Source organism: Rhinolophus sinicus, linkage group LG13 (assembly GCF_036562045.2).
Source record: "Rhinolophus sinicus isolate RSC01 linkage group LG13, ASM3656204v1, whole genome shotgun sequence".
In the NCBI taxonomy this organism is placed as follows: domain Eukaryota; kingdom Metazoa; phylum Chordata; class Mammalia; order Chiroptera; family Rhinolophidae; genus Rhinolophus; species Rhinolophus sinicus.
In genome coordinates, this window is record NC_133762.1 from 16493376 (window position 1) to 16631317 (window position 137942).

The 137942-nt window shown below is 56.5% G+C and overlaps 6 protein-coding genes and 1 long non-coding RNA gene across 46 annotated transcripts; 4 read left to right on the forward strand and 3 right to left on the reverse strand.

Annotated features, from left to right (window-relative positions):
* Nucleotides 1–7050: 7050 nt before the first annotated feature.
* PCMTD2 (protein-L-isoaspartate (D-aspartate) O-methyltransferase domain containing 2) lies at nt 7051–17433 on the reverse strand. 16 transcript variants are annotated; one of them, XM_074317756.1, is made up of 4 exons: nt 16800–17023; nt 12986–13297; nt 9045–9149; nt 7051–7905 (listed from the first exon to the last, which is right to left on the reverse strand). In XM_074317756.1, exons 1-3 carry the CDS (start codon nt 17017–17019, stop codon nt 9067–9069), a joined length of 615 nt encoding a protein of 204 aa, XP_074173857.1. In that variant the 5' UTR covers nt 17020–17023; the 3' UTR covers nt 7051–7905; nt 9045–9066. The 16 variants fall into 16 exon arrangements, 3 of the variants coding, with proteins under 3 accessions (XP_074173857.1, XP_074173858.1, XP_074173856.1); XM_074317757.1 differs by having other exon boundaries at nt 7051–8201; XR_012491285.1 differs by lacking the exon at nt 16800–17023 and adding an exon at nt 17292–17433 and having other exon boundaries at nt 7051–9149.
* On the forward strand, nt 17335–19507 carry LOC141568225 (uncharacterized). The gene is made up of 2 exons (XR_012491290.1): nt 17335–17473; nt 18325–19507. It is a non-coding gene; the product is annotated as an uncharacterized LOC141568225 (long non-coding RNA).
* Nucleotides 19508–22492: 2985 nt separating this feature from the next.
* MYT1 (myelin transcription factor 1) lies at nt 22493–79245 on the reverse strand. Of its 5 annotated transcripts, none has more exons than XM_019753447.2 (23): nt 78912–79245; nt 63631–63728; nt 56353–56407; nt 55517–55547; nt 51204–51244; nt 50303–50550; nt 48554–49321; nt 46888–47022; nt 46331–46421; nt 45212–45325; nt 42545–42759; nt 41142–41329; nt 40433–40702; nt 38617–38771; nt 37286–37348; nt 37106–37174; nt 33412–33474; nt 33012–33095; nt 29122–29343; nt 27994–28085; nt 27289–27392; nt 25171–25314; nt 22493–24242 (listed from the first exon to the last, which is right to left on the reverse strand). In XM_019753447.2, the coding sequence occupies exons 5-23, from the start codon at nt 51227–51229 to the stop codon at nt 24114–24116; spliced, it is 3180 nt and encodes a 1059-aa protein (XP_019609006.2). In that variant the 5' UTR covers nt 51230–51244; nt 55517–55547; nt 56353–56407; nt 63631–63728; nt 78912–79245; the 3' UTR covers nt 22493–24113. The 5 variants fall into 5 exon arrangements, with proteins under 5 accessions (XP_019609006.2, XP_019609001.2, XP_019609005.2 ...); XM_019753442.2 differs by having other exon boundaries at nt 51182–51244; XM_019753446.2 differs by having other exon boundaries at nt 41142–41266; nt 51182–51244; nt 78912–79244.
* A 30883-nt stretch (nt 79246–110128) lies between these two features.
* NPBWR2 (neuropeptides B and W receptor 2) lies at nt 110129–111380 on the forward strand. The gene has a single exon (XM_019753358.2). It carries the CDS (start codon nt 110129–110131, stop codon nt 111131–111133), a length of 1005 nt encoding a protein of 334 aa, XP_019608917.2. The 3' UTR covers nt 111134–111380.
* A 4590-nt stretch (nt 111381–115970) lies between these two features.
* On the reverse strand, nt 115971–123849 carry OPRL1 (opioid related nociceptin receptor 1). 8 transcript variants are annotated; one of them, XM_074317951.1, is made up of 5 exons: nt 123711–123849; nt 121212–121449; nt 118820–119031; nt 118051–118406; nt 115971–117815 (listed from the first exon to the last, which is right to left on the reverse strand). In XM_074317951.1, the coding sequence occupies exons 1-5, from the start codon at nt 123788–123790 to the stop codon at nt 117292–117294; spliced, it is 1410 nt and encodes a 469-aa protein (XP_074174052.1). In that variant the 5' UTR covers nt 123791–123849; the 3' UTR covers nt 115971–117291. The 8 variants fall into 8 exon arrangements, with proteins under 8 accessions (XP_074174052.1, XP_074174053.1, XP_074174051.1 ...); XM_074317952.1 differs by lacking the exon at nt 123711–123849 and adding an exon at nt 121890–122028; XM_074317950.1 differs by lacking the exon at nt 123711–123849 and adding an exon at nt 121764–121814.
* A 3959-nt stretch (nt 123850–127808) lies between these two features.
* Nucleotides 127809–128774, forward strand: LKAAEAR1 (LKAAEAR motif containing 1). The gene is made up of 3 exons (XM_074318092.1): nt 127809–128213; nt 128404–128526; nt 128609–128774. The coding sequence occupies exons 1-3, from the start codon at nt 127809–127811 to the stop codon at nt 128666–128668; spliced, it is 588 nt and encodes a 195-aa protein (XP_074174193.1). The 3' UTR covers nt 128669–128774.
* Nucleotides 128775–131899: 3125 nt separating this feature from the next.
* RGS19 (regulator of G protein signaling 19) lies at nt 131900–137865 on the forward strand. 14 transcript variants are annotated; one of them, XM_074317955.1, is made up of 7 exons: nt 132157–132288; nt 132784–132862; nt 135243–135337; nt 135510–135628; nt 136635–136709; nt 136830–137061; nt 137128–137865. In XM_074317955.1, exons 3-7 carry the CDS (start codon nt 135308–135310, stop codon nt 137317–137319), a joined length of 648 nt encoding a protein of 215 aa, XP_074174056.1. In that variant the 5' UTR covers nt 132157–132288; nt 132784–132862; nt 135243–135307; the 3' UTR covers nt 137320–137865. The 14 variants fall into 14 exon arrangements, with proteins under 14 accessions (XP_074174057.1, XP_074174059.1, XP_074174060.1 ...); XM_074317954.1 differs by having other exon boundaries at nt 132161–132288; nt 136827–137061; XM_074317960.1 differs by having other exon boundaries at nt 132246–132288; nt 132513–132862; nt 136827–137061.
* Nucleotides 137866–137942: the final 77 nt, after the last annotated feature.

Below are 137942 nucleotides of genomic sequence, written 5' to 3' on the forward strand. Positions count from 1 at the left end.
ATCCGGAGAATAAGTTAGTTAAATTGTTGGATCTTATTTCATGATGCAGTGATGTAGATACAATCCCAAATTTCACCTTTTAGTAACTACCCTGCTTAGGTGACTTGCTCAGGTGGAGGGAAGGAACAAACTGTCTTCTACCCTCAAGGTTTCTTCTGGCTGCTCTAATAATCAAACAGACATGAGACAGATTAGCCAAGAGAAAATAAGCCGATTTAATACATACACATGGGAACCCCGCACACAGGAGAGAGTCAGAGACCCCACATACAGGAGAGGTAGGGAGATAGAAAGGGAACGTGTGTAGCTAACACATGCCAAGCTAGGGGTGAAGTAAGGTCTCTTGGGTACTTGAAAGGGTCACTGCAGGATGATGACAAGAGCAGATGTTTCATGAATATCTTGAAGCTGGTCAGACAGACAGATGTCGACAGAGACTAAAGGAGGTCAGACAGGGGCAGAAATAGACAAAGAATGTGGGGTGTGGGGTGCTGAGCTGCTGCCAGCCCATGGTTACTGACTGGGTGTGGGCTATGTGTTTGGGATCCCTCGGGGTGTCCTTGGCTGGCTCTGCACTGTTTTCCCAGGTCTTCCATATAAGCCCGTAGATCCCCAAGGACTGGAGTATCCACACCAGGCCAGCACTCTGGACCTCAGGGTGGACCCACCCTTGGAGAAGACACCTTATGGCAGGGAAAAGCTGAGTGACTCTACCCCAATCCACCGACAGGTCCAGCTACCACAGCTGTGCAGGGCAGTGGCTGTTCCAGCAAAGCTGCCCCAAGAGCTTGGTGTTCAGCTCCCCCTGCAAATGCTGCACCAGGAGTGGAGGCCCCAAGGCCCCTTCAGCCCCAGCGCCCAGGCCAGAGCCTGGGATCCCACCACAGCCTGCCTACCCAGCTCTCCCTGGGGGCTGCAGTCTGGCCCCTGCAGGCCTCACCGTGGTCTTTCTATGCCCAGGCTTTCGGCTCTCAGACCTTTTGGTCTGGTCCTCCTGGGCTGCCTCTTTTACGTGCAAAATAAATGTTTAGTTTGCACCGCACTTCCCCCAGATGTGGTGTCTTACAGAGGCTCTCTAAGCACGGTTTTAATTTTAAAATGGCTTTCGGGAAGGTCGGGAGGCAAGAGGGGAGAGTGACGTAAGGCAGCATAGGTAAGAGCCAGGTGAGAAGGTAGTTAATTCAGGTGTGCCAAGCCGTGCGCCGGGTTTCACCTCCAGGACCCCACATTCCAGCGGGCAGCTTCCAGGGCACAGCCCTGGGTGTGACACATTGGCTCAGAAGCCTTTGGAAAGAGCTTATCTTGACCTCCACTCAGGTGTTACTCCCAAAATGCACACGAGATGGCAGCAGAGAATAACTTTTCATGGTCACCTGCAACCAGGTGTTATTCCCCATATGCACACGAGATGGCAGCAGAGAGCATTTCCCTGCCCACCGGCCTTAAAATGAGAATCCAGGCCCCGGGACTACATTCTCTTTGAGATAAATCCTGTTACAGGCCCTTCACAGGCCTCAGCTCACCTACTGGTCCCATTTTACAGAAAAGGCAGAAACAATTAGTATCTCCATGCACAGGTAATTAAACGGGAGAGTGATTCTAACACAGTTCTGAGTCCAAAACCGGGACCGAAATGGGCCCACATGGGCCAGTAGAGCTTGCATACATGGGATCCTGGACAATATTATCTGCGTATTATCAGATACTTTAAAACATAAGCAAAGATTCTGAGTATTCAGACTTCTTTTGTGGTGTTTCATATTTCAATCACTCCCTACCTGTATTCTCAGTTGAAGTACTTGACCAAAAGGTGTGATGTGAGAAAGCATTTAGCTTTATACCAAAAGTTCCTAGTTTTATACAAAAAGTTTTTCAGGGTCAGGCCAGGAAGCCAGAGGCCCCTCTATACGGAGTGCAGAGAATGCAGCCCCCCCAGAGCAGATGGTAAACAAAGACAATGAGAGAAAGCACAGACCTTCGTCACACAGGCAGTAGGGATGGTGGAGTGGACAGGGTGTCTCAGGTCTCCCACAAAATGTGAGGCACCTCCAGCCCCAAACCCACTACATCGTGGCCCCAGCAGATGCTACTAGACTGGGATCTGTCCAGCACTAACGGGTGAGGAAGGCTGGGGGGACAGGTGCCCCTTATGGGCAGAGGCCCCTCAGGACACACTCCCCTGGGAGCTGGCACAGCCAGGCAGAGGCGCACTGGGAACCCCAGCTTCTCCCACTGGCCACCAGGCCCAATGGAGTAAGTGTACCTGGCCAATGGTTGGGGACCGGAGAGGATTAGCTTCCTCGGTCACAAAGCCAAGCTCCCAGGACACAGAACGAGAAGGAAAGAAAAACCTCATGCGGTTTCTACACAGGGACCCACAGCTAAGTTTGTCTCCGCAGACGCCGGTCTGGAGAGAACCGCTTAACTCCCCAGCCTGTGGGTCCGGCTCCAACGACAGGCTTACGGGAGCCTGTGCCTGTGTTCTGTCCCCGTGGTAGTTCCTTCATAGGACAAATGACACGCAAGACACAGACACAGGAAAAAACAAACATCTCTGGGAGGAAATAATAAAAACCCTAGAGTTTCTAGGTGCAAGAAGTTCACAGATAATTTTTATGCCTATCTAAAATCAGAAGAGACAAAGGCCTCACACCCCTTCTAACTTCTACCCAACTACAGACAGAGACCAGGAATTGTAATACATGTGCACGTAGAATTCACATAAGCATGACATTTCCAAAGACAGTGAGGAGAACTCAGGTAAACATAACATTTTAGACAAGGGTGAGAGTGGGCTCTTAGATTTTAGATGTAAAAATGGGAGATTTACAGGTAAATCAGGAAAAGCTGAACACACGTGGCAGGTAAATATTTCTGAGGCTCCTGCATGGAGTCTTCCTGTCTACTGCTAAAGGGATTGTGCTCAGGGTTTTATTTTTGCTTCAGTCTTTAAGGAGACAGGAAAAGGGGATCCAGGCTGGACGAGGGACGCTTGTATTGTTAAAACGGCCCCTTTTGAAATTTTTATATGTTGTTTAGCTCAGTGGGCCTGGGGCAGTTGTGGGCTGTGTTTACTTTTCAGATGTACTCCACTGAGGGCCTGAGGCAGATGAAGAGACTTTCTCATTTCTAACAGACTGAAAAATCAGCTTCCATTTTTGTCAAGTTTGTGATTGGTTATTAACTCCTTTAAAACCTGTTTCAACACACCAGTTCTCAAAATCTTAAATCTCCAGAGAGATTTTTAACATTTGCACATCTCTTGATTTTCCCTTCTGCCTTTTTTAAACCTACTATTGACATTAGCATCTGATAAGGACCCAGGAAACTAAACAAACTCACTGAAAAGATTAAGAATAGTTAAATTTCCTTGTATCCCTTTGCATTAAAAATATGGTCTTTCTCTAGGGTCCAATTAAACAGTGGTTTGTCATGAGAGTTCTGTAACCCATTTTCCAATTTAGAAATTTTTCCAATTCAAAGGATCCACACTCTGGCCATTGATGGTAGGATTTTCATAGTTACTCAAACCAATAATCCTTTTCACAGCTTAACCAAGGAAGCCAAAAGCTTTCTGTCTGTTTGGTATTTCCTTATTGACATAGACACAAAAAATTACCATCTGTGGGAGGAAAAAGTCAATGAAGAAAACCTGTGAGTAGCTACTCCCGAGAAGCCAGCTTCACAAATATATTTTCCTGCCAGTCTACATGTAGAACAGAGGGAAAGCACACGCAGCCCTTCTAGATTCTCCCCACCCCTCAGAAATAGAGCGGGAAGGCTCACAGAGGGATCAAAAACACCGCTTACCTCTCCTGGAAGACATCCTTGAGCTCTCAGCTGCGTCAGTTTCCAGGAGCCAGCAGTGCCCCGGCCAGTAATTCTCCTCGCAGGCTCCCCCAATACTGTGGGGGCTTTAAACATTATTTATTTTGCTCTAACCTAGTGTGTTATCGGAGAGCAGGTTGGAGTCAACACAGGAAGGCATTCCAGGATGTAGGAACAACGCCTCATGAAAAGGCAAGCAGGCCAAGGAAGTATTAGAAGAAAGAAAATATATCCACAAAACACAAGACTGGGCAAGCCCAGGAATAAGACCGACTGTGCTGGAACAAAGAAAATTTAGGATTACATTTGAAAGAGGGCGGGAAACACTCAGGGGTGGAGTCACAGGTGATCCCAGTGTGTTCCCAAGGTGTGTCGTTGAAGCCCACTCCTTCCCGTTGGAGGAGGGATTCCCTTGTAGGAACTGTCAAGGGGACACAAGGGGTGGAGATTTTTCCCTGCCTGAAATGCTAATAGGGTTATAACCCATTACAATCAGCTATAGTTGCACCTTTCCTTAGAAATGATCTCATCTCCTCTTTTGTTTCCCCTCACACCTTCCTTCCTTTCCGCCCCCCTCTCCCCTGGGCCCTCTGCTCTCTGCCGATAATAACAACTTCTTCTAGCTGAGCTAATCTAAAATTAAACAATCAGACTAACATAAAATGGAATTTTAGCATTTGCGCATGGGGAATTCACAAACACGTTAAAATTACTAAGACAGCGAGGTCAGATTGGGTGCTTTGCAGGTAATTTAGGAAGAGGGGCACACTCACAGGTGGTAAATTGTTGGTAGTCAACCCAGAAGATAAAGGGACATGGGGGAAGGGTGGTCAGCAGTCTCCACTGGGCGTCTTTCCGCCTTATGCTAAGGAGTTTATGACAAGTTTCCCTCCCTAAACCAGTTCTTTCCATCTGAATCTCTTAGGCAGGAAAGGGGGAGGGTCAAAGGCTGTTTCTAAGTCTTTTGTTTCCTAACAATCAGCTTAAAGTCAATTTGCCCAAAAGCAAACATTTTGGTCCGATTCAGTCCCACCTTTGAAACTTTAATACAGTTTCACATCCAGAAGTTAAATTGGTAGCTTGTTCCATATTTCATTGATCTAATCGGTCAGTCCTGAGAATCTATACTCCAAATCTCACCTTTTATTGAATAAGTGATTACTTGCTTAGCTGGGGGAGAAAGAAACTTGACCCTCAAGCTTCTTCTGGCTGCTCTAGTAATCAAATAGACATGAGACAGATTAACAGAGAAAATAAACAGATTTCATACATACATATGGGAACCCCGCACACAGGAGAGAATGAGAGACCCCACTGCAGGAGAGGGAGGGAGATAGAAAGGGAACGTGGGTAGATAAGACATCCTGAGCTAGAAATGAAGCTGCCTAGTCAAAGGCGGATGTTGACAGAGACTGAAGAAGGTCAGACAGGGACAGAAATAGATCAACAATGTGGGGTGTGGGGTGCTGAGCTGCTACCAGCCCACGGTTGCTGACTTTGTGCGTGGCCTATGGGTTTGGGATCTCCTGGGGTGTCCTTGGCTGACTCTGCACTGTTTTCCCAGGTCTTCCATTTATGCCCTTAGGCCCCCCAGAGCCTGGAGTTCCCACACCAGGCCAGCACTCTGGACCTGAGGGTGGACCCGGCCTTGGACAAGACACCTGATGCCAGGGAAAAGCTGAGGGGCTCTAACCCAACCCCCAGGGCAGGTCCAGCTACCACAGCTGTGCAGGGGGGAGCCTGTTCCAGCAAAGCTGCCAGAGGAGCCTGACGTAGTTTTGGAAATCAGACTGTTGGTGATAATGCAGATACCATGTATTCTAGAAAAACAGTACATCAGGTGGCTGGGGACCAGGACTTTCAGTATGAGAGAAAGGTGACACTGACATAAGACGAAAGATGTGAAAAAATCCAGCCACCAATTTGCAGGGAATAAAGGACAGAAAGAATATAAAAACATCAGCACAGAGAGAGGTAATCTCAAATCCAGGCTCAGTAAAACAAATGACCTGATTTCCTCAACAAATAAATTTTAAGGAAAGAACATACAGATAAAAACCACTTAAGATATACATCAGCCAAATTCGGTACATAAACCTTAAGTGGAACATCATTTAAATAAAGTGTTCAAATTTTGAGACGATCAGGAAAATTTGAACACTAGTTGGACATTTGAAGGTATTATCAACAAATAAACATCCAGCCTAAGAGAAAGCTTATGAGTTTGTTTGAGCCAAACTGACAATTGCCAGGAAGCAGTCTCAATGGATTGAGAAAATGCTCTGGAAAATGGCCGTTTTGCAACTTATTTTATACATTAGAATCAAAGGAGGAATGTTACATGAAATCCACTGGTTATAGATTGAGGGGGTGGGAGAAAGCAAAGCGGGGAAATCTCTGGGTTTAGATAAAAAGCAAAATGGAGAGACACGCTTCTTTTACATTGGGAGGTACAGGATAGTTAAAAGCATTTTACAGCAAATAGAGATGGTATTTGGGGAACAAGAGAACAATGAGGGATTTTGTAGTTTCCTGCTCTGGCGTGGTTGTTTGTGCCGCCTGGGGGGTCCAGAAAAAGGGATTACTCTGACATTCCAAAGGGTGTGTTATCTTAGATGCAAAAAAGATGACAGGCTCACTTAAGGGAGAGATTGACCTTTGTCAAGGAAGCGACAGGCCAAGGATGTGACTTCCCCCCAAGGCCCACCTTAGATAGGAATTCTTCTGTTCACACCATCTTATGTGGTTTTCAGTCTCCTGAGTTTGTCAGGTTTAACCTGTGCCCCCTTTTCCATCCACATTGATAAATTACTATTATTTTTTTAGGTTGATAATTGTTTTGTGATGCTAAAAAACAAACAAAAAACAGAGCCCTTATCTTTTACGGATACATACTGAAATATTTATGGATAATTTTTTAATTTGGCACATTCACTGAAGTCTTTCTAGAATAGAAAGTGAAAAACTACACACAGCCTTATATGTATAGGAAGCAGATAATAACCTGGGATCGGCGATTCAGCAGGCTAGTATATATGCACTAAATGACTTAAATCATATTCGTGAACTCCCCAAAGTAAAATATTGTAATGATGTAGGAATACTTTTCCTGTGATTCCCCAATTGATGTAGATGATGTTGGATCTGCCGGCAGTTTCTCGTGTGGGCCGGATGGTGTCTCGTGAGACTGAAGAATGGAAACACGGACCCAAGAGAGGCAAAGAGTTTTAAAAAGAGGATAGTTTATTGAAAGCAAAGAGTCAGAGCTCCCAAGCGGGAGGGGGTCCCAAGTGGGGGTGCGCTGTGATTGAGGCAAAAGCTCTTTTATACCTTTTTATACCTTCCCTTGCCTGCTTGGGGAAGGGGAGCTGTTTGAAGAAGGGAACTGTTTGAAGGGAACTGCAACCTTCTAATGAAATTCGTCTACCAGGTTTGTTCTGCTTCCCATCCTAAAGGAATTAGCAAAGCAACCCATCTTATCTATCAGATCTGTTCCATTGGTCAGGCCAAAAGGAATTTTATGATTAACTTCAAGGCCTTGTTTTGTCCTAGAGCGGGGAATGATGTCAAAACATGGAGTTTTAGACTATGGCTGTCTTTTGTTTATTCCACCAGGGACCTCCCTGTCTCCCTAGAGACATGCTAGCTAACCTGTCTCAGTAACTTCTAGAACATATGTACAGTAACCTATTTTATTTTTTATTTATTTTATTTATTTATTTTTAAGATTTTTATTGGGGAAAGGGAACAGGACTTTATTGGGGAACAGTGTGGACTTGCAGGAATTTTTTCCCAGTCAAGTTGTTCTTTCAATCTTAGTGGTGGAGGGTGCCGTTCAGCTTCAAGTTGTTCTCCTTTCAGTCTTAGTTGTGGAGGGCGCAGCTCAGCTCCACGTCCAGTTGCTGTTGCTAGTTGCAGGGGGCACAACCCACCATCCCTTGCAGGACTTGAGGAATTGAACTGGAAACCTTATGGTTGAGAGCCCACTGGCACATGTGGGAATCGAACCGGCAGCCTTCAGAGTCAGGAGCACGGAGCTCTAACCGCCTGAGCCACAGGTCCAGCCCCTACAGTAACCTATTTTAAAAAGAGAACAATCTAGAGACACAGACATGGCTCACACATCTGGCCACTGGAGTCAGCAGCTTTTCTTACTGTTCATTTGTTCTGGGTTTTCTAAAATGGATGATTACTTTTCAAATCAATTAAAAAGTGCTAAAAGGTAACATATGCAACAGAGAGAGAGAGAGAGAGAGAGAAACAAAAATCCTAGTTTCTGTCATGTTTTCCCAGGTCTTTGAGACTGGAGGCATTCTTTCTGACGACCAATTCATGTTGGATTGCTCTGCTCACATACTACTGTATTTTTCCCCCTGAAACACAGTATCGAAACCATGCAGTAACATGAACAAACAGCTGATGTGGACAAGACTCCTACCAAGCCAGGGACCCCGTGAAAGAACATCATGGTTTTTCCCAGTTATACTAAAAAGCAGAAGAATTACTGATACTTTTTACACATAATAATCATAACAGTGAAGCGAGCATCACAGCACAGCTGTAGGGGAGGGGGGAGAAGGGGGGAGGGGACAGGCTTCTAAGTGAGGCAGTGGGACGCCCACCTGAGCCAGGTCCTGGCCCTGCCTACGCCGTCCTTACCCCCTGCTGCTGTTTCCTCATGTGTTACATGGATGGAGTTGTTACAAGGGATACAAGGAAAAATATATGTGAACTTCCAGGAAGAGACCTTGGCAGTTAAGTGTGCAGAAATGTCAGCGACTTTAGTATGTCACAATGAAGTGGGGGGATATTACACTTGGTTTTTCTAAAAACTGTGATCCATAAAATAACTTCAGTGCTTGTATAAAAATGCCAAGTGCTAGTTATAAATACTGTTTAAAGACAAACACAACAATTCTATTTTATAAACTATTAGATGATGAATGTCTATATTAGAAAAAAGAAAATTTAACAAAATAAACATTCTATGTCCTTCCGTTATTATGCTGGTGAAAAATTACCTTCACCTACATATCAGTTCCCAGACCTCGAGCCCTGAAAACCACAGAATCTGTCTAAGTGATCACAACACACCTCCATCCCTGACTCCCCGCCACCTCCAAGCGTGCTTGCTGCTAGGAGCACCCACGAGCGACCTCTTTCCCTGTCAAGAGTCGCAGCCACACCCACGCCTGCGTCCAGGGCACAGGACTCACGCTTCGTTGTCAGAGCTACTGCTCATCCTAAGAAGCTGAGCTTCTGCTCCGTATCCTCTGTGACATCTGGATGGGGCTCCACGCCGTGGCTCACGCCGAGAGGGCCTGCAGGGTCCAGAACGAGAGAACTTGGAACTAGAGCACAACCCTTACTCTTTATTTACCACCTGCAACACTTTGATTTAGCATGTGGAATTACAGAAACTCCCACAGTTTTGAAGTTTTACCATGTTATCCGAACTAATCTCAAAATACGCAGGGTCCCCACCTCCTCTCTCTGAATTACTGACTCCACAACTTTCCACAGCCTGAGCCTGCCTGCTGTCTCACTTTTAAAGAATTATTTGAAAATGTAAAAAGGCAAAGTCTGAAACCAAGCATTCAAGGTCTTACTAATGAATGAATTGAAGCAGCCTGTAGTTGCAAATAAAACATCACACAGGACTGTTTTCTGTAAGAGGTCCCCCCAAACACTTAGATGTGGGTATTTTAATAATCCTCACAAAGTAGGTTTTAATCGTTAAAACAAATCATAGTGATACATTTTTATATAAAAGAAACTTACCAGTAATCGGAAATAAAGCTGTGAGAAAAGGTGGGAGCTCAGTTACTAATGCACACGTTCCCTCCAGGTGAAATCTGGGGGAGAACTACCGATGCAAACAGCTTAGGTGAGTCTGTGTTGTGGGAATCCGGTTACATGAAGCTTGTAAACAGACAATACACGTGTGTGTTGAGGGGGGATGGACCAGTGCTCACCCTCCCGCAGGGCTGGGTCCCACTTACAGGAGGGGGCATGACAGGCCCTGGGGCCGACTCCACTGCAGCTTGTTCTGGGTGTGCTTGGGGGGTGAGGGGGGATGGACACCCACATACAAATTCGCCAAGCTGCACGCTTGGTGAGTTACAGCTGATTTCTGACAATCTGCAGAGCGCATGGGCACACGTGCTGAAGTCACAGGGCAAGACTGGTAAACGAGCGACCACCTAGCCTCCGTCTTGGGTTTCCCGCTCCCCTCTTGGCACAGCCAGTACGCCAGGCGAAGGCCCCGCCCTAACTTGGACAGCTCACCTGCTGCTCTCTTCTGCCAACATCTGTCACTGCTGAAACACTGTCTCATCAAAACAACCTACCTGAGAAGTCACATTTTTACTATTATACAGTGTTTCCCCAAATATAAGACCTAGCCAGACAATCAGTTCTAATGCATGTTTTGGAGCAAAAATTAATCTAAGATCTGGTCTTATATATACAATACAATATAATACTGAGTCTTACATTAATTTTTGCTACAAAGGACGCATTACAGCTGATTGTCCAGCTAGGTCTTATTTTCGGGGAAACACAGTATCAAGTCCAAATTATTCCACCTTCAAGCCTCTCTGCCAAGTCACTGCTGGGGCACCGACCGCAGCACTGTGCCGGGGACCAGGAAGACCTGCCTCTCATTTTCGTCAGTCCTTCATCTTTAATCAAAACCCTTCAGGAGTGAGTTGTACGTGTTTCCCCGAAAATAAGACCTAGCCAGACAATCAGCTCTAATGTGTCTTTTGGAGCAAAAATTAATATAAGACCCAGCATTATATCATTATATTATATATTATATTTTATACATTATTGTATTATATTTTATTTTATATTACACATTATATTATATTATGTATTACATTAAAGACCCGGTCTTATATTATAGTAAAATAAGACCGGGTCTTACATTTATTTTTGCTCCAAAAGATGCATTAGAGCTGATTGTCCGGCTAGGTCTTATTTTCGGGGAAACACGGTAGGAACAGATACAGAGCGTAGTTCCTATTCCCAAGAAGCAGAACACCCAACAGAGGAACAGTGCCGATCCCCTTACCCACCCTAATAACACGAGGACTACCACACGGAGGACAGGGGGGCAGAGGACACAGCTCTGCAGCCAGACCCATGAGGTCCCCCACAGAGCAGCTCCCACAGCAACAGCACTTTCGGGTGAGTGAAGAGCAGGGTCGCTGTCTCTGCAGTAGGTGTTGTATCCTCCCCTTGTCACTGGGAACCACAGGACGAGCACAGGCTGGGATGCGGTGGGAAAAGGGTACAGTTCGGGCCGCTGCACAATGGCAGCCAGGGCCAGGAAGAGTGAGGGCCTGTGTGTCAGATGCAGGAGTCAGAGCTCACATGGGCAGGCACGGGGAGGCCAAGGAGGTTCTCACCTCCGGAGCGATTTGCAGGATGCGGGTTAAGGCTGAAGGAAGTGCAGGCAGAGGCCCAGCAACATGCAGTCCAGCCAGTGCAGCCTTCTCCCCACAGCTGCAAAACGCCCGCCATGAGAGCAAACTCTCCGGGGTACCGCCATGGCACACAGCACAGCGGTACATACACACTGTCCACTGCAGCCGAAACAGAGCTGCCTGTCTCCAGACCGCTGAGATTCCCAGGACAGCTGACCCTCAAACAACGCCCAGCTTAGGGGTGGAACAACGCCCAGCTTAGGGGTGCCCACACCCACCCCCCGTTGAAAATCTGCATATACATTTTGAGTGTCCCCCCCACCAAATTAGCTACAGTCTCAAAATTTCATCAGATTCCAAAGTATATGAACTTGTGAAAAAAACAAAAATTTAATTCCATATACACAAAACTCAAGTGTTACTGGTAAGATTTTCTAAAATGGATCTAAAACTTGACATCTCCCACATCCAGAATCTTATAGCCTTAAGATACTTCATGCAAACACTCTGTGGACAATTTCCACGTTGAGCAAATCCTGACATACAAGTGTACACAGCCCCCAGCACCGGCACCTGGGGTCCAGCCCTGCTCCTTCCTCAGAGCAGCCTTTGAAAGCCCAGACCAGCTCCCAGCAAGCCTCTGGCAAGAAGGCCCACCTCACTCAGTAAAAACAGACGCCTGCCTGACAACACAAGAATGCTGAGGTGTCCGAAATGACACGACAGCAGCTGCAGGGTCCAGCTGTTAATAGCTGAAGGCAGAAGACTGCTCAGGGTCCTGAGTGTCGAGTCCACTCCTCGACTTCCAGGGGGCCACTCAGCTCCCGTCTAGAGGGCCGGCTGACCACCACTCCCCTGTTCTGGCTGACACATGAATTTCCGGAATGTCGCCCACAATTGTAAACCTTCTTCCCAGGGACTCTGCCCGGGGCTAGCCCCTTCACCTCCTCCCTCCCTGTGACCAACAGCAATGCAAATTCTTTCAAAACAACTGCTGTCCTTTTACTTCTCCAAACTCTCTGTAATAAAAGGACCCCAGGACCTGGTCCTTTTTCTGGCCAGCATATGGCTCAATAAACCCTTTTTTTAATCCCCAGGAAAGCTTCCGGCCATGAAAGTGATGAACACGCCTTTCCCCCACGATCACCTTTTACACAGGCAGGAATTACATTAATCCCGTGATCTGTCTGATAGTGTTGCTCAAATATTAAAAATATTTATATTTATACAGTCTCACAACTTATTTGTTGAGGAAAACAGACTAAATGACTTAAAATAAGATAACCTGTGAAAGCTCTCTCCTCCCTGGAGTTTATCTAAAAGTAAACAATTTACAGGCATTACCTCTTTCAGTATTAAAAGAAGCCATCAAAACCTAAGAGAACTTTAACTCTCAGGGGACTTTAATTATTCTCAGTTTAAGGACAGAATGACAGGGCAGGCCGAGTGACAGGATGAATCAGAAAGCTTGGTGAGGTCCAGACTGCTAGAACTCCCTAGGTCCTGTTCTCCAGAGGTACAGGTGGGAAGGGACAGGGGACAGGAGGGTGGTCTGGAAAGCCCAGGGCCCTCCCTTCACCAGCCCACCCACCGACTAGAAGTAAACAAGCCGGGACAACTGCTGGGAAGGCCAAGGGCAAGGGGCCCCGGTCCCTGCAAAGGAAAGTGCCCGCAGACTCCTGTCTGTCCCCAGACCCAGTGCTCCCCGGGCTCTCTGCAGTTACCTGGAACGAGCCCCACCATGTTGCTGAGGGAGCCAGTGCCACAGCGCAGATTTAGGAACGACAGACCGGCTGCAGGTCTAGGGCCTCCATCACTTCCGAGTAGATGCAGGGAGCCGAAACGAGGATGTTGCCGAGCTTCCACGCCAAGTCCTTGTACACTTTTCTTTGAATTCTTCAAGACACTAATCTGCGCGCTGGAAGGCTGGGAAGCCTGCTGCAGCAGTGGGGTCCGGATGTACTGCGCTTCCTTCAGATCGTTGCCTCCACAGCACTCTGTGCAGAGCCCACCTCCAAGACCTCGCTCAGGCAGCACTGCGAGCAATGATTTTTAAGAGCGATTCATATCTCAGGTAAGAACAGAACAACAAAATTTCATAACACCTACTTGTTTCAAATTATGAATTGTGAAAATAATGTAGATGGAATGTTTTGTCAACACCCACCACACCCACAAGGATGCCAGGTTCAGAAGGAAAAAAAAAATGCAGTTAAATTTGAAATTCAATTATATCCATCCAGAAGTTTGTAATTTATAGCAGCACTACATTCAAATGAACTTGAGATACCTGGAACTTAAACACCATTAAAGTATGAATTCAATACTAGTAAAAATTGTCAAAACCTAGAAAGTCAACATTTTAGGATTAAAATGATCTTGAATATAGGTCTGCCTTAACAGGGCTATGTCCACATATGGCAAAATCATTGAACGTAAATATGGTAAGAGAGCAGGCATGTCTAAAAAATCATTCTAATATCAACCTCTCTTTGAATATTTCAAGTGTTGCATGTCTTTTTTTTTCAATCTTTAAAGCAAAAAAAATTTGAAATTGAGGTAAATAAATACTAAGAAATTACTCAATATTTATTTGAAATTCAAATGTGAGTGGTGTTCTATATTTCATCTGGCGACCCCACACCCACCACACACAAAAATGCCAGCAGCCACCCATCCGTCTGCTGCTCTGGATCTTCTGATGTACAGATTTCAGGCAAAGACAGTATCAGCAAAACCGTCTCACCCAACAGAACACATTGTGACAAACACGGTATTGTAACAAATGCAGAATCTGACTCCGCCTACAGTTGGGAGTGGGAGGAGCCGCCACCCCAATACCCGCTTTTGAACTTACCGGCTGTGCCACCTTTCCAGACCTTCAGCAGTAAAAAGTACACGTCTTACCTGCTTCCCAACTGCCTTCAGGAATAAAGAGAAATACCCTCTGGGCCAGTCAATAAAGAGCAGTGTACCTTCACCTCACCATGGGGAAAATACTTTGCAGAGGTCTTACTCTTCCTAGAACTACACACACATCTTTTGCAATTTTATTCTTACTCCATGTAATTTTTTCTAAATAATGGTTTACCTCACATAAAATGGTAACGTTTTACAAAACACCTGATAAATCGTTGGGGAAAAAAGATGAACACATGAGCTCACAGAGACTGACACAAGGACTGAAACATGGCAATTTCCATAATAACATAATTTTGTTATCACAAAGTTTATCCTTGTTTTCCCCTCACAGTCCTCTGGATTTCTAACATACCCCACTCACACAACTGGCAATGGAGCTGGGAGAGGATTTCCCAGGAATGAAAACAAATGACCACAAATGAATCTCAGCTTCTTACACAAACTGTGTGAAAGGTGGGGCTTTATACAAAGGCTCGTCCAATTTATGGTGAGGACACCTCATCTTCACCACCAGGATTTTGGAGCTGAATGTTCCATCACTAGGACAGTCCAATTATTACATTTTTACCACCTTTCGGTTTCAGAGTCTTTGTTAGGTTTTGGTCCACAGCCAGTTAACAGCCAGAGGGGCGAAGTGCTAATGAGGTAGAATTTAATCCTGGATAAGCCACTTGGTTCTGAAGCTAGTCTACACCCCTAGTCCAGGCCAAGTACCTGACACTTCGGGTCACTGGCTACAAATGGAGTTGTGTTTGGGTGCTTCGACGTCTGCTTACCAGAAGGCCTGGAACCACACATGCTCCGCGTGGATCTGAAAGCCACCTTCCACCCAGGAGCCACAGTGACGTTTCATCACTATGTCAATACCATCATTCTATCTCCAGAAGGCAAACTCGGACTATACATAGGGTATGTTTTATTTTCTACTAAATACGATCACTTATTTTTAACTTTGCCTCATTTTGAAAATGTATTCCGTACGCAAAGGGTCGTTTTTTGTTTTTTGTTTTAGTAAAAATAGCTACAACCTTTTTACAGGCATCACTGGCCAGTCACAACCTCAGTTTGGCTTCACCACATTTTACGGCACATTGGGACTGAGCAGTTATTTTGTTCCAAATCGCTTATCAATGTGTGAGGAAGTAGACAGGATTCAAAGCAGGACTGCACGGCCAAAGTCCTCCGTTCTCTACTGCACAACAAACGCAGCTCTGACAGTTCCCAAGGGAGCAATATTCTTCAGCACGTGACACGTTGCTAAGTAACCTTTGCCCCAAATGACGTAACCACTAACTGTGGGGTAACCCTGCCCGTTGCCACCGGTGGGCACGTAACCGTCTGTAAGGCCTAATGTTCACTGGTAATTTGGCCGTGAGCCTAACACTCCCTTCACACTGGACACAGTCACTGCCCATGACTGACCACGGACTGACCAGTCGCAATGCCACTTGACGCTGCTCCTTCCCAAACCCGCACCAGACCAACCGGGAGCAGCCAGCCCAGGTCTCACCATTGGCGTCCGGGGGTCAGCAGAGCAGGAAGCCACGACCGCGGGGTGACACCTGCGTCCTGTGGTTTGTCAGACTCCGCAGCTGGGGCCACGTGCCAAGGGGAATGTCCTTTCCACCGGGGACAGTAATTCGCGTGCACGACGCAGTGGGAAAGGGCCCCACGCCACACCGCCGCCGGAGGAAGGAACCGCTTCTCGCCGAGATGACCTGCGTCCTTCCGAGACACGCAGACGAGTCTTTCTCAAGCACTTGAGAGGCTGCCGCGTACACACACTCCTGGGCTCGACGAAGCCCGGCCCGCGGGACCGGCGCGCGGGACACGTCTGTACCCGACACGCAGAGCGGCCGTCTGCGCCTGGAACCGCAAGCACCGGACCTTCGCGGCCGGAGTCTCGCCCCAGGGACGAGCCGGCACCGGCGGCCTCGGGAGCGGAAGCCGGCACCGCCCAAGTCCCGGTCCCCGACGGCCGGCTCCGGTCCGAGCTCGGCCGCGAGTTCGCAGTTGTTCGCACGACTCGGACTCCGCTGGTTTTCCGGTGGCAACGAGCTCAACACCCAGAACGGAACCGTTTCCCGGAGCCGCCACTTGGCCGAAACGCGCGAAGGCGACGACGACAGGACGTGACTGACGGGAGGACCGGCCGCAGGCGACCCCCACTCGCGCGCAGGGCACCCAGGACCCGGGCGCGCCCTCTGCCGCCGGCGGACGCCTCGCCCCGCGGCCCCTCCGCGTCCCCGAGGCGCGGCGGCCGCCGTCCTGCGCCGCGGCCACCTCCCGCCGGGCCGGGGACGCCCTCACCTCGCCAGCGCTCGGCGCGCCGGCCCAGGAACCGCAAGCGTCTCCCGCTCGGCCGGCGGCGGGCGCGGCGCGTCAGGAGGGAGACGGGCCCGCGGGCGTCGGCAACCGGCGCGGGCAGCGAGCGCCGCGGGGGACCCACCGGGCCCGGCCCGACACGCGGGGAAGGGAGGGAGGCGGACAGGAGCGAAGCGCCGAGGGCGGCCGCGGGTCCCCCCCTTCCGGGCTCGGCCCGCGCGCCCCCTGAGCCCCTCGGCGCCCCTCGCCCGCGCGGTCCGTCGGCGCCGCCATAAACCGCCGCCGCCTCACCTCGTCTGCGCGCGCGACGCCCCCACTGCGCCTGCGCCCGGCGCTTAAAGGGGCAACGGCCGTTGTCCGGTGGGCCCCGACCGCCGCGCCGCGGGCCTGGCCCTTTCCTGGGTCCGATCGCGGCCGGTCGACTGACACCAGGCGCCTCGGAGAGAGGAGAGGCTCGTGCCCTGCACTCGGCGGGGATGCGGGGGTCAAAGGGCAGCCGAGGGAGGAGCATCACTTCCGCGCCCCACCGCGAGCCGCGACCCCTCGGAGAGCTCGCTAAGCAGGGCCTGCCGCTGTTTAAGAGACGCGCCAGGGAGGGGCCGGCAGGTGAGAAGACATGAAAACACTGCGTGATGCACAGCCACGCGGCGGTGGCTGATGTGGCTTGGGCGGCGCCGGAGGGGCGCTGGGGACAGGCCCCTGCCCGCCCGGCCCGGCCCACCCGCTGTCGCTGGGCCTCCGCTGACCGCCACCTCCCACACCTGCGTCTCGCACACGTCTCACCTCTTTTCTGGGCCCCAGAAGACGCGCTGGGCACAGGCCCGGCAAACGCCCTCACACACAGCGAGCTGTGAGCCAGAACAGTGTTGCGCAGCTGCTTTGTCCAGAACGGACAGTGAAGACGGCAGATGACACCGAGTGCCAGCTCAGTGTAATCTGAAGGAACGAGAGGCACTGCTGTAAAGGTCTGGTTCCTAGATATTGACTGCAAACAAAAGGACTTCGGGGGGGGGGCTGCAATTCAGTACGTGCCGCCGCAGTGAGTTGTCTGCAATCTGGGGGAACAAAGCAGAGGAAGTGGGGGGCGCAGTTACAGTCGGGAGAACCTCTTGTAGGGCTTTCGCTACTCACGCGCTGAGAGCTCCTCCTGCCGACCCTCCCAACCGGTCTGAGCTGAAGTCTCATTAATTTTGACATGGGGCGTGGTGGGGTTTGCAAGGGGGCAAACTGGTCAAATTTATTTGGGTCATACTTTTTCAGTGATATGCAAAGGAGTGATGTGCGGATGTGAGCCCCTAGCTGCACAGGAGGAAGGAGAAGGAAGCTGGCTGCAGCGTGGCCTCTGGGTGGCAGTGGGTTAGAAGACAGCCAGAGGGGCGGGGGTATGCGCACGTCCCACACAGAAGGTCCCACACAGAAGGTCCCGCGCAAGGCGTGCCCACTTGGTTCATCTCCAGGTGCGTCAGGGCGCCCTGGTGAAGCCGGCCAGCCTAAGCTCTGGTGCCCTGTGGGACACCCCTTGGCAGGCCGAGCCTTGACTGTTGACCATAGACTTGATCTCAGGGTAGGGAAATTGTCGGACAGCATCAGGCTTTGGGACGCTCCTGACCAGGCAGGACCCTGCATAGGCTGCCTGATGGGCCCTCACACGTGACAGTTGAGGTACCTCTGTGGGACATCAGTCTGGGTGGTGGTGTTTTCAGAGTACAGCACTAAGACTTCCTTTGGTTCGGGTAACCCTTTTTTTAAGTTTCTCTTTATTGTGGTGATACATAGGTGACAAAATTTACCATTTTAACCATTATTAATTTTACAGTTCAGTGGCATTAAGTACGTTCTCATGGTTGTGCAACCATCACCACCGTCAATCTCCAGAAGTTTTTTTCATCATCCGAAACTAAAACTGTACCAAGAACCTCTGAAACTGACCAAGATGGAGGGACTGGTGATGGACTTGCTCTCATGCCTGAAACAACCAAGAAATGGACAAAATATGTCATAGAACAATGGATATTATGTAGCAAAGCTCAGTGACCCCTGTGTAATGAGAATCCAATGGGTTGCCCCATCTTACTGCTATGGGATTTTCCAGGTACAGTGCAGACAGGAAACCCAGCAGAGCCTGGAGAACTCCCTGAGTTGAGGAAACCAAACAGAATGAGGTCACTGCAGCCAGCAGTCACAGAGCAGCGTGCTGGTGTGAAAGAGCTTGGAGACTGCAGCAGGTACTCAGCAGAGCACTCATCAGCACATGCGTGAGAGGGGACACCCAGGCCCAGGAATAACCACCGGAAATGATGGACTGATTGCAGTCGCACAGGCAGAAGTGTGGTGCCGCTTCCCACCAGCCAGACTGGGAAACCTGACAGTGCAGAGGACACAGAGGGTCTTTCACAGGCGTCAGGAATAAATAATTAGCCCCACACTGGTCACTGCTCAAACCCCACCTAACAAATCAAAGACAGACGTGAAAGGATCAAACTGTTCCTAGTAACTGTGTCCCAGAACAAAGCCCAAGAATATTTATAAGAATACAAAATTTTCGGCACTCAACAAGATAGAATTCAGTGTCTGGCATCCGATCTAAAATTGTCAGACATACAAAGAAGGATGAAACTCCTACTCATAATGAGGAGAAAAATCAGTCAAGTGAAACTGACCCAGAACTGACACTGACCTCAGTTCCAGTGAACAAACACACTGCAATGTGCACAGCGGGCTCCTGTGCTGGTCTGTAGCAATTGTAGCACAGTGGTAAGTGCGGGCAACCAAACCCCCCTCAGCACAGAAGGGGCACGGGAATAGCATTTATACAAGGTTAAAACGGCTCACCTGCACAGGGCCTCACATGACCGGAGGCTGCAGCCCTGGAGCTGCCCTGGGTGGGTCAGTGGGTGGGGTGAGGGAACGTGACCCTGGTCCACCACCAGGTACCTCTGTAGACTTTATGACACTGTGCACTTAGGCTGCACTCCAGTTATAAAAAAAAATTTCAACAATAACGTGACCTGAGCTTACTTTTAACTTTTTTACTGTATAAACTTTTTAATTTTTTTAACTTTTTGGCTTTTTGGTAATAACACTTAGCTTGCAACACATTGTACAGCTGTACAAAACTACTTTCTTTGTCTCCTTATTAGATGTTGCATGATGGGGGGGTCTCTGCTCCCATGTCAGGCAGGAGGTGCTGCCAAAGCCACCCTCAGTCCCTGACGCAGAGGACATGGAGGGTGCGTGGACAGCAGTCCCTGGGCAGCCCCCCTCACACTGACATCTCCAGTGGATGGACAGTCTCACACCCACTGTTAGTGTCCTGGGCTTCCTTGCCCACAGGCCCACGAAACACCATTTGGCCAGGAGCTGGCTGGTGGGTCCCCAATGGGTGGCCTGATACCGGGCCCTCTCTCCTGCCTCTGACAAGCATAAAATTAGCCAGGAAGCATCCGCCTCGGGGGCCCAGCGTCGCCACAGCTCAGCTGCGGTGTCGCAGGTCCAACCCAGGTCCTCTGGAAAGGGAACAGATACCTCATCCTCATTTAAGGCATTTGTACCCCAGAGAGAATTCACAAGTGTTCAGATGTGGGTATCAGAGTGGCCCTGCTCTTTGTACTGCCCTGGTGACAGCAGTTTGACATTGGGTTGGAAATACTGTTGAACTCAGCTACAGTCTTATAAAGAGGTTGGGAAGGGATTGATGCAAACAATTCCTCAACTTAGAACAAACCACCTGAATAAGAAGTGAGCAACACACAGGAACAGAAGGGCCCAATGGTTAATTTCACACATCCAGTTGGTCAGGCCATGGCGCCCAGATGTTAAGGCAACAGCAGTGACAAGATTGCTATGAGCGTGTTTTTGCACATAATTAACATTTAAATCGGTCAACTTTGAGTAAAGAAAATTATCCTCCATAATGTGTGTGTGGGGGGGGGCAGATTCTGCCTTCAGATGTCCCTACAGCATGAACCTTACTAGGTCCCCAGTCTGCCCTGCCAATTTCAGACCGAGGACCCACAGTCACACAAGCCAGCTCGTGAAAGTAAAGCTAGCTAGCTATCATCTATCTATCTATCTATCTATCTATCTATCATCTATTTATCTACCTCCCTATTTCTATCATCAATCATCTACTGATTCTATTTCTCTGCAGAACCCTAATACAGGGCCCTTACAAAGAAGTGGAGTCATACTAGGGTCCAGAGGTCTGTCCACAGGACACCTGGGGTGGAAAAGCCCTGAGGAGCTGACACCACATTTCTGAGCATGTAGATCCCACAGTTCAAGGGTCCCGTCTCCCTTAGCCAGCCGCTCAGCTACTCCTCACTGTTTCTTGTGACTTACAAAAGGAAAAGCTTGACGGAAGAACAGGAGAGGGTAGCAGCCTCGGAGAAGTGGGGCCCGTCAGGGAAGAGCAAACCCCGGAACTTCTGGCTACAGCATTGGTGGACCAGACCAGTCACTAGGGGAGGTGGCAGTAGCAGAAATACGCATTCTGTGGGCACCAGGTGGGTGGCAGCTAGACTTGGATGCAGACAGGAGGGCCCTGGGTGGCACCTCCAAACCCAGGGCTCAGCTACCGTGTTTCCCTGAAAATAAGACCGGGTCTTATATTAATTTTTGCTCCAAAAGACGCATTAGGGCTTATGTTCAGGGGATGTCATCCTGAAAAATCATGATGGGGCTTATTTTCCAGTTAGGTCTTATTTTCGGGGAAACACGATAGCAGCTGAGTCAGACATCAGGTGGCTGGTGACCCGCCAGGAGCAGGCATGGTAGGTAGTAGAAGTCTCAGAACCAGGCATGATGGGTAGTACAAGCAGGGAGGTGCAAGGGAGGGGAAGCAGGTTCCACGATGCTCCCAGAGTGTCAGGGAGGGTACGTGACGTGGGGTCTGGGTTCCCCCTCCCTCCTTCATTAGCATGTGCTGTGGACCCTTTTTAGAGAAGGAAACTGAGACACCCAGGCTGGAAGTGACCTGCGGAAGGTCCACAGATATGAGAACGGCCAGCTCAAGCCCAGAGCGCTGCCACCTGTGCCTCTGCACAGAAACCAGGAGACCCCATGAGGGGGACCTCGACCAACACCCCTAACTCGCATCCGTGTGTCTCCCTCAGATCTGGTTGCAGCCCCGTCCAGACACACTTTCTGGGTCCACCCCCATCCCTACAGAGCCACCCATCCTACAAAGCACACATCCTGTGCTTGGCTAAATGTCCCCTTAGGGTCTCCAAGGCTCTGCATTTGGCTGGCAAGGAGCCACTAGGGACGCTTTGCTGGGAAGGGTACACCTGGACATGCTCAAAGGTGCTGGGCATCTGCCCAAGGCCAGAGTTCTGACCCTGAACCTCACCAGACAAGGGTGAAGATCCCATGACACGTTCCACTTAAAGGGCTTTGGTGCTGGAACAATCTTTGAAGGTCCCCAATCCTGACCCTGGGCTCTAACATGCAGGGAGCAGCCCCTTCCCCCATGCCACTGGCCACCCAGGGGCACCATGACACTGCTGAAAGCTGACCCAGGGCACCTCCAGCATGATTGGGGGGGTGGAGATGGCATTTAAGGCAGAGCGCTGTGGGCAGTGAGTGGGCCTTGGGGCCTGAAGCCGACCAGCCACATCGGGATCCCTCGCACCAAGGCCTCTGGGACACCTTCCCAGGAACCCTGAGCTGCGGGGAGGGCGGGGGTGTCCGTCCACACGTTTCAGAACAGCCTGGTCCCCACTGCAGTGAACACACAAGCTCCTTGTACCGTGAGCAAACAACATACCAAGAGGCTAGTTGCTCAGGACCTCAGTGGTGCAAACAGGTCCCTAGCTGTGACCGCTCTGAGTGTCATATTCAGGGAAAAGATGTGGGTTCCTAATGTGGAGTCAGGGCCAGGCCTGAGAGGGAAGTGTACACCCACCTACTGCCCAGGATGGCGGCTCGGCAGCCTGTTAGCTCTCTCGGTGACAGAGACGGCGGCCCCACAACACACGGCTCCGTCACAGTCAGAGTGGACTTTTATTAGGAAATCTCCCTGCAAACACACCGAGAAACGCTGTGCTGTGGGTTCAACGCATTTCCTGAGGAAGGAGGGTCACAGTATCAGAGCTGCCAGGGGACAGAGCTGGTGAGCGGCGAGGGCTCGGTGCTGCGCGGCCAGCACTCCCCCAGCAACAAGACTGAGCCATTGCGATCAGCACACAACGCGACACGAGAAACACCCGGGCACACACCACTGCGCTACACATACAGAAGTCACGGCCACAATGCTGCCGGCTGTTCTCCGTGCCTGAAACAAGGGGCCACAGGGATAAAGAAAAAGGAACCAGAAACCTTCCTTTCCATCGGACCAAGGGGAGAATGTCCCCACATTATCAAAATTCCTGTTACAAAATACTTTTTTAAAAATTCCAGTAGTAAAAGAATAAATAACAAAATATATAAAAAATAACTTGGTTGCATCAAAATTATAACTGGAAGTTACAGCAAGAGTTTTCTGTGTGGCCTGTCTCATAGTCACATAGTTTTGCTTACATTTTGTTTCTTTCTCATGGTGTCCTGGTGTGGGGTCTAGTTGAAATAGTATAAAATTAATAAATAAAAATGTCAAATAAATAGCAAACATTAACATAAGAGGTTGTGAATATAAATACTTACATCTTGACAAAATTAAATAATTTACAGAATAATTGAACTAACTACTTTCTTCCAGGAAGAGCAATTTCTCTACTTTTAAATACTAACTTGGAATTGCAGTCACAATCAATTTTGACTCTATTTACATGTAGGAACGTTGTGTTTTTAACACATCAAATTAAAATTTACCTTTTTTCGCATCTTGACTAGATCTAAAAAGAAGTGAAACCTTGGTGGTATCCCATTAGGAATGTGCCCCCGACCTCGCTGGTGCTGTCCTCGCTTCGGCTGTGACACAGTAATTCGGCAGTGAGGGTCACAAGCCTGGGTGGGCACGCAAAGAGCCAGAGGCCCTAGCATGGACCCGACCTGGGTCTAAAGGCCACGGCCCCAGGAGGGGCCTGACCCCAGGCCGCACGTGTCTGCAGGCTCGGGGGTTCCACTGCCCAGTCTCCTGGGCTACAATGCACAGGCAACGCTGACTTTCAGGGTCATCCCAGCTGCAACCCCTGGAGCTGACATTCCTAACATCCCTGGAACAGTACCTTTTTCCATCTTCACACTTAACTGAATTGAGGGAAAACAGAAAGCACAGTGCCGCGTTGGCCTGGCTGAGCAGATGCCGGGCTGTGCCCCAGCCCACCCAGCCCGACAGACAGGAATACTGTGGCTGCAAACTCCAAAACTTCCCTGAGACCTTGTCCATCAGCTTCCCCTGGAGACTTCGAGCTGCTCTTCGGGTTATTTCCAGGAAACAAAAATAAGTCAGTTTGTGTATCTTGGCAGCCCACACACGCACGGGAGGCCGAGGCCCCCAGCCTGGCAAGCGCAGAGGAACATACTGGGTTGCAGGTGCCCAAGGCCACCCCAGGCTGCCAGGCTGTCTCTGTGAGCGGGGACTCTCCACCGGGAAGGCAGGGCGAGGGAGGTAAATGCTGGAGCCAAGTGGGGTGCTCTGGGCACCCCCAATCCGCGAGGCCAGGCCTAGACCTGGATGCCACGCACGGCCTGCTTGATGCTGTCCAGGAGGTCCTTGTCCCCGGGGTCCTGCTTGGAGCACATGTCGGTGAGGGTGCTCACATAGGCGTCGAAGTTCTGCTCGCAAATGGGCTCCTGGAGTAAGAAGTGGCTTAGCCAGTCCTGACCAGGCTGTGGCCCCATGATCCCAGAGATAAGGGGCCACAGTGGGAAACAGCAGATGTACCCCCAGGCCACCTGCACCCCCACACAGCCTACACCTCCAGGCCACCTGCACCCCCCGAGGCCACCTGCACCCCCCGAGGCCACCTGCACCCCCCCAGGCCACCTGCACCCCCCCAGGCCACCTGCACCCCCAGGCCACCTGCACCCCCCCATGCCACCTGCACCCCCCAGGCCACCTGCACCCCCACGCCATCTGCACCCCCAGGCCACCTGTATCCACCCCACGCCACTTGTACCCCCCAGGCCACCTGCACCCCCCAGGCCACCTGCACCCCCACACCACCTGCACCCCCAGGCCACCTCCCCCCAGGCCACCTATATCCACCCCATGCCACCTGCAACCCCCACGCCATCTGCACCCCCACGCCACTTGTACCCCCCAGGCCACCTGTACCCCCCAGGCCACCTGCACCCCCACACCGCCTGCACCCCCACGCCACCTGCATCCCCCATGCCACCTGCACCCCCCACGCCACCTGCACCACCCAGGCCACCTGTATCCACCACTGCCACCTGCACCCCCAGGCCACCTGTATCCACCCCAGGCCACCTGCATCCCCCATGCCACCTGCACCCCCCCACGCCACCTGCACCACCCAGGCCACCTGTATCCACCACTGCCACCTGCACCCCCAGGCCACCTGTATCCACCCCAGGCCACCTGCACCCCCACGCCGTCTGCACCCCCCACGCCACCTGCACCCCCCAGGCCACTTGAGGCCGCCCCACAGGTGCAGGGGCAGCGCTTGGGCCGAAGCAGCACACAGTCCCAGTTGTGCCCAGTGAGCACAAGGACTAACCCCCCGCCCGCCCACTGAGCCCGTCCTTGGCCGCCTACCATGTGTGGAAGGCGGATGTTGGCAAGACTCTGGATCAGGGCCTGGCTCAGGCCCGACAGCTCCAGAAACAGGGCTTCGTTCTGCTCCTCGATGAGCCTGTTCTCATCCTCGATGGTCTTCAGGCTCCTCTCCATGGACGAGATCTGCACGGACAGATGGACAGACATGGGAGGCCCAGCCCATGTCCTCCCTGGCGCAGCGGGCACGCTCATTGTGCCCCATCCCACGTCTCAGAGCAAGTGAGGAGGCGGGGGCACTACCACAGTGACGGCTGGTCCTGCCCTGGTCCCCAGGTGGAGGCGGGGACATGGTGACTGAGTCAGGGGCTCCCACAGGGCTGGGGAGAGGCCCAAAATCCAAGCTCAAATCCTGGCCCCCCCAGCAGCCATGCTCCATATTCCGTGTCTCTAATGGGAATGCCTTGTGGGATGTCCGGCTGCCTCTGGGTCCCCCCAGAAAGACCAACGGGGTGCCTAACACAGCCGAGTGTAGCTGTCCAGCCCTGCCCTGGAGTTCCCAGCACAGACACACCTGCTCTAGACCCGCAAGCAAGAGTCCCAGAGAGAAGCCCAAACGCCTCTACCAAGGGGGCTCTAGGGCCCCACAGTGGGATCCCACAGGATGGTGACAAGGCTGGCGGCCGAGGCAGTCCTGCCTACTCTGGATGGCCCAGGTCACCAGGGTCGATAGCCCTGAACCGAGGTCCACAGCCAGTGCAGGAAGGGTGGGCAGCCTGCCCTGCCACCTGGACTGGAGAAGACGTGCTTGGAGGGCAGCCCCCAGCTGGACTATGGCTGGAAGGAGCCTGGGGCGGACGCAGTTCAGTGTCTGCCACACAGTGAGCTGTGCCCTGTGTGGAATGGGCAGCCGCCTTTTAGGGGGCTGTGGACCAGGTAGCGTGCTTTCCTCTGACCACGTGGCTCTGGGATCTGTGTCTAACGAACATCACGCTTCTGTCACCCGGTGACAAGCCTTTGGCTTTAAAAGTGTTGAGTATGGGTTGGGGGATCTGTCTTCTCTTTGAGCCTCTCTGAGCCTTTCTGCAGAGCCCATGACCCAAAGCTCCCTCAAGGGGAAAGGGGTCCATGCAAAAGGATGCTGGTGAGTAATCTGTCTTTAAACAGGTGGGCGTTGGCAAATACCGAACCATCCGAGGTACTGGCCCACAGTTCTGACTGTGGGAGGGCCCTTGGGCTTTGAGAAGGGCAGGGTCAGGGGACAGAGGGTGGCAGGCACACAGCCATGTGTCTCGGCGCTGAGTCGCTGGACACTCCCTCTCTGCTTCTACTGCCTGTGAACTTGGGGGGACACTACACAGCACAGCCCTCCTGAGCTCCATGGGCTGAGGCTGTTCTTACACAGGTTTCTGAGGAACGGGGCCAGCATCACAGCCTGTTAGCTGGCAGAAGCGTAGCATAACACATCACACTGCAGCCTCTGGACAGAAGCCCCACCACCTTCCCATGGTCCTCTCTGCCCTCAAATACTGCAGGGCCTGATCACCTCCTTGTCCCCTTGTCCCTACAGCCATAAGGACTTGACTGTGTGTGCGCCCAGCTCAGCTCTGGCCCCCACTCAGCAGCTGAGGGTGGGCGAGGGTCGTCTTTTCCAAAGACTTTTACAGCTTTGTTCTGACTACAGGTGTTCCCTTTGGGAAGCAGAGACATGACACATCCACTCAGAGTGCATTGTGAGCCCATCACTCCGCAAGAGCAGCTCCTTCTGGCTGAGACATCTGTGCTAATCGCTTTCTTTCTAGAAGCGCATTCTTACAACAACCACATGGAGTTGGTTGCGACTGCTGTGTCCATTTTACTGGGAGGACACACTGATTAAGAGGTTGGCCAGGTCACTTCGCCAGAATGTAGCCGTGAAGGAATGGAAGCCGGCTGCAGCCAGGCTCTTAGAACACGCACAGAGCTACAGCTCCCACTGCCAGGACGAGTGGCGCCCCGGGACGACTCGTGCCAACAGCCACCAGCACCAGGCGCGAGCGCTGGCACAGCTACCAACCCTGATGGCAGAGCGCACAGCAGACTCTGCTCCCACCCCACAGGAGGAGGCCAACGGCCAAGGACACGAGGACTTCCTCAGGCTGGACCCAGCGCTCCACCCACCTGGGACTGCAGCTGCACCATGGCGGCCTCCATCTCCGAGTTGGACTCATTCAGGTCCCGAATCTCCTGGTTGAGCTGCTTGATCTCCTCGTCGTTCTCCAGCACTGCCCCAGGGAGAAACCCGGTGGCACGCTCCCTCCAACCCAGTCCCGCAGGTGGGGTGAGCGGAGGCCTGGGTTCTAGATGGATCTAGGGGCCCCTCCCAGCAGAGGCCCCAGGCCCAGTTTCCCAGCTCCCCTACGTGGGTGGCTCTAAGCCCACATTTCATGCTGGGAAAGTGGTCTTAGAGTCTACAAGCCGTGTCTGCGGTTTGCCTCCTAGCCCTGGGTCATTGGTGGCAAAGTATAAATCTCCTTGGCAGGTATTAATTGCTGAGATAAAAATGGAAGTTTCTTCAGAGGGTGCTGGGTTTTCTCAGCGTCCTGCTTCACTGTGACTGAGTGAGTTCACAGCTCCACAAACCCTGAGAGCACTCACCAATGCCCGGGTTAGGGCAGGCACCGCCACTCAAGGGCTGGGAGCCCAGACATGGGGCCACCACAGGGTCAGAGCCGAGGTCGGGAGACCCATGGGATCGGGCCAAGGGGTGTGTCCACCACAACTCGCTCCAGGGCCGGGTGTCTCCCGAGGCCCGAGCCACAGGGAATGCTCAGTACCCCAGGCTGTAAGGGTCCCAAGCAGAGACAGCAGGAGGAGTGTCCTTACCATCACTCGTCTTAAACTTTGTGCTGAGAACCTCGTCCCCTGAGAGTTTTCCCTTCTTTCCAGCAAAGGTCGCTCTGGGACAGCCAGACAAGCTGGAAACAAAGGTCACACACCACGATGAGAGCCAAGTGCTCACCATCCGGCAGCCTGGTAGGATCCTGGATGGAACTTTCTCGCTCATTTCCCTTTGCCCTCTGACCCTGGGGCCAGTCCACGGCTCCTCACTCCTCATCCGGCAGCCCAGGCCATTGCCCTGAAGGCTTGTCTCCCACACGTCTTGCGGCAAGCTCCTAGCTCCTTCTTGGGGGGCCGTCCTCACCCTCCCACTGCTGTTTTCCCACAGCGCCCACCACCCCTCGCCATACTGGACGCTCTACTTGTTTGCTGGCTTGCAGTCTGGCCCCCACCCACCCTGCCCACGTCTGCTGGAGGAGGGCCAGTTGTCATGCTCGTTTTCTGCTCCGTTCCCAGAGCCAGTGCTCGGTGGACTCTCAGTAAAGGCTTGTGGAGCCAATGAGTTAGTTAATCTTAGAGGAGGAGAGATGAGGGCAAAAAGAAGAAGAAAAAGACAGTTTCTGGCAGGACCCGGTGGTGGCCCGTGCATGTCAGCCATCACCTTGGCTGCCTGGCACAGAAAGGCAGAGGGCTGGCGAGGCAAGGCCCCCCGCCCTGGGCAGGTGAGAGCCAGTCGGTGCTGCGCAGGCCCACGGCTCAGACAGGGAAAGTCTTGTCACCAGGTCCCTTGCAAAACAGACAGAGGCCTGGCCCCAAACTTCAAAGAAGAAGCCCTGTGGGAGGGGCAGGGCACGAGGTTTGACAGAAAAAGTTTTCCACGAAAAGCTGGCAGCCTGTTACGAGAATGCGTGCGCTGGGCACAGGGCACAGGGCGATGCACAGGGGACTGCATCGGATGGGGCAGGGAGGCTTATGACAATAGACGCATTGGGTGACACGTCACAAACACCGTCATCTGGTCCCAACAGACTTCCAGTAGCCTTCTGCAGTCGGCGACCAATCAGACCTCGCTTTTCCCTCAAGAAGCGCCATGTCACACCTGAGCCCTAGTCCGGCCCTCCCTGGACTCCCCACTGGAGGCACGGAGATGGCAGGGTGGGCAGGGGCCGTTACCTGCGGTGGGTAAGGAAGCTGCCGTTGGCATGGCCAGAACCATCGCAGCCCGGAGTGGGGCAGGTGGGCCCCTCGTTCTTCAGTGACTTCCAGGAGAATGAGGAGCCGTTGACGGAACCCTCTTTCTGCCTCCGGGCGGCCAGCGGGCAGCCAGACGCACTTCTGTGAGAGGCATATTTGCCACTGATATGACCGAGACCCACGCAACCTGGAACTGGGCACCTGGGCGCAAAGACGTCAGAGGTGAGCGAGGGTGCTGGGGGTGGGAGGAAAGGCCCAGAGACCCTCCCCAGCCAGGCGCTGAGATCAGCTGGAGGCTCCCACATAGACTGCCAACATTGGAGCCTCTGGGAGCCGAGGCTGGCAGGCACCACACTCCCTCGCAAGCCTTGGCCTCATGTCCCCTGCACAGATGGAGGCTCAGCAGCGCCTTCTCTCCCTGGTCCACAGCATGCCCCCCCCCGGGGCCCTGGGGCTGGCTCGTAGGGACCTCTGGGTCCACACCTAGACCTTGCTGCCAGCGTCACTGCTGTGTCACTCCAGCAACGTGGAATTAAGGTGTCAGCTGAGCTTCCACAATTATGGGGTCTGTGGGCCTAGGAGTCACAGGTCAGAAGTGCACTATGAGCCAGGCAGCTCAGGACAGCGGGGGTCCTGTCATCCCACAGCATCCCAGAGTGAGGCTGGTCATGGCATGATGCCCGCAGATGTCCCAGCTCTGCCACGTCTGAAATGTGTGGTCTGGAAAGAAGAACGCGAGGCCACAGAGCTCAGGCGGGAAAGAGGGGACTTGGACCCCCACAGTGACTCCTGTGCCAGGGGCCTGGGGCGGCATTCCCCTTTGCTCAGGCTGTTCGAGGGGAGGGAGAGGGTCCCCTATGGAAATAACAAATTCCCCGGGGACAGGGAAGTGGCAGAGAGGTTAACAGTCCCTGCTCCCCATGCTGCCATCAGCATCTGTGCGGTCACAGGAAATGCCAGTGCAGAGCTCTGGGCATCCCCGTCACGGCTGTGGGGAGGTACCTGGACCCAGAGCTCCCAGCGGGGCCTTCTGAGCTCCCCGACACGTCAGGCTCACCTGGAACCAACCCGTGACAGGGGACAAGTCCTCCGTCCTCTCCCCCCAACAAATGAGACTCATTTAGCTGTTTGTCACCCACGTTCTACGTGCACACGCGGCAAACACACGGGACCCCAAGAGGCGACACAATGCCCAGTGTAGAGAGAGGATCCTGGGTACAGCACTGAGAAGCCGGGAGCCCTTGGAGGGCAGGGCCGTCCCAGGGACTCCTGCTGTGGCAACGGGGTTAGGGACCCGCTGTGCTGCCCAGTAGCAAGGCCACCTCAGACCCTGTATTCATATGAGAGGTGGCCACTGTGGACACTTTTCCTGGCCACCTCGCCAGGACCCATGCTTACGTGTCCCCCTCTGCTGGCTCTCATTTCTTTCTTACTCGTCCCACCCACATGGGCCTCAGATGTGTGGGACGTCCACTGAGCCAGTCAAAGGTCATCTCAGCCCAGAGTCCAGTGTAGAGACACTGCCCGGGGCCCCTGCAGGGCTGGGGAGGTTCCATTGTACTCTGCCACCAAACCCGACACCTCCTGGCTGTGGGCTCCCGGGGGACCCCACAGGCTCCATGCTCGTAAGGCCGCAGCACAAGATCAACAGGCCAAATGAGAGGCAGCACTTTGCGGCTGAGCACATGAGTCTAAGCTCTGATTTCCCACTTTCTCTGCAAAACCCTAAGCATGCGCATCAGGAGGGCCCTCTGAGTTTCCCAGCGACCCACAAGCGAGATTCAGACTTGTCGACAGTAGCACTGCTTTTCCTTCCACCCACACCCAGTGTCCAGACTTCAGGACTGTTGGGAGACCTCACATCAGCACGTGGGCGGGGTGCCAAGTTGGGTGGCTTCTGTGCTCCCCGGGCAAGCCTGTGCTGGGGTGCAAGAGCGACATGCCCCAGGACCCCAGGGTCAGAGGAGCATCTCTTCTCAGAGGCAGCGTGGTCGAGGACAGTGGGGGCCTCCCCACAGGCGATGGGCCTTCAGCTCCCAATCTCCAAACTGGAAACTCCACAGACTTTGATGGCCACTTAGTTGGTTGTGGCCAAAGGGATTTAGCACAAAGTGCTGATGGGACTTAATCTCCACAGTGTGGACACAAGATGTCAGAAATGGGATTTCCTCTTTCACCAGCCAATCCAGAGTCACAGCTGTGCGTGCTGACGAAATTCCATCACGCCTGCAACAGGACCTCAGCACCTGTGGTTTTTGCTGCCGTCAATTGTCACTTGTGCGAAGACACTGGTCAGTTACAGATAAGCTTACAGTTGGTGACCGAAGCAGAGCCTGCAATCCAGAGGCTGAGTTGCGGTCTCCCCTCGCCACAGAGTCACTAGGAACACGTGTGTCCTATAAATGCTGAGCTGTTTCTTAAAGTCTCGTCTCCACCTGGCTGCAAAAATCTTGTTTTATTAGAAGCAAAGTTGACAACACATTAGAAGGAGGAAAACCGTTTTTACCTTGAAAAATGCTGACCTTGATTTTAATTATTTGCAGAAGTAGCACAATTCACTCATGACGTCCCTACCAGCAGGACCCTTACTAAATCCATCACAGCATTGCATTTCCATGCTCATGGGCCGTCTCCTGGACTCTCAGGAAGAAAATACTCTCCTCTACCCTAGAGCTTAATAAGCAGCACTCACCACATGGGCAACAATGTATTTGCATTCTTAACTCTGCACTCCTTACAGTGTTACCGTAAAATGTAAATGAACAAACAAGCTGCAGCCTGCTGCACCAAACAGCGCAAGGGACCACCCCTTGGAAGGATGTAATGCTGCCCAGTGAGGCCCTCTTCTGTGCCAGGCAGGTGTATAGGCACAGCTGGTGCGAGCTCCAGGGAGCAACCAGATCCTGGGCTAGGCCGCTCCCCTCAGCAGCGGTGTCTGGCTGTTGTTGGCCCACAGGTCAGGGTACACATTCTCCCCCTCAACCTGACGGGCCTGCCCCCACCACGCCAGCCATAGGCACCGGGCCACGAGAAAGCCAGAGCTGTCCAGACAGTCCTCACCTGCCAGGAGGACCCATTGCCAGTTTTGCCCCGTGTCAGCTCCGAAAGTCCTAGGAAAACTGGATGGTGGGTCACCCTGTTTGCACCTGTGTCTTTATCCCCACCTGCAAGGGAGGGGGCTTCAGGGGACAGGTTCCATCTGGAAGGATAAGCTTGCAATGCAGGATAGCAGCCCCCACTGAGTGGGGCACATGCTCAGAGTGCATCTACATGCCCATAGTGACACGTCAGGCACCCCCAGTGAGAAGGCCAGAAGAGGCTTTGAGACTTCAATTACTTAAGGCCCAGGATAGTCTCTGTCCTCCCCACAGCAGGGCTGAGGTCCCAGGTCAGGGTGAAACTCTAGGGCTCTCTCACGCCACAACAGCTCCCAGCGAATGCGTGTGAGTGTGCCAATACACAATTCACAGACGGGCCGTCTCTGAACACACTCTGCTCCTCAAACCCTGCACCTGACTGAGTCATGCAGACACCAGTACCCACGAGAGTCCTGTGGGGCTGCCCCACGCCCTGAGCCCGTGCCAAGGTCACCCCCAGGTGCATGGGCTGCCAGGTGCTTTGCCCTCCCAGCCCATCAAGCACCTGACTGAGAGGGCCAGATAGGGCCCAGGGCCTGTGTGTGCTCTCCACCTGCACGGCCCACGCCTTCCATGCACCCACGTGCCTGGTAGGAGAGCTCCTGTAAAGACGGGGACTGTCATCGGTCAGCTGTATTAATGGAAAGGAAGTCTGGAAGGAACTTTTCTACATTGTAAAACACAGAAGCCCCCCGTTCTGCAAAGCGACGGGGGCCCCTCGGCCTGACTTACTTCATGAGCTCGGGGTCCTCCCTGTCGTCCTTCGTGGGTGTCACCTTGGCTCCACTTTTCTTGGCACGAGGACAGCCTGACAAGCTAGTTGTGGAAGAGGAAAAAACACAACTGTAGCCCAGAACACAGTTCCTCACGCCACCTGCCTCCCCTTCTCTCAAGTCTGGGCTCCCCAGCCCTGAGCGCCGTAGGGAGCCGTAGGGAGCCTTCCACCAGTGCACCCTCTGCTGGGCGGTGGGGCCACAGACAGAACGTGTCCCCGTGAGCCCCAGCTGTGAAGGCAGAGCTCTGGGACACCCAACAACCAGACTCCAGGGATGCCAGCAACCTTGACGTCTCCTCTGGAGCTCGCAGCTCCACCTGAGAAGGCGCCCAAACACCCCGGGCGTGGCAGGCTCACCTCCGGTGCGAAGCATAGTTCCCTGTTATGTGGCCGGAGCCGTCACAGCCAGGCGTGGGGCACCTGCGGAGGACAGCGGAGCTGGGACCAGCCCTAAGGACGTGTGGCCACAGAAGGAGCGCCTGCCCTCCCCTCTCCCCCCCTCCAGGTCTCTCAGATGCAGTGCCGGCCTGGCCTGTCTTCTGCTGTTACGTCCAGCTGCAGAACTTTGCCAGCCAGACCTCAGGAGGCCCAGGAGTGCCACGCAGAGAGCACAGCCCCACTGCAGGGTTCTAGGTGGAACTGGAAGGTTCCAGAACACACATGGCCCTTAACCTTAAACATTGCTCTGGGAGGCCACCTAACACCTGGGACTGGGTCCCCCTCTGCGCTTTCTCTGGGAGGGAGAGGGCGTGTCCCAGGGAGCATGGTCACCATTATGAGCCTATGAACACGTTTACTGAGCACCCATGACGGCCCCCTCGGCATGCCTGGAGGCTTCCAGGGGCAGCCGGAGGGAGAGACGAGCCACAAGATACAAAAGCCCAACTTCAAACACCCATTGTTTGACAAATGAGTCACATAGAAGGTAAAAATTCCACTTCAATATATGAGCGGGTTTCCTTAAATTGTTTCCTGAAAGTCCAGAGAAAAGGCGGTGTGCTCCTGCTAGTGTCGTTGTGGGAGGTGTGCCCGGCTCTGCAGGTGGGGCCACAGGAGGCCTCCTCCTCCTGCCACTCCACGCCGTGCCCCTCGTGAGGGCGCAGCTCTGAGCCTGGGGACCGGGCAGCACCGTGCCGCTTGCATGTACAAAGCTCGCCCTTCACAGAGTGCTTATCTGCTCTTTCCGGTTCATCCTCACAGACAGAACCGTGCGAGCCAAGGCCGTTCTGTCCCAAAGTGGCCCCAAGAGGGTGGAGGGGACAAGCCCAGCTGGAACATGACAGCGGACTCTGCCTCCCAAGCGGCAGAGGTGCTCACATCCCTGTATTGTGCCCTCCTTCACGTGTGGCGTCTGGGGCAGGACAGAAGCAGCCGCAGCGTCCGGACCACCTCCCAGACCCCTGCAGGATGGCACTGCCTGGTCCCCATCCGAGAACCCCCGTGTCTGCACGGCAATGTGGGGGGCTCAACGCCCAGGGGCCTGCTCTGCCCCCCAGCTTTCTCTGGCCGCAGGGGCTGTCTTGCAGTCCCCTCATCACCACCTCGTGGGCCACAGATCAAACACCTCCCTGGCCTGTCAGCCAACGAACCGGTCAAATCACCCTCTGGCCGGGTTTTGGGGAACCTCAAACCCCACTGCGGTTTCGATGGCTCCTGGCCCACTCATGAGTGTCACATTTTCAACTATACACGTCTGGAGCAGGAGGTTTTGCATTTTAATGGGAACCACCCCCCACCACCACCTGGGTGGGCGCCGCCCAAGAGCTGCAACACCAGCCCTGACGCTGTGGCTGCAACGTCCCAGCTCCCAGGGTCCTCCAGGCACAGCAGCTGTGGGTGCCGCCGCCATGCACCCCAGGCTCCCCCAGGTGAGCGAGGGTGGGGCTTTTCCTTCCTGGGGTGGCAGCTGCTCAGCGACCACCTGGGGCTCTGATTCTTCTCAGCTGCAGAGCGAGCTGCAGCTCAGGCGGCCTCTGAGCCCCATCCAGTCCCCACCCTGTGCAGAGGCCCCTGGCACACCTTGCAGGGTGTGTGGCTGCACCCCACGTCCTCACACAGAGCAGGCTGAGTGGCAGTGTCACAGCCTCTGACCACACTTGCACATGAAAGGGAGGAGCAAATGCCCATGAGATTTAATTAAAGTACAGAAAACACATCATACGAGACTGTTGCTGCTCCCAGGTATGATAGGGAGACCAGAAGCCTCGTTTGCAAGACGGAGGATACGTGTCTGCCCCTGGGGACGGGCCACCTTCACCCAGCGCTGCCACAGCCTGGTCAGCAGCAGCCCATACCAGATGGCCGCTGGACAGGAGGAGGGAGAGGGGAGCGTGGGTATACCAGGCAGAGGTGGTGCCCAGCCACGCCCACGCTGCAGCCTGAGGGGCAAGTAGCAGCTCCCCTGGGAGACCCTCAGGGAAAGAAGAGCGTCAGAAGGAGTTGGGGACACCTCGGCCACCTTGCTGAGGCTGACGAGTGACTGGTTTTAGCACAAGGAAGGCTTTCAGTTGCCATTTCTAAAAGTGCTTTCAGTTAAGTCCCTCACGGGCTTTTAGTCTGCTATCCCTCCCCAACAGCCACGTTTCTGGACCTCGAACAAGCCCACATTTTCCATCCGGCAGCCCTCAGCATTGCTCTGCAAGAAGGAAGGACCCCTGCGCACATGTGGTCACATCTAGGGCTCTGAAATCATCCAGGCTTCAAACTGGAAATCCACAGGAAGAAAGGCAAGTAGATTTGGGAAGCAAACAGGAGGAAGGAGCACGAGAATGAAGGGAAGAGAAAAGAGGAAAGAAAGAGAGAGGGCAGGTTGAAGAGTAAGGTCCCAACAGGACTGAGTGTTCCCGCTGGATTTCTGGGGCTGGACGCCATGAATGAACGAGTGAAATGGACTGGGCCGTGATATGCGGAGCCTCAAGAAACGCTTCTGGAAAAGCTGACTCCCGGAAGGACCATTCTGGTGATGAACCCCGGCCTTGTCTGCAGGAATGGAAGGCCCATAGCTAATGAGGGGCAGACACTCTTCTCCTGGCTGCTGGGACCAGAAGTGCCCCCAGAGCCCCCTTTCCCTGTTTCTGAATCAGCTTGGCTCTCTGGAAGCCTTCAGAACAACAGCTCCTCATCTTACAGGCACCAGGGCCCCAGCTCCTGTCTGGGCCCAGAATGGACTGAGCGTGTTCTGAATTCAGGGACTCCCAACACAGAGGCCTGAGGCAGGGAGGGACCCCCCTGCAGAGGGGTGACCGCCTTCCTAGCCTGGGAGCCCAGGGCCAGCACTGCAAGTCACAGCTCAACAGAAAGTGTGAGAACCAAAGGCAACGACAGTCACCAACTCCAGCCCCAAGAGGACAGTGATACCTGGGAAACCTCTGGGTGCTTGCATGTCATTCGAGCAGGGCTGCCAAGCAGGCAAGCTGGTGCCCACAGCACCTGCCCTGCCGTGTGCTAGGGGCAGGGAGGAGCAGAAGCAGAAAGAGGAGTGCTCAGCAAAGCAAGGGGCTGAGCTTGGAGGAGAGGCACGTGGGCAGGCTCCAGGGCCAAGGCACAAGCAGCTGCAAGGGTGCAGGAGAAGGCAGGGCACAGGGTTTTGTCTTTCGTCGTCAGCATCCAGCTCATTCAGTAAGAGCTGCAGCAAGACTTATAAGGCGGGGCCAATGCTGGGCCTCTCCCAAACCTCAAGGGTGGTGAGGAGAGCAGGCCCAGGCAGCCCAAGGGGTCGCCGGAGACAGAGGGTGGGCTGGGCCATCAGCAGCCAGAGGCGGGTCCTGCTCCCCTCTCCCCTGGCCCATGGCCCTCGGAAAGGCGGGCAGGGCAGACGGCAGCACGAGAGCCTAGAGCAGCCTCCAGCCAGAGAGGACAGGCGATGGCAGCACTCAGAGCAGGGAGACACAAGCAGCAGCGGCCCCAGCCAAGCAGAACCGGCTCCTCCCTGGCCCCACTGGGGCCTGAGGCTGGAGCCCGGAGATAGCCGATTTTGGCTGGAGCCTCATGGAGGGAGAGAGCAGAGCAAGGGAGCCACCCAAGAGATGGGAGGCCAGGAGGGCAGACATACTTGAGGTCAGCAGAATGGGCAGCCATGAGGTTTCTGAGGCTCTTGTCAGCAAGAGGGCAACCAGAGAGGCTGAAAGAGAAGAGATGGGACACCGGGGTAAGCCAAAGAGGGGAGCAGAGAAGAAGAGGAAGACCCACCACGCAGCTCCCCGGCCAGGCCGGACCCAAGAGGGGGACGAACCTGCGGTGGGAGGCATAGTTCCCGGTGATGTGGCCACTGCCGTCACAGCCGGGGGTGGGACAGCTGGACAAAGGAAAAAGAGCGTCAGAACAGAGAGCAACGCACACCTGCCGGGCCTGTCCCCAGCCGAGCCTACTCAGGGAGGGTGCTAGCACCTGCTCTTGGCTCACCCATGAGCCAGAGGCTACTCCTCCATGCTCAGTCCTCAGAGCACAGCCATTGCCTCTTGGACTGCAAGTTTCTCCCATACAACTTAACTCAAGAAGGAAAAAGGAACGAAATTAAAGCTCAAACTCAAGTTAGGATGCCTCTGTGTACATGTGTTGTATGTGCACATGTGTGCCCATTGACATGCAGGATATCTGTGCACACGTGGGGTGTGTGCACGTGTACGTGCTCATGGGCATGTAAGATGCCCCTGTGCACACATATTGTGTGTCCATTGACATGTAGGATATCTGTGCACACATGTGTATGCACACTTGTGCATGCCTATGGACATGTATGTTGCCTCTGTGCACACATGCTGTGTGTGCGAGTATGTGCATACCCTTGAACATGTAGGGTGCTCTGGAAGCACACGTGTTGTGGGTACACGTGTGCATGCCCATGGACTGTAGGGTGCCCATGTACACATGTTGTGTGTGCATCTGTGTGTGCCCATGGACAGGCAGGATATACAGAGTGGGAGAAAGCTAGTGGGGTTCAGGACAAGGAAAAAGGGAACCCCAGGAACAAACGCTGATCACAGGTGAGGGCTGGATCACCTGTGCTGCAGGTGCCAGGACCAGCCTCTCACAGAGGTGGTTCTCAATGGGGGTTGACCAGAAGGCTTTGGGATGGCTCACATCTACCAGCAGCTCCCTGTTCTCCAATGACGTTTGCTTGAACCCTACGAGGACTGGCTCAAAGGGGCTGCCGGGCTGCCAGAAGCGAGGGCCTGAGTCCTGAGGCAGCGTGCACACCTGCCCTGGATGCTGAGAGCCTGGGCACACAGCTGTGGCTGGACAGGGTCAGCGCCCTGCAGCCCTCTTCCTGCTCTGTGGGCACTTCCTCGTTCTTAATCACTTCAGAGGGTGATGTTAGAGCCCAGTGCAGTGCACAGATGACAGGACCTGACCCCTATTGCCTGGCTCAGAAGTGTTCCCGTGAAGGACACCCAACCTCTGCCCACCACGGCGGTCAGACCAGGACGATGGTCAGAGCTGGGCCGGGGCAGGGGCAGGCCCCGCACTGAGCAGACCCAGTCTTCACAGGCCTGGCCCAGGACCCGCTCCGGGAACACTGCGGCACTTCTCCGAGCAGGCCTGTCGGCCCAGGTGGGGACTCACGTGAGCAGCTCCTTCTTTATGTCCTTGGAGAGAAACTTCAGCTTAAAGTTGCTCAGGGTAACCTCCCCGGGGTACTTCCGCTCCTCAAAATTCTCCTCCAACACTTCCTGGTCATCTGCTTCAGAAGAAGCAAAAGAATGGGCTGCTGGCTCTGACTGCAAAAAACCAGCAGGGAGATGTTTTAACCGCTGGTGGGCCGGGCGCCCGACCCGGGGCTGAGGGCGAGGGACCCTTCAGGGCAGTGTCCACAGAAGCGTTTCTGCAGTCTCCTGTCTTCTGGACGAGGGAGGAGGACTTAGTGCCCCAGACACAGAAGACAGCACACCGAGGGGCTGCAGGGCCCCCACCTCACCAGAGCTGCCCTAGGAACGCAGGGAGTCTCGGGCACGTGGTCACCTCCACCCAACAGCCGCTGGGCCACCTTCTAAACACAAGCATGCCACACAGTGCAGCTCTGCATAGGGCACTCAGCAGACAGCGGGCACTAAAAAGTGTTTGTCAAAAAGCTATGATGACGAAATGGCACAAGACAGGAAGAACGTACAAAGCGTAATGCAACTAATCCCAGTGACCTGGGACCACCTGGCCGCACATCCCCACCCAGTGTGAGCAGGCACATAATAAGCTCTTTGAACTTGAAAGATGGGTCTGAAGGGGTTCAATCACCGCCCGAGTGCAGGGTGCTGTGGACGCAGGGAAGAACAAGAACAGTCCCTGCTACTGAGGTGGGGCGCGGGGGGTCTACAAGAGTCATGGAGGCCGATGCCCTGGGCTGGTCCCTAACAGGCAGTTAGGGAGGGTCACAGTTCAGACCCCAGGCAGGTTGTTCAACCTCTTGGGGCCCAAGTGCCACTTTGAAACTGGAGACAATGGCAGTCCATCCGGATGTCTGGAGATCAAAGGACAAAAGGGAACCCACAGTCCAGAATGAGGATGGCTCTATGGGTCACTGTTATGAACTCATGACGAGCTGGAAGATGCTGCTCTACCTCAGCTGAGGCTCCAGGATGTGTAGGGGCTCCCAGAAGCTCAGAGCAGGGAGAGCATCCCCGAGGCCTGGGACACGGGACAGTGAGGCCAGGCTGGGAGGTGAGGCTGAATGGTGCGGGCGGCAGCCTCACCCAGGAGGGGTCACGAGCCTCAGGCAGAGCTGGAAGGAGGGTCTCAGTCGGGAATCCAGGGCTGTGGTGCAGGGACGGAAAGGGCCTTGTTCAGGAGGCACTTCTGGGGGTGGCCCAATAGGACAGGGGCAGCGATGCTTTGGAGAGGGGACTGAAGGACAGGAAGGGTCTGGGAGGGAGCTGCAACTACTGGGGACTGGACTGCTGACCACAGGGTGGAGCATGAGGGCAGGCTGCAGGGGACGGAAACCTCTGAGACCCAGGTCACCCCACAGATGATGGTGACAGTCCTGGGAGGGGACGAGGATACTCAGAGGACAAGTAAAGGGAGAAGGGGAGGGGCAATGCAGCCCACAGAGACCAGCCTGAGCTGGGGGATGAGGAAAGGGGCAGGGAAGGAGCCGGGGGATCACTGGGACAAGGGCTGAAACAAGGATGAGAGCAGACATGGAGACAGTGCCCCGGTGGCCCCACCTGCGGCAGACGGGGCTCCCGCCAACCAGAGGAAACCGCCCCCACAGCCCCAGGCAGGCGCGACAGGCTAGCCTCCCTGCACTTGGGGCTCAGACTGGGAGGCGCCCCTGCTCTGGGGCCTAACACCAAGTCACAGCCCCGGGACTCATCCAAGTGACCCCAAGGCTGCCTGGGGAGGAGGTGCATCCACGCCAGCCCTCAGACCTGCGGCCACCACCCACCTCCTCAGGTTCCTCCTCTCGCTGGCGGCTGGGCTTCGTGTAGTCCAGAGGCCGGTCCCACTCATCCTGGCGGGATGCCTGGCTGGACCGGGACGAGGTCATGGAGCTGCTGGGGGCGCTGGTGCCGCCCTGACGCTGGGAGGCATCGGGGGACTTGACGCCCGGGCTGCCGCCGCCGCCGCCCCCACCGGGGAGGGTGTGCTCCCGCCTGCGGTGAGTGCGCATGCTCAGGTCCAGGGTGCCGTTCTCGTCCACCTCGATGTCTGCAGCCTGTGGTGTGGGGGCCTGTGCTCGTGACCGCAGCCTCCCACGGTGCCCCGGACTGAGGGCAGCTGGCCGAGGGTCCAGAACACTGTCCCTCGGACAGAGCAGAGCCAACAAGACGTGACAGCCTCCAGGAGGAGTCCTGAGACTCTCCTGCAAGTCTCCCCAAACCCACGAACCAGCTCCTGGAGAGGCGGTGAGCATGGTGGGACGAGCGTACGTGCATGACCCTCAGATTTGGGAAGATGCAGGGAATGTGCGTGTGCACAGCCATGTGTCCTTTTGGGCACAGCCCACAGAGCTCTCTGGGCATCAGGCCATGGGCAGGGGGAGGAAAGGTGAGAGTGCCAAGCACCAAGTAGACCCTGGGAGTTCCCAGCACATCGGGTCTGGGGGTTGGAGGCCACCCATCCCTGACTCAGAAGGCTCCTTGGGGCACACTGACCTTGCTGGGCACGTCCTGCGGCTTCGTGCTGAGGTTCTCCGGCATTTCCCAGCAGCGCGTGGACAGGTTCAGGATGGCGGTGGCGGCCATGTGGGCAGCCTCAGCGTCATGTGTGTAATCGAAGCCTGCGGGAGAGGATGCAGTGCGGGAGCTGTGCCTGGGGGAAGAGGCCTTTGGGAAAGGTTTGGCTGCAAAAAGGGAACAACACCAGGCTGCTATAGAGGTGGACCGGAACGCAGCCACGCAGACACACGGGGACTTCAGGACGGCTGGGACGCACAGGGCAGGACTGCATGGAAGGTGGGCTCAGGGATCCGTCACTCAGCCCACTCCCACTCGCCCCTGTTTGGTGCTGGGGAGGCTATTTCTGGCCTGACAAAAATTTGTGAAGAGCAAAGCCCTTGAAGACATTCCAGCATCCCTGAGATTTCAAACCTAACTAAGCTGTCTGCCGGCAAACAGTTAAGGAAAGACTAAAGAATTCTGTAAACAGCACAAGCGTAGGACAATTGTGGAACAGCTCTCCAAAGGCTGGTTTGGGTGCCCCCGTAATAGTCCATCTTTAATAAAGTAGCATCATTGTTCAAATAAACGTGACAAGTGAAGGCATAAAATGTTATCTACTGTATTGACTGTGCAGCCATAAATGGCTCATGCTGGTCTGGCTGCGCAATCACAGCACCACCCGAAAATGTCCGGACCTGGGAAGTGGGTGCCTGTGCACGAGGCCCCAGCAAGTGGGAAAGGTGCTCGCTCTCCAGCTGGCAAGTGTGTCATCAGTGTTTTTATTATTAACATGCAGGAACTTGTTCGCTGCTGCCTTTGGGGGCTGATACACAGCAGGAGATGCCAGTTCCCGCCACGTGTGCACTGAGGGTGCTTTTCCATTTCAAATGCATTTATTGGCTTCATGGGCTTGCAACCCACAAATTGGTGCAGTAAGTGACAAAAGGCACAGGAAGGATTGTTCTCAAAGGTTCACTTTTGTTAGTACAAGTACTCAGGAAATGCGTTGCTAACGTCAGATAACACACTGCCTCCAGCACAATGGGCCCCTCAGGTGGCCAGGCTCAGTACAGGGTTGCATGACCCACCCCACAAACCACACACCCTGTCGGAGAGGGTGGCCTGGAGAGGCCCAGTCACTCTGAACCCTTTGGGCACCAACACCACAAAGGACCCTTTTTATGTCACAAATGGTGACAGGTTCCCTCAGGCACGATGGCGAACATGGAGGCGGCAACATGGGCAAGACACAGATTCCAACAAAGCCCCACGATGGACACTGGGACAGCTAGGGCCCTGGGGTCAGGGGGCCGAGACCCCCACATGCTCCTGACCAGGGGACCCTCCTGCACTGCTCCTCAGGCCACACCTCCCAGGAGCCACTGTCCCCAACTTACATTTAAAGGCTTTAGGTGAGGTTTCGCTGGTCTGAATCTTTGGGGCAAGCATGCGTTTGCCAAAAACCTGAGCATCAAAACTTGCGTAGTCAAAGGTGACCTTGGAGAACTTCTCCAGCTCCCTGGCCACGTTGGCCCTGGGTGTGGAGGGGGCCACACTGGGCCGGTAGCTTCCGTATGGAGGTACCTCAAGCTGTTTCACGAAGCACATAGGTCTGGGGTGCAGGAGAGAGATACAGAACCATGAGGACAGGGCCCAGGGACCCCATGCTGGTCATCCCCATCGCCCTGTCCCAGCGAGTACAGCGACCCCTGAGAACCCAGTGTGGACAGAGACCTGGGGGACCCGCCCCCATGTGCCCGCAAAGGGTGCCGGGGCCTGATCTGTGTCAGGAGGAATGGCATGTCCCCTTGCAGACAGCAGGGCCCAGAGGAAGAAGGGCCAGAGACTCTCCCCCAGAACTCAGGAGAGCAGGTTTCCAACAGCTCAGGTACACTTAGCGGGAGCCCTTATCCAGCCTCTCCAAGGCAGAGCTTCCCAGCAAGGGGGCTTGGGTGCGCAGAAGGGACATGGCTATTTCTGAGAACAGGCATCAAGGCAGCCCCTCTGGCCGGCAGGGACCTTTGAGAGGGCCCTGGAGGGGCTGCTGAGGGTTAGTCACTGGCGTGGAAAGGCCAGCGCAGGCGCTCCATTTCCTGTTACTAAAGCTCTTGGAAGAGTTCAGACTTTTAAATGCACAAGAGGTGGCATGAAGACGCCGCCGACAACACAAGACACAGAGAAGGAAAGCCACCCAGGGGACAGCTCAGAGAGAAGGAACAAAGGGGAGAAGGCAGGAGAGCCCCAGCCCCGCCCCAGCCCCCCTGCTCCATCTCTGAGGCAAGTGATGGCTTCAGTCTGGAAAGGGTTTGGCTAGGAAGGGGTCATGGGTGAGCGTCCCAAAGTGCCGGGCTCTGTGAGGAAAGAGCCTGCACCACAGCGAGGCCTCCCTGAGAGGCCATGAGAACAAGATGGCACCAGAGCTGCCACATTCTCCTCCTTGAGAAGGGGGGAGGGCAGCGGCGTGTGCACATGGTGCTGGGGAGGCACCAGGAAAACAAACCCAGACATAACATCGGCACCCTGTGATGACGGCTTCCTCAGCCAGCAGCATGGTGTCCGTGATGCCACAAAGTGTCACACAGACTCCCACACCCAGAAGCTTGGCCACAGAGAATGGACAGAACATGAACAGAAGGATTCTACACCCTGGCCACAGTCATGGCCATTCTGGGCTCTTCACCAGCCGCCCAGGGGCCTGAAATGTCACGGGCTCCTTCCAGCCTTGTGAGAAACTTCGGAGCCCATCAGATGATATCGCTGTCCCACTTTTACAAACTGAGGTCACAGTTCCCAGGCATAGCCTCCACTGGAGCCTGTTTGGGCCTCACCTGCTGGGTGGCTTCACATTTTATCAGTTATTTAGATCAAGACAGGAAAGGGGCCGAATTGGGGACAGGAAGCTGGAAGGGACAGTAATAACATAGATGAAAGAAGCAGCTTCCAACCATCATGACAGCTAGCTGGTGGAGGAAGTGATAGGATACACAGACGCCCTGTGAACAAGGCTGTGGGTGCAGCCCAGGCCCCAGTGCAGGAAGGCAAGACCCCGTCCCAAACCCCACCGTGGGACCCTTGGAGCAGGCCATGGTGGGCGGCCAACTTCCTCCAGCTGAGACTCCCGGGCACACGCCAGGAAAGGGACCGGGGTGGGGTCGCCCTGAAAGGAGGCAGGTGGCAGCACCCATGCTCACGGCTGCAGGTGCTGGGCCTGGGCGGGGACAGTGGCCCCGTGGCCCACACTGTCCTCCGGGAGGGAGACATGGGCCAGGGGAGTGGGAAACGGGAGGGGCAGACATGGTGACTTCCGGTTCCTTGGAGAAACAGGGAGCAGGGTGTCTACTGACTGAGGACAACAGCAGGGAAAGGAGAGGGCGAGTGTGTCCCCAGCCAGGTAGGCACTGCGTGCCCCAGGGCCTCTGCTGGTTGGAGAGTCGGGGTCGGGGGCAAGACTCTGAAGCCAAGCTGGTGATGCGGACACTGGCTCCCTGGCCTGGTCAGTGTGGCCTTGGCCAAGCTCCTCAGCCTCTGGCCTTCCTCGTGGCACCCACTTCACAGGGTCACATGGATGGAGGGGACGCCAAGTAGATGCATTCTGAATGCTCTTTGAAAAGGCCCCTTATCGATGAGTCACGTCTACACTCACACACACGTGAGCACGCACGTATGCACATGTACTCACACACAGGCACACGCAGCTAAGCACACACACACCTGCTACTGTCTCACGACCTCAGGGGCCACGGAGGCAGCATGCTGGACAGGAGGGACAAGCAGTTCCCAGTGCTTCCTGGACGGCGGTGGCCCTCAGCTGGGCAGTCTGCCCCCTCCAGCCAGGCCAGCACCTATACAAACACCCCGACAACCTCGAGGGTGAGCAAGGCGGGCGGCCGGGTGCACCTTGCGCCTCTGGCAGAGGCGGCAGACATGACTGTGCTGTGTGCCTGGGGGCCTCATGGCAACCTGAGGCCTCAGCACACATGTGCAAACTGCACACACACATGTACACACGCACATGCAGCCCAGAGAGACGGACCGGCCTCTGTGCCACGGCCCCTGCAACTCACCTGAGTATGCGGTCTGAACTGGAGCCGTTCTTAGAAGGGTCTCCCGTCTGCGGCTGTTGCTTCTCGTGAGATTTGGCTAATTTTTCTGCAGCAGCAATGGGACACCCAGACAGACTAGGGAGAGGACAAGGACAGTTGAGCCCTCTCTTCCAGCCGTGCCAGTGGGAGCTGGGAACTGGCACCAGCAGGAGCCCAGGAAGGCCGTCACCTCTGGGTTTTCTCTGCTCTGTGTGGAGCCCTGACTGTCCCGGCAGCTCAGGCGGCTTCTGAGAGAGGAAATTCTAAGCCAATGACATACAGACGAGATTGTAACGGCCATTAGAGCTCTGAGCAAAGGCGCCGCCTCTGAGTGGATCTGAGCAAGTCTGGATGGGTCTGTGTGGGTCTGGGGGGGTCTGAACGGGCCTGGGGGGGTCTGACAACCAGCCTGCCTCTCACCTCCCTGTCCCCATGCCACCAACCAGAGATGTATTCGGGACCCGTCCAGCTCTAGTTCTGGCAGTTGACTCGGAGAAGCCCAGGACACACAGGCCACAACCAGGGTGCTGGCCCCAGGGTCACACCAGGAGGGTGAGGCCCTTCCCCAGAAAGCTTCCTCTGTCAGAACTGAGTCGACTGCCAGCCTGGACAGGTGACAGAACCACAGCAGTGCTCAGAATCTAGCCTCTCCTAGAAGGTGTGACCTTGAAAGCTCTGACCATGCCTTCAGCTGAGCGTGTGCCTGCAGAAGCAGGGACACACCCCATCACGGCCATCCATGGCAGCCAGGTGACGGTGGCAGACATGTTCACCTGTCACCGTGGAAGGCAACAAACAAGTAAAGCCCAGTGAGCTGGAAACCTCACTCCTACCAGGTCCAAGGGCTCCCACAGAGCAGCCCATAGCCCAAATGCATAGAGGCTTCCCCAGTGATGGCAGCACGCCGTCTCCCCCACTGTCCCCATGGCAGGAAGCTTGTGTGCCCATGGATCTCTGGCAACCCCACTACAGGGCACAAGTGGGAACACCACCAGGGTCCACATGTCCAGGAGCTCTGATCTTGCCCCAGCCCCAAAGGGCACGGCAGGCCCATGCCCCGGCCCCAGCACCAGCACCCACCACGCCCAGCAGCCCAAGTACCTTCGGTGTGTGTTGCGGTTGCTGTTCACGTGACCTTGGCCTGTGCAGCCGGGGGTGGGGCACTTGAGCACATTCTCGTGCATGGCCAGGACTGCAGGAGGACAGGGGACAGTGAGCACAGCCAAGCAGGGTGGGTGAGCCCTGTCTGAAGGCTGCAGTTTTGTGGGCAAGGCACCCCTCCCACCATGGCCCCCTGCCTCCCTGGGGTGGAAACCAATGCAGGTTTATAACCTCTCGTTGTTCTGGGACTCACTCCTGTCACCTAATGTTCACAGTCACTGCCTGCAGCCGAGAAGCTGAGGCAGGCTTCTGTCGAGCCCTCCCCAGCTGGCGGGCTGGGTGCCCTCCTGCACGCCTGCATCTGCGGCAGGGACCCTGACCCAAGTTGCGATCTCAAGGTGGATGACCGGGCACACTCCGTGTCCCCAGCCTTGTAAGGCTCAAGTTTGGGCATCTGGACAGTGTGAGTCTGAAGGCACTTGTCCCCAAGGGGCCACTCCTCCGTGAGGACACCATCCAAACACCAGAGATTGCCCGAGCCACGCAGACCGACTCACTCTCCGGAGGGATCCTGTCCTTGTGGGGGCAGCCAGACAGGCTTCGGTGGTGAGGGTACAGTCCAGTCACGTGGCCAGTGCCGTCGCAGCCAGGGGTCGGACACTTGATCTCCCGTTTCTCAGCTCTCGAGGAATCTGAACACACAAGATGGACAGGTCAGTGGGTGGCCAGGAAGCTGTGGGGCACGTGACAAGGCCCTGGTCCTTCACTCTGCTGTCCAGAAAGGAGTGTGGCCAGACAGCCCAAGAGCCCGAGCAGGACCAGGGGCTGGACAGTGAGGTGACCCTGGAGAAACTGGTCCACACCAGTCGTCTGCCAAGAGACTGCCCAAGGTGCCCCGAATAGCAGCAGGTACAGCATTTTCACCCACATGTCCCTGGTGCCCTGTCTGCCCTCCTGCTGGCTTCCGTACGAGGGCGCGCCTCCAACAGCCCCACGCCTCGAGGTCTGGCCTCTGCATAGAGAAGTGAGGGCACGTGACAAGGTCCCTGCCAGGACATATCCTTTGGATTGGACAAAATAAGAACAAAGAACTTCAGTAACTTGCCAAAGTCACGTGACTGAGAAAGGCCTGGGCAGATCCATTACTGGCCTTGTCTGGCACAGCGCGGTCACCAGTGAGTGTGGGGACAGAGGGAACACCTGTCAGGCCGCTGATCACAGAGCACAGTTGATGTCCCTCAGAATGTCCTGGATGGAGCCGCCCCCTCTGGGAGAGCCCAGAAGTCACAGAGCCACACTCATGGGGAGGGCCTGCCCCAAGGGGCTCATAAGTCCTTCCCCAGGCCTGTGTGCTCACCTGCCACCGGGCCACTGTCCAGGGCACCCTCCATGTCAGCACTTCAGTGTCAGGCCCACATGCTCCCAGCTCGGGCCCTGCATCGCCCCGATGCTCTGCCCCCTAGGGCCATGCCCTCGACTTTATCCCTGAAGGCAAGACACCCTGCATCTAGGTCCCCTAATATTTGTCCCACAGGTAGGAATCCTGAACACCTGGCCTGGGGCTATCACTCTGTCTATGTCCCCATGTCCCCGTCATGCCTCTCTCCAACAGTGTCCCACTGATCTTTGGGCCCCAAGCCCACCCCTTGGCGGACACCCCACACACGCTCCAACACTGGGGTCCCTGCAAGGCCTGTGCCTGAGGCTGTGTTGGTCTGAATATGAGCCCCAAACAGCATCCCTCCAATCTATGCCACCCTGACGGGGCTCCCCTCAGTAGCTGCCCTCCAGGTTAAAATTGGCCCATCTGTGTTCCCTCAGCTGTGTCCCTGAATATCTGCACTAAGCTGGGCTCATGTGAGTCCATGTTCCCAGAAAATGTGGGTATGTGTCCCCATCAGCTAGGCGGTCTCCTGAGCAGCAGCTCCCTCAATTCCCTCCATGCCCCAGGTGGGTCCCCCAGGCTGTGACTGAGCCACGGGCCTAGCTCACTGTTCCACCACCCACCTCTCACTGGGTGCCTCAGCTGTGCAAGTTCCCTGCTCACCCTACGTGAGAGGCGTGAGCCAATTTCCTTGGATTCAGTGACCAGTCTGTGGCCAGGTGCTATTTCGTCTCTGGCCTGCGTCTGTGCCCAGCAGGAAGGGGCCTCAGGCTGTGTCTCGCAGGCCTCACCCCCACGCCTGGGTGACGGGCAGGTGGGGTGCCAAACACCGGCCCTACCTTTGCTGCAGCAGGCCTTCCTGCTGGCATCCAGGGACCTTGTCACCTTGGCCGGCTCGCCGAGGCTCAGGTGGTCCTGCTCGGTGGATGGGCAGCCGGGCTCACAGCTGGCTTGCCCCTGCTCGGCCTTCAGCGCGATGGCCTGCTCCAGGAGGCCCAGGTTGCCGCGGGTCATCATGTCGTACATCTCAGACGCGTCTGTGACCGTGGACTTCTGGGAGCGCGAGTCTTCGTCCTTGCCGTCGTCAGAGCACACCTCCACTATGACCGCGTACTCAGGCTCGGGGGCGTTCTGGGCGGGGCCGCGGGGGGCGTCCTCCGCGCAGAGCACGTTGGGACCGGCCTCGTCCTCGTCCTCCTCCTCGTCCTCCTCGTCCTCCTCGTCCTCCTCGTCCTCGTCCTCATTACCCAGGGTGACTTTCCGCTCACTGGACTCCCCACTGGTCACATCCTCCAGGGACGGGGGACACAGCTCCTGGGAGCGCTCGCTGGTGACTTCGATGACTTCCTCTGCGTCCTCTGGCTGGATAAAGACGTCCTTGTCCCCTTCGTCGCCTGTGGCCCCTTCTTCAGCTTCACCCTGAACCAGACTCACCACGTCAGGGCCCGGTCTGCCTTCCTCCCTGACCAGGGTCTCTTCAGCGATTTGGCCCAAGTTCAGGAGTGAAGTCGCGATGCTTTCCTGGTAGCTGCTGTAGACGCCCTTGCAGGGGCCCGTGAAGCTGTTGACGGGGTTAGGTCCCAAATGAGACTTGATGGGGCTTCTTCCTGCACAAAATCAGAAGTGCCACATGGCAGGAGCACGTGAGAAGACAGCCGGGTCTACAGGCCTCTGGCCCCTGGACCCTACCCCTCTACAGCTGAGGGGACTGAAATCCCCGGAAAGGTGTCTCTGCCTGGAAGTGGATGCCACGGGCATTGATTTTTAGGAGGCAGATGGGCCACTGCTGCTGCATTTCACAGCCATTATGCACCTCGAGTCGGGCAAACCTGCATTCCACATGACGGAGCTCAAAGAATACACCAGATGTTAAAAGATTGTTCCACAATTGAAAAGCAGTAAACACTCAAATTTAAAACTTTTATCCGCCATGACTAAGATGTCGTGGGTCCTCGACAAGCACTCAGGCCGCAGGAGCCAGCCCTGCCGTCAGCCCTGCCGTCAGCCGAGCCCCGGACGGACCCTATGTGAGGAAGCAGGAGAGCCGGACCTTTCTACCTGGAGCCCAGGAGGCTTCAGGCACCACCAGGGCCCCAGGAGGGAGGCAGGTAGGCAGGTGTGAGGGGCCCCCTGGACTGGCTCCAAAATAAAATAAAAATGCACCTCAGACCCTGCAAGATCAGAAGATACCAGAAGCCAGGGGGTGCTGGCAGGTTTGTACCTCGGGCCTCCACACCAGCATTCACCACGGGTTGTAGGGCCCCACAGGGACAAAGAGCAGGCCGGGGGACCCCCTAGTGCCCCCCACACCTGGCTTTCTGGGTGGCTCCATGGTCTCACCCGGCCCAGGAGGCTCTTCCCAAAGGCTGACACACAACCCACGCCCACGTGTCCTTCTGTGTCACACGCACCCACAGGCCCCAGACTCGCTGTGCCCACCCCTCTCCAGGAAGCCCTGCCGGTGTCAGGACAAGATGTCACTTGTTTTCAGGAAGGGCTCTCTGGGTGGGAGGGGGCCCCCTGCTCACAGGCTGATTCACCAGGAGCACTAAGCGGCCTTTATTGGGCAGGAAAGAGCAACAAAGCACCTTCAGCTGCCGCAGGGCGATGAATCTCGTCCTGTCCTGACAACTCAGCCTCGTCCTCCTCCAGAGTTCCTTCCGATTCATCCGAAACAGAGGCATCCTTCACCTCGGCGTCCTCACTGCCATCACTGTCCACGCTGTAGCCCTCGTCGAGAGCCAGCTTCAGGGGGTGTGACTTCCGCTTGCACACCAGGCGTTGGGCCGCGGCGCCCTCCAGCTTCCTCTTCTTGGCCAGTGGGCAGCTCTGCAAACTGGGAGGAAGGAGCCCAGGCCGGGGCCACCCCATCAGCACCTCCTGGGGTCCCCCTCCTGCCCGCCCCCATTCCCCTGCGCATCCCCTTGCATCTCTCCCTCGCAGGCCAGACACATGGCAAGCTGATGTGTTTCAGGTGCTACACGGACTGTGCACGTCTCCAGATGCTGCTTGTGCCTTGATGGCATTTCCTGTTTCATTGAGACTTCCCCTCAGGGGCCCCCGCACCACAGTAGCCCCGAGTGTGGGGCCTGGCCCAGCAAGTGGGTCCGGGCAGAGCCACACCCCCAGGCCCTTCACAGCCCAGCCAATCTGAACCAGGCACTGCAGTGGGGGCCCCTGAGCTCAGGCTGACCCCCCCCCCCCGGGATGACAAAGTCTCTTGAGTCACCCCACTGTGCACCAGGTCTGCTCCAGGCTTTCCCAGGACGCACGCCACGGCCACTCGGCCTCAGCAGTGAAGTCCCCGTGGTAACAGGGTCATGTGGGATGACCCTGCACCTGGCAGCCGTGGGCAGACACGGATGGTTCTAGATCTACAAAGGGCCAAGAGCGGGAGGGGGGCTCCAGTGCCCCAGCAGCGCACCCTCGCTCCTGGGAACCTTGGTGGGACCCACACGCCTCCTTACCTTCGGTGCCTGGAGTACTTGCCTCGGACGTGTCCCGAGCCCGTGCATCCTGGGGTGGGACAGCTGGGGGGACAAGCAGTCGCGGTCACTTGGGGCATGGGCTCCGCCCGGGTGGGGACAGGGTTCACATCAGGACCCACCCCACACCCTCACCCTGGGGAGCAGAAAACTGTCTCCAAACAATTCACCTCAGAACAGCTGCGTGCAGTTTGCTAAAAATTAATGAAATAACTCCCCCATTTAAATAAATGAACGGTTCATTACAATTTTACGAGTGTGCTTAATTAAAGATCTGTATGTATAAGACAAAGCTCCCAACATCAGCATCTGGATGGCTCCCTTTTTGCTCAGATAAGTGTGCCCACTGCAGGCAGACAGCCACCAGGCTGCCAGGAGCTGGGACACAGGCCACTCTGGGGTCCTCAGAACCACTGCCTGAGGCTGGCCCAAGAAGAAGCAAAACACCGGACTCCGTGTGGGTCCTACTGATGACCCTAAGCCCTGCCAGCTGTGCCTCCGCCTGGCAAACCAGGCCAGTGCCAGGAATGTGCAACCCTGTGACACGCAGACCTGGCCAGAGCCACAGTTCCCCAGCAGGAGGTGGGCGCAATGCATTGACAGAGACCCCACTCCAGAGCCAATGACCTCGTGTGTGTCCCAGCTTCCCATGGAGGGAGGTGAAGCCAGCGGCTGCCAGTGAGACCGCAATGGGGCGAGACCCCAGGAGCCCCTCACCCTTCACCATTGTTGTTCTCCCACAGAGCCAGCCGTGGGTGGCTCTGCAAACTTCTGGTCATGGCCACGGGCCATGCCACCCAGCCCACCTTCCAAGGATGGCTCCCAGGGCAGCAAGGATCTGTGTGGGGTGTGGGTCAGGGTCCTGCAGGCTGTGTGCCCAGCTGGCCGTGCAGGCCACACTTACTGACCCGTCAGGGAGAACAGAACAGGCTATGGAGGCAAAGCAGCACCCTCAGCTCAGCAGTGACCTTTTCGAGGTAGGGGTGTCTGATGGGGACACTCCCTGCAGCCTCCGTGTGGGGGCTTCCTGGTTGGCCTCTGTGCTGACTTGCACTGTGTTTACGAGGAAGAAGGAAAGGAGAGAGGGAGGACACGCGGCTCCCTGCCGCAGGTCTCCTTTCCAGACAGGCAGGGCTGCCGCTGTACCCGGCCTGTGGCTCCGGTCCATGTCCTACACTTGCCTTCACTCTCTCAAGAAGCAGCTCTGAGACTTTTCACAAAAGCTCCTTGTTGGTGGGGATCTGAAGCTGAGGTCCCAATTAGTCGATTAATCACCAAGTTAATCAGGCAATTAGGTGACAGCTGCTGTGGAGGCCTGTGGGGCACTGGCACTGCCCCCAATCATGTCACCTGCTCCAAGACACACCTCCTGGCCTCCAGCCGGCCTTGGAGGGAGGCAGGACAGCTGTGAGCCCACGTGTGAGGGCCACTCTGGGAGACGAAAGCCCCTGGGTCCCTGCTCCCCACACAGCAGCCCAGGGAGCATTCAACAGGGATGCCTAGCTGGGCAGGAAGGTGCCCAGAGGGCCCGCACGCAGCGCTGAGCAGGGCCTGGTGACCACTGTGAGGGACCCAAATGTAAGCAGTACGTTATGTGACAGCAGACGGGCCAGGCTAACATGCGGTGCAGGCGTCTGACGCTTCTTCAGCGGTGCGAAGGGAAGAACCCCAGATGCGTTTGTTTCCTCTCAGACGCTTGAACTCACCAACTGGGGGACGCACTGTCCCAGCCTTTCCTGTCCTTAGTTCACCATGTCACAGTGGCCATGCCGCTGCCCAGAGCACAGGGGCTCCTGGGAGCTCTGCTTGAGCTGGGATGGGATGGGCGGGGGCAGGGTGGCCACAGGGCTCTGGGACGATGGGGTGTCAGTCCTCCATCCATGAAGTCAGTCGTGCACATAGCACTTGGCCACTTGGGTGACTCCACGGGAGCTGTGTGACACCATGATGTCCCTCTCCCTGGCCACAGCAGCATTCCCTCTGGGTCACTCTCCCTGTGCTGGCACTCAAGGGTCTCGTCCACTGGCGTAACTAACCACAGCCTGGGCTGCACCTGAAGGGAAGTCCTGGCTTGCAGGGTCTGCCCTTCGTGTGGTGGAAATGCACCCACAGTGGCCGCCGCAGAGACAGAGCCACGAGCAGCCACAGCTCAGGTCCCCGCGTGCAGCTCACAGCACAGGCAGGAATAGCACCTTCCGTGGAATGTGATTTCCTGTTCCATTTTCCTCCAAGCCTCAACTCAGACACATGAAGACACTGTTAGCTGGAACATTAGGTGTCCATGGTCTGTCCGTAGTTTCCCCACACAGATTAGAAGGGTCTCACTGTCACCAAGTACATAGGTTGACCAAAAAGATTAATGAAGGTGGACAAAATCCAGATGATCACGTAAGCCCCTCGCTTACACTGGCTGGGTCCTCTCTTAGAATATTTCAAAGAAATCTGTTTTGAGAATCATTTTTGCTTCTGATGTTTCAGTTAAAAGAGAATGCTTAGCCCTTTGGGTTTATCTTTCCAACTTCATCCTAGCATCATGTCGCCAGGATTAATTGCTCTTATCAAAGCATGGAGCTTCCTGGAGTCAGTGCCCAGGACCCGCCCCCTCATTGTCCCCAGGCTGGCCCCAGGTGGGACATGTCCCCAAAACATCACATAGCCCAGGGGAAGAAGCACCCCCTCCTGGAAGCCTCTCTCTGCCCTGCGCTCCCACCGCTCTGAGAATCACACGACCTGGGGACAGCCTGTCGGAGGCGCCTCTATCCAGGGAGCTGACCTGGTCTGGCTGCCAGTCCACCCTCACCCCTCACCCCACCCCCATCCCGTGACCTAGGCCTGGGCTTTCAGCGTGTGATTCGCTCTTCTGGTTGGATAAAATTTAACCCTCTCTGCCTCAGTTTCCCCACTTCACAGTGGGACAATACCACCAGGCAGTGCTTCCACAAGGGTCGCCAAAATCAAGGCTGAGCTGTGAGGCCACATGCCCAGGGTGTGAGCCTCCGGCCCCCCACTCACACCCCTTCCCCTTCCATCTCCAAGTTCCAACCTCACAGGTTAGAGGGACTCTGGGATACTTTGGGGTCCTCTCGTTTCCCGATTGGCAAAAGCCATCCATTTGACGAATATCTGGTGAAAAATTCAACAGTTGGGGCCCCAGGTTTGTTCACAGCTTAGTGAGAGTCTTTACCCCTCAGTATTAAGAAGCAGCCAAGGCCCTGGCACCGTGGACTATGTGGACAGCTGCTCTGGGCTGTCACCTGACCCTGCGCATGGGCACAGCCCCCACTGACGCAGCCCACCTGTCAGCTGCCTCGGCACCGGGGGCTGGGGTACCAGAGCTGATACTGGGGGTGGGCGGCAGAACCCTTTCTTCCTTCCAGGGAGGAGTCTTGGATAGCTTGTGTCAGCTGCAGTTCAAGTCTGGCCCTGTCACTCAGGGAAGTTATGAAAACTAAGTGGGCACCTGATGCCCACGTGCTACACTGGGGACCCTCGGCAAGCACCGCCTCCCCTCCTCCTCTCGTGCTTTGAGCAAGAACACATCAGCACTACCCCTCCTCAGAAAACAGGGCACCTGGGGGCCAGCTTTCTTTGCTGGTTACCTGACACCATTCATCGGAGCTGCCAGAGCATGATGGCACCAGGGGCTGGCCCTGGAGACCCCAGAAGAGCCCAGGCCACAGAGTCTGAACTCCAGAGCCATGTGGGGTGCTGCATGGACAGCCCAACATGGGCCTTGGATGGCTTTCCTTCTGGCCTTCCCACACCTGCAAAGGCTTTGGCGGCGCCCAGGATAGAAGCCAGCAGGCAGGACAAGTCTGCCTCTGGGTGGAGGGCCTGGCCCCTCCTACTTCAACCCAGCAAGTCGCTGCTGTGGGAGGTCCTCCCCAGGACCTCAGCCCTTGTGACACGTGGCCTGGAACCTGGAAAGTCACAGGGCTCAGCCACTGCAGAATCACCAGCATAGCCCCCGCCTGCGTTCGTGTCAGTGAGAGTCAGGCTGGGAGTGGCCAGCACAGAAGCATTTGTGACAGCCCACTAATCCAGCAGCTTGTTGCTGGCTGGAGACTGTGGTGACAGTCAGGTCCTGGGGGTGAGCAGGTATGCACACATCTGTGTCCCTGTTGTGAGGCTGGCTGCATGGTGGGGACAGCACAGGGGGGAGAGGGCAGAGGCACGTGACAAGGAGAAAGGTGGCCTCATTACAGAAAGCAGGGGCCTAGGGGACACAGTTGGTCAATCCGTAGTGCCCAGTGTGGGACATTTAGGATATCGAGGGTGACAGACACACACAGTGCCAGGTGCTAACGGGTTTCTTACCTGAGGTCAGCGCCTACAGGCTCTGGAGGTGCTGAGGGAGAGAAAGAGAGACAGGGACACACATGTGGGAGTCAGCTCTGCAAAGCCACACCGCTCTGATCACGTGGATGGAGTGAACAGTGGAGGCCCCCGCACCGAGGACTGAACCCATCTACTCCTGGCGCCTGCAACGCCTCCATGGTCTAGTGGAGCAAGCAGCCTCCTCCAACCAGGGCTCACACCAGACCCTCCCCATAGGGGGTTGGCGGTCCTGGGGAGGGATGGACGCCCCACCTAAGCCAGGCTCTCTGGGCCTCCAGGGCTGGGATGCCATCTCTGTCTAATTGCACATAGAAGTTGGATTTGAGCAGATAAGGCTGGATGAAGAGGAGAGAAGACGGGTCAAGCGCCTGGCCCCTCAGTGATGGGGCCACAGGAGTCCCCCGGTGTGTGCCCTGTGGTGTCCAGGAGCTGAAGCTGGCCCAGGGGACGGGCCTTGGTCCTTGCACAGGCCCCTCTCTCCCCACTTCACTGCAGTTCAGCCCATGCAACCTGCTGGTCCCCACCAGCACCAAGGCTGACACCCTGGGAGGCAAAGAGGCTAGTGACGAAAGGTTGGCAGCCTTTCCTTTCCATGCAGCTGTGTCTGCCTCCTCATCTCTGCCCCACACAGGTTCATCTGGGCCAAAGGCCGCTGGGCAGGTGCCGAGCGTAGGAGGAACAGGCCAGGGCTACACACTGCTAGGGGCTCTGCTCCCTGAAGGAGAACTGCTGGGGAAGCGACACCCGCAGCTCGCGCACCTGCCACCCGCCCAAGACGCCTGGACTGACAGGGCGGGAGGGGAGGGCGCACTCACCTCGGAGGGCCTTGGATCGCGTGCGAGCTCGCTTGTCCTCAGTCTCCAAGCTCATCTGTAAGCAACACAATGGCCATGTTAACGGGAACGTGAAGGGCTTTGCTGGGACCTCCAGCCATTTTCTAGCTCAAGCATTGCTAGTGACAGAGAATGACGAGGACCGGGATCACAGGGCAGGAGAGACCTGAGACTCGGAGCAGCAGACAAGGGACCCAGGCATCAGGGCAGAACCGCCCGCCCCTGGGCCCCCCCCCCTTGCTCCACCCACTGCCCACTGGGCCCTGGGCATAAGGTCCCCGGGAAGGTGGTCACCGCAGACTCTGCTGATGCGGGCACCCCAGAGCCCAGCTGCCCCGGAAAGGGAGTCACATGCTAGGGTAGCCCTGTTAGAAGCAGGTGGCTGGAGCCCAAACGGACCCCACGAATTGCCCACAGATGGGACGGCTTCGGTTTCCATTGTGCACTGTTCAAGGGAGAGACCAAGGAGAGGTGGTCTGAGCTGAGGGCCATGCCCAACGTGAGACGGCTGCCTAGTGCGTGTGTTCCCAAAGACACAGGGCTGACAGGATCGCTTTAGATTTTCTAGCAGCCACATTGAAAATGTAAAAAGAAACAGCTAGACTTGGCTCTAATACTCAACTTACTTATCCCAATCTATCTAAAACATCATCATTTCTATAATTAATATAAAAAACTGTGAACACTTTTTGTGAATCACTTTGTTTTGTGATAACCTAGAAGCCTTGATGTGACCAGTGTGACACCAGAGCGTGACCAGCCACACATGCCAGTGCCGTGGCCACTGTGCTGGACAGCACGGCTCCAGAGGCAGGACGCATGTCAGGTGAGAGCCAAGCAAAGGCGGGAATGCAGCCCAATGGTCATCTGGACCCACAGGCCACTCTCCCAGGGCGGTCACTTCTCCCAGGAGCAGGTGAGTGGAGTCCCCGAGGGGGATGAGGCACCCCGCACAGCCCTAACCCTAACCCTAACCCCACCATCCTCTGGTTGCCCCACTGGCCCATCCGTCACCCCTCCCCACCGACACTCCCTGCCCCTCACCCATTTCTGTGGGGGACACTGCCACATTGCCCTTCAAGGGAGTTGAGGGACAGCCCCCAAGAGGGTGAAGCCTGGGGATAAGGGATGACCCATGGGCGACAGCTCATCACACAGAATCCTTGACCTGTGTCACCCATGACACAGCTGGGCAGGCAGGTGACGACTATGTATGCAGGTGGTGGGAGCCCCGACTCTCCAGGGAGAGAGGCCTGTGCTGGCAGAACTGCTGCCTGGGCCCTACGCCCCAGGAGGCCCCAGGAGAGCAGGGGCTCACCACCTGTCCCAGTGGCCAGGGGGAGGTGGGAGCAGGCCCTTCCATCCCAGGCCATCGCTGAGGCTGCCAGAGGGACAGCCGGTGTGTAAGGCACTGCCCAGGAAGAATGCAAAAGGAGTTCCCACAATTAGTAAGACGGAATTTGCAAAGCGAAACTGCTTCGTGGGCAGGGCTAAAATAGGCTGATTTCTGTGATCTGTTCAGGGAGAAAAACCAAGGCCTGGGGTGATTTATGCAGCCTGTCTCCCGCGGGGGAGATGAGCAGTGCATTTGCTACAACCTTCCAACAGCACAGAAGAGAATTGCTACAATTTCTATGTTGGAATCGGTGGTTCCCCTGGACTGATGGCTCAATTTAAAGTGAAGAGAGGAGCAGCTGTCAGAGGGGCTCATTGCATCCTGGGGCTGCCGGCGCCCTATGCACAGCGCACGGAGGCGCAGGACGTACATGCAGGTGCTGTGGCTGATTGCTGGGCGCCTGCTTACAGCTGAAATGCAATCTACAGCTTTATTTATTTACTTATTTATGTCAGTTTCCCAAGGAAGCTGCCAGGATTCTGCTAGGTTAAGGCATCCCTTGGCAACTTGGATTCCCCGCAGATTAATGATTCAAAGAGTTGAGAATGGGAAGGCACAGGGTAGGTGGTGGGCAGGGCTTGCAATGGGCGGGGCTTGTGAGCAGCGAGCCCTCCCCCAAGAGACCGACAGCTGCAGCTGTGCTGCTGAGCACCTCCCACTGGCAATTTATCTGCACCAAATGATCAGTAAGTGAGGCGTCCTCTGCAGTGCACGTGGCCCTGATTTTAAAAGGGAAAACACCAAACTGCGGAGGAAAAACAGGTTAGCTCTTTATCACGAGTAACTTTGTAAGAGCCTGTTAACTTAGGACGTCAACATCGCAGCAGGACACTGATTTCTGAGCCGTTTGAAACCAGCCCTCAGGCTGCCTCGGAAGCTCTGAGCAGAGCTGGGATAAAACTCACCACGCCAATGTACACGGTTCTCCTCGGAGAACACGGAGCACGTCGGAGGGGGGTTCTCTGCCGCCCTCCTGCCCTGCACGTCCCTGCTCCATGTCCCAGAGGGAGTCCAGGGCGGCCTGGCAGCCCCCACCACATTGTGCCAAGACTAGGAGGCACTTCCCAAGTTTTCGTTGATTAATTTTTAAAAGCCTTTCATTTGCTCCAAGCACAAGCTACTGAAATCCCTATTTTTGGACAGCACACAAGTAAGTGAGTGTCTTCTCACCTTGAGGGTGAAACAGCCCCCTTGTCACAGCCCAGCCGCCTCAATCCCCACTCTCACTAAGGGCCTGGAGCTCCCTCCAGATCACCATCTGGGCCAGTCCTGTCATATCCTGCCACAGGCGTGTCACACCCTCCCTGGCGCCTCACGCATCTCTTCACTCTGTCAGTATTCAGTAGTCCCGTCCTCCTCCTCGCTAGAGAAACGATGGGGTGGAGAATAATTCGCAAACACAAATACACACCTCCTACCAGAGACAGTTGTGTCCCCACCCTCCATTGCACTTGCTTTATTAGATCACATAAGGGTGGTCTCACTCCAGAGGCTTTGTTCCACTTTCTGTGTCTTAGTAAACTCAGGATCAACCATACGAGCGGTTCCCGCGACAACAAGCTACAAAAACCAGCCTCTTTTCAGACCCGTCCGCAGAGCACCACTGCCAAACCCGAGATCCCTGGCTGGGACGTTTACAGACTCAGGAACCAAAACAGCCAACGAAAGTGGTCAGCAGCCTCAAAACCTGTAGATTTGTCTGTGGTGGTGAGAAACACACTCAGAACCCAACACACAGCCAGGGACAAAGTGTGTGGGGGGGTGGACTTCGGTGTCTGAAAATGTCCACTCAGACATTTCTCATGAGGGTGCAACCACACCCAACAGGCTTTGCACCAACCTTTACTTTTACTGCCAGAGGCCAGGGCTGCCCTCCTTCTGCCCAAGTTCAGGGGCTTTGTGGCGTTCACTGGAGGGGTGCCCCTCCCTGCACTCTCTTTTCTTCTTGGTTCTGCCCAGGCCTTCCCTCGTCGGCACAGGTGGCTAAGGGTTGGACAAAGAACAGAGTCTGTGCAGCAGCCCTGGCCCCTGCTCAAGTGGCACTATCCTTGGTGCCCAAGGGTCCCTCACTCCAGGGAAGGGGGATGTCAGGGAACAGCCCAGATTTGGGAGCCTGGGGCGGGTGGAGGTTGAGGAGGCTCCACGGGTGAGTGAAAACAGAGGATATTTAGAGAGGGCCACCTCAGGCTGGGAGCAAGGAGCACCCTTGGGTGGCCAGCACCTGCTCCTTTCACTCACGGCCCACCTTGATCTGAAACAAGCTCGTTTGTTCCTGTTCCGAGGTAACTGTGTCTCCTGCAGAAAGTGAATTGCTATGGCCTCATCACTGCTCAGTGCAGACTATGTAAGGATGGGTGGACGGACAGACGTCTCTTGACAGCCTGCAGCTGGGCTGGGGTCCAGGCCCCTGAGCGCTGAGCTGGAGGAGGAGACATGTTAGTGTTTCATTTATTTAGAATTTGTTCCAACAGCGAGCAATGCTGCAGAATTAGAATGGACTTAGGACAATTGTTTAAATCCACAAGATTATATGGATTATAGAGTCCCTGTGGGAGAGTGAAGGTGCTTTTCCTCCCAGAGAGGAAGGAGGAGGTCATCTGCTGGTTCCCACGAGACCACAGGCAGCCCTGCCTAGAAGGAAAGAGTGACATGGGGACATAACAAGAGGTGGCAGGGAACTAGCTGCCACCCGTCCTCTTAGCTCCAACAGCACCTGCCCAGTCTCCCTTTTGTCCAGGGGCTGGGAGGAGAGGGGGAGGGAGCCAGTCTGGGCTGGCTCTGTCCTCTCACTTGTGCAGATATGGCCACACTGCGTGTATTGGGGTACAGCCATGTCCCCAACACTGGCAAACGCTCCATTGAGGGACTTGAGGGCAGCACTCACTATGTTCCTTGCTTCCTCGCCCACCAAATGTTGCCATGGAAACCTTCAGAGCCCCCACCCCAGGCCCAGCTGCAGCCTGCAGAGCTTCCTGCTTCCCTTCCTCTGAGCTTGTCCCTGCACACCGGAAATGGGTCAGCCCCACTGGCAGCCTCTGCTTTAGGGATGTAGAGCAAACACCCTACTTCCCATTCCCTGGTGTCTGGGGCTATACCACCCCCCCCTCCACCCCCTGCACCCATGACAACCATCACAGCATGGTTCCTGCAATGACAGTTCTGTCCCCACTTTGGGGGCGTCCCACTGTGTGTCTGAAATTCTCCTGACATCCCACCCATTGTTCAACCTACTGGCAGCTGAATATGCCAGCCTCCTCCTTGGGTTGTAGAAAGGACACCCACGGAGCATTATTTAACTCGTGTCTTGGGAAGGGTTCTCCTAACATCTGCAAGCACGAGATCATGCTTGCATGGGTTGCATGGCTCATGCAACCCCCAAATTAAACATTAGAGCTACATAATGACACCCTGATACAGCAGCCATGTGTGGGGCCATCTTGAAACTCCAACATAAACAGAATTTCTACCTACCCAGAGGTAGGAACCTGGCCACATCAGGTGAGATAGACCAGGAAGGTCATGCCCGGTACTGCCTCCTTCCCTCATCAGGACCATCTGGTCAAGGCAGCAGGAAGAAGGTCTGGCCGAGCAGCCTGCAGTCAGCCTTTCCTTCAATTGCATCTCTCTGGTCATCCATTGAATATTTTGTGATTTGGGCCCACGTGTTTCATTGTTCAAGGTCAAGAAGAGATTTAAGGACCTACCATCAATGCATAGTCCTGTTCTCCTAAGTGTAAACACCACACACACACACCCAGCACAACCCCCAAACACACACACACACACACACAAATACGCACACACACACACACACACACACACACACACCCAGCGCTCCCTGCTAATCTCTTCTAAGGGCCCTTGCTGAACCACCTCTGAGCTGTCCACATCCCTGGTGCTGAATGCAAGGCTGACCCTGTGGACAGACACCTCCCACAGAACTCTGTCCAAGGCCGTGCAAGCCATTCTGCCGCTGTTGTGAGAGACCCGCTGTCCATGCCAGCACTTCTGGGCTGCGGCCTTCTCGGAATCCTCAGTCAGAAGCCACCAGCTGCCCCAGCCCTGCAGTCCTGGGAAGCAACACTTTCAACAGGCACACGTTCCCTCCTAGTCTGACCCACTCTTCATCTCAGCTTCTCTGCTCAGAACAGCACCTCAGCCCCTGTCTGCCCAGACTAAAGGAGCATGACTCCCCAGTGGGGCTCCTGTGAGGGCGACGCTGCCAGGAAACCTGAGCGTGGCCACCGACATGTTCGTGGCAGGCCCTACACCCTTGGAGCTCATCGCGCTGGAGCCACAGGAGACAGCCACTCCTGCCCACCCGCACCCAGCTCTAACAATGGCACACACGCAACACCCAGAGGCCCGCATGGATCGGGTACGGCATGCCTTTTATTGCGCCTCGCAGACACTGCGCTTTTCACAGCTGGAAGGTCTGTGGCACTTGCGTCAGTGAGTCCTCTGGCGCCGTTTTTCCTACAGCACTTGGTCACTTTGTGTCTCTGTGTAATGCCCGCAATATTTCAAACTCGTTCACTGTTATTATAGTTGTCATGGTGATGTGCGTCAGTGACCTTTGATGTCAGTGCTATAACTGTTTTGGGCGTCGTGGACTTCGCCCACATAAGACAGCAAACTCAGTGGATAAATGTCATGTGCATCCTGACTGTGAAAAGATTTCATGTGACTCACTTTATTGTGAGACTTGCCTTATTGTGCTGCCCTGGAACTGGACCCACAACACCACTGGGGTCTAACCAAAACTTTTCGGTTTCAGGATCTCTGTTTAGATGCTCAGGGCTGGGCTGGGCTAAGGCAAGTGAGTCACTCACCCAGGTGCAAATTTAAGGGGGAAACAAGAACTCAGTGACCGAGATTAAACAAGAGTTTAATGCAATACCTTAAAACATCAAAATTAATGCAAAAAAAATCCATGATGAACAAAATGCCAAAAATTTAAATAAAGATGTGATTCGTATCACTGGCCTTTCCTGTGCCTCAGGCCCCAGAATGGCGGCAGAACACTGACAATCCCACAGGAGTAAGGGGATGGGTGGTGCTGCTTGGCAATCTGATTCCCCAGACCCACCAAAATGCACATGACAGTCCCCACATTAGAGAGAAAAACGCAGGGCTTCCAGAGTAAGATACAAGCACCCTCAAATGAGGCTGCTGCCTAAACTCTATAGCCCTTCCCATCTGCACCCTGGGCGGTCACATCTTGGCCATGCCCTGGGTCACGGTTTGAATCCTTCACGGTGAGTGTCTGCATGTCAGGAAAATGGAAGACCAGATTCTGAGATCTGAGAACGGATGCCCACCAACGTGTTGTCACCTCCACTTCCATCTCTGAGAATCACGTGACTCTGGGGACCTGGCTTCACCCAGAGTGTTTGGCGTGGTTGTGAGCGCGTGTGATTTCCTGGGTTTGGGAGCAGCGCTGGGAGGGGCCCCGACTCACCACCGTCAGTGAGTGACAGGCATGCACCATCTGCCTCCACTTGGGGAGATCGAAATAAACAAGGTCATCAGAACTCACGAGTCCCTAGGGATTGGCAGCCTGCCCAGGTCACAGCGGGGAGAATGACAACAGTGACTGAGGCACTGGTGTGACCTGACCTCAGAGCAGGGACCTGACAGAAGTGAGACTCCACTGTCACACTGTAGATTTACTCCATTCACTCGCTCTCCTCCCTTTCATTTTAAAATGACCAGATCACTGATGTTCCTAGCCCTCCAGTGCTTTGCCTAATCTAGACTGACGCTGCCTGGACCAAAAGGCATCTCTGTGCTGCATGCCTGCAGTGACAAGGACCTTTGCCCAGACCTGGGCCCAGGGCGTGGCTGCGCTCCGAGCTCCTCACCTTGCCGCGTCCGTCCAAGAGGCTCGAGGTCCTGCAGCTGCTGGCCTTGTCTCCGTATGTCCACCTCTGACTCAGCAGCTCACCCCGGAACTCATTTTCTGAGGGTCGGAAAAGAAACGTAATGAGTGCCAGCTACACAGCCGGAGGGCAGAGGCTGAGAGCCGTGGGTCACTCCTTTACATGGCAGTGTGCAATCCCCCCTTTTCTGGAATCCACAGAAAGGCACACCAGGTCTGGCCCCTGGCAGTTCAGGGACGAGAGACTGGAGCCCTTTGAGGAAGAGCACCCTGCAGAGGGGCTCTGGCAGCTATGCCTCCGGCAGCACCTCGGAGAGTTGGCACAGGCCGGTTAGGTCCGGCACTCTGCTGCCCTTTGCCCTGGCTCCCAGCACCTTTCCTCTCTGGGTCTCTGCCTCTCTGCAGGGCGAGGCCTCCGGTTAATATTCAGTTCCTCTTATGAATTCACATGTCTACACAGAGGCTGAAGGCATCAGCTGGACATGACAAAGAAATTCATTGTGTACCTATTCCCTGCTCGGCACTCCCCGTTTCCATGACAACCAGCTTTCTACCACCGCAGCAGCGTTAGCAGGAAGGTCATTAAGTAACCAACAATAAAAACAGGAAATGAAAATTCCCGCACTCAGCTCTCTGCTTTTCCTTGGAAGTGATTTGCACTGTGCTGAGGGCCAGGTCAGGCACAGTTTTATGCTCCTTATCTTCCTTCCCCTCGTTTTGGACGTGCATTCCCAAAGGTTGTGTTTCTAGAATTCCACCACTCCTGCCCCAGGCAGCCCTGGGGCTCCACAGCCACAGCTCCTCTGTCTGGAATTGCCTCCAAGCCCTTAAAGACCTTCTGTGACCTCCAGGGCACAACCACCGAGAAGCAGACTGGTTGTCAAGGAGACGCCAAATGCAAGGTCTTCAAAGAAGCAGTTTGGTACCTACCGAGCGCCTCCCGCACTGTGCTGGGGACCCCTGTGAGGACCGGCCTGCACTAGGGAGCTGTGAGCTGTTGGACTCTTCTGGCTTCTGTCCCCACAGGTCATCAGCTCTCAATGGGGCCAGACCCACCCATAGGTATTCAAATTTCCAAACCTATGTGGGGGTAGAACTGCGGGAGTCACAGCTCACAAGGTCGAGGCTGCAAGGAGGGATGGAGGAAGGTGACTCAGGGGACTAGTCACTGGAAGGCACAGGTGAGAGCTGTGTTGCTGGATGGTGACAGTGGTGACAGCAGAGGCTGGAAGACCCCCAGCTGCAAAGCACATGGGGTTAACTTCTCACAGGCACCTCTGTGGAGAGAAGACACCACAGAAACCTGTGCACTGGGCTGGTTTGCAAGGCTCAAGTGGCTTTCTTGTCACAGTGACATACGTAACCACGTGACATAACGATGGCATGTGTCAGTGACAGCTGGAGGAACGTACCTAACATCCTGGGATCTGTGCCACCAGCAAGACTGTCTCCCCCGCCCCCCAGCAGGGTGCCCTGAAGCCCCCCCACCTCTGCGACCCCTTAGCCTTTTCTCTTCGCAGTCTCTCCTGTTTCCCAGGGAAGCCCAGCGGAGGGGCCTCTGGTTCTGTGTCATGGATGACAATGCGCTCACAGGGCTCTCGCCCCTGTGGATCCCCCCACGCCCTGGGCTCCCCACTGCTGCTGGGCCCTAAGAGCATCATCACCTCAAAGACCCCTCCTGCCTCCCCCGCATACTCGGTGACCGACCTCACGCCCCTGGGTGCTGAACGCCATCAAGTGACACCAGACCCTCATTGACGGGCCCGGCTCCACCTGGAGGTGAGTCCTCTGTTTTCCTGGGACCTTTCTGGCAGCAAACTGTCGTCACCACGTCACCACGAGTGCTTCACCCCCTGGCTGGGGAACAGGCCACACCCGGCTTGCACAGAGGGAGCACAGGAAGCCCCCACACACCAAAACAAGTGCCGATTCCCCAGGCTGGGGGTCCCATCAAGATGCCCCATCCAGGAGTCACGCTGCCACTGGATGCTGCCTGGGGGGTGTGGGGGAGGGGGCAGAGCTCTCACCCCGACCCACCTGCCACCTTCTTCAGCAGGAAGTGGAAGGGAAGGCTTAGAGAAGGTGGGGACATTGTCCGCTCAGCTTCCGGAGCACAGTAGGTGTGCGAGGACGTCACTGCCGTTTTTATAACAGCACTCTGAAGTGAGGGGGACATTTTCCTGGAGACGAGTCCTTGCTTTGGGCTCTTAGGTCTCTCACGAGTTCATCTGAATCCCTGCTCATGGACTCAAACAGCAAAAAACCGCTTAGGAGCAGGTGGTGTAGACGGGGGTGCAGTCCCTGACCCATCTGTCCCCTCAGAGGCCCAAAACTCACTTTTACAAGACTCTGGCTTGCAGACAAGTTCTGAAAAGCAATGCGGGTCCAGGGGAGGGACGTCTCCTGAAGGCCCAGGCTATGACCCTCTTAACAAGCCTGCCTTCCCCCTGGGCGGCACTGCAGACCCAAGACCAACCCAGCAAGGCTGAGACCCAGAGCCCCTTCAGCCCAGCCCTCCCTGTTGCCCCTCTGTCCCCACGGGGGGGGGGGGCTTTGCATCCTGGCTGAGCCGACCTCTCCTATTCAGGCTTGACACCCCCTCCTTCCTACTTCTGACTAAAGGGTCCCAGGGGCATCTACCATTCCCCACGTTCCTCTCAACTGGACTTTTCCTGGGGCTTTTTGGCTCTCCGACAAGCTGCAGACATCCACGTTTAAAACACCATCTGTGTGGAGCCCACCCAGCCCCACAACTTCTCAGCTCACCGCCATCATAACCATATTTCTTAAGGGACCCAAGCTTGCTGCCTCTACTCTCACTCCCCACTCCCAATGGCCTTCACCAAAACAGGCATTCCTGACGGGTCACTTCCCCACTGCACACTCGCTCCCTGCTTCCCCAGAGCCCAGGCTCCTTCTGTGCCACCCACCACCCCACAGACGCCTCTTCTGATTCACGTCCCTGCTCAGCAGGTTGGCTTCTCACAGGACTCGAGCTTTCCTCCCCTATCTCAGCCACCTGGAGCCCAGACACAGGATCGTCTCAGGTCATGCCACTGTGAGTCTCACTGGAATCTGACCACTTCTGCCTCTCCAGCTGTTTTGTCTTGTTTGCAAAAGATGACAAACCGATTCTAAAATGACATTTCAAGGAACATAGAGTAGTCAAAACAACGAAGTTGGACCCCTCTCACACCACACACAAAAATTAACACAATGGATCTCACATCTAAATGTGAGAGCTAGGGGGCAGCCGGATGGACCAGCTGGTGAGAGCACAGCTCAGCAACAAGGTTGCCGGTTCAATTCCCGCATGGGATGATGGGCTGCGCCTTCTGCAACTAAAGATTGAAAACGGTGACTGGACTTGGAGCTGGGCTGCGCCCTCCACAGCTAGACTGAAGGACAGCGACTGATGGGTCCTGAAAAAGCTCACTGTTCCCCAATAGTCCCCAAGAAAAAAATATATATATGACACAAAAGCATAAACAACAAAAGAAAAATAAAAGTAGACTTCATTAAAAAAACTAAAAAAAAAAATTAAAAACATAATAATAATAAATATGAGAGTTAAGACTCTTAGAAAACATAGGAGTAAATCTTCCTGACACCTAGTTAGGTGATAGTTTCTCAGATATGTCACCAAAAGCACAAGCAATAAAAGAAAAACTGGATAAATTGAACAGTATCAAAATTTAAAATTATATACATCAAATACCATCAATAAGGTGAAAACACAACCCATACTGAAAATATTTGCAAGTCATGTATCTGATAAGGGGCTGGTGTTGAAACTCACAGAGCACTCTTAGGGCCCCATAACAAGACAACCCATTCTTAACATGGGCAAAGGGGTCTGAATAGACGTTTCTGCAAAGACCACATATTCATGGCACAATGAAAGATGCTGCACATCTCGTCACCAGGGAAATGCGAATCAAAAGCACAACACACAGGTGCTGAAGTGGCTCTAATTCTTTGAAAGAAACAAACAATAACAAGTGATGCAGAGAACGTGGAGACACTGGAACCCTCGCACACAGCTGATGGGAAAGCAAAATGGTACCTACCCTGGAAAACAGTCTGGCGTTGCCTCAGATAGGAAACAGACTGACCACACGACCCAACAACTGCACCCAAGACACTGTTTATCGCAGCTTTATTCCTAACGGCCAAAACGGCACAACCTAAATGTCCAGCAGGGGCTGAAAGTTTGGTACAAAATACAACTGACCTGTTCTTGGCAGTAAAAGGATTACAGTGCTGCTACACGATTCAATGTGAGGGGACCTTAGAAACGTCATGCTCAGTGAAAGAAGGCAGGTGAAGCAGTCCCATATTCATGGACCGTCTAGAACAGCAAACAGGCTGACAGGAAGTGCACCGGGGGCTGCGGGGCTGAGGGAGGGGTGATGAAAGTGCTTTGAAATTAGATTGTGGTGACAGACGCACAGCTCTGTAACATGTGGGACCACTGAAATGTGTACTTCTGATGGGTACATTATATTTCAATAAAGCTGTTTTTAAGTCAGTGGTACACACAAGGGACCTAAGTGTGAGGGTGTCACGGCGTGCTCCCCACATAGTGTCACTGCGGACGCTCAGTTCCGGGAGGAACAGGGGCCACATCCAGCTCGAAAGAGGGAAGTGGCCTGCAGGTCAGACGCCTCTGCAGTGTCCTGCTCAGCCCAGAGGCTGCTCCTTCCAGAGCCAGCCACCCAGGAACTGGAGCACAGGTGTTGAGAGACCTGCACCAGGAGGGGCATTCAGGGCATCTCGGTTGCTTCAGGAGAACTGTCTAGAGGGTGCCCTCGTCCAGCAGTCATTTCCTGACAACAGGAGCTGCCCAACAAGAGTGAACGGCCTCCTGCCGTGCTGTGTGAGCCCCGAGGCCAGGGCCTGGTCAGTGATGTCTTGTCTGGGGACGATTCGGGAGGCCCTGGCAGGCTGCTTTTGGACAATGGTGGGCAGGACTGAGGACAGAACTGGTGACAGATGACAGAGCAGATGTGGCGGGCAGTGGAGGTTGGCGTGGGAGTTATTAGGGAAGACTTAAACCCCTCACATCTTTCTTCTCCGATTTGTAAATACAATATAAAAGTGAAATTAAAAATGTAATAGAAGAGTTGGGGTATAGAGTCAAAGAAATACACTAGAAAATGAACAAGAAAAACACAGACATAGGAAATAAGGAAAAAAAACTCAGGAGGAGCTAACATCTGACTCCTGAGTTCCGGAAAGAGAGAACCAAGAAAACAAGAAGACAAGTATGGATAAACAATGAGAAGTGATTTCCCAGAAATAAAGAAAGTTGTATTTTTACATTTAAAGGTCCATTATGTGCCCAGCGCAGTGAATGCAAAAAAGACCCTCTTCACAGTTCTGAGACACCAAGAATGCGAGAGAGTCCTAAAAGTTTACACAGGTAAAGGTTACAAAGGAAAGGTGTTATTGTAATGGTATCAGGTTTCTCAACAGCGAAGCAAGACTTCCAAAGCCACACGGCTGAAAATCAACATGGGACAAAATGTCAATCAAGGGAAACAGAATAAAAGCCCTCCAGAGAGACTATTCAAACCCACCCACAGGGCACAAAGTAAGTCAGGAGGGGCGGGGATAATTATCAACAAGGAACACAAAATGGTACCAAAGAATCCAGGTCCAGACACCCTGTTTCCCCAAAAATAAGACCTAGCTGGACAATCAGCTCTAATGCGTCTCTTGGAACAAAAATTTATATAAGACCTGGTCTTATTTTACTAGAAGATCGGGTCTTTAATAATAATATAATATAATATACTATAATACCAGGCCTTATATTAATTTTTGCTCCAACAGATTCATTAGAGCTGATTGTCCAGCTAGGTCTTATTTTCGGGGACACACGGTACCCGGCCAGCAGTGGGAATCAATGAGCAAGGATGAGACTCAGTGCCAGGAAGGAGGCAGTTTGCTGTGATGGATCGAGAGCCCAGAACCCAGTGCCCAGGGCGTGCCCAGCTGGGTCTGTCCTGTCCCACATCCTGTGAACCCCACAGCCAGTGGGTCACCCTAGTGCCAGACCCCAAGCAGAGGGAGAAGGTGTCCCCACGAACGCCTGGCCTGGAGTGGAGTGAGGGCAGCCCATGAAGAGTAGGTGTGGGCCCAGCAAGGGGAGGAGGGTCCGCCAGGGCTGTGAGCACCTGGGTGGAGGAAAGGAGGGGGAGCCAATAAGTAAATATACCAGGTTTCTCACTGTTGGGGGAAGAAGTCATACATACAGAAAGGGAGAGATCTAGAATATGCCTGATGGGGGCTTTAGAATCAGAGGTTTCAGCGTGAACTTGAGGTTTCAATGTACTGAGAAATTGAGAAATAAATACAGACGTTGGTGTACGTATGCACGTATGTGAGCACGTTCCCTGAGAGGCGGGGGCACACCCAGTACCAGGCCCCCACAGAGGAGCAGCCCAAGTGGGTGGCTGTGGGGAGAGCAAGGGAGCATTTGAGGTGCGAGATGCATCAGAAGGGCGTGGAGCCAGCTTTGGCGGCTTTCGCAGGTCAGCAGGGACAATCTGACATCCAAATCATGACTATAACCCCCTGGATAAGTAAATCATGTCCTCACAGATATCAGCAACAAGGAATGAACCGGCAGTTTGATGAAAAACAAGGTGGTTTCACCGCGTCGCCCCCGCGTGTTTACTGCTGGCGAAGGGAGTATCATTGCAGCCAGAGCTGCGGGCTGCCACCATCCAACCCAGTGACCTCACACCTGGGTCCAGTCGCAGGGACAGCTGAGGAATCCAAACTGAGGTTCTACAAAAACGGAAGGCCACGACTTGACGAAACCGAATGCCACCGAGGACCAGACGGCAGAGCTGGTGAAGGTGGTTCTGGAGCAAATACCCAAACAAGCGTTCTGGGTTTCGGGCACAGCCTTGGCAAATGGACCCACAAGTGGCTCAGGGAAAAGCAGTTTTGTCCTGTATTTGAAACATTTTTGTAAGCTTGAGATTGTTTCAAAAGATATTTTTAAATATAATGGGACATGGCGGTGTGATTTCGGCAAGAGTGGTCAGTGGAGGTCGCAGGCCCCTCTGGCTGCAGCTCCTTACCTTCCACAGTCCCATGACTGTTCCTGGAAGCCCAGGGTCTGCCATAGCCAGCACTAGCCAGCTATCCTTGGCTTCCCCCCGGGACGTGGCTCCACCTGGGGGGGGGACATCCTGCGTGGTGCTGCCCTCAGGAGAGTCTGATGGCCACAGTCCAAAAGGAAGTGGCACCTGTGCCCTGGACATGGCAGGTCCCAGGCAGGGGCTGCAGGGGAGGTGGGGCACACTCAAGACCCCACATGCATCCCCAGATTCTCCTCCAGGCCAGGAGCTCCCGGACCTGGTGCCCTCCAGCCCGGCCTCCATGCCCTTGTCCACTGCCCTGGAATATACAGCGGCTGCGGGGATTTGCCTTCCTGGGTTTCAGGGGTCTCGGCAGCACTGGCATCTCACCCATGGACCAGCTTTTGGAAAGAAACGCAAACCGGGCCGAGGGGCAAAGGAAGGCACGTTTTGCTCTTTTTCTTTCCTTTTTGTTTTTTTAGATCTGGAATTCAGTGAGGAGTAAAACGAAGACTTGCTGAGTGGAGCAAAGACAGACCTGCTTTTGCTGAGTTTAGGTGAAAACGAGAAAAGAGAGAGGTGGGGGCAGGGGGAACTGGCAATTCTATAGCTTTGCACATTTCTCTCATTATTTTGCTCCTAAATCAGCCTGGCTGGTACTTTCTCTCTTCAATAAAAGCCAAATGCAAGCTCTGTCCTTTACGGCTCCAACAGCAGCTCTCCGCTGAGAAAATAATACAGATGTAACTTCCAACTTTCTTTTCCATTTATATGCAAATAGTGACCTTCCACCCAGGCTGTCTCAAAGAAGTGTTTCCTTAAAAATGCAAATAGCATGTTGCAGGCAGTTAGTGTGCAGTCTTTCTTATATGATTATTATTATTTCTTTGAACCTTCCTCAATGCTGTAAAAACCACAGCTAAACTGCTCAGCAGTAATAATGACTTTCCAAACCAAATCACAGGACGGCTCTCCAGGCGGCCTGTCACCGAGTCTGCCAGCAGGGGAGGGAGGGTCCCAGCCTGATGGGGGAGAAGGTGCTCAGCCCCAGGCCAAGCCAAGGGTCGGGTCCCGGGAGGGCCACAGAAGTGGCAGCAGCTTCCACCTCAGAGGCGCAGGGCAAGGCCTCCAGTGCCTAGGCAGGTGCAAACCATCAGCACGCTCTGCTCACTCCACCCACATGCCCACAGAGTTCCACAGAGAACTGTCAACCCCAGTGGGGTTCAACACCTTGACCCCAATCAGGAACTGCATTGGGCTGGTGAGGCTCCAGCGCGCTCACACTCAGAGCTCAGAAGACAAGTGGGAGAGGCAACCACCCAGGCTAGGAGAAGCCGTGGGTGCCCCAAGAAAAAATGGCCTCAGCTACCATGTGTGCAGAAGGCATTGGGGTGGGGGGCTCCTTCACACTCCCCTGACCCATGCCACTGACCAAGTCAGGCCACAGACCAGGCGTCTCCTGCACAGCCCACAGCTCCCAGGGATGCTGCAATTCCCACTCATCTCCTGTGACCCAGGCTGCTGCCCCCAAGGCCCAGAGCCTGGGCTACCCCAGGAAAGCAGGGCGGTGGATGGCCAGGTGACCCGCATGCCTCGCTGAGCCAGTGGCAGACACGCTGGTCAGAGCAGAGCCCAGAGGAGAAGAAAGGCAGTGGGTGGGACACGGCTGGCAGGCCTCATCCAGCAGCTCGGGAGCCGTCCAAGGGCTACTGTAGGGCCCTCTCTGCAGGTCTTTGGGGTCATCAGAGGACACATGCACCTCCTGTGACCAGGAGGGGCCTTCTCTGGACTTCTGCTCCGGTGCCACTTGTCGTAGAAACCCGTTATCAGGACTCTGCGGCCCAGTAAGAAGGAATGGCCACTTCCTCCTGCCTCAAAACCACTCTTGACTGAGGCCCCTCAAGGTGAGCAGACTAGAATGGGCTCTCGCACACAAACAGAATTTAAAAAGCTGCCTGTAGGGTCTGTCCGTGCCCTTGCTCAGGTCCACTTCAGAAAGGACACTCCAGCCAGGCCAGGCAGCTCCGGGCCACAAAGCCCCGGGAGGAGTGGACAACCAGCCCATTGCGCTTCTCCCACCCTCAGTTACTCTCACTCAAGACATGGACGCATCTATGTTTGAGGGGAGAAGAACGAGCTGAGCCCCAGGGGCTGACTCAGGCAGCTGCTCGCTGGTGAGTTTCCCTGTCACCTGGCTCCGGGGCTCAGAGTGGCCCCTGGGGGGGCTCCTGTCAGCCCTGGTCCTGCCCAGCAACACCACAGTCTGCTGCCTTTTTAGCCCCTGAGTGACTGGCAGCAAAGAGCTCACCAAGACGGGTGGGGAAGGGAGGTCCCCACAGTCCCGACGTCAGGCCCCTGGGAACACAGCCTACATCACAAGAAGGGCTGCACCTTAAGTCTCCCATCAGAGCCCATCTGGGGTCCTCCAGGTGCCAGAGGTGTGGGGAGCCCCACGCCCCCAGCAGGTTCTGAGCTAGAAACTGCATGTAGGTTGGCAGCCGAACAGCAGAGTGGGGGTGGGGGAGCCCTGGAACCAACAACCAGGCCCACAGGCTCTGCTGGAAGCCACTCGGGTAACAGCCCTGCCCTCTGCCCTTGGGCTGACCACTGGGGCTGACCACTGGGGCTGACCACTGGAGCGGCAGGGTTTTCTGGGCTTTTCTTGGAAGTGTCAGAACCCTTGAACGGGAGATGGCACAACTCGCATAGGCTCGGCTGAGGACAGGAGATCACACAGAAACCCGAACTCCAGTGAACAGACTCGGGCCATGAAAAAGTGACAGCAGGGCTCTTTGGGTCTGAGTCTGTCCCGTGGACTGTGCATGGATCTCTGTTCCCTGAAGGCGGAGCTCAGCGTCAGCAGGAGACGCTGTGGATGGAAAATGGAAAACTCGGCCAAGAGTTCAGCTGTTTTTCGAACCCCTCCCTCTTCCTACCTCAGAACCCAAACTGAGAGCCCTCCCTGGCCACCCCTCCCAGCACTCAAAACTCCACGCCTGTTGACAGGTGACCCACCAGCTGAAGGGATGAGGTGTTTGAGAGTGAAGTGCCCAGGAGAGTGAGGGTGACACGTGGGGCGTGCTCCGAGGAGCCTTGAAAGACAAGAAAAGTTCAGCTGCAGGAGATGAAAGGGGCCAGGAGGCAGGTCAGGGAGCTGCACATTGGGGATGGAGAACGTGGAAGGCCGGCTGGACACAGATGGAGCACGTCTCCCGGGCAGTGAGCAGGTAGCCAGGGCACAGAGAGGGTCATACTGCAGCCCAAGGGCAACCTCTGCGTCATCAGGCTGCCGGCAGCAGGTCTCGGGGCCATGCAGGGCAGCCCCTTTGGAAGCATTTCGTGTCCCTGCCGCACCTCTCACCTGGGAGGCTGTGGGCCTGAGGAAACTGGGCAGTGGCGGTGTGTGTCCACACGGCCTGTTCACGGGCACCAAAGGGGCCAGCGGCACCCAGGCACAGTGTTTGAAACAGCAGCGTCGAATGTATCCATCTGCCCCTCACGACCAGAGCCACATTTCTCGTCCCCCTTTGCAGGTGATGGCGCAGTGTCAGGGAAAAACGTCGAATGTAGTAAGCCCTCCCAATTTCTAGTCCCTGTTTTTGCCGATACAAAGCATTGGTGAGGGTGGAACGTGTGAGAAATTACACATTTCCAGGTGCAAACCTGTGATTGGCACACCAGCTAATCGTTCAGCTAAGCCTGGTGACTGACAGTCCACTTTGAACCACCATGTCAAGGGCAGGGGGCCTGGACAATTACTGCTCCTGGAAAGGGAGGGCTGGGGGGGCCCTCGTTCCGAAGCCCCTCACCTGGCACAGGCGAAGCCCAAGCCTCTGAAATGCCGCATGGGGGACAGCAGCACCTCCACCTGGAACCACCTGGTTGCCCAGAGAGGACGACTGCAAACATTTTACTTCCGTAATTCAACAAACCCTGAGGGTGAAAACAAAGGCTTCAAGAACTCAACTCAGCAAGACGCCCGGGGAGGAGGGAGGCCTGGGGCCCTTGGAGCAGTGGGCCCAGCACGGGCCCCCTGTGGTGGTGAGGCACTTGCTGCTGTGGGTTTGAGGTCTGGGACCCCGGGAGTCTCTCGGACCTTGTAAGCAGACAGGGGTGTAACAGAGTGTGCAAGCTCCCGCCTGGCACAGAGAACTTGGGACCCTCATCCCTCCCAAGTGGGGGCAGCTCAGCCCAGGGTGTATGAGCTGAGTCTGCAGCAGCTGTGGCCGCAGGGCTCCGGAGCGGTCACTCTGGCTGTTCCTCTAACGTAGCTTTTAGGCAGCAAAACAAGAAAAAAGGAAAGGACCCAGATGGCTTCTGCTGGAGCCCTCAGACGGATGTCCATCGTGAGCAAGGGGTGAAGCCAGGTGTGAGGATGGGGTGGGGTAGGCAGGCTGATCTGTCAGCAGCTCTGGCCAGATGCAGCGCCGCTTTTCCTCCTAACACCGAGGTCCCACATGCACATGCGCACCTGGCCCGGCGCCCAGAGCGACACAGAACTCCAGTCCATCAGGGCCCATCCCACACGCACCCTCCTTACAGACCCGCTCCAGCCACAATCCCAGATGAACCCCACAGCACACCCCACCTCACAACAACTTCAAACCAGCCACCCCTGGGCAAATCAGCGCCTGCAATTGCCAGAAGGTGCCTGAAGGTGGGGCTGCTGACGCAGAGCCCTGAGCGAGGGGCCTGGGTGGCCACCAGGCCACAGACGCCCCCCCCCCCCACTGGACCACCTCTCCCCTGCAGCCCCACTAATCCGACAGAGGCAGCTTTATTCACAGCCTGGCAGGGATGGTTAAACATGTACTCTGAAGTACTCACTCCCTCCGATTAAAATAACGTTACATTTTTCAAGTGCAAATTTAAAAATGGAAAAGGGGTGAAGCGATGAGTGGAGCCTGCCTGCTCCTGACGCCCATGAGGGCACAAGGGCACCAACTTTGGTCTCTGATCACAAGATCTCCACTGTGAGTGTTTCTATTCTCCAAAGCGGCCTCTACGGCAGTCGCAAAAGCGTTCAAGTCAGGTGAAAATCCTCTCTCTGTCTCTCTCGTTTTGAGTTTTTTTAAGCAACATGTGGAGAATGTCCATGTAAGACAGAAAATATGCTGAGAACCAGGACACACACCACCCCAAAGCCCCCACAAGCACTCTGGGCTGGGCAGGGGGTTGCCCGGAGAGGGCTCTCGAGACAGGACAGGCTGTGGGGTCTTCAGGGAGCAGGAAGCCGACCAGGGGCAGCTGCCCTCATCCCCTCTGGGAAACAGCACTTTCCAGGCTGACTAATCTAACGATGTTGGCTCCCAAAGACCATTTTCCTGTAAACTCACACCACAAAATTCCCGTTAAAAGTACATCTGTACACTCGACTTCTGGTTTATTCATGAGTGACCACAAAGAAAGCATGGGGAGGGGCTAGGACCTGGGGGACATGGAGGGAGGCCCTCGGGCAGGCACCGCCCTGGGCTCTCCTGCCCAGCTTCCTACATGAGAAAGCCAACAAAGGATCTAGACCAAGTGTTCCAGGGCTGGGATACACGCAGGTTTCTCTCTCCAGCAAGCCCGAGTGACATACAAGTCTGACTGGCTGCCCAGTGCCCTGCCTGCCCGCAGATCAGGTGACTGCCGGCAGCCCCCCCCACCAGTCCCCTGCCTCCTGCAGCCCCTCCTGGTCTCACCCTTCCCACCCAGGTGGGGGCTGCAGCAGCTCCACCTCGCTCACTTTTCAGCACAGCAGATGAGCCTCTCGCATCACCGAGTCCATCCAGGAGGAGCTTGGCCCCACCTGCGTGCGCACCGCAACCAGGGCAGCTGCACGTGCTCAGTCTGCAGACCCCTTGTATTGCTCTCCTGCCCAGTGCAGGGCCATGCTAACCAGCTTTCCAAACTGTGCAGCCATCTCTGAGGCGTGTGCGCTACTGCGAGGCAGGTCAGCAGGGCTCTGGGCTGCTTGCACAGTCCAGATTCCTGACCAGAGTTGGCACAGACTCCTGTCATCCCCACATGCTCACACAGAGTCACCCAGGCCCTCATGGGCACATTTAGGGACCCGAGGCCAGAGGACAGTGGGACCCAGAGAGACGCGTCCCTGGCTCTGGGCAGCACCAGGGACAGCACCCGCACAGAGGGCCAAGCTCCGGCCAGAAGCAGCTCTGTCTCCAGGCCTCTCCGGGACTCTCGGGACACGGACAGGGCTTCCCAGTGAAAGCTGCCGTGACACCCGAGGCAGAGCAACCTTGCAGCCACAAAGGTTCTGCCCACTGTGGGGCCGTCTCTGAGTGGAATCTCCCTCCCTCAGGCACCAGGAGCACTCGAAGCGCGGGTGACTGCTGACTTTGCCAGAATCTTCCACGAAGGCATGTTGGCTCTCGGTATTTGGGGCTGCCTCCAGACCTGTGGGCAATGTCCAGGGGTCCCTCAACACCCCTGAGTCACACTTTAGTCAGAAGCAGCATCCTGCCCTGCACGAGCTCCCAAGCCCACACGTGGGTCCCCTGGAGCCCCAGTGGTTCCAGGACAGAAAGGCCTCCAAGGCCCCTGCTCAGCCCCCTGGGTCAGCAGACACACCTGTGAGGTCCAGTGCTGCCAGGAGCCCAGGGGCTGGGGACACTTTGTGGGGGCCTCCAGCTCCACAGGGCAGCAAGTTCAGGAAACATCCTCCTCCTCTTTGCAAACAAACTGTGCTCTAAACCCTGACCTGGCCCCCTCTGCACAGTAAACAACTCTGGGAAGACAGGCAGGGCCTGCCCGTGGGTGACACCCTCCCCACTGGCACCACAAAACTCCAATCCCTGCTCTCCCACTCTTTTGTTTACCATTAATTAACAGACCATATGGAAGGAGGTGATAATCACAGCCAAGGACCAATGGGAGGGGAGCCCTGGTGGCGAGCACACCCCCATCCCCCCGCCAGGGACAGAGCATGGGCTCTGCCAGCATTATTTCCGGGAGGCAGAGACCAAGCTCACCTCCTCTGGGCTTGCCCGACACCCGCCTGCCTTTTGTTCACTGAGCCACTAGCTTCAGAGACATTCTCAGGTTTCTCTGATTTTTTTTTTAACCACCGGGGCAAAATTCTTCACCTCTGTCTCCCAAAAGGATAATAATAATAATTGATGTCATCATCGCCATAAAAGTGACACAGTGAGATGGTCCAAGACTGAGCCCATACCCTGCTACCAGACCCACTTCACAGATGTTTTATTCCAGAAATTAAACACAACTTTACAGCCAGCAATGTCCATCGACGACATGGATGCTGAGACAAGGAAGCCCATAGTGACTCAGAAAGAGCAGGTGGGACCCTCGTGGTGAGAACCCAGCACTCCACACACAAGAATCCCTGTGGGCTCCTTTATTTTCCTGATTCACAAAGAAGTGAATCCAGTGGACAGAACAAAGTCCACAGCCTAAAACACGTTACCCTACAGGCAAGAACATGACGGGGCTGAAAGCTCACACCAACGGCTTGGCCAACCCTGATTTTTAGGGTTAAACACGCAAGTCCAGTTACACTCATACACAACCACTCTGTCTCGTGACCCCACCACGTAGCAAGAAAGGAACTGAGAGGAACGCGATTTAGTTCTGCACACCTATCCCACAGACACATGCACCCTTGGTGTCGTCCCTTAAGGTTAGAAATATGTGACATGCAAAGACAAAATGCTCACATGACCATCTCCACTCCGTGTCTCGGGCGGGGGGCCGCACACGAGGTGCCGGCTCCGAGATCCCCGCTCCAGAGGTCTTCTGCTTACAGTGCCGGCGAACCCCCAAGCATGTAGCCGCTGGGTCCTACAGCTGCTGATATGTCTGTGTTGCTTCCAGAAATGCACGCAAAGTTTCTCGTCTTGATACAAGATGCCTTTTCTGTCAGACGCACACCACGTCCACTAGACTCTCAGGCCAAGGGGGTGAGCAAGCCAGGGGGGGACAGAGAAGGAGGAGGAAACAGCCACAGGCAGAGCCAGGAGGAGAAGAAAGCCTCGGTCCAACAGAGCAGCTTTAAAAAGCCATCCCCAGACCTGCTTTTCCTGCAAAGAAAGCCTTCATCCTAGAAATGAACTGCTCGCATGCCCTCTCCCTGTCTCCGTCCAAGGGCAAAAGCCAAACACTGGACAGCTGCCTTTGTCAGAGAAAGAACATAACACTGACTTACCTTTCCCCACTGCTATTGTCTGTCCTCTTTCCAAATGACATCACGGAAAGCAATCATGAAATTTACATGGGGGGTGCAGGGTGGACCGCGGAGGAGGGGGAAGGCAGCTGCCTCCTCACAGCGGTCACATGTGGGGAAGCCTGTGTGCGGGTTTCAATTAAATATCTTCTCCCCTTGGTGTGCGAACTCCTAAGCCAGCTCAAGGCGCCGTCTCATTTACTTAATGACCGCTCTCATTAGCAGCGGTGGCACGGGCTGGCAGACAGGCTCCTTTGTAAATACGCTACCCATGAACCCTTGGGGCTCCAATATATCTGTTTACTCTCAGAGGTGAAATAAATTTACAGTACGGCATCAGAAAGATGGATCTGCTGACTTGGGGAGTGAGCGGTGCCCAGGCTGGCAGATCCCCTGTGTCCTGCTCAGAGACTCAGCCAAAAGAAGGTGCCTGTATTTGCCCACACTGATTTATAATTGATATGCAGCATGACTGGGGTTTTTTTAGTGCAAAACACACAAAAGGGCAGAGAGCGTCAGAACCGTTATGCTCACCCCCCTCTGCTTTGTCCACCGGTGGTTCAGTCCAATAATTTCTAATAGCAGCAACCGGGATGACAGATGCCCTGGGTTAGCACGGCTGCAGCCAAAGTACTTCACAATATTTATTGGTGGTTAGGATGTGACCTACCGCCATAAAGAACGGACTGCAGGATTTGTCATGCAGGTTGGGGGGAAGGGGGAGGAAGCGGGGGGTGGGGGTGGGGGGGCTATCCATGGGCTCATCTGCATATTCAAGTGTCAGTGACTTAAATGGATATGGATTTTTTTTTTAAGTACATAAATAATACCTATGGCCCAGACCAGAAAATACAATCATAAACACAAAGAATAGATCAGGAAAAAAGATCTTTCTTTTATCACACTATCCCCTTTTGTTTTGAGTTTTAAAACAGTGAAACCCTCTCCAAGAGAGCGTGGGTACTTCCCTGAGGCATGCGCATTCTGAGCCCTCAGACCACGAGGGCTGTCCCAGCCAGAGGGACGCACACGCTGCTGCTGAGTTCTCTGCTCTTTTTGAGTCTTTTTAAAACTGCCTGCAAGGAGCTGTCCAATGAAAACTGAGAGGAGAAAAACCCACCACACACACAATAGAAGTGCCCACCCACTCTCTAGGCAACCCAGTTACCTGCTTTCTCATCTGTCAGTTTGCGGTTGTTTTCCACGCACAGGAATAAAAGTAGGGGTGTCCTCAGTGAGGGCACCCAGGGGCCAAGGTATTCTTGCTTACTATTCCAGGGCCCTTTTCTTAATGATAAATCAGGCCAACGGTTGTCCACCATCATATTCAGGTTGTTAGAAACCATTCTGTGAAACGCGACACAAACTGAAGTTCAGACCCCTGCAAAGGACGATGGTCACGGCCCATGTGTCACAGCTCAGAAGTTCAGTGCACAGATTTCAGCAGATGGAAAATACCATTTCTTGGGAGTTTATTTGGGAACACAACGCCCCCCACTTATTTGGCACTAAAGTCTCAGGCAACCAAAAGAATGAATGAGATGGAACTAAAACATCAGCCTTCTGCACTGAAAATCAGCTAAAACTTCCATGAGCAGTTATTCCTAACACGCAGGGCTGCTGTCCACACTACATGTAAACAAACCAAGGAGCTTCATCCTGAAAGCAAGTATGTTCACATCCTACACATACACACTGTTCTCAGCAAATAAAACACAAAATGTGCTGAGGGCAATCTTTTAGATCGAGCAAAAGGAAATAAACGCAAGACTTCACTGGTCAACCTGAGGATGAAATATTAATTAGCCAAACGAGAGCAGAGCAGGCTCCTGCAATGACTGCCTGCCATTGTTTTCCTTCTTTCGCAAGCTCATATCCATTAGCACAGGACAGTCAGCTGAGAGCTCTCCTGAAAAGCCATTTTCTGTCTCCTCTGGACATGCTGTGAGTGCTGGGATAGCTTACATCCCAAACCTTTGGCATTCAGAAATTCTATTAAACTCTTATCGGCAGGCTGCAGGCTGCAGGCCATTGTTCGGTGGGAAGATAGAATCAAAGGGAGGGCCGCAGCTGAATCAGCCTTATTCCCAACAATCACCCGCGTTTGAGGAAAGTACTTAGCTCAGATATATGACAGTCTGACTCTAGGAACAGCAACAAACAGCGGTAACAACAGGGAGAGATCAATATGTACAAAAGGCCGGAATGGCATGATTATTGTTTCAGGTGACAGAAACGGGATTTGCACAAACCTAAGTGTCAGCCTGTCACACCTCACCCGCTGAGCTGGGCTTCCCGAGCTGTGTGGTCAGCAACGGGCCCCCGGACCCAACGAGGTGGCTTGGGTGAGCATTCCAACTGTGCTGGAAACTTCTGCTCAGCGCCTGAGAAGAGCCCTGAGAGCGCCCACTGGACGCTGTCTTTGAAGGTGGTTTTGAGGAGCACAGGTTCAAAATCTTTAGCTGACTCCGTCAAGAGAACAAAGCAGCAGTTACAAGAAAGGGGCAGGGAGGGGACTTCGCCGGCAGGTCCCCAGGGCTAGCGGCCTCCTTCAGCCTGAGCGTCAGGGTGGCCCAAGCACCGGCGGTACGGTCAGCACTTCGGACAGCGCCGCGTCCGGAGCCCGGCCCTTTGTTCTCGGCCGCAGCTGGGACTGACGCTCAGCCACCGTGGGCGGAACTGCGGGCTGGGAGAGCCGACTCCAGACCCAGCTCCCAGCCTGCGCCTAAGTGACAACCGCACGGGGTAACCGAAAACTTCCTTACACGGGTGAAAACAGTCAGCATTTTTAGCCTAAAAGACTTGTTTCTGCATAAGCGAGCATTGAGATTGTTCCTTCAAGATTTAATAAAAATCTGTGTGGACATCGCAAGTGACCGTTAAGTTTGGGGAGATCCCCAGGTTACCGATCTCTGTCTGACGGGAGAGGCCTGGGACTCCACACCGGGGGGCGGACACTTGCAAAACCGAACTTGTGGCGGAGCCCTTGCTAAGAGAGTGCTTTGTGGGGCAGGGGGCTAATGATCATTTCAAATAGTGTAATTACGTGTGCAAATCTGCACAGACATTCCAAGTGTCAGTTCATTTGCTTCATAAAAACTCTTTCAAGTAATTTTGGTCTAAACTTTCTGCATCTGTAATTGGCACCACCTTCTCCGGTGACCAGCTGGGGGTGAGGGTTTTCTTGTTCTTTCCTGAAAGCCTCCCTGCAGATGGGCGCCCGCCTTAAAGCTGCAGACGACAATTAGGGCCGTTGTGTGTGGAGCCGAGATGGTCAGCATTAATATTGTATAGGAACAGCTGAGCGTGAGGGGGGGCGCTGCCCCAGGCAGGCTCTGGCAGATGGAGCAAACAAAACTGACAGCCACTCTCACCAACACCCTGGGCTGACTGTGGGTCTCTCTCTCTCTCTCTCTCTCTCTCTCTCTCTCTCTCACACACACACACACACACACACACACACACACACACTCGGGACATATTGTGAGACTGTTCATGCTGAGACATGAAACACACCAACCCTTGGATACTGTGTGGACACACGCACATTGGGAGGACATTGTGGGGCTCACACACTAACGCTTGCTCTAACACTGTTAACGTCACACACAGAGTGACTGCATAGCAGGGAACAAGAAGCAGTGGCCCAGCCAAAGCCCCTACTCCAGCTGCACATCTCCGGTCACACACACAAAGATGTGGGGGGCACGCAGGTCTCCCCTCCACCCCATCTGCCCCCACAGCCAGTCAGCCCCTTGGCTGCACACCCCATGCCCGCTGCCCTCCCCACCTCCAACCTACGGAAGGCGAGCACTGGATCAGCTGGAAGGGGAGGTGGCAGGCTGGCTTCCAAGGGCCCTGGCCTCGTTCAGGAAGGAGCATGTGTCTGTCACCTCCTCTGCTGCCCAGAAAAGAGCACTGAGTGCTGACGGGAACACACAGCTAATTAGCCCCTTTGGCGTCATGGCAGAAACTTGTCAGCAGGCCCAGGGAGGGGTGTGCAAGGCTGGGGGAGGTACGCACCCAGGAAGGTCCCGCAGAGCGTCATCCTGACTCGGTGGGCACACCTCCACTCTGAAGCCTGGACACTCCGTCACTTCATGCTGGAAAAAGTTGCAGCACAAACTTCTGTGTCCCAGGGCCCTGGGAGAGCCCCTTCTCATCCAGCCAATCAGAGGCAGGGAGCAGATCCTCACAAATTGATACCCTGCCAATGAGGCTCCCTTCCCCACACAATGGGCCCTGGGCTGGAGACAATGGGCCCCGCCTGCAGGTGGGTGGGGAGAAAACAACACCCATCACCCAGGGACTAACAAGTAAGGGAGGGGAGGGGCCCCTCTCAACTCTCCCCCCATCCTCCTCCCCCACTTCCCCCTCCCTCTACTTTCATCTCCCCTTACCCACCTCCTCCTCTTCCCTTCCCTCCTCCCTCCACCTTTCCCCTCCGCCTTCCTTTCTCCTTCCCCTTTCCCCCCCTCACCTTCCTCCTGCCACTCTCCCTCTCCCTCCCCCTTCCCCCCAGATGGTGAGGCCAGAAACCTGGTGGAAGATCAGTCAGGATCAAGTGAGGTGGGATGAGGTCTGGGGAACCCTGGCCTGCCCCCAACACAACCACTGGCTGCCTAGGGGGCAGACCCCTGAGGCCCTGAACTGTGGACACCCCCCACCCAGGTGGGGAGCCCTGGATGGGGGGGGTGAAGAGAGGACCAGGACCCAAGGCCTTGAGGGATGAAAGGTTAAGGGGCAGGAATTTGGGTTTGGACCTCTGGCAGCAGTAGGCAGAGCAGTCCAGATCAGGGATGGGCAGGGGGTTGGGAGACCTTTCTGAGATGACACCTCCTGCCTCACCCTGTGCTGCCCACGGGAGCGCTCTGCAGCAATAGCCTGGCCACTGCCCGACTCCACTGGACACTCCCAGCCTACAGCTTGACTCCCACTCACCCTGAGACAACTCAGGTGTCACCCACTGGTGAGGTCTCCATCCCATCGTCCGTGCATCCTCACCTGCTTATGTGCAGGTGCTGCCCCCCACAGCAGGAGCCCTCCATCCCAGCTTCTATGAAGGGGCTCAAGGATGGACCCCTGGGAGGTGGGAGGTGGCATATGAAGCCCAAGGCTTCCAGGAACATTCCTCTGCAGCAGAAAACCTCAAAGCTGCCCCTGGGTGCTGGGCTCTAGAAAAGGAATTGCCAATTCTTGTCGCCCCACAGACCCATCCCTCAGTGAAGGCTGAGGTGACACAGACCACCCCTCAGGCCAGCAGTGAACCCTGGGCAGTCCCAGACCACCTTGCAAGCTGGAGGGATGGGTTTGGGGGGTCAGGCTTCACTGTCCCGGAAGAGGTGGATTTGGACAGAGCCCAGTTAGTGTGTTCCTGGTGCACCCTCCCCCCCACCCACCCCCATAGCCCCGGCAATGCCAGAAAACAGTTGAATGTCTCCGTGTCTGCGGCAAGGCCTCTGGGCAGAATGGGCAGAAAATAAACTGGCAGGAGGTCCAAGGGGAACCAGTTGGGGTACCGGCCGAGGGATCAGCCAGGATGCTGAGGGGCAGGATGGGGACAAAATGAGGTCCATGTGGGACTCCAGGGTTTGGCCTGAGCCACTTACTGAGGGGGGTGGGGGCAGGTTTGTGGGACTCAACTACTCTGGTGTCCCAGGATGCGGGTTCAGTCTGAGGCTCAGGGCCAAGTTTGGGCTGGAAACAAAAGGTGAGTCACCTGGTTAGAGGACAACACAAGAAGAGCAGGACAGGGGGCAGGTGGCTACAGGTGCTGCTGGCACAGGGTGGGAGGTGCCTCTGGTCTGTTACTGTCCCTTGTCTGCATTGACAGGTGTGTTCACACAGAACTGACCTAGGGTGAGTTATTTGACTCCTCTGAGACCCAGTTTCCTCATCTGCAAAGTGAGGGCAGTGGCGGCTCAGGTTGGCTGCTGCTGAGTCAGGGCTGACAGCCTCCCAGCCTGGAGCCCCCAGAAGCCCACAGGCCCCTGCGGCACCACAGATACCAGGTACCAGAAGTTGGCAATTCCTGCCTCTCCACCTCACCGGCGTCCTAACCTTGGGGAAAATGTGTTCTCCAAATGGAGTTAATTAAGATTGATTATTTAAAGAAACAAGGGGGGATCTATGCTCACTTGTGCTGTTTCCTTTAATGAAACCAAACAGTCTTCTAATCCATCAAATAACAAAACCACTTGGACAAGCTCAGAGTCAGGTGAGAGGAAGGCGGCTGTTGTATCAAGGCCTAAGGGGCTGCAAGCCGGGGGCTGGGGTCCTCAAGGCTCCTCCAACCCCACTCAGGGTGGGCTCAGGGCCATCACCAGCCCCAGCCCCCACGCAGCTGTGACTGACAGGACCCCAGGTGACCTGCAGCCCCTTAGGGTCTCGGGAGCCTCTGGCCACAGTGGCCCTGGGGTTCTGGCTGTGGAGGGCAGTGGTCACAACCAGCCTCCCTCAGGGGCTCTACAGGCCCATGGACCAGAAGCCACCTCCCTCCCGTGGACCAGAAGCCACCCCAAGGGAAGCCTTGAGGACATCACCTGCAATGGCTGTGTTCCCAGCTGAGACCCACACAGGCCCCAGCACTCAGCGGCATGACCCAAGTGGCAGCCAGAGCAGGGCCTGGCCTGTGGGGACCGTCAGCAGTTCAGGTGGCACCAGCTTCCAGGGGTGCTTTGTAGAGCCTCACATGTGTACCTAAGAAGCCCCTCGGGTCTGCCCCTCTGGCTCCTGAGCCCACTGTGCCACGACCCAGAGGCTGCCTGAGGCCTCTCAGAGTATAGTCTGAAGCACAGAGGCCCGGGCACCCTCCCACCCTCCCCTCAGCTTTCCAAGGACAGAGGGGCTTCCAGAGTCGTGACCAAGCCATGAGCCTACTACTCAGGAGCAGGAGAGGACGTGAGGACCTCCCACAGGGATGAGTGACAGGCCCAGAGGGGGAGGGGCCCGAGAGGGAGGGGCCCAGAGAGTGAGGAGCCCAGAGAGTGAAAGGCCCAGAGGGAGGGGTCATAGTGCAAGCTGAGGGGAGGTCACCCTCAGGTGTGGGGGCCCCACGAAGGTGGGTGCAGTTTAAAACGTCCCTGTCCCTGACCTGGCCATTTTGGGGTGTGGGAGCGCAGACAGGTCCAGATGTGAGTGGTGAGTAAACTGGCCCCCCTGTCATTTAGGTGTGTCCAGAACAGTGAGCCTGCTGTGGGCTTCGCCTGCCAGGACAGAGAAGGGGGAGGGCAGCTGACCGTAGGAGGCAGGAGAGAGACACAGGAGGACCAATGTGCCAATGTGCGGAGGCAGTGGTGGGGCGGGGCTGGAGACCAGGGTCAAGGGGGCAGACAGAGATGACACAAACAGGCAGAAGAGGAGCCGTGTGGGGACAAAGGCAGAGAGGTGAGGCAGAAATCAGCCGGACGCAGACACACAGATGGACAGAGAAGTGAGGAAAGTTGAGAAAAGGAGAAGCAGACAGGCCGCCAGGGCTCCCACGATAGTGGGCACCTGGCAGAGATCTCCCTGATTTTGTCCTTTTCATGGCCTTGTACCCCGTGGAGTCACACCTCATTTACGTGTCGGCGCATGCATGCACGGAGGACGTGTAGGGCTGGGAACGGAGGGCTCAGCCACTTGCCCTGCTCCAGAGGCTGCTTAAGTGGCTTTGGAATCTTGCTCCCTGAACAGATGGCCTCGGAGATAAAGCTGCCCGGAGCCTGGACAGAGAGTAAGGCCAGGGCGGTTGCCATGGCAGGCCAGGCTGCTGGCGTCTGCTTATGGGGCCATGAGAGAGCCACCCATAGATGTCAAGATGGCTCGTGGGAGGGGAGCCCTTTGCCTGAACACCAGCCCCCACAGCAGCAGCAAGGGAGCTTGGTGGAGCCGTGGGCACCGGTTGGGGTCTGAGGACAACAGCCTGGCCACTTTGGGAGAAATTCCCCCCAAACTCTCAGTCGCGAGATGCCTGGGTGGGAGCTCAGGACACACTGAGCTTGGGGTGGGTCCAGCCACACCCAGCATTGGAGCCCAAGAGCTAGTCGGGTGGCAGTGCTGGGTGGGTGGAGAAGGGAAGTGTCACACAGGGCTCTGTGGAGGGCTGGAGGTGACAGGTGGTGTCGCAGAGCCCTGAAGGGGGAAAGGGCAGCTGGAGCCCTCAGCAGAACTAGTGTGTGGGACAGATCCTGGGCCCAGCGCTCCCATCAGCCCAACAAGCACACCAAGCCCCTTAGCAAGCCAGGCAGGTTGTCCCACTGGTCACTCGGTCCAGGAGACATCACATCTGTGCCAGGCGCTGTGCACGTCCATTCATAAAGTCCCCCCCGCAGGGTCAACAGTGTTGTTCCCAACCTGCAGAGGTGACTCTGAAGTGCCGAAGGCCAGCGGGTCCCCAGGACAGCTAGGACTGCATTCCAGGGCCTTCTGGAGCCAAAGCCCGGCCTGGGCCATCTGCACCACAGAGACCCTCTGATGCCTTCACGGAGGGCTTATTGTGAAAGGGCTCCCGGTGCAGCCAGTGAAAGCCTCTGGGGAGGCCAAGTCTCCCCCTCCCCCAGCTTCAAAGGTGAGACACAGGCAGACAGAGCACAGAGGCTTCTCCCACCTCACCCTAATGCCATCCTGGAATGAGCAGGGGACATGAGCAAAGCCTGAAGTGCAGGAGCTACAGGGGGGCTACCAGGGTCTCGGGCAGGTGCCTGAAGGACACATCCATGAGGACAAACGCAGGGAACAATGAGCACAGGGCCTTCTTGGCCTCAAGCCTGGTAAATCTGGGATGTCTCAACTAGCCAGTAGGCCTAAACAGATGGATGGATGGATGGATGGATGGATGGATGGATGGATGGATGGATGATGGTGGGTGTGTGGGTGGGTGGGTAGATGGGTGGATGGATGGATGGATGGATGGATGGATGGATGGATGCTGGATGGATGCTGGATGGATGGTGGATAGACGGATGGTGCATGGATGGTGGGTGGGTGGATGGATGGATGGAGGATGATGGATGGATGGCGGATGAATGGATAGATGGATGGTGGATGGATGGATGGTGGATGGATGGATGGTGCATGGATGGTGGGTGGGTGGGTGGATGGATGGATGGATGGATGGATGATGATGATGGATAGATGGTGGATGGATGGTGGATGGATGGTGGATAGATGGATGGTGAACGGATGGTGGGTGGATGGATGGATGGATGGATGGATGGATGGATGGATGGATAAATGTTGGATGGATGATGGATGGATGGTGGTTGGATGGTGGATGGATGGATGGATGGATGGATGGATGGATGGATGGATGGATAGATGGATAGATGGGTGGGTGGATGGATGGATGGATGGAGGATGGTGGATGGACAGTGGATGGATGGTGGATGGAGGATGGTGGATAGATGGATGATAGATGGATGGTGGATGGATGGTGGTTGGATGGATGGATGGATGGATGGATGGATGGATGGATGGATGGTGGATAGATGGATAGTGGATAGATGGTGAATAGATGGATGGAGGATGGTGGATGGATGGATGATGGATGGATGGTGGATGGATAGTGGATGGATGGACGGTGGATAGATGGATGGTGCATGGATGTTGGATGGATGTTGGATGGATGATGGATGAATGGATGGATGGATAGATGGATGGATAGATGGATGGTGGATGGATGGTGGATGGATGGTGGGTGGATGGATGGTGGGTGGATGGATGGTGGATGGATGGATGGATGGATGGATGGTGGATAGATGCTGAGTGGATGGATGCCTGCATCAGATTTACTGGTTCCAATCAGTACATGTGGATGGGCTACATCTGGCATGGACACAGGGGACACAGCTCATTGGGGGCCACCAGTATAGCAGTCCACACTGGCCCTATAGCCCAGAACCGTATGTGTCCCTGCCTACCTGACCCGTGCCACACAGCCACACACTTCTGGAGGCCTGAGCACATCCAGGCAAGGCAACCCCAACTCCACACGGCTGGTCATCCTTTGTCTGAAAGGAGAGAGCGATAGACCGACTGAAGACGGCTACCCCTGGTCCCAGGAGCACAGGCTGGGGTAGCAGAGTGGAAGAGCCTGCCTGAAGAGTGCCCAGGGCTGGCTGGGGGTGGGTGCCGTGAGCCCAGAACCTGCACCACCTTCACCAAGGTGGTAACCAGGACCTGAGGACATCAGGGAGTGGGGTTCCCCGACTAATGGAAGACAGAGAAGGCCAAAGCAGTGTTACAGAAACAGGGGGACACATGCAGCGTTTCCACGGGAAGTTCAACCCTTTTCACAGTTGAACTATTTCTGGGTAATTGATAAATTATAAAACCCTGAGACACAAGTGGAATCAGGAAAAGCCTGCTGGCCTCACCATCCTGCCTGGGGAGACCCCCACCCACGGCAGCCTCACCAGGGACTGGGCGCACTTCCTCCTTACACAGCCCTTGCAGGCCACTCCCCCACAGCCTGGCCCCATCACCCCAATTATAGCCGAGGAACTGAGGCTCAGACTAGGCTCCAGGGGGACCTAACAGCAGAACAAGGGCTCCCTAGATACCCCCAACACCAGACCTCACCTTCCCCACTGGCATGGGAGCGAGGCTGCAGCTCTGAGGTGGTGACAACAGAGTGAAACCCACTTTCTGAGTGGCCATTGTCCTACCACCTGTGCTCCCCTGCTGCTGGCCCCGCCCCCACCCCTTCAGCTGCCCCAGGGACACCTGTATGCAAATGGCACAGGGAGGGACGGTTCCGTGCACCATGCTGGAGAAGCTGGAGAGGGGGGCGGGGGAGGGCTGCCTCAGGGGTGACATCCATGTGCTCAGGACAGCGACAGGGTCCCACCCTGGGAGGGGCGCCCCGTGGACGCTTGGGGCGTGGGCTTACAGTGGACCTTGCTTGGCACAGCAGTCAGTACGTGAACTTGAAGCTGCCGGGCCACCCATTCTCGCAGCTGCAAAGTAGGCCTGGAAACACCACAACAGACCAGTCTGAGTTCCATAAAACAATCACAAAGGTCGGTCGCCTGGCGGCAGCAGGAAGAACAGTGACTGAACCTGGCCCTGCTGTCATCACAGCCATCGCAGTGACCCATCCGAGTTTCAGGTAAGACTGATTCTACCTGTTTTGTGGGTTCAGAAAGGAGAAGGGCTTCTCTGCGGTCCGTGGACTCAGGCCACAATGCGGCCACTGCACAGGCTCCTTGACCTGCGCCAGCAAAGATGGAGCAGATGTCCCGTGCAATCACGCAGAACACGGGACAGACGCGCGTGTGCACACTGTGTACATGCCGGGTGGGGGCAGGGGGCAGGACGCAGTCCCGAGACCCCACAAAGCGCTGGGTCAGATTAGAGGTGGCAGACTCAGCTGGACGTCCAGCGGGCACAGAAGATGCACACCCTGTCCGCAGCCTCCCTGCTCCTCTTGGGCCTCCCGCCAGCTTGACTGAGGACCCAGACACGTGGGCACATCCTGGCACTTGCTTCCAGACCAAGATTCTAGACCCCGCGTTAGGCTCCAAGTTGACAAGCAGCCGACACTCTCCCGCCATTTCCTTTGTGCAGCTGAGTGTTCACCACTGATGTCTGCAGAGTGCAACACAGATGGACAGCCATGGCCGGCAGCCTCTGTCCCTGGACAGACCCACACCTCACGCACAGAGGGGCTGCCGTCCTCTGCCTGGCAGGACTCATGCTCAGCCTGGCTGGTTCTGAGCTCCCCAGCACCTTGGACGCCCAGCCCTGCTGTCCCCAACACTTACCTGGAACATGGAATAAACCTGGCCAGGTGTGTAGATCTCTTGCCCACTGAGGGGTGGCATGCACAGACACCAGAGTCCCCACAGCAGCTCCTGGCACCTCCAGGGCTCATGTTAAACACCTGTGCAGTGAGTTCCCAGCGCAAGTCACCTCACAGCCTGCTCAGGCCCTCCAGTGGCTGCCCACAGAGACCCTCACTTGTCACTGCTCCTGGGGCCAGGCCCTGCCATCCAGCCCAGCCCCACACAGCCCCAGCCTTGCTGACTCTTGCCCTCCCCACAGCCAGCTCCTTAGCTCCCTTCTTCTCTGAGAATCCTCCTTGACACTTGTCCAGCTACCCCATGTCCTCATACCCCTCCTGGTGACCTAGGACATGTGTGTCGGCCTAACCATTTTCCATGGCATGGGCCCTCTACAAAGCAAGACCCACCATTCCTCCAGCACCCCCGTTCTCTGGCACCCCACACACACAGAACAGTGCTCGCCCATTCTCCACCCCGGGCACCGTGTGCTTCCTGAATGAGTGACAAGAGTAAGACCAGCACACAGTTCACTGGCTTGGGGACAGTTGGCCTTGAATCTGCCATGAGCTGTGGGTCCCTGTGCCCCTCGAAGAAACCACAACCAGAAGCAGGAACCTCTGTAGCCCAAGACCAAGTGGCCCCTCAACCTGTCCCCACCTTCCCTAGAGGTCTGCGGACCCCACGCTCGCTCACCCACTTCTCAGCAGGCAAGTTGGTGCCTGGAGTGGCAGAAAAGCCCAAAGCCACACTCCTGTGGTCAGAAACAGGAGTGCATCCCCCCCAAAACCCCACACCAGTGAGTTCTGCCCACTCTGAGCCCTGGGCACAGAAGCCAGGCCAGGCGTGGCTGCTCCACCCAGCTGTGACCCTGCAGCGCTGGCCTGACCTGAGGTGGCTACACGCTGACCACCCTGCAGGGGCGAGGGGACAAAGCCACCTGCAGGGAGTCAGCTGGCTCAGGGGCTTGGTGGCCAGGCTCCCAGAGCCCATCCCAGGGCCAGTGCAGCCCCAACCCCAGCCAGCCCTCCACAGGGCTGCAAACTTCATCCGTGAATCAGGGTTCAGAGGTGAAAATTCTCCGCTCAGTGCCGCCCTCCTGACCCTAAGTCTAACTGCAACCCCGACCCCGGTCACTTGGCCTTTAGACCAGAAGGTGGGGTATGTGAGGGATGGCCCACCAGGGCCTGGCTTCCAGGAGGACAGTACCAGAGGGAGCACTGGGGGTCATGCTCCTCAGGAGGCCGAGCCCAACGTGGGGGGGGGGACCTGCTGGCCATGTGGACCCTACCACACCCACAAACAGCCCATCCACCCCACTCCTGGGTCCCAGAGCACAGACACCAGGACTGCAGACCATGGACTTGCAAGAACAATTACTACCCTTGACCACATAAGCACACCCAACCCCCTCCAGCGACATGATAGAGAGACTCCAGTCCCCCCCAGTCCACAGACCAGAGCTAAGGCCCAGAGAAGAGCCAGAATTCAAACCCAGGCCTTCTGCCTGCAGAGAGCACATTCCTGTCCCTGCACATTACAGTCTAGAAGCGAGAGCCTTCAGTCGGGGAGAAGTGACAGCAGAGCTGCACAGGGGAGCTCTTTGTGTGGGTGCTGTGTGCACGTGTGTGTATGTCTGTGTGAGTGTGTGCACGTGTGTGCACATCTGTGAGTGCTGTGTGCACGTGTGTATATGTCTGTGTGAGTGCTGTGCACACATGTGTGAATGCACACGTGTGCACATTTGTGCATTGCGTGCAGGTTTCTGTGTGCACGTGTGTGTATGTGCATTCCCGTCTGTGTGTGCTTATCTGTGCATGTGTGTCCACAGTTGTGTTTGTACTTGGTGTGTCCACATGTATGTGCACGTTTATGAGCGCAAATGCACACCTGTGTGCACTTACCATTCCTCCCCCACCATGAGGACCAGGCAGGAGAAAGCACAAGAGCTGCAGGTCTAGCCCCTCCCCCACAGAGGACCCCCACGGACCCACCCCCATCAACCGTCACCTAGTGAGTGAGTATCTGGACACAGGGCCCAGGTCTACCCTCCTCCCCCACTGGTGTTTCCATCCCTCTCAACCAGACCCATCACACTGCCCTCCGCCCTCTTCTCAGACCATGAGGCCTTCCTCCAGGTGGGCTGTGTGTCCCCCAGACTAAGGCCTCTGGGGCCCTGCTCCCCCAGCCCTCGCACGTGCCAGTCACAGCAGATACACTGTGGCCAGTACTCGGCCCACAGCCCAGCCCATGCCCTGCTCTGCCCTCCTGGCTGCGTCCACACTGCATGTGGTCAGCCTGTGCCTCTCCCACTGGACGGCAGCGGCACCTGGGTGCCAGCCTGGCCCTGAGAGAGCGCCTGTCAGTGCCTGCTGGGTCTCCCTCTCTAACCTGACCTGGAGGTGTGTCCGCAGACTACAGCCACTAGCTGCTTACAGCTGCCTTGCCTCCTGCACATGACGACCCTGTGTCTTTGGCGCCTTGTTTCTGGTGACTTCTCACAGTTATCCTGCAATGTGGGGACTGTGTTGGAAATGACTCAGGCCTCATCAGAAAGTGAATAGCATGATGGGAAGACCCAGGGAGAGAGTGCTCTGGCCACTAAGCATCCCTGGCCCAAGAACCCTCCACCTTCCTCTGGTCTCAGCCTGGTTTGTGCACAAGCACCCAGGAGCTGGGGTGAAGGCACAGGAAGCTGAGGCCCCCACCCCAGGGACCGGTGCAGGGTCAGAGAGGAGGTTAGGACGAGAGGAAAAGTCTGCAGCGGGAAGCCACCTGGATTTCAGCATCTAACACACTTTGTTTTGGCCTGCAGGCAACAGGTCACAGTGGCCAGCAACTCTGTGAGTGGTCCCCCCACTTCCACTGCAGTTTCACTGAGTTGTGAGGCCTTAGTCTGGAGCCCACTGCCTGGACCCCTCAGCATCCCTTCCTTAGGGGACCTTCCTGGTGCACTCACCTTGGCATGTGCTCAAGCCAAGCTGATGGGGCCCAGCAAAGGCTGCCAGCCCACGTGGGCAAGGACAGCCACATCAGGACGGTATGGCTGGACACAGGCATCAGTTTACAAATGGGGGCACGCTGGTTCCCTCATCTCCTGCCATCGATGGTCAAACACCCACAGAGCCCACCTCAGACCATTACAGCTGTCTACCTGGCTTAGCCCCTGTGACAGGTGAGGGGATAGGGGGTGTCTCTGCTGAGTCAGGCATGCCCCTTCCTTGGCTGGAGAACAGGTGGGGTCCATGCCCACCACCTCCCTGCACCCAATGACAGCAGCCACCATCCTGTCCTGTGCCCCCCACCCCCAAGGCCCCATCCTTCTGGCCGCAGCCCAGCCCCTCCCCCAGCACAGCCACAGGCCCCTCCCACTCCCCAGGCTTAGTCCCGCCCAGCTCCTTCCCCAGGCTCCTCCTGCTGAAGCTTTTCTGGGAAGCTTCCAGATAAGGTCAGGGCGTCCTTGGAGCTCTCCAGGCCGGGGCCCTGGCCCCTCCTCCTAGCAGCCCTTATCACAGATGGAATTGCACAAGTGATTGTGTCATCATTTGTCCAGCATCCAACTCCTCAGAGAGAGGGTGAGGGACAGCGTGGGTCTCTTACCCAGCGCCTGGCGCAGGGCTGGCCCGAGTCTTAGAGCAGTGTGGATGGGTGAAGGAAGGACATTGGTAGCACTGCTGACGCCCCTTACACATCTGAGGGAGGCTGCGAGGTGGGGGTCTCCCAGAGCAGGCTCAGAGAACAGGCCTCCTTTGAGAGGCTGGGGGAGTGGGGAGGGGCAGGGCCGGAAGGCTTGGTGGGGGTGGGTGGGTCCCCACACAAAGGGCTCTGTCTGCAAAGTTGAGCCCTGCACCTGCCCTAACCCGCCTCCAGCCACTCGCCTGGGGGAGGGGCCTGCGCCTCCCACCAGGGTGGGCAACAGATAGGTCACCTCTTCCTTGTGGCTCTAGAGCTTGCTCAGAAGGCCTTTGGGTGTGCAGGGGTACAGGGCTGGGCCCCCACTCGCCCTCGTGGGCTGAGTGCAGAGGCCAGAGCCCCCAACAGAGGCTGGGGGCCCCTGGAGGTCAGTGGAGGGGGGCAGAGGCTGGCACATTTCCCCAGAAAACTGCTGCAGACCCTGCCCTCCCTGCAGAGATCACAGAAGTGAAAGCAGCTGTCCTGAGCAGGAATGTCACAGATACACCCACCCAGTGCCCTCAACACCCTGAGGGCAAGGACTAACCCTCCTCTTCCTCCTCTAAGCTGGAAGGTCAAGGGGGTCTGAGAGGGGCAGGGATGGGGGGAAGGGGGAGGGAGAGGAGGGAGCTGGTAAGAGAAAAGGGGGGAGGGGTGACAAGAGGAGGGAGAGGAGGGGATGGGAGAGGAGGAGGGAGGGGCTGATGGGGGACAGAGGGGGGAGAGGAGGGAGAAGGGGGGAGGGTGGAAGAGAAGAGAGCCTGGAGAGGAGGGAGGGGAGGAAGAGGAGGAAGGGGTTAAAGAGGAGGGAGAGGAGGGGGAGACAGAGGACGGGGACAGGGCTCTGAGTTTGCACCTGAGCCCTGGCTCTGGGGCTGAGATGCTCAGCAAGCTCAGATCTCTGTGTGTGGGGGCCTCTTCCCTGAGCTGCCCATCCTCCCCTCCTCAGACTCGCTAGAGGGTGAGGCCTGAGCTGGCCTGTAGGAGAAGCAGGACAGGCTGTGCCCTGTGACAGCTGCCAGACTGGGGGGCAGAGGGGGGTGGGGTAAGTGGGGGCAGAGTGCACTCAGTGGCCTTCAGCAGCCCGACACTAATTCTCCCTAATTGCTTTAAAGTTGTACTAATTGAACTGATTGAAAACAGTCTGGGGTGGGACTGAAGGAAGAGAAGGGTGTTTTCTTAGAAGTCAGGGGCCCATCCCCCAGCCCAAGCTGGAGGCCCTCAGTAGCCCAGGATCTGAGCTGGGCGACTGTTTTTCTTCTTACCCCAGACCTAGCAAGCCCCCTGCCAGCCTTGGCGTTGGGCCTGGTAGGTACTGGGAGAAGGGGTGTCATGTGGGGCAGCCTGCAGGGTCTCGGCTCCCGCTCCCCACATAAGAACGCAGGACATGGTGAGGCCAAAAAGGAACACCCACGGAGCCCTAGGTAGGGGAGTCATACCGCTATAGTCTCACTGGAGGCTGGATTCACATGATGCGCGACCTGCTGTCCACTTTTCTGCCAACCGACCGACTCCCACTCCCCAGTGCAGCCGCGGCAGTTACATTAGTGGCCAATAGCTAACCGGCCACAGGTGACGGCCAACTAGCCACAGCCGACAGTCATCTACTACCAGAGCCAGCACCTTTCCACGTAGGGCAGAGAGCCTGGAAACTGCTCTCCGGGACTTTGTCCCCACAAGGGGACAGACTGAAACCCAGGGCATGTCCAACCCGAGGCTGGGTCACCCCGTGGTCTCCCTGGCATGCAGAACCCACCCCAGCAGGCCCAGAGCTCTGCACAAAGGACCCTGGGGCCTGCCATGCTCCCACAGACCTCCGTGCAGCTTCCACTTCCATGCAAATATGACACATTTGTTCCACCACCCAACCAGGAGACCCAAAAAGCTGACCTAGGCCAGACCCTTCCCTGGACCTCAAGAGAAGGGGCCGGCAAACATTTGGGGAGGGGAGTGGGTGTAAGGAGTCTTTCACCAGCTCGAGCTACACATGTGGACTTGGGCTCTCCTTTCTCAGGTTAGTCTTAGAGCCTCCAGACCCTCATTAGTACAGTCGCGATTTGCCTCAAAGCCACCCCCTGCATCGGGAGGGTCGCACAGCCCAAAGGGGGCCTGCCACACGACCCTGTGACTGGCTCCTGCTTCTTGGTCTCTGCCCCATCCCACAGGCTGCAGTGAGCAGGGATCCTGCCTGATCAGCTTAAGCATGGCTCACACCCAAAGCCTGGGGGTTCTCCACATTGTCCCCCAGTGTCCCCCAGTCTCCAGGCCCTCAAGGTGAACCTGGTCTTCCCTTTGAGGGAGGGGCCCTGGCATCCTTTCCTACCAGCCAATGCCTGTCTGGACACTCCCAGCCCATCAGAGTGGTTCTAATCATGTGACCTAAAAATGAAGGGGTTGGTGGGATGGGAGTAGTCTCTCCTTTTCCTCCCAAGAGGCTCCAGGGAAAATGTGTCCTCCCAGGCTAGGCCTTGCAACCTGGCTGGACTCTCTCCAAGGAGTGTTTTGGGAGGCCTGGCCCACAGGAAGTGCTCAGCCAGTTTCTCTGTACCAAGCGGCCTGGAGAGGCTGGCCCGCACCAGGCTTGGCCGGTGTCTGCTCCACCCAGAGCTGCTCCCAGCTCGAGCTCCACTTAGCTTCAGGCCCACACTGGCTCACTCTGTGGCCAGCCTGCAGAGGGGACATGAGGAGGGGACACGAACTCCTGGCAGGAGGACTCTCACCACGCCCTGTATGCAGGAAGGGTCAAGGTGGGATGAATGAAGGCAGGTTTGAGCAGATGCCAGACCTACCTGGACACGAGGAGACGGGCATCCTGGGAGAGGGGCTGCACTGGCACCAACGAGCAAGTAGCAGGGCTGAGTCCTAGGGTTCTGTCCATTGTGTCCTGCAGAGGGAAAGGGATGAACCCTGGGAACCCAGTTTTCTGTTTCACATAATTCCTGTTCTTGTAGAGAGACTGGTGGGGAGATCTTGGGTCCAGCTGAGGGGCTGTGACAAAGGTGGGGAGAGAGGCAAGGTCAGGCATGCCGGGGTCTGAGGTTTGGGCGCCCAAGAAGGGGGGCAGTCGGGGTGGTCAGGACCGGTCACGGAAGCACCCACTCTTCTAGGGCAGGGCCAGCAGGACACAGCAGGGTTTGGGCAGCCTGTAGGGGACGGCTGCCCCGCAGGGAGGGGGTGGGCACGGCTCTGAGCCCGGGGGACAGCTGCAGGGGGCGACGTGACAAACAGTGAGATGTTCAAAGTGGGGATATTTGGAACAGGAAGAGAGGTAGCTGGATAATGAGCTGATTGGCAAATGAGTGAGCAGTAATCGCTTGATGAAAAAATGTTTACGGTGCAATTAGCAGCTGTGCCATAAATAAAAGTTTAATTGTGTTTATTATAAACTTGTTGAGCCGCAGGCAACAGCTCTCCGTAGCTGAGCCAGCCTCTAATACTGTTTGCTTCCTGCCACGTCTTCTGTAAGTGTGCTCTCAGCGTCTTCAGCTCTCCCTCCCTCTCTGGCTCACATCTCTACGCTCTGCCCCGTCCTGATCCAGGACCTGAAGGGACCCTGAAGGGACACCAGAGCCGACACCTCCCTGGGCCACGTCGCCTCCCCTGCCCAGACCCTGCATTTCTTCGCGGTGCATATCCCTGACCTGAGCTCCACGTTCCCACAAATGTACCCCCATATGACCTGCTCTGCACCAGCCTGTCTTGTGGCCAGATACAAACACCTGCTTGGCCTGGCCCCACCCTTCCAGGTGCTCTGGACTCTCCCCTCACTCCCTCTTCCTCCTACAAAATCCTACCTCAAAGTCGTTCTCTGCCAGCCCTCCCCCCCGGGGGGGAGGGGATGGCCTCCTTCAGCCTGTCGCCTTCTCTTCCCACCCATCAATCTCTGTCTTCATTTTTAGGCATGAAAGGGGTCAAACTCACAGCCAACGGTGAACACTGGGACCTCAGCACACTCCCCAGGGAGCACCTCGGAAGCTGGTGCCTCGTTGTTTGCAGATCACATTAATGCAGCCGCACGGAATACAGCCCTTTGCAACTTGCTTTTATCATTCGGCATTAGTTTTGAGGTCTGCCGGAGTTGAACCCTGTGTGGCATTACAGGGAGTGGATAAAATCTGTTTTCCTGCTGAGGGACTCCCATGTCCACTTTTGGTCATAACAAGTGCATTTTCAACAACCCTGTCTCCTTGCAGCTGGGTACATGGTGACCCTAGGTGTGTGGTGACCCTAGTTGTGCAGTGACCTTGGGTCTGGAATGACCTGGGTGCAGGGTGACCCTGGGTACTGGGTGACCCTGGGTGTGGGGTGACCCTGGGTGCGGGGTGACACTGCCAGTGGATGAGACTGTCCAGGATTTCTGGCGGCCGCCCTCTTGCCACGGCACGGAGCTCACCACGTCACATGTACTCACATGCACGTGGTGTGCCCGAGTTGTCAGTTTTAGTACTTCTTTGCATCACAGAAAAAATGGGGTGACGTGGCCCCCTGGAAAATAGGAAAAAAAGCAGCTTTTTGGTGTCCTGAGTGTATGTGTCTCTCCCAGCAGGCAGGGTGCCTGGCAGGGACAGTGAGGAGAGGGTGGCAGACTCTCCAGGATGTCCTGTGAGGACAGCGAGGCTGAGAGAGGCCTTGGGCTTGCTTGATGCCCACAGGGCAGGACCCAGCTGCGGGAGAGAAGGCATGGCTGCCTGACGACTGGGAGGAGCAGGCACCGGCCCCCACCCCTCCTGCAGTTCCCTTTGTCTGCAATATCATGCTGCTCCCTGCCCTGTCCTAGCCAACTCTCCGCATCTGCACCAACTCTCCCACACTCCCCACCATTTCTGTCACTTACCTTTCTGGGCCCTTGACACCTATTCCGGGCATGTCTGTCCCCCACACTGTGGGCTCCATGAGTGGACTGCACCTGCTTCTAAGGAAATACCTTTATCTCTGGTCCCTAAGGACACCTGCCTTCCCTCTGCATGGTGTCCTCAGGGGAACCTGAGGTGGGGACAGCCTGGGGTTGAGGACAGCTGCTGCCTCACCGAGCACCAGGGTTGCAGGAAGGGTCACCAACCACCACACCCACCAAGTATGAGGATGATGGCAAAAAGGTGAGCTGCCCCTTTAATTTCTTCCCAGGCAAAGCCTCCAGGCTACAAAAACAACATTTTAATTTAAATTCCAATCCACATTCATTCACAGAGCAGCTCTGAGCACGGATCTCATTAAAGGCTTTAATAGATTTTATAGGACTTGTCACATCCGGAAAGGTGATGGAGCAAATGCATTTTCTCTGCTTCCAGAATTTCAACAATGGCTCGGAAAACACATTTGCCATGAAAACACAGAATTTTGTGCAGACAGGGAGAGAGGTAAACAGGGTGCTGGTGACCCCCACCCGCACACTGGGGCCACTACCACAAAGGTAGGCAGAGGACAGTAACACCCAGACTGTTTTGCATGGAGCAGGGGAGCCAGGGAGTCCCCGGTGGCTGAGCCCCTGCAGGGTGGGCCAGACACCTTGCCGGTGAGCCCAGGGCTGCTCTGTGTCCACAGCTCCCTTGATTTGGGGCAGGAGAAGTAGCTTGACCTTTGACTTGGATGCTTTCCTGCAGGGCCCTGGCCAAGCAGACACTGGAGGGGGGGGGGGGGCAGTTGTGACCAGCTGGCTACATCAGGAGCAAAGACACAGTGGGACAGCCAGCTCATCACGGTTTGGCCAGACTGTCCTGGTTTTAAAACAGTCCCCGAAACCCACTCACCCAGGCAAACCAGGGTGGTGGGCCACAGGGTCAGACAAGCAGCGGTTGGCCCCTCAGCGTACCCCACACAGGGGACTCAGCCCCCACGTGTACCTGCCCAGGCCCCCGTGGGTCCCTCAAATTCACATTCACCAGCAGAAGCAATTGCTGCCTTGGATGCCCTTCCCCAGCCGGGTGCTCAGGGCCTTGTGGGGCAGGGCCTCCTGTGGGTCCTGGCGCCCCAAAGAACATGCCACCAGCTCTGCAGTCCTCCCCACTCTCCTGGAGGGAGAGGCCACAGAGCCTGGGGACACCTGCCCCACACTGGCTCAGAGTGCAGGCGTCTCTCAGAGCAGTTCCTCTCCCTGGCGCCTGCGCCCACCCCTGTCCCCATCTGCATGCCCACAGGGCCACCCACCTGGGCCTGGAATTTCTGACAGGGGAGAAGTGTTAGGGAGCCATCAAAGCAGGGCTTCGAAAACAATTGTTTTAAGAATTTGGCTTTTTTTTTTTCTCACATGGGCCCAAATAGTCATCATTTTGGTCTTTGTTACACTGATCACTAGCTTAATGTTTTTTTGTTGAATTTTATGTGGAGGATCGTAACTTTTTGACAAGGACTCCACACACACATGCTCAATGAATGAATGAATGAATGATCAGGGTACAGCCTCGTTTACGGGTCCCCCTTTGGGAGGAGGCCAGGGACCCATGCACCCCACACACCTGGTCCCATGAGCTCCATGTTGTCCAGACTAGTCGTGGCCAGCTCGCCACACACGCCCATCCCCCGGCCCCAGCCCACCCCTCACACTGTGGGGCTCTGTCCAAGTCTCCTGGGGAGCCCCTCAAAGAGCCTATCCCAGGTCACATGTGGACTCAGTAAGTGATTCACATCCTGTGGGGACGTGTCCCACCCTCCCAGAGCCAGAGGTGACATGCAGGTGCCCCTGTGGGCTGCCTGCCTCCTGGCTGCAGTGGGGATTGGCCACTGGGGAGAGCCCCGCAGGAGACGGGGGCATTTATTCCCCCAGCCCCAATGCAGGGCCTTCACCCACACGTCTCAGATTCTGTTGGGCAGCCTCCTCTGGTTCCTCTCAGATACACCCTGACTACACCTGAATCCCTTTATTCACTTCGCTTCAAATTTCCCATTTTGAGGGTGACGTCAGTCTCCTACCTGGACCCTAACTGACACAGATCCCTAACTTGGATCTTATACCAAAATAAATCCTAAATGGGTCAACGATACAAACGTTTAAAAATAACCATAAAAGTACTAGAGGAAAGCATGGGGAGAGTATTATGAGCTCACAAAGCCCAAACCATAAGAGATTAAGTACCTCACATAATAAAAAATAAATCTCTACATGGCAAAACTACTTTAAACAAAGACAAGAATCAAATAACAAACAAGGATAAATATTTATAAATATTTAGGGATAAAGCCTTACTACCGTGTTTCTCAGAAAATAAGACCGAGCCGGACAATCAGCCCTAATGCGTCTTTTGGAGCAATAATTAATATAAGACCTGGTCTTATTTTGCTATAATACTGGGTCTTATATTAATTTTTGCTCCAAAAGACACCTTAGAGCTGATTGTCCACCTAGGTCTTATTTTGGGGGAAACTGTATGTAAAGAGCCTGTAGAAATCAATAAGACAAAGTCCGACAACCCAATAAAAAAATGGGTCGAGGATATAAACAGTTTACAGAACAAGGGGAAAACATAACTTTCAAAGACATAAAAAAAAGTTGTTCAACCTGACTCATGGTAGGAGAAATGCAATTTTAAGCTGCGGACTTTCTCCTTTAAGCCTCAGATTGGTGAAGGTGAAGCTTTCCTACCGCGGATGTGGGATGTGCGGGAAGGATGTGGGGACCCAGCTCTTCCCGGCTGCTGTGGGCGTGTCCGGCGAGCTCTGCGGGGGGGCGGGGGGGGGCCGGGGGAGCAGCCGCAGGAGATCTTTCCAAGTTAAACCGCACTCGCTTTTGGCAGCACCAACAGGAGTCTACCCTGGGACGTTCTCACCTTTGGGAACACACAGGTCAAGGACGTTGCTGCCACCAGTGCCCCTGAAAAAAGGTAGGAGACAACCTACCTGTCAATCAGCACGCACAGTACTGCCCCCAGGGCCCACGAGAGACCCAAGGCAAGACTGATGGCTGTCCTGGCCGAGGAGTAGGGGACACCATGTCCCTTCCTTGTGCTTTTTTCTTTTTGACTCGTCTTCATGTATGACCTATTCCCCTGCCCCCAAAACAAGAAAAATAAAATACATTAAAATATTTAAATATACAGTTTTGAACACCCATTTCTGTTGCCAATCCCAGAGGTTCTGACCCTGGAACCCCGGGGTGGGGAGCCTGAAGAGATTCTGAAGTGCTGGGGGTCCTGTCTGGGAGCAACAGGTTGCTACTTCCTTTCAATGTCTCATGGGAACAAGTCCCAGCGCCCCACAGATGGGTCTCCCCCAGGCCCTGGAGGCTGCACTAGTGGGCAAATGTAAGGAGACACTGCCACCCTCTGGTGAAGGAGGGAGGAGACACTGTGTGGGGACTCAGGTGGGGTCCGAGGACCCTGTGAAAGCTGGGGTCCCTCCAGGGTCACGCTGCGTGTGGCCGGGGCTTGCTATGAGGGTGCACACTGGTGGTCTGAATGTGTCAGTGTGTTTGTTGTGCTTCAGCTGGAAATAAAGAAATAAAACCCAGGTGACTACAGGCTCCTCCTTGACCTGCCGTGGCAGAGGGAGGGTCTGAAGGTGGACAGGGGCCCCAGATGCCACTGAAGCAAGTGTTCAAGCTCTTTGCAAGGTGCTGCACAGACTAAGACCAGGACCCGGGGGAGACCCGCGGCCTGACACACCCTCCAGCCCTGGGATTCCACCAGGACAGACGCAGGATGAGAGATGAGCCACAGCAGGACGGCTGGAGAGGACCCCCTCACCAGAGTACCCCACCTGGGCTGAGGGTTGAGTTTCAGCCCCACCCTCCCTGGCTGCCCAGTCCCTCCTGGCTCCCAGCCCAGCAGTGTCCTCAGCTGCCTGCCCTGCCTGGAGCACAGGCCCAGCCAGACGCCTCTAGCACTGGTGTGCAGAGGTCGTGGTGACCAGACAGACAGCCCACATCGCCCACTCTGAGACCTGCTTCTCCACATGGGTCCACCTTGCAATGCACACAGAGCACGTGCTTCCATCCCCCGCCCGTGTCTACACTGCAGTGCACCCACCTGGTGATCCCTGCACAGACACATGCGTGTGTACAAACACATACACGTCTGGAGCCAGGACTGCTGGACGCCACCTCCACTGCCATCTGTGGACCAAGTGACAGTGCAACCATCCAGGACAGGGGTGCCAATGCTCCACCTTCAGGGCCTTCCCCCACCATTCCCACAGGCATGCCCGGTCTACGACCCCTGCCCCACCCAAGCAGACACTCCCCATCTCCGTACGTGATAACTACATACGGAGTAAAGTCTTTGATGTGAGGGTCATGACTTCACAAATATATCTTAATATTTTCTAGAATGAGGTTTTTGTTTTTTTTATTTTTATTTTTGGGTTTTTTCAAAAGTCTCCCACTGCCTTTGGGGAAAAGTCCACACTCCTCTCCATGACCCACCCCCTCCCACCAGGCCAACCCCCTCACCACTTCGCAGAGGCCTTGCATACGAGGCCTTGCACACAAGACCTTGCCCACGTGTCTCTGTTGGGGGCACCTCCCATGTGCACTGTAAGCATTTCCTGAGGACATCAGATGAGTGCCAGTCATCTGGTGGCTTTAAACATCAGAGATTTCTTCTTGCACAGTCTGGACAGAGGAACTCCAAATCCAGGTGTGCACAGGGCCTCTCCCTACAAAGGATCCAGTGAAGGGCCCTTTCTGCATCCTCCACCTTCTGGTGCCCAGGCGCCCTTGGCCTGTGGACACATAGTCCCAATCACTGCCTGCACCATCTCCTAGCATCCTTTCTATATTTTCTGTCTGTGTCCAAATTTCCTCTTCTTCTAAGGAGTGGACTCCGGTCTGACCTCGTGTTAACATCACATCTGTAAAGACCTGACTTCCGTGTAAGAACACACTCACATTCCTGGGGTTAGGACTTCGGCATCTTTCTGCAGACGCATTCAACCCAAACACTCACTAATGGAGAAAGCAATAAAATGGTACGGCCCAGTTCAAAGGAGAACCCAAACCACAGACACATAGGGAGGCAATCAGGAATCCTGCCATGGACTTGTCAGCCACAGCGAAACTGGTCAAACCCAAAGCGCAGTCCTCATTTGTTTTGCACTGGACACTGCTGATTTGCATTTCGATGAAGAATTGTTTGCATTACTATGAATTTTCTGCAATTATAGAGCATTAAAATAGTTCAAAGATAATGAGAGACAGAAAATCTGGAAGAGTAAGCCAACAGGACACCCATAATTTTTTTGACATTTCAAAGTCCTTTGCAATTTATCCTGACAAAATCTCAAGTGGAAGTGGAGAGACCCAAGGGCGGCCCATGTGGGCGCCACCAAAGTTCAGCAAAGATGGGCAGGGGCCACTTCGCCCGCCTGCCCGCCCGACTGGATGCCCACACTCACAGGGCCTCCTTGAAGCAAATCCCAAACATGATCCCACCATCTCATTCATCAATATTGAAATGCATAGTTTTAAGGCTTTTAGAGACAGAAATGACATGACCCTACTGGACAGCTAGAAAGTCACTCGCTGTCAAGTAAAGAACAGGCTGGAGGGGTCACTCAAAGGGGGGAAAAACTCCCAGCCCAGGGCACACGAGACACACAGGGTACATGCGTGCCCACCCCAGCAGCTCCCCCACTGCAGGGATGACAGCCTCACACAGACGGCAGGTCCCCGGAGCCCCTCTGGACACCACCATTTCCTGGACCCCTTCCAGCTGCCGCACCTCTCTCAGGCTCCGGCCTCCCACTGCCCAGACACCTGCCCAACCCCAAAAGACCCCGGGGCCCTCCCCTCTACTACCTCAAGATGTAGGCTTCGGCTGCCAGTGTCCCCCTCATCACAGCACACTGCTGGGGAGGAGGCAGACTGAGGCCTCCCCAGGGACCCAGGTTAGCATGGGGCACTTGAGGCCCATAAGCTCCTCCCCCGTCACAATATCCACTGGCTTCCATAACTGTCCTCCAAGTCACACCCCCACGTTCCCTGCCAGTGCCCTCCTCCCCCCACCGGGTTGGGGTCTCAATGGCTCCAGTTCCCACTGGCCATCAGCTGCCGGCCTGATGCTCTGTCCATCTTCCATCCAGCAGCCAGGATGACTGCTATGAAACAGAAACGTGGCCATGTCACTCCTCTGCCTAAAACCGCCTGTGGCCCCCAATGCCCGCAGAGAATAGCATTCTGGCCTCCTCCCCGTTCAGCCCTGCCTGCCCTCAAGCCTCACCCCTTCCCTGACTCTGGCCTGAGACGTGCAGACTCGCTCACTCCCCCACCCTCCCCTGAAGCCCTGCTCACTCTTAGCACAGCTCTGAGGTCACCTCTCCGGGAAGCCTGCCCTGACCCTCATCGAGGTTGGTCCATCACAGACAAGCCTCTAACATGACAAACAACTCCACAATGGAACTCCTTGGAGACGAGGACCCTCTTGTCCCTGAATCCTCAGAGTTCACAAATGTGTGGAATGAACCATGTGCAGTTCTGTCACCAAGACTGGGTCCCACCATTGAGGCCTCCTCTGGGTGTGTCCAGGTGATTCCTTAGGAAGGGTGCCAAGGGCCTTTGACTGGGGTCACATGGCACCCCTGAGTCACCCCCACGCCAACTGTTCTGGCCAGTCTGCAGCAGTGCTCAGAACTGGCCACTGGGGGCAGGGTTGGACTGCATCGTGCAGGCCGTGGGCCAGCCAGGGTGATGACGGGGACCCTGCCTATCTATACCCCAGCCCTGGGGGAAATGGCTGCCCTGCCGTGTTGGGCAGAGGGCCTCCTGGAGGAGAGGGGCTTCGAGGTGCTTTCCCTCCAAGGCAGGGTCACACATCTCGGGCCAACGACTGGCCTCCAGGTCTCCCACCTTCCTGCACAGGCTGGTGGTCCCCCACACCCCACCTCCAAGAAGCCGTCTCTCTGCTGCCTGTAGCTCACAGCCTCCTGTCCCACTCACAGGGACACGAGCCCAGTGTTCACTCCAGAGGTCCATCGTAGCTGCCTGAGCTGAGGCTGGAGCCCCACGTCAGGTGGACATGCAGCATCAGCTGATACTGGGTCCGAGCTGCGCAGGCAGTGAGCAGAACCCACCCTCGGCATGCGTCCTCTCACCCTAATCCTCCTCACACCCCGTTTGACACATGAGGACATGGAGGCTAGGAGAGGTAGGTACCTCACCTGGGTCACACAGCAAGGACACAGCTGGCTCTAGACCTGCACTCCCAGCCGTCACCTGGAATTGTGGACAGAGGCCTTGGGCAGAACCCGTGTCCACAGCAGCAGCCACCAGCTCCGAGGGTTTCCAAGGTGAGAGCGTGAGCCCGCGCACACCCTCCTCGATCCCGCAAAGGAAGCAGGTACCCCCAGTTTGCACCTGCCTGCAGAGGGCCAGGTCCTGAGGGGCATGGGGGTCCCAGGAGGGCTGGCCCTAGGGTGTCTTCTGCGATGTTGCTGATGGTGGCTAAGAAGCACCCCCAGAACCACCTGTTCATGAAGGGACAGGAAACACAGTGTGTTAGTACCTCTGCCAGCGCCTGGCACACCATAGGCAGGTACCCAGAGAAACCAGGAGACGGCCCCTGGGCCACACCAGGCAGCCTTCCTGGGGGAGCAGCCTGCTATGTGCCCGGGCAGGCCCTGCTGTTAAATGGCTTGTCCAGGACCAAGGGGTTCCGTGGGGTGCACTGTTCAGTGCGAAAACCTGGACACCCTCCTTCCCACAAAGGAGACGTTGGGAGCCCCAGGATCATGGGCAGGAGAGGGGCTCTGGAGAGGGTACAGTCAAAGTGAGCACCAAGAAATGTCTCTGAGTGAGACTGGTCTGAACAGGGTTGCCATGGCGACAGGAGAACCCACACATGGGGGCCTTTCTGCTGACTCACCCAGGGCTGGGCCTGGGGCACTTGTCCTCCTCCAGGCCCCGGCCAGCCCTCAGGCTTCAAGAAGACACCTGGGAAGGAAGGACACCCAGGTCCTGGGCTCTAGACACAGCTCTGAGGACACACTGGTCGCACCGCAGGCCTCGAGTCCAGTGAGGACCACACAGGGAGGCTGGGTGAAGAGCTTGGAGGGGAGGGGCTCTGGGTGCAGGAGGCCGTGACCAGCGGGAGGCCCCCATTCAGCCAGGCCCTGGGCGGATGCAGATCCTGGCTGAGCTCACTCACGTCCACCACCACCTCCATCCTGCTCCCCTCGCTGGCCTGGGCTCTGCTCCACTCCAAGTGAGAGCCTTGAATTCTGCCCACAACTCCTGCTGCCCCTGGTGTCCCCATAGGGCCCCACCCAAACTGACCAGTGTGTCGCCCATCCCAGATGCCCCGGCCTGGCCTGGCACTGGCCTGCTCCTTGAATGTGGAGTTACCATTGCTAACTCCAGCACTGTAGCACGAAGGCCCTCTCCCACCCTCTCCATTTCCAGCTGATGTCATAGCTTGGTAACAGACTGAGGCCAGAATTAGGGGGTTGGGGCTGCCCAGTCTGGATTCAAACCTCTGTACTTCCCCGGGCACCAAGAACAACGTTCCCCCCTCAGGAGACTGGACTCTCCTCGGTCTCACTCAGTCCCTCAGACTCAAGTCCCCACCCTGCCTACCCAGGGTTCCACACATCAGGCCCCCACTCACTGACCAGAGACCACAGAGAAGGCATGGGCGGCAGGCAGTGCCCCCCTGAAAGTAACCCACGGCCAGAAGCTTGTGGGGGAGCCTCTAGGCCTGCACATGAGACTCAGCGTCAGGAACACGTGTGTGGCCCCCATGCACAGACCTGAGGCGGGGCACGGAAGTCGCCCACACGGCACCGGTGTGCTCACTTTAGCCTGGGGGTGAGCAAACACCCCAGGGCAGGTGAACATGGTGTGTGTGGGCAAGATGCTGTAAACACACCATGAGACACACATGTCCCCAGCACCAGTGCAACGGGGACGGGAGACAGCAAGCATGTGACCATGGGACTCCATGCCTGCCCTGCCACCTCCCCCATCACTGATGGTCCCCCCTCAGCCAGAGATGGCATAAAGGCACCCTTGGAGGCATAGGATCTGTGGGGCTACAGGGCTAGTGGGGTGGGTCCCACCTGGGGGTAGCCTGCATTCAGCCTGGCAGGACAGCTGGGACCCCTGGCGAGGCTTGCAGCCCTCAGGTCTCCCAAAGCCAGCGGGGCCCCCCACCTTTCATGCCCACTCTGGGTGCACAGGAGGGGAGGCTGGCGCCCTGGACATAGCCTCAGGCCTGGCGACTTCACTGTCAGGCTCCTGTCCTGACCCAGGCCACAGGGACACAGGGACTGCAACTCTAGTGAAGAAAGGCGAGGTGACAGCCACGTCCACCCAAGCTACAAATATGCAGACCCTCTGACCCAGAAGTTCACACTGAGGAACGGGCCAGAGATGGTGCCAGGCACTGGTGAGCTGCAGCTTGCTTGCGAAAGCACAGCCAGGGACAGCCCAGCTGCCCACTCAGGACGAAATAGATCAGGGTGCATCCCATTAAAGAAGAAATGTGCGGAAACAGGCAGGAAAGCAAGACGGTGCCGAGCAGCCCGCGGCTCTCACCTCCTGTACAGCCTCCTTGCAGAGCGGCTGGTGACAGAGGCCAGCTCAGGAAGGGACCTGGAGCCAGGCGAAAGGGAACCGCCTTTCCCTCTGCAGCCTCGGGTGATCTGGGCACACGTATGTTCCTCTTTTAGGGAAAAAAAGCTGGGTTGTCTGTGAGCAGCGAGCGCTGCTTCCACAGGAAGGACCCAGACTGCTGTGGACCAACCCAGACCCTCCGACGTCGCCACAGAAACCCACGCGGACGACACACGGTCCATGAGAGCCGCAGAGGTGCCCACACACACACAGGCCCACGTGCAGAGGCTCAGATGTGATCGGTGGAACCCACAGAGCAGGGCACTTGCACAGACCCCCGCGTGTCTGTCCTGACACAAAGGCACACGTGCACAGACACGCCAGGGCCTCCCAGCGAGAGAACCACAGTGATCCTGGGAACAACTGCAGGTGCTACCTGGGCTCTCTCCCCATCCTCCCAGCCTCTGCACATCAGCTTAGTGGGCCCGCCCCCTCCCTCCCTCTTCCCCTCCCTCCTGCGTTAGTGCTGCCGCCAGGCTGAGAACCTGGTGGGGAAGCCAGTTGAGCTGAGGCTGCTGGCAGCAGGTCTGGAAAGCTCCTCAGGTGGTGCAGAGCAGACTGGGCCCCTGCGGTGGGCCTGCTTGTGGGGGCTGCACCTCCTTCCTCCACCCTGCCACTGCCTGAGCTGGCCACCACCACATGCCCACCAAGGCCACCAACGTCTGGCCACATATCACCAGACAGGTCAGTGAGGAGAAAAGCAGGTGGGAGGCTGTGCAGTGACTGGGAGGGCACCGCTCCAAGACTCCTGGTTCAGGGGGGCCTGGGACATGCCTGGGAGGTGTGCATGTGAGGGGACTGCTTTGATCCCACGTGGCGAGTGCAGTGGGCCATGGCTGGAACAGGGGCTGGCGTGGGTGCATCCAAGTCCTCCCTCCCAGGAGTGAGGTCAGCAGCTGCCCTCTGCAGGGGGAGGGGCTTGGGGAAGGAAACTGACCAGCCGAAAGTGCTGCCCAAGAGGAAGCCCCCTAAGCAGCCCACCAGGCTCCCTGTGGCCACAGGACAGGGGTGGATGGAGGGACACCCCGTGTGTCCTCAACCCTGGCAAAGTGGCCACAACCTCTGCCAGAGAGCTCGAGGCAGCTGCTATTCTAAGCTCACAGCCAGATCCCAAAGTTTCTGGTTGTTTCTTTCTCAGAAGCCAGCCCGAGGGGGCCACGGCCCAGATCTCCAAGTCCGAGGCACCGGGCACCTGCCCAGGGTACGAGTCATTGCTGTCCCACCTCACGATGCCGGCTGCCGGGCTGGAGCCCAACAGCAGAGAAGCCCCTGTCCTGGCCTCAGTGGGCACCTACCTCTCTTGGGACAATGGCTCCAGACACAATGTCACCATGCCCGAGCCACTGCCGGTCCTGTACGTGCTCCTGCCGGTGGTGTACTCCGTGATCTGCGCCGTGGGGCTGGTGGGCAACACGGCCGTCATCTATGTGATTCTCAGGGCACCTAAGATGAAGACGGTGACCCACGTGTTCCTCCTGAACCTGGCCATCGCCGACGAGCTCTTTGCACTGGTGCTACCGGTCAGCGTGGCCGAGCACCTGCTGCAGGGCTGGCCCTTCGGGGAGCCGCTCTGCAAGCTGGTGCTGGCCATTGACCACTGCAACATCTTCTCTAGCACCTACTTCCTGGCTGTCCTGAGCCTGGATCGCTACCTGGTGGTGCTGGCCAGCGCCCAGTCCCGCCGTACACCCTGGCGCACCGTCCGGGCAGCAAAGGTGGCTAGCCTGTGCGTGTGGTTCGGCGTCACCATCATGGTGCTGCCCTTCCTCTCCTTCGCCAGGGTCTACAGCAACGAGCTGCAGGTCACCAGCTGTGGGCTGAGCTTCCCACGGCCCGAGCGGGCCTGGTTTAAGGCCAGCCGCATCTACACGCTGGTCCTGGGCTTTGTGGTGCCCATGGGCACGCTGGGCGTGCTCTACGGGGACCTGCTGCGCAGGCTGCGGGCTCTGCACCTCCCTTCTGGAGCCAAGGCTCTGGACAGGGCCAGGCGGAAGGGGACGGTCCTGGTGCTGGCTGTGTTGGCCGTGGGCCTGCTCTGCTGGACGCCCTTCCACCTGGCCTCCATCGTGGCCCTGACCACAGACCTGCCCCAGACACCGCTGATCATCGGCATCTCCTATGGGATCACCGGCCTCAGCTATGCCAGCTCCTGCCTCAACCCTTTCCTCTATGCCTTCCTGGACACCAGCTTCCGCAGGAACTTCCACGCCAGCTTCCGGTGCCTGGGGGCCTGACCACCCTGCCCACCAGGGCCCGGCTCAAGGAACGTTCCACCTGCTCACATCCTGTCACCATTTTCTCCATGTAGACAGAAAAAGACACGAAGGTTGGCCACTGACCCTGCAGAGACAGCCACGGCCTGTGTCTGCCTCCTGAACAACCCTTGCATGGTCACCTGCGAGGAAACAGATCCTGGCCTCACCCTGCCTGAGCCAGACAGAAGGCCCTGGCACAAGAGACATCCTGAGCCTACTCACCACAGAGATGGACAGATGGACAACCTCCCTGGACGGCTCCTTCCCCATCCTTCCTGACCACGGTGGTCTGGAGAGAGCGGAAGGGGACGGTCCTGGTGCTGGCTGTGTTGGCCGTGGGGCCCCTGGAACAGACCCAAGCTGTGACCTTGTCCTGGGGCCAGCACTGCATTCCACAGTCAAGACCCCTCCGGCTCCTCTGAGACAGACAAGACTGGGAGCTGGCAAAAGTGTGGGCACCTGGGGCCGCAAAGCCAGGGGTCACTGCAAAAGCCACAGACATGTGCTTCAAATGAGACCACGAAATCTACTCTCATGGCCAGAAACCCAGGTTTCAGGAAGCCTGTGCCCCCTCGCGCTCCCTCTTGCTCCCTGTGCCGTGGCTCACACCCCCTCGAGGCCCCCAGTGTCATGGCCCATGTCCCTTGTGCCCTCCATGCCACAACTTGTGGCCCCCTCATGTCCTGCCACAGGACTCAGGGCTTTTTTGCCAGGACCTCTGGATGCCAACAGTCAGTTGGAGGGGCATGCCTCTGGACCCTTTCCCCCCTGGGCCTGGGGCCTAGACACAGCCAGCAGGGGCTCCACGCTGAATGTCCAGGGTCAGAGTGGAGACAGTGAGGTGCTGGCTGCTCGAGAGCGTTTTCTCCCCTGTGGGAGGGGTGGGGTCCCTGAACACCACCCTGATGGGTCTTGGCTCTGTGGCTCCCAGCCGGTCCCATGCCTTGCCGTTCTGTGAGTCACCCAGCACCTCCCAATAGCCCTTCTCAGCTCACGGGGCCCCAGGTTGTTTTCAGTCCTCATGACAGAGCTCTGACCAGTCTATCCAGCTGGCACTCAGGACGTAGCACCGTTGGCCACCCCTTGAGATATCCCCCAGGGTGCGTGACTGACTCTGCAACCCATTACATACTGCAGCTTTCCCAGTCACATGTGTCCCTTGCCTGTCTGTGCCCCGAGGAACTCAGGCCTACAGCCTCTCCTCTCTCAGCCCAAAACAACTCAAATGCTACCTGCATCCTCTTCCCTTCCCTGAGGACACTGTAATCTACTGCTGTCAACAGCTTTCCCACAGAATCACAGGCAGACCTCGCTTTACTGTGCTTCATAGACACTGTGTCTGTCCACATCTAGCCAGACCCTCCACCAGCAAAAAGATTGCAGCTCAATGAAGGCCCGGATTGTAGTCAGCACTTCTCCACACTAATACGTCTTGACTGAGGTATGTGTATTGTTTTCTAGGTGTAACGCTATTGCATACCTACCAGGCTGCCCTGTGCTGTAAGAGAACTTGTGTATGCACTGGGAAAGCATTCGTGTGATGCGCTTTAGTGGGGTCACCTGGAGTGGTACCGGCAGTATCTGTGGGAGCCCTCGACTCCTCCTCATGCAGACCCTCCACAGGGCTGCTTGGGCATCTTGTGACAGGGCACGGATCTCCAGGGTGAGCCAGTGACACAGCCAGGAGGCAGCCTCAGCACCTTGGAACACCCATCTCAGAAGACACATCCTACTCATGCGAAGCGACTCACTAAGTCCAGCCCAAGCTCAGGGCTCTGGACACTTTTTAAATCACCACTGACACCTACGCCTCTCCTGGGGAGAACGAGCTGTTCCTGCACCTGTCTCCTTACTGCGTGGCGGTCACACCTCTGAAGCGGCAGCAGTAATTACCGCCTCCACATTCGTCCTGTGCCCTGGAGAGCTCCTTGAGCCGAGAAGTTGAGATGACACCCATGTAAGACAGAGCAGGTGTGAGGTGTAAATGAGCCAGGGAGCGGGGGTGGAGGCAGCAACTGGCAGGAACGCAGGGGAGGGGCGGTGGCAAGAGGCCCCTGTGGCCTGAGTCTCCCACTCTGCCCCAGTTTGCCCTCTGGCCCCAGCAGAGCATGTCCAAGGCAGAGAAGGTGCCAATGGAGCCTCCTTAAAATAGCCCAGACCCTTTACTCCCTTGGGTGGCTCCTGCCCCCATCCACAGCTCAGCAACGGAGCGACAAGTCTTCCACTGGAAACACCATGATGGGGACCAAGGCAGATCCACAGGGCCAAGCGGTCCACAGGCCCCAGCTCCATCCCCACATCCAATGGGAGGGAGGGTCCTCGTGCAGGGTCCAGGGAGCCATGGGCTAGCAGGCTGTGGGGACAGAGCCCCAGAAAGCAGTTTCCAGGCTCTCGCCCTCACATAGAAAGGTGCTGGCTCAGGTAGTAAATGGCCATCAACTGTGATTGGATGGCCATCAGCTGTGGCTAGTTGGCCATCAGCTGTGGCTATTTGGCCGTCAGCTGTAACCAGTGAGCCATTGGCCACTAATATAACTGCCGTGGCTACACTAGCAGAAAAAAAATGGGGGCTAGCAAGAAGATGGTGGCTGAACCTGCAAGCAGTGCAGTGAGGGTTGCAAACAGTGTGGCTCCTGCTCTCTGTTTCTCCAACCCAGCCGCCAGCGAGAATATAGTAGTATGACTCCCCTGCCTGTGGCTCCGTGGGTGTTCCTTTTTGGCCTCACCGTGTCCTGCATTCTTAGGTGGGGAGCGGGAGCAGAGACCCCGCCTGACACCCTGTCCGACACAGGCAGAGAGAGCCCTCACCAGAATCCTGCCCAGAGGAGTCGCTGCTGTCCTGCAGGGTCTCTGCTCCCGCTCCCCACACAAGAATGCAGGATATGGTGAGGCCAAAAAGCAACAACAATGGAGCCATAGACAGGGGAATCATACCACTATAGTCTCGATGGCAGCTGGCCAACACACAAAAGCAAACATCTGCTAATACCGAATGAGGGTTCTTCCTGCACCCCAGTCTTGCTGGCGGCCGAGTAGACACAGGAAGTGGGATCAACACAATCGGCAATCCACCATCTGCTTCCTAACCCCACTTGCTGGCCGCAGTCAGCGCTTACCAGTCTAGCCACGCAGTTATATCAGTGGCTAATGGCTAACTGGTTACAGCTGATGGCCATCTGATCACAGCTGATGACCATCTACTTCCTGAGCCAGCACCTTTCCACGTGAGGGCCAGAGCTTGGAAAATGCTCTCTGGGGCTCTGTCCCCACACTGCCCTCCCCACTCCCCCCACCCCGCCAAGGAAGCTTTTCCTCTCACCCCCCGCCTTGGGGGGTGGAGGGTACAGAGTGTCCCCATGCTCTGGGTTCCTGATCCCAGGGAGAACACAGCCTTCTCCCCCGGTCCCCAAATACCACTGCCACTGCCCAGACTCTGGCAGAGCAACACCCAGCCTGGCCCCTCGGCAGGGTGTCGGGCAGGCCTCAGCTTCCCTGAGGTCCAACCTGGCCGCTGATCCCTCCCCAAGATTCGGCCTTCCCCACAACCCCGCAGGCAAGATTCAGCCATCCCTTCCACACAGGCAAAAAACCCGAGGCTCAGAGAAGCCAGGAGATCTGACCAAGCCCCGGGCTATGGCCCGCAGTAGCGGGCCGTGGGCGGGGCCAGAGGCGGGGCCGGGACCCGCAGGCAGGGCGGGGCCTGGAGGCGGGGCGGAGGCGAGGTCGGTGGCACGCTAGAACGGAAGGAGAGGCCTGGAGGCGGGGAGGGGCGGGGTCAGAGGCGGGGACGAGGTTGGGGGCGGGAGCGAGGTACTGGGCTGAGGCCGGGCCTGAAGGCGGGGCGGGGCGACGGTGGGCGGTGGGTGAGGCTGGAGGCGGGTGGGGCGTGGCTTGGCAGGCGGGGAGGTGGGGCCGAAGCAGGGGCTGGCGTTCGGACTCCAAGTACCAAACGCTTGAGGACGGGGCGGAGGCGGGCATAGTTCTGGAGATCAGGGAAACCGCCGCCGCTCCTTGCCCCTCACCCATGCCTGGCCTGGCCAGTCCGCGCAGATGCTTTCTGTGGGGTCGCCCTGGACTCACAGCCTGTGCGGCGGGATAGTCCCAGCCTCCAGGACACGCACTCGAGCCCCCTCCTCCGCGGGCTATACCACGTTCTGAGCTCCCTTCAACTAACTGAGCTGAGTGGCACATTCCTCCTAAACTTCCCCTTGATTGCTACGTTTTTGTTTTAACAGCAAAGTGCCTGCATTAAAATGTGTATACAACCGCACCTTGGTCCGTCTGCCTGTGACCAAGCACTTAGGCCCAAGGTCTCCCTCACTACCCCTCCAAAGCCCCTGTCTCTGATAGGGTCATCTGTTGGAAGGGTCAACCTGGGCAGAACTGGGCCCACACAGAAGCCAGGAGCCTCCAGCCTCTCATGGCCGTCAAGGGAGGCTGTTCTGTTCATCTTTCATCAAAATTCCCCTTCAATCTGCTCAAGGGACGAGGACAGGGCTAGGTAGGGTGGGTGGCTTGCTGAGACTAAATGGGGTGAAAAAAACTTGCACCCCACACGCTGGACCCACAGAGAACCTCTCATTGCAGGGAAGAGTCCAGTGGTTGGTTGTTTACGGAGAGAGTATTTGTGCTGAAGACAAATTAACAGCCCCCATGAACTAGTCACACCCCCTACCAAAGTTGGAGCCTCCAGGGGACCCTCCACTAAGGACAGAGCCTGGCCAGGTGAGAAGCATGGAGCAGGTGGGAGGGCTCCATATGCTAATCCCAGAGAAGTTATCCCAACAGCCCCGCCTGCAGGCATCAGAAACACCTGGTCAATGGGAGGGGTTTATTATGGCCCCACTTCGTGGCCCTAGGTTCAGGTTGGTTGCATGCAGGGGAAATCACACTTGTTGCATGCACAAATACATGAGATACATCACACAGACAGGCAGGTTCACAAATCTTTCAGCCATGCCAAGAAAGCACCGAAGCTACAGAGGTGCCAGCCCTCAGGAACTGCCCTTAGGGCCAGGGCTCCCCAAGCAGAAGCAAGCCCAGGGTCAGGACTTCCTGTCCTCTATGAGAGCGTAAGGCCACTTGGCCGGGACTGCGCTCAGCTCACGGGTGGAGGCGGGATGGAGTCTCCTCAACATTGCAGGAACCTGTAGCTTCCATCTGTAGCCTGGGGATGGTGCTTCTCCAGTGACCACAGCAGGGAGATACCCCACACACACACTAGTGTCCCCACAGCCCAGACAGTCCTCACAGCTTGTCCCTACCCTTAACCCAGCTCTGAAGGTGAAACCATCCTCTGATCTGGCACAGTTTAAGATGAGTCCTGGCAGCAGAACTCTTGGGTTGCCCCCACAGACACCTTAAATGAAGCAGTGGGGATGCAGAGCAAAACACATCGTGGCTGCTACTCTTCCAAGGCCACCAAGACCCAGATAGAGTGCAGGGTCCTGCCAAGCAACCAAGATGAGGAACAGGGCCGCTTTAAGAGTGATGGAGCTGCTTGCGGTGATGACGTGATGCCCCCAGCCACCTCCACACACTTGGACAGCACAATGGTTCATTGCATTTCTGGAGGGAAAGCTCGCTGAGTAGCGTCTGAAAGGACACGGGAGTCGGAGTGATTAAGTTGCTCCAGTATGCAGCTCAGGCAAGTCCACATCAGCAGATCCGAGCTCAGGGCTAGTCCCACTGCCCACAGATGCCTGCTGGACTCCCCAGGCAGTGTCAGGCACTGCCTGAGGAGACACTGCCATTTCCATCACGACAGCACACAGCACAGGGGCACCCCTCCAGGTGTGTGCCCACCCGAGGGTGCAGCAGGGGAGATGCCAACAGAGTCCCGTGAAGCGTGGGTGTGTTGGTGTGAGCTCTGGCCAGGCATACTCACTGGTCAGTCCTTGAGCCCCACCTGCACCGAGAGAGCAGGTTTAGTGTGACCGGATCCACAGGGAAGCCCTAATGCTCTGACCTGTCCCGTGATGTCACCAGGCCCTCTGGGCCACAGGCAAGGCGGCCAAGGCTGGTGAGGCTCAGGGCTCAGGTGCCTCAGCCTAGAGAGCAGTGACCTGGGTGAGCTCCGTGTTGGGTGTGGACGGGCTCTGCGGGCTGACAGGCACCATGGGCAGGTCCACGCCTAGTCATGCAGGCCGCGGTACTGTCTCAGAGGTCTTACAGGCCAGGGCCACGTCCTTGGCAATGCTGCGCACGCGGTCGGACACTGGCACCTCGCGGCGCAGGGCAGATGCGCAGCAGAACTTCCGGAAGCAGGCCTTGAAGTTCTCGTCCAGGAAGGCGTAGAGGATGGGGTTGAGGCAGCTGTTGACGTAGCCGAGGGCTGTGCAGAAACGCAGGATAGCCACCGCCGTCTCACTGCCCGGCTGAACCCCCAGCCCTTGAACCAGCACAAAGACCTGGACAGGCGTCCAGCAGCCCACGAACACGGCCACCACAACCAGCACCAGCCGGGTGATGCGCCGCAGGTTCCGGTCCTTCTCGCGGGAGCCGGAGAGCAGGCGGACGCCGCGCAGCCGCCGGATCATGAGGCTGTAGCAGACGGAAATGATGAACACAGGGATGATGAAGGAGAAGAGGAAGATGCAGACAGCAAACAGGGGGCCCCAGTAGTCCTGTGGGGCAGGGACCTCCACCAGACACTCGATCTCTGCGGGGAGAGAGACATGGTCAGGGCCGTGGGCGGGGTCAGGCACGGGTGGGGCGGGGCCAGACAGGGGGCGGAGCTGGATAGGGCGGGGCCAGATGGAGCTGGGCGTAGTCGGGGTAGGGGCGGGGATGGTGAGGGCGGGGTCGGTCGGGGGTCGGGGTCGGGTCCCGGAGCCCGGAAGGGGTCACCCCGAACCTGCGAGCATAGCACTGGGGAGGAGGGGCCACCCACTGACCTTCATCCTCTACCTGGGCCGAGCCCATGATGGCCACAGGAATGCCGACGACAGAGGCCAGGGCCCAGATGGCCACATTGACAGCCTGGGCCTTGCTGGACGTGCGGACATCGAGGGCGCGGATGGGGTGGCAAATGGCTACATAGCGGTCCACGCTCATGGCAGTCAGCGTGAAGGTGCTGGTGAACATGTTGTAATAGTCGATGGCAATGACCGTTTTGCACAGGGCATTCCCAAATGGCCAGAAGCCCAGGAGGACGTCTGTGGCCTGGAAGGGTAGTGTCAGCAGCACCAAGGTGTCTGCCAGGGCCAAGTTAAAGATGTAAATGTTGGTAGCTGTCTTCATCTTCGTGTGTCTGCAGAGAGGACGGAGAAGGAGGGCTTCATTTGGCTGCCCTGTCTGGACCTGGCAGCAAAGGCAAGGGGCCCTTGGCCACCATGAGGAGCACCCCCTCTGAGACCCTGTTAAAAGGCAGGTTTCTGGGCCCAGACTAAGGGCATGGAGCCCGGGGGCAAACATTTTAACAAGCTCCACAAGTACACAAAAGGGTTCCTAAAGACTGTTCTGCTTTAGGAGAGCTGGGTGTGAGGGGCAGCAGAGCACACAGCAGGCTCTGTCTAGGAGCAAAGGGGCAGGAATCTAAGAGAAAGAACCTGTCCTCCTACTTTCAAAGTCTCCCGAAGACCCCCACTCTATCCCACCCCGTGGACTAAATGCTGTTTCTACAACAGCCAGAGGCCTCGGAGCTGCAGAGTCTGAAGAGCACACCGCAGAGGCTTCGGCCACCCCAAGGAAGTGAGCACGATGGCAGGGGCTCGGATGAGGTCTGGCTGGGGAAGTTGTGGGTGCTTAGTAATAGTTGTTGAATGAATTAATAGTTGTGACAGTGGGGACGCTGGTGTTGCTAGTGACGGTGGTGCAGGTGGTGATGGTGATGGCAGCGGCAACTCCAGAAAGAACAATGCTCCACGACGCTGAAGCTGCCATGGGGGAAATCGGAGGGTCAGTTCTGTCCCTTAAAGAGGTATTAAGAATAAGCACTTAGGCCTTATTATGACCAGATAACAGCAGCCATGACAATGACGATGGCAGATACCTGTGCCAAGCTCTTCACAGGGCTTTTACCTCATTTCAGATTCCAAAAAATGCTATTTTGATCCCCACTCTATGCAGGAGGACACTCAGGCTCAGAGAATCCAAGTGTCCTTCTCAGGGAGTCAGGGAGGGTGGAAAACAGAGGGTCAAGAGAGCTAGAAGACCAGCCACAGATGGGAGAGAAGATTTGCCAGAGACACACATGATACAGGGCTGTTGTTCAGAACACACAAAGAACTCTTAAAACTCAATAATAAGAAAACCAACAACTCGTTTAAAAAATGGGCCAAAGACCTGAGCACACCTCGCCCAAGAAGATACACAGATGGCAAATAAGCACAGAAGATGCTCCCCATCTCGCCATCATGGAAATGCAAATTAAGGAAACGAGACAGCCCTGCACCCGTCAGGAAGGCCACGACCCAGAGCACTGACACCACACGCCGGCGGGGACGTGGAGCCACGGGATCCCTCAGTCACTGTGGGGAAAGCAAACGGTGCAGCCACTTTGGAGGACAGTTTGGCAGTTTCTTACAGAGCTAAGCATACTCCTAGGATCCAGCAATCACGCTCCTTGGTATTTACCCAAAGGAGCTGGAAGCTTGTCCACATGAAACCTGCACACGGACATTTACAGCGGCTTTATGCACAATCACCAGAAGTTGGAAGCCACCAGGATGTCCTCCAGTGGGTGATGGATAAACAAACTGTCCATCCAGACAGTGGAATATTACTCAGCAGTAACAAGAAATGAGCCGCCGGGACATGAAAAGACACGGAGGAACCTTAAATGCACATGACTAAGTGAGAGAAGCCTGAAAAGCCTGCACCCTGTGTGATTCTAATTAAATGACCTTCTGGAAAAGACAAAACCAAGGAGACGGTGAAGACCAGTGGGTTCCAGGGGGTGTGTGTGGGGGAGGGATGGACAGAGGAGCACAGGGGACTTTCAGGGCAGTGAATTACTATGTGTGACACTGTAATGGTGAGTACATGACATCACACGTGTGTCCAAACCCACAGAACATCCAACACTGAGAGGGACCCTAAGTACCAAAATAAGCTCATCAATTGTAAACTGTACTGTTCTGGAGGAGACGTGGGCAATGGGGGGCTGTCGTGGGGGTCAGGGGTCCTATGGCAAACCTCTGTACCTTGCCCTCAGCTTTTTTGTGAACCTAAAACTGCTCTAACAAATTAAATCTTTAAAAGGAGGCAGGCTTAGAGCTCGGGCCAGCACTGGTAAGGGCAGCCGGCACCCCAACCCCTTGTCTGAGCACACACAGCACTCACACCAGCACAACAAATGGTGCACTCACACTCGTACGATGTGAGTGCACGTACATGTACAGCATATGGTACACGCTCACACGTAGTACACACGCTCACACATGCATGCATATACACCTGTGTGCACACACTTGCACACAGGTGCTCCTGTGCATGTCCCTGCTCTGTCCCCACCCTGTCCCCATGCTTTTCTCACACTCTCACTGCATCACCCCCCCACACTGTCCCAATGATTTCACCCCCAATCCTGAAGCCTGGCTGCCCCTCTTGGCCCCACAAGCTTTCTCATTCTGAGCACCAACAGAGGCTGGAGCTGGCCTGCATGCCAGCAGTAAACAGGAGCCCTGGAGCCAGAGGAAAGGGGCTTCTGCTGCCTGCCCACCTGCCTGGGGACCAGCCCTGTGATGGGTGACAAGAGCTGCCTCTTGGGGTCGCTGCAGGACCCATCCATCCTCACGCAGCAACTTAGCTCAGACCAGGAGCGTGGCGTCATCTGTCAGGACTCAGGGTGACACTCCATCAGGGACAGAGCTGCACCCCCCATTCCCACAGGGACTGGGCCAGAGCAGGGCTGGTCCCTCTGTCCCTATCCAGATGCCCCACCCAGAGGAGTCAAGCGTCCAGGGCCTCAGGACTAGCCCTGCTCCATGACAGGACAACCAGGAATGAAATGGGGGGAGCAGGAAATCCCCAACTGCCAGGCCCGCCCAGAACAGCCGCTGCCTCAGTTTCCCCTGGCAGCTATGTGAGAATCACCCATCAGGACCCAGCTCACCTGAGGATGACGTACATAACGAGGCAGTTGCCCAGCAGCCCCCCTATGCACACAGCCAGATAGAGCCCCATGATGGTGACCTTGAGCCCGAGGGACAGGAAGGTACTGTGGCTGGCATTGAGCAGCAGGTGGGGTGGCAAGCTGTGGTTGGGGCTCACGAGAGACAGGTTGTCCTGCAGGTGGCCGTTGTAGAGAACCTCCCAGAGCGGGGCAGGGAAGAGGGTCTCCATGCTGCCGCCTGTGTGTGAAACACAGGCACACGTGAGCACAGTGCCTGACACCCCCAGCCAAGGCCTCCAGCACAGTGTGCAGGGCCCAGCAGGCACGTGGCCCCCCCACGGGCAGCCACAGTCACAGAGGCACACGCACAGGCACAGGGACACACAAAGCACAGAGACACGTCTGTCTACACAGGGACACACATACAGAGACACATGGAGACATGCAGATGTGAAGCACAGAAAGGGACACACACAGAGCATGCATGCACGCTCAGGAACACGGTCTTATCTGGCTTACAGACTCCCACATGGGATGTGTGGCGGTACTTACACACCAGGACACGTGTCCACCCACAGAGACTCACGACAGGCAGCTGTTGTGTGCTCACAGACGCAGGGACACACAGGCGCGCACGCGCACACACACACACACATATATACACGCACAGATGCCCACCTGTCTTCATGCACACACAGGCACAGAAAGGACGGAGACATCCCCGGAAAGCCCTGGGACACAGCACAGGGGAGGCGGCCTTGCTCACAGCCTCCTCCTGCCCCTCCCTGAGAGCTGCAGGCCGGCTGCAGGTCACCCCACAGCCCGCAGCCCACATCCAGCGGCTCAGTTCTTACCCAGGCAGGCAGCCTCACTGGGAGCTGGGACAGCAGAGACCCTGCCCCTCGGCCAGGGTGGGGAGCCCTGCGCGCTGGCACTCAGCAGTCAGTCTGGATGGGACTGCACCGCGGCTGCTCCTCAGTACACGCCAGACCAGACGCGCAGCCTAGCGCTCAGTGGGGGAGGGGAGGAGGCTGCAGCTCTAGAGGGGGCGGGGCCGCGCAGGCCTGAGGAGGGGGCGGCAGGGGAGGGGTCACCAGGCCCCACACTGGGTGGGGACAGACACAAGGACCAGAGATAAATGACATTTAGATATAAATGTGAGAGGTTCAGACCCACAGAGCCCAGACAGGGACAGGCTCAGACACAGATGCACACAGGAACCCAGACATGTAGACAGACATACACACAGGACACATGGGGACTGGGGGACAGGCACACAGGGACAGACACACACACAAGGACAGACAAGGGAGAAGCATGCAAGACACACAGACATGGGATCACATCTCACATGCAGACACATGGCCTTGGACAGACTCAGACCAGCCCTGGTTGGCATTCCATGCCCAGAATAGCGCCCCACAGCCAGGTCCCGGGGGCAGGGAGGTGGACACACAGCGGTGTCCCGGCCTGGCCAGCCTGGAGTGGACCAGAGCCTTGCTGTCAAGAAACAAGATGCCTAGACCCTACTGTGTGCCCTACATGCCTATTGTGCTCCAGGCCAGTCACAAACATGAGCTCCTGCGTCACCACCACACCTGGTCGTTGCTGTCAGCATCACCTTTGTGGAGACAGGCGCACTGAGCCTTGGGTATGAAACCACTTGTCAAAGTGGCAGAGACGGTTCAAACCCAGGTCTATCTGTCACTTTGAGCTACACCACGGGTGTCTCTACTGCAGTTGACTCCCAGAGTAATGTCTGGGCATCATTTTCTCACAGCCCGAGCCCTCCCATGGAGAGGCCTCCTGCCCAGCACTGGGGTCACACGCCGTGTGAGTGACCCCTGAGCTCAGTCATCAGCCCCCACCAGTCACGGGGTCATTCTTCCTGCACCTGCTCTGCCCATAGCCTAGATCCTGCTCTGAGAAGCCGTCTCCCAGGATGGACCTGGTTGCTAGGTGACTGGCAGCAGCGTCGCTAGGATACCTGGCAAATCTGGAGAGGACGGAGCCTGCAGATGCCCCAGGACTCAGCATCCCAAAGTGTCCCCCAGGATTTGTCTGCATCTTCGCCGCAGCCAGCTCAGGGACACGTGTGGACATGTGTCCACAGAGACACTCAGGAAACAGGGACACACAGAGTCACATGCCTGCAGACACACACATAGATGCCCAAATAGGTCCATGGGAACACACACAGACATGGGTACGTGCTCAGAAATGCAATGGCATTCGCAGGGGCGTGCACACACATGCAAACCCACACCAAGGTGTGTGCAAGGCACGCGAGTAGACACGTGGGAACAGACAGACACAAAGATCAAGGCCCCAGACACCCGGCCACACACGTGAACCAGCCTCTCCCAGTGAAGCATTATCCGGCTGACCCCAGGGACCCGAGAACCTCAGCTCCCACCGCCACCCCTGGTTGGGCGCACCCAGGTCTGAGCAGCCAGCCAGAGTCCCTGCCCTGGCTCCCTGGGCCGCCTGGCCGCTCACCAGCTTGCAGAGCCACGTTTCTTAATGGCCGTCAGCTGCCTCGTGTCCCAGGCCCCAGGCTGGGGAAAGCAAAGGGTCATGAGGCTGCTTCGAGGCTGGTTGTGAGTTCTGGACAGAGCCAGCACAGCAGACAGCTACAGGTGGAGAACTGGCTTCTCACAGACACAGTCGCAGCCAAAGGACAGGCTTCGTCACCTGGCTGGTGGGTGGCCAGGCCCAGATGCTGACTACACTCCCTGGGAGTGGCTGCAGTCCAGCCCTGTACCCTTCAGGGCTCCCACAAAAGGGGGGCATGGCACAGAGGAAATGGCCCAGGCCTCTCCTGAGCCCTGGGCAGCAAGGGTAAGACAGAACATACGTGTCACACATGGGAGAGCACGGGACACACGTTATATAAGAGAGCATTTGTGGGCGGCCCAGTGGCTCAGTTGGTTAGAGCAGGAGCTATGAACAACAGGGTTTCCGGTTTGATTCTCACGTGGGTCAGTGAGCTGCACCCTCCACACCTAGATTGAATACGGCTTGAGCTTGGAGCTGAGCCACCGGTGGGTGACCTGTTGGCTTGTGGTTAGAGCGTGAACTCATAATACCAAGGTCGCTGTTTTGAGTCTTGCATGGGCCAGTGAGCTGTGCCCTCCACAACTAGATTGAAAACAATTACTTGACTTGACGCTGACCTGCACCCCCCACAACTAGATTGAAAACCAACAACTTGACATCCTGGAAAAACACAGTTCCCCAATATTCCCCAATTAAAAAAAAAAAGGATTGTAATAATTCTGAGTTTCATCGTAATGAATTACTTTGTCCTTGTGATTTTACCTTCATAATACTTATACAGAGGGTGCCAAAAAAAGTATACACATTTTAAGAAAGGAAAATTGTATTAAAATTGTAATAATATATACGGATAACGAAAGATGAATACAAGTCACGTTTGACGTCTGCAATTACAAGAAGTGCTCAAAGTGGTTACCATCAGCGTCCAGACACTTCTGATTATGGCGACCTACTGTTTGAGCAACTCTGACCAAAGTATCCACTTGTTTACATTTTTTTGGCAGCCCCAGTATACAGCAACAGGAGAACTGAGTTGCAGAGTTTCAATATGTTACATGTGGTAGTCATTTAATAAAGCTTATCAATTTCATTGTGAAGTTTTATCGTCAAACTTTGGTGCCAATCAACATACATTTAGATGTCAGCTTTTCCATCAGCCCTTGAAAACCCCACAAACCCTGGACACAAAAACAAAGGGAAGAATTTTTATGTGAATGTAAAATTATTACACGATTAAAACTTTTAACATATATATATATATACACATATATAAAGATGTGCTGGTCTAGTACCTAAAATCCTGTCAGACTTACAGAAAGTGAGCATATGTCACTTAAGCAATAATGATGATGATGACGATATTGTTAGCATACATTTACTGAAACATTTTTTATGTCAGCCACAGTTCTAAGTGATTTAAATGTTTTATTTCATTTAGTTGAATTCTGTCAAATAGTTCAAATAGAGTTTTATATATGACAAAAAAACAAAAAAAACCCAAAAAACAAAAACAAAGGGAAGGGTGGCCGGGTGGCTCAGTTGGTTAGAGCGAGAGCTCTTAATAACAACAGGTTGCGGGTTCCACTCCCGCAAGAGATGGTAAAGATTGAAACTAAAGATTGAAAATCGCGACTGGACTTGGAGCTGAGCTGCATCCTCCACAACTAGATTGAAGGACAACAACTTGGAGCTGATGGGCCCTATAAAAACACATTGGTTCCCCAATATTCCCCAATAAAATTTATAAACAAAAAACAAAGAGAAGACACCTGCCTGCTGGTCTCTCTTGGTCACTGAGCCCCAGACACACAGGCCGTCTTCCCTCCCAGTAGAACCCAGTATGTGGAGAAGCAGGAAAAAGATGTCTTCAGGAATGGGAGCTCTATGGGCACCAGGCCCTCCCGGAATTAGAGGGAAGGAGGTGTCAAAGTTTTCAATCCTACAAAAAGTCACAAGTCCCTCCTTGCAGGAGAGCATGCCCCCATTCCACCTGTAACCCCACTCTAGCCCCAGGAGCCAGCAAGCCACTCCTTTCCTGTGTCCTGGCTGGGACCCCGGGAAGCTGACAGGAGGGCCCAGATTCCTGTCTCAGCGGACTCACCCACGTGGGAGCAAGGAGTGGGGGCCAGAGGCAGCCCCAGCCTGGACTATGTGTATCCAGGAGGCCTGCCTGGAGGAGGTAGCCTGCTAAATCAGCCTTCCTAAGCCCTCACTGCTTCTTCCGGAGCCAGAGACCCTCATCTTCAACAAGCCACCAAGTTGGTGCTGAGTCCCAAGGCCCAGGCCATCCCTCAAAGGCACGCACAGGGCAGGAGGGGCCAACGTTCAAGGAACAGCTATGCAAAGCCCTGGGGGCTTAAGGGTGGGAGCTTGAGGGGTGCAAGCTCAGGGATATAGGGGCACAGAGTCATAGGAAGTCAGAGCAAGCTTCCCAAAACAATGGGAATAGTCAATAGCCTCCTACACAGAGGCCAGGACCTCAGCTGTGACCCCATCCCAAAGCCAGCACCATCCTCGATTCAGGGGCTCAGGTCCTGAACTCCCAAACGGCGCCTTCAACAGGCCCCAGCACCCAGATCCAGGAGTGAAGGGGAGAGCTGCCTGCACACTGTGGAAGCCCACGCATTAACAAATTATGGGCTTAATACACTAATTTTGTTCTAACATAAACTGTGGCGTGAGCATATGAATAAATGAGTTCCCAACAAACTGATGAGTGCATGAATAAATTACAGAATTAATAAATTGGGCAGTGAATTAGTTATACAATGTTATGAAATTAACAAATACACGAATAGATTACAGAAATCCAGGACCCCAAGATTTAGGGTTCAGCAACAAAGGGGTCTGGTCTTGTGGGACCCCTGGGACCCCAAACTCGCCCTGGAAGAGGTGAGGGGTTCTGAGTTTGCCCCAGTCTCGCCTCTCTGTGAACGCCAGCGGCTGTGGGAGGACCACGCAGAAAAAGGGCCTCAGCCCCCTACCTCCAAAACTACCCACCAGAGACCTCTCCAGCCAGGAAGCCAGGGCAGAGGCCCAGAAGACTGCCTCTGGGACACCCCAGAAAGGAAAGAAAGCGCACGGGGCTGGAGGAGCTGGCAGTCACCACCGCCTCGGAGTTCGACAGGCTGGGGCAGCTGCCGGCATCTCGCCCCGGTGATGGGGACGCCCTCCACTCACCTGCCCACGCCCCTCCTGAGGGGCTGCTACGCACCACCCCCAACCCCCACCCTGTTGGAGGAGAGGCGGGACTCCCGGTTGCCCGGCAACCGGGTCAACAAGCCCAGAGAGTAGGGGTTTTGAAGGCTCAGAGTCAAGGAAGTCGAAAGTATGAGGTGTGGGGACCGGGTCGGGGGAGGACCTGGCTCAGGGTCCCGGGCAGCTGTGGGCTGGATCCCGGGAAGGAAGGAGCCCTGCAGGGCTGAACCGGGCCCTGGCGATGTTTCTCCGCACCCCATTACCTCCTCCCTGGGCTCTGCTCTCCCTTCCTCCACCTAGAGTCAGTTCCAGACAGGCTAGGAGCATGAGCAAAGCAAACAAATGAAGCGGCTGTCCTTTTGGCTCTGAGCCTCGTCTGGGGTTCCAGTGGGCTGGGGGTTTGATGATTGACCGGTGACGGAAACACAGGGAACTGGAGCGCAGAGAGGGTCCATCAACGTGGAGAAGGATCCACCGAGCTTCACCAAAAGCAGTGTCACCTGGTCTAAACCTCTGGGTAGGGCCTGAGGTCAACTCAAGGGTCTCGGTATTTTCTCAGTGGACAGAGAAACAGCCTGTGGGCAGGAAGGGAATATCCCAAAACTCCCGAAAGGCTCAGAAAGTTCTAGATGCCTGCAGCACTGAGTAGCTAGGCTGAGCTGATGCGGACTGTGGTGGGCGTGAGCGGAGGTGCAGATACTGGAGGTGCAGGACCTGCGGGGGTGGGGCCTGCGGGGACTCTGGAGGGGCCAAGCCAGGCCAGAGGGCTGGACAGGTGCCAAACGGACACCGTTTGGGCACCAACAAGGCGATGCCTCTTCCCCTTGGCAAGGGCCGAGGATGCAACCGCCGGCGGCAAAGGATGCCGGGCGCAGGAACGCGCGGGACCGAGCCTCGAAGGGCACGCAGGGTGCAGAGACCCGTGAGGAGCACGCCAATGGGGCGCCCGCGGGGGAGCTCCCCATGCCGGGCTGGACCCTCACACCGGAGGGACTGGCAGCCATGCATCCCGCTCAGTGCCATCGCCACCTGCTCTTCTGCGACCTGCTTGAGGACGTGGGCGCGGCCGCTTCCATCTTCCCGCGTGAGTCAGTGGAACTGGGGTACCGTATGCCCGACCTGCGCGCGTGGACACAATCACTCGAGCTACCCGCTGCGCGCCAAAACCGGCTCCTCGGTGTCCTCAAGGCCGCCGAGGCTCGTGGACGAATCCGCGCCTTGCGGCTGCGCTACAACCATTTGCGGGTGAGGCCGGGGGCTCAGAGGGAGGGGCGGGCAGGCGAGAATTGGGGGGCAGGCCGGGAGGGGAGGCCGGCTCGGGACCCTGAGGAAAGGGAGCTGGAGGACCCGCGGGGGCTCGCGGCGGGAGGGGCGGGGCAGGGCAATACGTCGCGCTGGCTCAGAGGCACCCCACGTGCCACGCCCCGGTCCGCAGGCGGAGGAGATCTCGCTGCTCATCCAGCGGCAGAAGTCCGCGCGCGCCGCCATCCGGCTGGAGCTGTTCCTGCCTCCGCAACTGAAGCCCACGAGGATCCCGGACCCCCTGGACAGTCAAGAGGTGCCTGCCAGCCCCGGAAGGCGGGGAGAGAGGGCCCCGCCCGCCTCTCTACACACCTGGCCCCAACCCCTCTCCCCCGCAGCGGAGGCGCTTGGAGACCATCCTGGAGGAGACAGTGGATGGCCGCATCTTCCCGCGTTGACGGCGACCCCAACTGCCCACATAAAGTTCTCATTCTCCAAGAGCCTGCTGGTCTTTGCCCTCCGTCTCCACGTCCCAGAGCAGAGAAGGAGGGAACGGATGCTGCCTCTCCTACATAGGACGTCACAGACATTGGGGTACACAGAGTGGAGCTCCTCGAACAAAGTAGGAAGTTGCAAGTGGGAGGGCGTCATTAACAGGGAACCAGGACATCCCCTCACCCCCCAAATCCGCAGCCTCCTGCTGTTGAGTCCATGGGGGGCAGGAGGAAGAACGTGGCTTAGCAAGTCACACCCCCAGAAGTAAGCAGCCTCAGGGAGAGACAGGGGCTGAAGTGGGACCCCCAGATTGCAGGTCATCCCATCATGGTGTCAGAGAGGAGGGTGACATTATGGGCAAAGGAAGTAGCTGCACACAAAGCTGGCCTTTGGATGGGGCAGCTGGATGGCTCAGTTGGTTAGAGCTCCAGGTCTCAACAAACAACAAGGTTGCCAGTTCAATTCCCTCATGGAATGGTGGGCTGCGCCCCGCCCCCCTGCAACCTTGAACATGGTGACTGGACTTGGAGCTGAGCTGCACCCTCCACAACTAGATTGAAGGACAATGACTTGGAGCTAATGGGCCCTGGAAAAACACCCTTCCCTAATATTCCCCAATTAAAAAAAATCTGGAGCGTCAGCTGTGCTGGGAGACTGGAGAAGGGGCAAGTTCTCCTCAGGGGAACCCTGCTGCCCCAGACAGAAAATCACCCTCTGTTTTTCCTTTCCATCCTGAATGGCCTTGTCTGCCCCCTCTGCCTCGCTTACCTCCTCACCACATACATACCCAAGACCAGAAGGAAGCCGCCCCTGTCCCATTCTGACAAGCCTGTCCTACAAACCCTCTGGATTCCTTAAGAACCTCCATGATTCTGGATAGACCTTCAAGAACACTGTTCTCCCACACAGGCTGTTTGCAGAACCTGGGATTTCTCTCAGCCACCTCTCCAGTGGGGGCTCGGGGACCCAGACCAGCCCCACCCCTGCCAGGGGGCTCCTGCTGAGTGGGCAGCAGCAGAACTGACCCTGGAGGAGCGCAGAGGTCAGAGTTTGGGGTCTGGCCAGGAATCCTGCTCAGTGGCAGTCACTGCCCCTCCCTGACCTGGCTCAGAATGAAGACCTGGGCCCTCCATGCCCTCAGCAAGCCCTTCTCCCCATCTGTTGCTGCCTTTGGCCTCGATGGACACCCAGAACTATGTGTGGAGTGGGAGGGTGGGGGGAGCTGCATGTAGTGGTGGGTGAGAAGGGGAGTGGGTGTGCTGGGAGGGGGTGGGAGAGGGAGGGGGGTAGAGAAGGTGGCTTGGGTCAGGGACAGAGACAGGGAAGGGGAAGCAACCTCTGCCCAGGAGTGGTGGCCACTGGCACCCAGACAGGCATGGAGGACAGCCAGCCCTGGCCCCCAGCCCAGCTCCCCGCCATCTGGACCCAGCACCCTGTCTCTGGGGGACACACTGAGTGCCTAGAATGACTTCATCATTTTAGTAGAAGCACATTTTATTTCACCACTTCTCTAAGCCTCTGTTTCTTCTTCTCTAAAACGGAGTCAGAGATGCCACGTGCCCCACAGCTATTGCTCCTAAGGCAGGGTCACTGCATTAGGCAGGCACCTGAGGACAGAGGGACAGGGAAAACGCACAAAGCCCTAAGGAGAGGGCTAGCAAGAGGACAGCCTCGCAGACAGCTGTGCACATGGGCGCCCTTTGATACCACCAGGGACAGGCCCTAGGTCCGCAGACCAGTCTCAGAAAGTGGCTGAGGAAAGTGGCGGGGCCTGGAGGTGGCTTCTGCTCTGCGAGAGCAAAGCCGGCACCATGTCCCGGGGGCCGTGAGGGATCAGGTGGGATCCCGGGCTGAGGCTTGTGCTCTGGACAGGGGGCCCTGGGGTCAGTCGGATCTTCACATCGCCTGCTGTATGGCCTTCAGGGGCTCCTCCCCAGCCCACCTGGGATCCTCCATGGGCTGCGGGGATACTGCAGAGACAGACTCCCCAGGGGAGGTACGGGAGACCCAGAAGGTGTGGGGGACTGGCCAGAGGAGGGAGGGAAGTGTGCTGACCCCCACCCATGACCAGCTGCCCTACACATGTCTTAGGCGGTGGGTGGAGATGCCACACACGCACTGTGGGATCCGCCTAGCTGTGTGACCTTGGCCAGGTGCTGGCCCATCTCTGTACTGTTACCTCTCAGGACTGTCATCTGGGGTAAATGAGAAGCAGTCATCTCCTGTCTGGACAGGCTTCCAGCCTGGGCCTTGTCTTGGGAGCCTGCCAACATGGCAGCCAGGGCCCCTGGGCACACAGCGTCAAGAGGCGCCCCAGCCTCCAGGGCCCTCTGGCCTATCTGACCTTCCCGGCTCTCAGCTTGGCCTGACCCCCTGCCGCGCGGCCTCCTCTACCCTCCCTGGCCCTCTTCACCTCTCACCCATTCTGCGGGCTAGGTCTCGTCTGCTCTAGGGCTGGTCTGTCTGGCTCACTGCGAGGTCCCGCTCAGGGGACAGCCAGAAACTTGCTGAATGATGAAAAGTGCATGGAAAATCTCCACTTCCCTTCACATCTCAACAACTTGTGCGGTTGGGAGGCCCTCTGTGAGCCGGACCGGCTCCAGGAGCTCACCAGGCCGAGTGCCTGCACTGGGGACAGGAGCTACATATGGTCTGAGACCAGGGGACCATTTCCAGAGCAGGGTCAAGGCCACTATGACACTGGCCGTAAGCATGCTGGGATAAGAAATGGAAGTAACAGCTGTACCAGGTCATAAAGTACCAGGAGAGTCAGCCAAAGAGAAGAGACAGGACCTTCGAGGGAAGGGGACAGTGTGGTTTTAAACTGCATGACACCTTGGAGCAACTGAAGGGGTCAGAAGGGAGCCACCAGCAGCCACAGATAGAGACATGTGGTGACTCCAGGGGCAAAAATGCATACCCCAGCATCCAGGGTCACCTCAGCACAGGACCCCCGTCCCCTCCGTGGGAAGCCCCCTACAGCGTGGTAACAGTGCAGTGATAACACGCTCTAAACCTCATTTTACAGGTGAGGGCACCCAGTCTGGGAAAGGCTAAGGGTGGGGCCTAGAGTAACCACGACACAGTCCTTTCCAGAGGGGCAAGTAGCGTATGGGGACACTTGCGTCTCTAGGACTCTCGTGCCACACATCTGGCAGGAAGCTCATGGCCGACCCACATGAATGGCACAGCTGGAATGGCCCGGTCGAGTCGGGGGCACGGCCACACCCCCACCTACTACAGTGCCAGCTCAGGCCGCCCGGAGGCCAGAGACCCCAATATTAGCACCTCATCTCCACGGGCCACCCTAAGCGACGACGGGGACCAAGGCGCTGGGCCGGACTCTACGGGGTGGTGGGGAGGGGGCGCATGGGGCGCAGAGACAGCCAAACGCGGGGCGGGGCGCGCCGGGCGGGGCGGGCCGGGCGCCTCCCCGCGCGAGGAAGTCCCAGCCCCGCGCTTTGGGGAAGTGCGGCCGAGGCGCCTGCGCACTGCACCCTGCGCCCCCTCCCCGACGATCCGGCCGGACTTCGGAGCGCGCGGGCTCGGCGGCGGCGGCGCGAGCGGCTCGAGAGCGCGGCCGGTGAGTGCACGCGCGCGGCGCGGAGGACGGCGGCCCTGCCCCTGCGGGCCCGGGGCCCCGGGGCCGTGTGGGGCGGGAGCCTCGGGAGCCGGCTCCGGGATCCGCACCCCAAGGACTCCCGCCGCGGGGTCCACGTGGACCCTGGGCCGCGGCCGGACTGGAGCCCGTCCCCACCGCGCGCGCGGGGGGAGGGGGCGCTGCAATCGGGTTCCCCTTTTCTGCAGCTCAAAGCTTGGGGAAGTGATTGCTCAAAGGGGGGGCCGGAAGAACCCAGGTTTCCGCGTCTACCGCCCCCCTCAGCCTGGTGGGGAGGGACCGAGGCGGGACACCCTGTCCGCCCCCGCCCCGTTGGATCTGGCAGCCTCTGAGCCCTGCGAGTCGCAGGGGAGGCGCTGTGCCCCCGGCCCCAGCCGATCGGGGCCCCCGGCGCCGACCTCCCTCCAGAGCGCCGCAGGAGAGTCCCCTGCCGTCTGACTCGAATCCCTGCTGCTGCAGTGCACGCCCCTTCGGCAGTCAGGGTGGGGTGCAGACCGAACGTGGCCCCTCCCGCCCCCACCTCGCCTTTGGGTCGCTGGTGAGTGGGGCGCCATGGCGAGTTCCTTGAGGTAGGGGTGGGGACGTCAGAAACTGGAAGGGGTCCCTGCAGAAAGAGACAGGTTCCTCCAGGCACCCTACCAGCAGAGAGAAAGCGAGAGAAGTGAGTCGCCCCCACCATTGCAAAGGTGGGCTGGGGACGAGGGTCACCAGGGTTAGGAAAACTGACCGGCCTTGTAAAGCCAGGCTGGGGCTCCCCCACCAGCCAAATTGGGGGGTGGGGAGCAGCAGCTAGGAAAGGTACTGAGTAGGATCAGAAGCAGGGACTAGAGCCCCTCTGTCAACCCCCTCCCAAAGGTTATGGCATTTTTTTCTGGGATTGTCACATTTTCTTATTCTTTTTTTGGACTGGGCGGGCTCGGGGACGTTCTTTTTCCTTCTGTGGAGCAAAGCAGCAGCTGCTCCCGAGGGAGCCTCTGTCCCCAGAGGCCAGACTTGCTGCTTGGCCAGCCTCTCCTGTCCCAGACTGGGGGGTCAAAGCTTGGGGGGGGGCTGGGGGAAGGGAAGGAGCCCCTCCCGAATGCAAGAATGAAGGGCAAGAAACCCAGACAGACCCACAGGAGAGAGCAGGTGCCTTGGGGGCACTGGTGGCCCCAGCCAGCTTGAGAAGGGTGCAGGGAGTCAGGTCCAGGGCCTGCAACCCAGACAGAATGGGCTGGTACCCGCTCTGCCCCAAACTTGGCCCCTAGCACCTGGGCCATGCACTCTCAGGCAGGTCCCCTCCTCCGGTTCAGAGCTGAGCTGGAGATGGCAGCAGAGGTGGGTATAGTCTTTAGGTACTAGGTTGGGGGTGGGTGGGACTGGGGCCCTGCCCCCACTCACAGTGGGTGCGGGTGCAGAGGAGGAAGAGCATTTCTGCCTGGGGAAGTCACAGCCGGTCTGGGGTACAGCTACCAAACCTCAGAGGTTGCCACACCCCTTCCTTTCCCTAGAAACTTGACCCCTGAGGGAAAGGCTGTGGGGCTGCTGCTTCCCCATCTGCTTGCTGGGAGCCCTAGGACCACGTTTGAGGAGCCCCCCATGATCTGAGGGAAGCCGGGCAGGTGGTGAGGCACTGTGGCCCCAGGGGACCCTGCACTCGCCCCCAGGTTTGGGTCAGGGCAGGGGCCTCTGTGTGCCCAAGCCCTGGAGGCAGGGGTGTCCTAAGTGCATGAGTCGCTGCTGTCACCTCAGCACCGCTCCCACACGGAGCTCTGCTCCAGGAGCTGCCTGCCCTCCTGACCACCGAGATCCCAAGAGACCAACATGGGCCAAACAGGGGTTAAAATGCCACGAGCTGAGGAATAAGAAAATAAAGTGAAACCAAGTCGTGAGCCTCCTGGCCACGGAAGGTCTTCGTGGCAGAGTGCAGGGGGGCTTCCCCAGGCCGTGTGGGTCCTCACCTGGGCCTAGGTGGGCGCAGCCAGGGGCAGGGTGGGGAGGTGTTCAAAACTGCCTCCAGGCCGCTGATTGGCTACTGTCGCCCGCGGACTCTGGGATCTGCGGTCGGTCTCTCCGGGGGCATTCGGGGGCTGCTCGCCGGCTCACGCCTTCAGCGCCCCCTCGCGCCTCCAGCGTAGAAAGTGCGGCGCAGACGCTGAGCAGGACGCGCCCCTCGCCTCCCCCAGGGACCCCGCAGCTCCGACTCGGGAGCAAGACGCCCCCGCCCACTGCCTCCCCCGCTTCCCCGACAGGCTGGCGTGGCACCCCCGCCCTGTGGTGAGGCCGCAGCGGTTTCCGCAGCCTGGTGGGGGGAGGGGGAAGGGAGACCGGGGGCATTAGTTGACAGCTGGGGGAAGGGGGCACCAAGCATAGCGTCTAGGACCGAGGTCCCCTGGAAGCGCATGTCCCTCCCCACCCGTGTTCTGCCCCACTTCCTGCACCCTCAGGAAGTCCTGCCCCTTGTCCCACTCAGACCCTCTGTGCCTCAGGCCTAATCTGGGGCCCCCAGGCAGGTCTGGACTCCTGGTGGGAAGCAACCCTACCCACCTCCCCAAACGACCACAGGATGGAGGGGGCTGGGGTGGCGTTCTGAATGTCTGACTACCACCCCTATGCACCAACCTGATAGCCCCAGGCTTGGGGCCCCAAGCCCCCTTGGGAGGGGCCAGGAGCCGGAAACCAAGAAAGAGGAACCCAGGCTTCCGGCTTCCCAGGGACTGAGCAGAGGGGGTTGTCCCGGAACCTCCTGTGGAGGTCTTGTCGGGCTCCTCTCCCCACTGACCCTGCACCTCTCGCAGCCCTGGTGGAAGCTGGGGTGAGCGCAGGAAGCAGGCCCTGTGGGGCAGGGGTGAGGAGGGCAAGACTCTCAGGACCCCTCCCAGGGGGCATGCAGGGGCTGGGGTCTTAGGTTCTCTGAGAACCTCGGCTTCTCTTCTCAGAACCCCAGGCTGTGGGGAGGGTCCCGGAGCCGGCACCACGGAGCCTGGGTGACCTGCACCCACCCATGCCCACCACGCATGAGGTTGAGAAACAGGTGCAGCGCCCCACACCCCTGCCTCTGTCCCCGGGGGCCTGGGGGAAAGAAGAGGCCCTCGAACACCTAGGGGGCTGGAAGGGTCCTGCCCTTGGGAGCATGGCCACCAGCGGGCAGGGGGTGGGCCCGCAGCTTTGGCAGGGTGGCTGAGATGGCCCCCATCTACCTGCAGCACACAGGGCCAGAGGAGGCAGATCAGCCCCCCTCGATGTCCAGTCATGATGCGGCCCCGCCAGCTGCCTCCAGCCGCAACCCCTGCTGCCTTTGCTGGTGTTGCTGTTGTAGCTGCTGGTACGTGGGGACTGGGGCACGGTGTGCCTGGGTGGGCATCGTGGGTGGAGCAGACCTGGGCCCAGGAGCCTGTTCCCTGGACCCTCGGGCGTCTTCTGAGGTGTTGCCTACAGGCAGGATGCCCTGCCACTCGCAGCACTTGCCAGGGGCTGTAGGGCTGTGGTGACCAGTGGCCAGCCCCCAGGCCTCTGTGTGCAGGGGCCCCTCCTCCCTTTGCCCAACGCATGCTTACTGACGCAGCTGTGAGCCTGCTGGCCCCCACTGGCTCTGAGGACCCTACAGCATAACAAGACAAAAGCAGACCCTCCAAACTATGTCAGGTGGAAGGGCGCTGAGCAGAGGCCTGGGCCCCGGGCCACGGGGACAAGCTTCCAGAGCTGTAGGCTGGGGTGGGCGTGGGGCTCCTGGTGGTACCAGGGTTTTCTAGGGAAGCTGCTGGTCGTTGGTGCCTTGCAGAGGCCTGGCCCCATCCAGGCTTCCGGCCCTTGGCTGTTGAGTGGACAGGGCTGTGGGAACCAGAGGGCGATCAGCTGATCAGTGAGCAGGCGAGGCCTGAGCCCAGACCTGAGATGGGAGGGGTGGCCTGGGGGAGGGAGGCGAACAGTTAGGACTCACTGAGAGCTTGGAGCTCTGGCAGGTGGGGAGGGCAGAAGTGGGTTCTGCCTCGAGAGAGCTTTGCAGGTAAGGGTTTTAGAGCCAGAGCAGGGAAGGCGGTCCCCTAGGGAGAGTCGGGGGCCAGACGTGGGCTGGGGCTTTCCCACTCTATTAGTGGGGCCTGTGGGAGAAGGGGCGGTGCATGCACCAGGATCCCGTGAAAGTCCCCAAGGCAAAAAGACTGCAGTGGTCTGGGGTCCGAAGTCGGACGGGAGGGTGGAAGAAGCAGGTCCCCGGGCGGCCACCCGCAGTGGGTTTACACAGTGCCAAGAGCCCCCGGCCTCGTGTCCACACGCGTGCCTGTGTGTGTGTGTGAGGAGGAGGGCTGTGCCACCTGACTGTGTGCCATCAGGAATGAAGAGCGACGGCGGGCGTGGCGGGCCTCCCAGGACAGCAAGCTGCAGCCCCTCCCCAGCTGCGAGGCGTGGTGAGTTGGGCCCCGCCCCCCAGCTCCCGCCCCCTGCCGCGCGCCTGCCCCTGGGGTGAGGGTCTGAGCGGACGGCTGGTGCCTGACCTGGCCTGACCTGGCGGCGGGTGCCCACAGCAGCACGCCGAGCCCCGAGGAGGTGCAGAGCTGGGCGCAGTCCTTCGACAAGCTGATGCGCAGCCCCGCGGGCCGCGGGGCCTTCCGGGAGTTCCTGCGCACAGAGTACAGCGAGGAGAACATGCTCTTCTGGCTGGCCTGCGAGGAGCTCAAGGCCGAGGCCAACCAGCACGCGGTGGACGAGAAGGCGCGGCTCATCTATGAGGACTACGTGTCCATCCTGTCCCCCAAGGAGGTGCGCCGCGGTGGGTACGTGTGGGTGGGGGGCGCCTCCGGGCCCTGACCATGGCCTGTCCCGCAGGTGAGCCTGGACTCCCGTGTCCGGGAGGGCATCAACAGGAAGATGCAGGAGCCGTCGGCGCACACGTTCGACGACGCGCAGCTGCAGATCTACACACTCATGCACCGGGACTCCTACCCCCGCTTCCTCGGCTCCCCAACCTACCGTGCGCTGCTGCTTCGGGGGGCCCCCCAGTCCTCCCACGAGGCCTAGGCTGCCCAGCACACTCTGGGGTCACCCTCATCCATGGGTGGCAGCAGGTGGCAGGCACACCAGGCCCAGCACTCTGGGGGAACTCCCAGGCAGGAGCTCCCCCCATCCAGGGGGCCCGGGCCCCAGGGTACAGCGGAGGCAGGTGTGAGCCTCAGGCCTAGCGGCCCTTCCTGCTGGGGCTCTCGCCTGGTGAGAGGAGGGACCCTCCTAGGAGGCATCTTGGACCCACCAGCCTCACTAGGGCCCCTCCCCAGGCAGCGGGGGGCCTGGAGAACACTTGCAGTGGAGAAGAGAAGCCCGATACTGCCTACTTCTGTCATGGAGACACTCTCCAACAAGAGCCGTCTGCACGGACTCAGACCCAGGCCTCAGAACAAGACTCAGGCCATAGGACCCAGTTTCTTTTATGTTCGTTAACTTTAAACCTGGAAACATGTACTCAACTGTGTTTTATCAAAAAAAGAAAAAAATGTTTTCATATTTATCTCCATCCCTCCTCCTCCCAAAATAGGATGTCTTATAATTGAAGATATTTTTAAAGCAAAAGTCTCCTCTTTCCACCTTTGGGGGAGATTAGAGGATCAGGAATTGTCTTAGACCCGGGGCAGGGGAGCAGACAGGCT

Excerpts from the sequence above, each read along its gene's own strand:
- MYT1 (XM_019753442.2), bottom strand. The coding sequence starts at position 56,407 with ATGAGCTTGGAGACTGAGGACAAGCGAGCTCGCACGCGATCCAAGGCC. Across the intron at positions 50,551-51,181 it reads AAGTACTCCAGGCACCGAAG|TTTGCAGAGCTGCCCACTGG; the intron begins GTAAGGAGGCGT and ends CCTTCCTCCCAG. Across the intron at positions 33,096-33,411 it reads AACTATGCTTCGCACCGGAG|CTTGTCAGGCTGTCCTCGTG; the intron begins GTGAGCCTGCCA and ends TTCCACAACTAG.
- NPBWR2 (XM_019753358.2), top strand. The coding sequence starts at position 110,129 with ATGCCGGCTGCCGGGCTGGAGCCCAACAGCAGAGAAGCCCCTGTCCTG.
- RGS19 (XM_074317956.1), top strand. The coding sequence starts at position 131,902 with ATGGCCCGGTCGAGTCGGGGGCACGGCCACACCCCCACCTACTACAGT. Across the intron at positions 132,289-135,509 it reads GCGGCTCGAGAGCGCGGCCG|CACACAGGGCCAGAGGAGGC; the intron begins GTGAGTGCACGC and ends ATCTACCTGCAG. Across the intron at positions 135,629-136,634 it reads TGTTGCTGTTGTAGCTGCTG|GAATGAAGAGCGACGGCGGG; the intron begins GTACGTGGGGAC and ends GTGTGCCATCAG.
- PCMTD2 (XM_074317756.1), bottom strand. The coding sequence starts at position 17,019 with ATGCTCCTCCCTCGGCTGCCCTTTGACCCCCGCATCCCCGCCGAGTGC. Across the intron at positions 13,298-16,799 it reads GCGTCGCGCGCGCAGACGAG|TGCTGCCTGAGCGAGGTCTT; the intron begins GTGAGGCGGCGG and ends CATTGCTCGCAG. Across the intron at positions 9,150-12,985 it reads CATGGTGGGGCTCGTTCCAG|GCCCTCTCGGCGTGAGCCAC; the intron begins GTAACTGCAGAG and ends TGGACCCTGCAG.
- LKAAEAR1 (XM_074318092.1), top strand. The coding sequence starts at position 127,809 with ATGCAACCGCCGGCGGCAAAGGATGCCGGGCGCAGGAACGCGCGGGAC. Across the intron at positions 128,214-128,403 it reads TGCGCTACAACCATTTGCGG|GCGGAGGAGATCTCGCTGCT; the intron begins GTGAGGCCGGGG and ends CCCGGTCCGCAG. Across the intron at positions 128,527-128,608 it reads ACCCCCTGGACAGTCAAGAG|CGGAGGCGCTTGGAGACCAT; the intron begins GTGCCTGCCAGC and ends TCTCCCCCGCAG.
- OPRL1 (XM_074317951.1), bottom strand. The coding sequence starts at position 123,790 with ATGACCCTTTGCTTTCCCCAGCCTGGGGCCTGGGACACGAGGCAGCTG. Across the intron at positions 121,450-123,710 it reads AAACGTGGCTCTGCAAGCTG|GCGGCAGCATGGAGACCCTC; the intron begins GTGAGCGGCCAG and ends TTTCACACACAG. Across the intron at positions 118,407-118,819 it reads GGGTGGCCGAAGCCTCTGCG|ACACACGAAGATGAAGACAG; the intron begins GTGTGCTCTTCA and ends TCCTCTCTGCAG.